Genomic DNA, 137067 nt, shown 5'->3' with positions numbered 1-137067 from the left:
GCTAGAGAAGGCTTCTTCTGTAGTCTTTTTTAAAAATCACGTTCTTTTGTTCTTGCATCTTTTGTGAGGGAGAACTTGTCTGTGTAGAGGCAGAGCCAAGCAGCATTAAGGCTTTAAAATGCTTGGTAAGGCACGTGGACTTTAGTTGGAGTGCCATGTTCCCATCTGTCTCTTACTGCTTGGTAACCAAGCCTCCTGGTTCTCAGGTTGCCCACTCTTAGGTCAGGTGACCCCAAGGTCTCTTCCAAAATTCACTTTTCTGACACAGGATTTATCTAAGAAGGTGATGGTGAACCAGTGAATCCCATGTTTGAGTCTTGGTTGGCTTTGCTGATGAAGCTGGTATCCGGGTGGTACTGCTTATAGAATTTCTTTATTGTTCGAACCATAAAATGAAATAATTTTTAAAAGCCCTGTATAGTTTAAAAAGCTACAAAGGAGAAAAAATGATGTATGCAACTCTTGCTTTCCTTCTTATTGTTCCGGTGTACTGTATCCTTCCAATATGCAGTGCTTGCTATAAGTGCTGGAACCTCTCTGATAGGTGCCTGCTTTCACTGTGGTCTGTGTGGGAAGGGTCAGTTCAGGACATGATGTCTGCAGGTACTCACTGTTCCGCACTGGATGGTCTACTGTGGCCCCTTGGATCGGGCCACTGAACAGAGGAGGGAGGAGGTTGGGATCTAATTCTGTCCAGGCTCAGTTCGGTTCCTGCCGGTGAGCTGAGATTTGCGTGTGTGATCACCCAGCTCTAACAGTGGCACCCTCTGTGTTGCAGGAATCCGCTGGCTCTGCCAGCTGGCTGCTGCGGGGGGGGGGCCGAGGGCCCCTGAGCTCTCTTTTGGCAGCCACGTGCCTCTGCCCCATTGTCGAGCCCGACGGTATCGGGCTGTTTGTCAAGGGCAAACAATGCCCTGTCTGTAGGGGATTGCCTTACCGTAAATAGCGTTAGAATAGCATGAAAAATCCCTTTCAGGTCGACTCCCCCACAAGCGTTCTGGCTGGGCTATTATCAGCTTCTCCCGCCCTCGCACACCCGGCTGAATGGGCAGTGTATTTGGCTGATTTGGGTAATGCTATTCAGTTTTGATGAAAGTGGATAGCAGAGCTTTTACTGTCCAGAGTGCTGTTCATGAGCTGCAAAGGGCAAAAATGGATCAAGCTGCATGAAGATTAGTTCTGGTGTCTACAAAGGCAGAGGAAAATAGTGCTCAAAATAATAGAGGCATCTGAGAGCTATGTTGTTCTGACTACTTTTGTGATGGAGAACCCGGTGTGCAAAATGTATGGTGTTGCACTGATAAGGCATCTTGGTTAATCATGACTGCTCCACTAAACGTGCCATGTGGTGGTCAAATCACAGGCTTTTACATTGTGTTGGCATGGTCAAACATACACAGTCCTCTGCTGCAGATAGGCCTGATCACTTGGGCCAGGCATCCCAGTGCCTTGCAGTGCCTGTGGCTTCTAGACAGGAGGGAGCTGGTGGCTTGTGGCAAGGGCAGGGCAGCACAGCTGCCTGTGCCTGACTGCACAGGTGTGCTCTCATCTGCTTGCCACTTGAAAACGGGTACAGCTCTGAGCTGCTGCACAGAGAACAGTGCTTCTCATTGGTTCTTGGACACTGACAACGTACGTAGGGGCAGCTACAACAAATCCCCTAACGGGCCATTGTGGGATGATCTGTATATAGAGGAAGCTTGTTCCTAAAGTCTTGCCTGCTATGGTTTATACCATAAAGTTTGAGAATTTATATACTTGATTGTTTTTCCTGCCTAATGCAGTTACTCTCATCCATGAGTAGATCCACACTTGTTTCAAATCCAGTGCTAGAGAGTTAATTGGGTGCTCTAATAAGAGTAAATAATGTTTCCTTAGAATAGTTCTGGGTACATAGCCCTTTTGCATGGCCTTTGTACAGGGACAAAGGCTGGAGTAAAGTAGAATATTTGACTTACCTTTTCCATGCCTCATATTATTTTGTGTACTTTGGTCTTATATACCTTTAAAATTATTCCCAAGCTTTTTCCTTTCTTCATCTCTAAAATTTTCAAAGACCCCTAATAACTTTGGTGTCCATGGTGTTTCAGACATACCTGTTAAAAATTAGCATCAAGGGAAGATGGGAAGCATTCCAGTGGAATACACACTGTTAATTTTCATGCAGTGCTGTAACACCTTCTGGTTTTTTCACCCCTTTCCTCGGTCAGAGTGTTTCAGCTGGATGGAACCTCTAATTGAGCACAATTATTCTCAAGTTTGCGTCATGAAATGTGTGTCCTTTATTTTTATACTCTTTGTTGAAGCATTTTTGTAGGTCTTCCACAGTTTTTGCCTATTCTTAGTAGTTTTATGGAGTTAGTGCAAAGCAATCATTATTCTGTCTGTGTAGTCTGAATTGTCCTCTGAAGTGGCCACTTTCATGGGTCTTGGCACCCAAACCTTGTGTAATTCAGGGCTACACTCATGATCCATTTCTAGAGGATAAGATGTACCCTTCTCAGTTTCATCTTCTGGGGAATGTGACTCCTTTATCCCATAAGCCTTCTCTCTATATCTGTTGCTATGAGAATTCATGAATTTTGCTTGCAAAATAAAGGCAATGAATGACAGTTTGGTTCAGCTATAGTTCTTACATGTACTCTGTATTTGGGATTCATAAGAGGAAGAGAAATTAATGTGGGTTTCAGTTTGGGATTTTTTTTTGATTCGTTGCTCAATTGCTTTTTGGTGGTGGTTTCTTTTTGGTGGTTTTTTTTTTTGGTTGGTTGGCGTTTTTTTGGATCTAAGAGCCAATAATTATTTTATAGTCACTCTGACTTTGTCAGCTCCTGGTGTGTGGATGAGGAGGGGAGGAATTGATATAGTCACAAAGAAGGAGGAAAACTGTTGAAAGGAGAAGGCAGCATATCCAAAGGGCAGGCTAGGATTACTCTTGCTGCACAGGCAGCATGAGCTCACAGCAGCAAAGTGCTGTTTCTTACCTTCATTCTCCCTCTTACAGATAACTGACTCGGCTGGGCACATCCTGTATGCCAAGGAGGATGCCACCAAGGGCAAGTTTGCCTTCACCACTGAAGACTATGATATGTTTGAGGCCTGCTTTGAGAGCAAGCTTCCTGTGGGTAAGTGAAATGAAAGATGTGCTGGCTGTTTCTAGCTTCTGATTAAGTTTGTTAAGTGGGTTAGGAAGACAAATAAAGTGATCCTGAGTGTGGTCCCCAGAACACATTTTGACTTTCAGAGCTGATCTTCCGGAGGTTGTGGCCAGTCCCACTGCAGAACGTCCACTCTATGTGTTGCATTTGAAGTAATCCTCTGTGGCTGTTGTGTAAAGCACTTGGGTTTCCTCTGAAAGGGGAATTGGGCATTTCTCCTGCAGAGGTCACCACAGTTGCAATGAGCGGCAGTACCAGTGAGCAAACCACATTTCTTCTGCCAGTTTCATACTTCTCCCCATCTTGCAGTTGAGCCAGGACAGAGCTGGGTGCCATCATCTCCAGGACCTCTCTTTCACCCCAGCAGGCCATTTTTTCCCCATTTGGTTGAATGTGATCTATGCACAAGGTATTCTTGGCCGCTATCCTGCGATAGGTTGACAGCTATTTAATGAGGTTGGATTGTGTGTGTATAGGGAATGTGTCCCTGATTTGCACCCACAACTGCTCTTTAAGTGGTCAATTTTTGGGAATTGACCCAAAGGAAGGGGAAATGAGCAGGATGTCAGCTTTGCATTTGTGCTACAAGGATGGTTGCCTAACGAATGCAGAGGCTTGTTTCCTGTGAGCGTGACGCATGTACTGCTTTGAATGCCCGTCTCAACTTCAGGACAAACATGCTGAAAGTGGCAACATGTGGGCTCTAGTCTCATCAGTGGTGGTGTGAGCGCATGCAAGTTTGTAGGTGCTAGATCTTTTTATGGTTACTGTCAGAGTTCTGCTCCTTGGGCCCAGTTTTTCTTAGGTCTTATCCTGAAAGACCCCAGAGTGTTTCACAGAGTATTCCTCGCAGCATTCCTGAAATCATTTGAAAGGCAGCTGCCGTTTTGCTGTTTTTGCTACATACATAAGATGCAAACAGTCTGCAGGTTGAATTTTACAGAAAGAGAAGGCTATATTGTTTGCTGGGATTGGGAGGTATCTGGCTTGTAACACCTCTTCTATGGTATTTTACAGATAAAATAGTGACCCCAAGTGCTCAGGATTATGTTTTTATTTTACTCCAAAGGTAGGACTTCCAAATGTCCCTTAACACATTGAGACACGCAGGCACTAGTGACTCATCTGGGAGTCACTCATGCTATTTACTTTCCAACACCTGGGTATTTGAGAAGTCTCCAGACAGTCCTGCAAATCTTTTCATAGCTTCCATGTGATCACACACTGAAGTGGGAAAGGTTTCTTTCTTTAGTTGTGTCTAGACTCTTGGTTCTGTGCTTTTGAGCAGAGGTTTCTTGCCTAGACTGAGCCCCTTACAACTGTTTTGACTGTAGCAAATGTTTGTTCCCTGCCTCCCTTGTTGCAAGTTTGTTTTAAAGCTTTCAATATGGTTGAGGATTAAGTATTTCTAAATGCATTTTCTGCCTTGATGACCTGTGGGGCACTGAGTTGCCAAAATCTAGAGCTCACCAACTGAGAACTGGAGCCTCTTTAGAGGGCTTTCTTTTTGGACCCAGGTGCCCCAAATTCCACCTAGAGTATCTTCAGACTTCCCATGTCTGTGCTGGAATTATTTAAGTAAGGGACGTGACACTCTGAGGCTTGATGATCTGCAGGACTTGGTTAAGATACTTGGAAAGAAGTAACCACGTCACAAGGAAGTACCTTGTTTCCTCTATAAGATCAGCATGGGAGTGGGGCAACTTACCAAATCTGTTTAATTCCCATGTTTCTCTTTAAAAGTTAGGGTCTTTTTCCTGGTCTTATGAAGTGAGTAATCAGGACTTCAGGCAGCAGCCGAGGTGGATGTTTGTGGAGTATTGAAATAGATGAACTGTTGGTAGAGGAAGCCTAGAGCTGTTGGATCTGAGGGGTTCAAGCAACTGGGATTTCTCAATCCCCAACCACAGAAATGAGGAAGAGGAAGTGAGAAGGAGATCTTATATTGAAGGTTCACCTTATTAGAGTGGAGAAGTTCTTAGGGTGCTTCTTGGAGCTGTATTTGCATAATGGGCTTTTTACCCTCTTCCAGGCAGAATGGTCTTGTCTTCCTGAGCACTGTTCTGCTCCCAGGCACATTTACTCTCATGGCCTCACTGCATTTTCCCTCTAGGGCTCTCCTGTGTGCTAATCTTAAACTGAAGGCTCCTTCTGTAATTCTTCTCTTCCCAAACTTTCTTAAGAGTGTTAGGACTCATTTTTTCTGGAATTCCTGTGGGAAAACTTTTTGATGTTCAATTCAACCATCCCACTTTTCCACTGACTTTGCAAATTAAGAGCTCCCCTAATTTCCAAGAAAACAGTTCAGATGAGATGATCTCTTGAAGACATGAGGAGTTTAGGTATCAGTTTAGTTCATGATCTTTGAATCTCGACTGTTTTTTTTCCTTTGCTGCTGATCCAGCCTGCTCAGGTGAGCCTTGGCTGAAGGAGAAGCAAGGGGTTTCTGAGGATCTGATGAATGTGAAGGGAACTGCCTTGGGCTTAGTAAATTACAGGAGAGCAGCTTGAGTTTTTCCCTGCCGGTTCCTGACAATGTTAACCTCTTGGAAAATGTCTGCTGTGCATACCTTTGCACCTGGCAGCTTTAAGATTTCTGGTTACTTACTGCCTCTTGGCAGCTCTCCCTTCCAGTTTAGCAAATTAATTCTTCTAGTTCTGTTCACTGGCCTTTTCATCTTTCTCATCTCTTCCTGCAAACTTGAGCTCTCAACTCAAGTTGCTATAATTTGAGCACCATTAAAAAAAACCTCTCACTGAACTGTGTGCTGTGAATTTTTTTTCTGCAACTACTGTTGTCTGTCCTACCTGTCTGTCTCCATGCATGCCAGTAATGTGTGTGGCATAAGCAGTCAAAACTTGTGGTTGGGGAAAGGAGCACTGGGGGTTGTATACAGCCTGTCTGTTAAAGAACAGTGCTGGGACTTCAAGGGTTTCTTACAGTAACTGGTCTTTCATAAGAAAACAATAAAATTCCTTCCTAGTCATAATTATCTGTTGGGGTCTTGTATAGTGCTTTCCCATAAGGAGACCCAAGAAGCTGTTTATAATTGATACGCACCATTTTATCAGTAGATTATTCATTGTCTTGCTAGCAGCAGAAGGTGATTCTACTCTGGTGTTGAACAGCTGTTCAGTGAGTGGGTAGAGAAAAAATTTGGGGATGTTGTATTGAAGATCTGGAATATTTTCCAACTGGGGTAATCCATTATAAACTGTACTTTGAATTTGTTTGTGGACTGAGGTAATGCCCACCTATCAGTCTTCTAAGACAAAATGTGAGTATTGGACATGTTCCTGGATAGACTCTGAAATTCATAGTTTAAGTAAATTCAGACCTTGTGTTTTGCTGGCAGCCAGTTGAGGACGGCTGTATGTCCCAACATGCTGGGATTTGGAAATGTGTTACATACAGACGTTTTCTTGGTGGGTGGTATAGTAGAGAATAATACTCAGGTAAGCGATGTGCAGCATTTTTGAGAGTATCTGATATGACCGTCTTAGACATTTTTTTTCCCTTTTATGAATGTTCTCAGATGTCACAGTTTGTAGTAGTTGAAAGAAGCTCTAAGCCACAAGTTTCCCTAGCCTGGGGGTTACAGCCTTGAAAGATACCCACTCTGCTGGTGACTGCAGCCTTGTGTGCTGTTTGTGCAGCTCCAGCTGGCAGCTTTCTGAGGCAGTGTTTTCCCAGCTTCAGAAGCCTCTTGCTCTCTTGGGGCTTGCATTAGCAGTGTGGTTTTTGGGTATCTGAGATGGTTGGTAAAGGAATTGTCTTGGCTTCTGCAGGCATTCCAGCATGTGAGGGTCAGTAGTCCATGCCATGTTCCTCAGCTGGAGCAGTTTATCATTCGCTCCTTTGAATGAATGTAAAGCCGTTTACAGCCCCAGTAACCTTGACAAATTGCTGGTTCACTTCCTGTGAACGTGGGCTTCCCAGTTGAATATTTGTCCCTCTGGTGACTTGTCTTTCACTAGGCTGTCTCATGGCAGCTGGTGTTCATGTTCTAGTCCTCTGCAGTTTTTACAGTGATTTGCATCCTGTAGACACTCAGTGAGTGCTTTTAGTTACAGCTTGTACTCATTATCTTTGGGAGGCTCTCCTTCAGCCAGGATTTATTGTGAAGTCTCTGTATTTTTAGGCTGGACTGTGCTGCCTCCGCAGTTAGCTGCAGACATGGAGGGAGCGGGGGGAGGGATTTGAGTTCTTCCTCACTGGTGGGAAGAGCTGGTGATTTCCTGGCAGGCTGAACGTTTCACACAAGGAATCCTTTCATTATGCTTCCAGGAACAGGGAGGATGCCGGACCAGCTCGTGACTCTGGATATGAAGCATGGCGTTGAAGCAAAGAACTACGAGGAGGTATGTTCCCTGGCTGCCTGCACTGCAGGCTCCCCATTCCCAGCACTCACGTGATGCCTTTTGTAGATCTGGGCTCGTGATGGGAAGCTCTTTTCCCAGTGGTGATGAAAGCCTATCTGCAAACTACAATTGCAGCAAAGCTTTGTTATGGTAGGGGAAAAAAAAAAATACAAACATCAACTAGAATTGATTCTGTGTTCTGGGAACTGGAGCCTAATGTGTGAATTTCTTTGCTAGGACAGCATGACCCAGCTTCATAGGCATTAAAGGCAACAAGACACTGAGAGGTGAAGTTTCCCCAGCCCCAGCAGCAGAGGTCATTTTAAGTTAATATCAGACCTTCTCTTAAAGGTCAAGTTTCAGTGTTCCTGATCTTACCTTCCTGCCTGTAAGATGTACTGGCTCAAATGCCTGAAATGGCACTTGTGTGTTTCTAAGAACTGGCAGTGTATCAATGTAAAGGTGTTTGGCAGAGTAGTAGCTGCTGTGGAATGGGTATTTCGTTTGAAGGTGTGACATTGGAAATAGTCATAAAAACCTAAACATTTCCATCTTAGGAGGACACAGCTTGCTTAGACCCAAGAGCCAGCTGTATAGAGTAGCAGTTACTTTGTCGCTGAGACAGTCCTGACTGGTTTGAATGCTGAATTTTTATGGCAGCTATCATGCTTTTGGCTCAATAGAATTTGGGATCAGTCATTCCCCAGTACAGAGCCTGTGCCTAAGAAAATGAGAATTATTGGTGAAGAAAGAGCCTCACAAATGATTGCTGTGTCCACTGTGCATAAGAGCATGGGATATGCCATAAAGAGGAGAGCAGGAAGCAGAGGAGGCTGTGCATGGTTCCAGATAGAAAATTAACAAATTTCTGAGATGGTTGTGCTGGTGTTCCTATATCCTTTCAAACTTTGGGCTGTCTGGTCTTATGTGATTTAAATTGGTTGGGAGCATTTCCTCTGTGGGCTGTAAGGAGGTGCTTGGGGTCAGGGAGGAGCAGAGGAATCATAGTTTAAGTCAGTCTGGAGCACATCCTACATGGAGAGTAAAATTGTGCCTGGGGTCAGGGAAGAGTGGAGCACTCATAGGGCCAGCTGTCTGTCAACCTGCTGCTGAGGGATTGCAAGATGTTGAGATTTTTTGGGGTGAATCTCTGACAGTGTAACTGAAAGGATTATATTTGCTAAATGTACAGAATCCCTTTAAATACCACCCCAGAGCATACTCCAGAATTACATTACTGTAGTGCTACCAAGAAGCACTGTAGCTGTGCAGAAAGGTTCTCTTATGCCTGTATATCTACATACTCACTGGTTGTACTGATAAAACTGTCTTGGAATAAATGCATCTCTCATGCTCATTGAGGGAAAAGATCCATGGACGAGTACAAGAGACGAAGAATTTAGACTTGCAGTACCACTTGGTACCAAATGCAGATCTTGGCAGCCCCAGCAAACATCCTTGACTTGTGAGGACCTCTCAGAGTGGTAGACTGTATTGAACCTTGTTGAGCAGCATGTCTGCAAAGGATTCAAACTGATTTATTGTTTGTACAGCTGCTATAGATGTTTAATGACACTGCTTTGCAGTGTGTTTTCTTTTTTTCATCATCTCTCTTCTCAGTTTGCTGTAGAAGTTGTGAGTTTTGACTTGGCAGGTTGCTGTAAGGCCTCAGAGGGCAGGAGTGTTGCTCAGGTTTCTCTCATGGAATTGCAGCTTTTCTGAGCCTTTTGCTTGTGATGTTCATCTGTTGTTGGCTACCAGTGACCTGTTGTACAGCTGTAGTTCTTGTTGAATTGCTGTGAGGAGACTTGATTCTGGGAGTTTAATGAGGGTCACTGATACTGTCTTAAGTCTGGCTTCATAAACTTTCATAGATCCAGGCATTCTTGGAGTAAAGCAGCTGGAATAGTTAAGCTGGATTAGAAGATCTAATTGCAATGTCATACCTTAGTTATCTGGATTTGGGAGGAATAACTTTATCCATTCAAGAAGTAGAAATGAAGATATAGAAAAGTGAAAAGATTTCTGATGGCACTAAGAATGCTTGATGATCTAGGTTTTTTTCCACATCAACTATTCTTTGTCAATTCTTGGCTATAGTGTATCTCTTTCTATGCTAGGAAGAGAGTTAGGCTTTGACAAATCTTTAAGTGATCTCTGAAAAGCTCACTGGAGTTGTTATCTTGGTGCTGGTGGTCCAGACGTTCTTTCTGGAATGATACGTTCCACCATCTCAGATGCTTGGTGGGCATTTTTTACAAAATCTCTTGGAGCAGCTGTGCATGTTGGGTTCATTAGGGGTAAAAGGTTCCAGGACTGCCCAGGTAGGTTGTGGTGTTTAAGCAAAGACTGGACATGGTACTTAGTGCTGTGGTCTGGTTGTCATGGTGGTATTAGGTCTTAGGTTGGACTCGATCTCAGAGGTGTTTTCCAGTCTAATTGATTCTGTGATTCAGGATACACATCTTGGAATACATGCAGGACTAAAAGTAGCTATTAGATGTTTGTATATGCATCTATTAAGAGCAGCTGCAGGGATGCAGATGGAGCAGATAAACCTTGTTTTTTCCCAGTGGAACCCTTGTAGCCTTCTGTGAATGAGGAAATGAGCCCTCAAGGAAGATAATGGAGCTGGTCAGCACAGGGCTAGCTTGTCAGTACAGCTGCTCAAGACCTTGTGTGTGTTACAGACCTGCTGCTCTAGCAGTGTCAGCACAGTCTGGGCTATAGGCATGCAGACACTGGTGCCAGTTTTTCAGCAAAGCTCTCTGCTGGCAGATATGTGGCCAGGCCACAGGATTTTGTCATTACAAAATGCTAGAAAGCAGGAGGGGGTTAACCTACTCCTTCCTACCCCTCCTCTCAAACACACTCCAAACTGACACTGCTGTGCTGGCAGAGCTCTAATATACAGCTTGCCTCAGCAGAAAAATCCTCAGATGATTGTTTGATGGCTTGCTGCTTGCCAGGATATGTGTGTCATGTGGAGACCCTTCAGTGGAATGGCTGATTAGCTAGCACTGATTTGGTCATGAGCATCTCTTCAGCCCTGCCTCTGTTGCCCAGGGAGCTGCCTCTGGAAGTGGCATTTTGGGGATTCTTTCATGCTGGGTACCCTGTTGCCTGCCTGTCAGCATGGATCACTGAGAGATGGGCATCATGCAGCTTATATCTGAATAATCCTGTGAGGCTGAGACTGGTGGTGAACTGCTGGTGCTTTGTGTGTTTGCTGTAACTCATCTTTCTTCTGCTGCATTACCTGAGGCACAACATCTGGCCTTCATGGCAGGGGCCTGTCACTTCTTGGTAATAGTGACAAATTCTCTGCAAGAATCGCAGTTACCCAAACCTCATGCTGCGGAAGTGTCAGGAATTGCAGTTAGCTTCCCTTGAGTGTCCTTGTGTCACAGGTTTTATGTAACGCGTGTGTCAGGCTGTAGCTACAACTGGGGCAGAGACACATGTCTACACATTCAACTCAAACAGCTGCTGTTGCGTGCTGTGCTTTCTAACCGAATTTTGCAGTGGGTTTTTGGTTTTGGATACCCAGCGCATGAGCCGTGGGGCTGGGCGTTGTGCCCAGCAGCGATGTTCCAGCGTTCCTGAAGGACGCCGGCTGTTCCCGACGGGAGCGGGCCCGGCAGCGGCCCCGCAGCGCCGCCCGCTGGCTGCGGGCTCCCTGCCGAGAGCCTGGGCTGCCCTGCGGCTTCCGTCTGAGCTCTGATAAAAAACCCGCGATCTTGTGGCATAATCAAGCCGCTGCTCCTGGGAACCGGGCTGCCTGGGCTTTCTGGAGCATTAGTGAAGGGAGTCTCGATGCTGATAGCCTGTGAGCCTGTGGGACTGTATCGTACAGATATGCAGGTTAGTCACCTGTATCTCAGTCTGTGACTTACGCTCACTGGAGGTTTAGTCATGTGGCAAGATCTTCTACCCACTCCTCAGAAGCCAACTGTGAAGAAGCTAACATTAAGCTGAATAAGGAAGAAGTGTGCTTGCATGCATGCTGTGCTCCTACATTGTGTAGGAGGAGTAGTAGGAAAGTGTGTTTCAGCAAACAGGTGGGAGAAGTGATAGTGTTTTGTGCAATGGTAGTTTCTGGCTTGTAGAGGTATTTCCCGAGGGGAAGGATGCCCCAGATCTGTAGCATGTGGGGAGGAGTGGTTCAAACCGGCAGTGAAAACCCATGTGGGAGTTTTTGGTTTTGGTTCAGTGATTTGACTCTCCTGTTTTCTAGATTGCTAAAGTGGAGAAGTTGAAACCCCTGGAAGTAGAATTGAGGCGCTTGGAAGATCTTTCAGAGTCCATCGTTAACGACTTTGCCTATATGAAGAAACGAGAAGAGGAGATGAGGGACACAAATGGTGAGAGTCTGTGTGCCCCTTCAGAGGGATGGAACTCTAAAACCCCTCATTTCTGCTAAATGTGTTATTAGGACAGCATTTGGAGATAAGGCAATTATAGTGGTCTCTGCCTGTTCTGTTCCTAGTAAGGGAAACCTGAAGCAGTCACTGCACTGAGTCTTGTTGTTCTGTCTCTAAAAATCATTTCTTTCTGTCTCAATTCCTAATGTGAATTACTCTGCTGCATTCAATGTTGCCCATTAACCACAGCTTCACCTTGTTCCCTCTTATTATCCTTCTTGTTGTTCCCTCTGCTTTTATTCTCAAGTGCTGCTGGTTATCAGGTGCCCTTGCCTTCATGTTACCTTGCTTTTGCATGGTGGAGGAGAAGAAATCCTGGGAACTTTGCCATCTTGGGGTGCATCCTGTAATGCCAGACTCAGGTGCAGTGGTTTGTTGTCTGTTTCAGAGTCGACAAACACCCGGGTTCTGTACTTCAGCATTTTCTCCATGTGCTGTCTCATCGGACTGGCCACCTGGCAGGTTTTCTACCTGCGTCGCTTCTTCAAGGCCAAGAAGCTGATTGAGTAAAGGAACAAATCTTCTTCCCCCTCCTCTCAGACCCAGCTGGACACCGCTGGACCTAGCCATGGCCTCCTGGAGCCATCTTACAGATGATACCCACTGACTGGAGCTTTTCTGGAGGAACTTGGACCCTAAAGGGGGAGGGGAGCCTGAACATCGGAGGCAATGGGGGACTTGTGAAATCCTGTTGGATGTTGAGGGTGGGGGAGGTCATGATGGGTTTGGGTATTCCTGGGGCAGCGATTAAATAAAAAAAGATGTTTCCATGACAGCTGCAGCAAGTTTTTTGCGCTGTCTATTCTCCTTTTATAATCATGGCTTGATGATGTCTCCCATCTGTCTGTGACTGCAGTGTTACTCAGAACCACCTGACCCTGCTGCGCTCTTTAGGTGGCATGCAGGTCACACCGGGGCAGAGCAGGGGGATTCCCTGTCCTCACCAGCTGGGATCTAAGCCTCGAGCAAATGGAGATGAGTGCAAAGCAATAGGATTCATCATTCCAGCAGGGCCTGAGAATAGAGGGTCTTCCAAGGTTTGGTCCCTGTTGTGGACCTCTGTGTTTCTCCCTGTGGGAGCTGGTGTCTTTGTGCTGACAGGTCAGAGCACTTGAGCATATGGTGATTCAGCCTGGAGGAAGGGGAGCCTTCTAAGGCAGGCTTGGAAGTGTGTTTGAGCTTGGAAAGAAGCCTGCTTTGCTCAAATAAGCTATCCAGCCTTGTCCCACCCTTCCCCCACATGTTTGTCTTGGATTTGCCTCTCTTGTTTTGAAATGGTGCAGCAGCTTTCCTGAAAACCTTGGTCAGGAACAGCCTTTTGTGCAGGAGGCCTTGGTCAGATACAGTCACAGAGCAGATGGGAGAAGGTCATGCTAGGAAACTTGGTCTTACATTGAGCAGGAGACTTCTCATCTATCCATGCAGCTGGCTGAATGTCATTTTATGAGACCTCAGAGCAAGGTGAGCTGATGCTCACATGAGGGCCTGAACCCTGCATTGAGGTCTGAGGGTACAAATAGTGCTGTGCAGGGTAGCAGAGGAGTTGGAAAAAATGTGGATGAAAAAAAAGGCAGTACAGGGTGGGAATAGGCTAACTCTACATATGAGGGGGCAGTCTGAACTGTGCCCTCAACAGAACTGTTATTTTCCTGTGCAGTACGAGATGGCAAGAGCCAGCAGCTTCTTGCCATTTCTCAGCTGTCCAGATGGCACTATGTTAAATAAAACAGGCAGGGAAAAGGCAGGTTAACTTCCTGGACTTGCTGCAGTTTTTAGGCAGTGATTACAATTCTGTCATTGTCTCTGCATTCCTTCAGAGCAAGTGGTTCAGCAGCACAACATTCTGGTGTGCTGTGTCCAGATACTTCTGGGTAGGGATGGGGTTGTCATGGTCCTGGGCCCAGCCTAGCATTTTCAAAAAAGCATAGTTTTATAATTTCTGACCCAAGTCTGATGTATTACTAGGAAGGAAACAGTTGTCCAGGGTGAGACAATGGAAAAGAGGATGTAAAGGTGATCTCCTGTCATCTAAATACATTAGTTCTTTGCCATTCCCAGGTTCCTGGAGTTGTTAGTTCCACTGCAAGTACTTTGATTGCTTTTAATTTGTTTGTTTTTTGATAAAGCCATATTAGGATCCTAAGTCCACTCCTCTGCCCTTGCATCCATTTTATCCTTGTGTGTTTTTGAAAGCTGTTACAGTGCACAAAAGCAGCAGTGCCACAGGACTGAATTACAGAAGTCATTTGAAGGTGGTTTTAGGTCCTACAGTTTGAAGCCTGTAGATCTGTTAAGGTTTTGCTTTTGTTTTTATATTACTTGAGAAGACAGTACAAGAAAGGGGCTTTTCCAGTCTTGTCTGTTTTGATATCCTCTCCCCATCCTTATCTGAGTACAAAGTTACCTTAAATATGATGGTGAGGCCTTAAGTTCCCCAGGTGACTGTTACACTGTCATCGTTCTGGTGTTACGTTTCAATCTTCACTGTACTGGTGTAGTTACTGGGGAGCAGGTGTGGGGCACTGGTGTGGATTTACCTGTAATGACTGGTTGGGGGACTTTTGTCAGCTTTCTCAAATAAAATTTTTTTGGGGAAAACAACCCACCTCACCTTGCTGCTGTGAGTCTTGTCCTCTTTGTGCATGTTCCTACAGTCTGCTGTTTCCTGAAAGTTGACCTATCACAGGAAGCAGCAAGTAAATCGACTCTTCACAAGCCTTAGGTTTCTCTAGTAACAATTTCTTCTACGCTTGGGAAGGGTGCACAAGCTTCCCTGCAAGCACAGCAAGTGAGGTGTCCTAATACAGGTTACCATTTTTGCCTTTCTCCCTCCCCCTATCCTAATTATGTGGGGGAATTTTGAGGCTGGTAATGAAACAAGGGCTGGTGCTCTGGGGTACCAGATCCAATTTTTCACCATCAGCTCTCATGTAAAATTTCGTTAAGACAAACAGAAGTACTTTCAGTTTTGTACTTTGGAGGAGATTGAAAACTGTTGCAGAGATGAGTTGGTAGCATGTGAGTGGCAGATACTGAAGATAGTGGTTAGGTATTACTGAAATGCTGTCAGATCTCTGCTGACCCTGCAAGCCTTTTGTTACACAGTAGCCAAGTGAGATATGCTGCGTAGCAAGACTGGGGACATACAAATCTTGGATAACTAGTTAGTACTATTAGGGAGAATTTCAGGAAGGGAAATCCCCAGATCTCTAGATAAGGATTAGCCTCTGCAAGTTCTTTCCCAGATGAATACTTTGGGTATGTGAAATCATAACAGCTGCTTGCATGCGGTAGGTTGGTAGCGGGTCTTGGTTGGTTTATGGCACTGGGGATGCAGGGCTGGTGTCTTCGTTCCATTTCACTTCTGGGAAATAGGCTGAAGTTGAGCTGTTGCAGATGCTTGGGTCTGAGCCCATCTTTGTGTGTGACAGATGCATCACTGGTAAATCTATGATTGCCTGTAGCAAACTGCATCAGATGTTTCCAGCCTCTTCCACCCACTTGTCAATGTGACTAACGATGTAATTATCACAGTACTTAACTCAGCACGTGAGCATTCCTAAGTAAAGTATATCTTCGTGTATTCCACCTCCTGCTCTGCCAGCGTGGGCTGCACCCTGTACAGGGTGCCCACTGCAGCTGCTGTTTACGTACATATGCAAAGGGGATGAACATTTTACATGCTTGCTCATTTTTTACAAGCTACTCAGGTATGTGAGAAGTAACCCAAGTGTACAACATCTGTGTTTTCTTCTAATTGGCAGATGAGAGACATTGACTCAAACTGGTTTAGCAACTGGCTGTCAAGATTATGAGGGGATTACCGCCCATACGTTTTGACGGGTCCTGAGGCAGAGGTTTGGGAAAGTAGCATGGCCAGTCTTTACCTCTGTCAGTTCATGTGGTATATTTCTGTCTCCCATATCTGTAATTGTGTCTCTCTGCTGTACTTGTCTTTCAGATGCCTAAGATGGCCATGATTTTAGTGAACAAAGTCTTTGGGAAATGAACTTATGTTGAAAGTGGCTTATTGGGAAAGAGAGACAACAAACCTGAAATGGGAAAATCTTTCAGAGAAGAAAAAAAAAGGTTGGGTCTGGTGAAGACTACAGGAGTTCAGTGTTGGCAGGTCTTTTCTGCTGCCCCTCATCCACCTGGAAAATTTGTCAGACTTGTGCTTGTTTCTTTCTTCCCCCAAATCACTGCATGTGGTGGTGTAGTAGCTGGGCAGACCAGAGTCAGGTAACCTTTCTCTCAGGAGACTGAAAAGAGCAGAGGGTTTAGAAAAACTGCCAGTTGGCTTTTCTTGGACCTTTTTGTTAACCTGAAGCAGGTGAGCCCAAGCCTTTGGTTCTGCACTAAAACATTTGTATTCGCTCAGTAGTGTTGTAGGAATCCTATTTTGCTTTGCAGCAGAAGGACCAGCAGGAGCTAGAAATTTCTCTGCTCAGCTGCAGCTGAAGTGACTTAAACTTTCTGCAAAATTCTAGTAACAGATTCCCATTTGCTCCTTCTATTGCCAGGGGTCCATGTGTTTCATCACCTCGAACTCAATGCACTAGCATCTACATTTCCAGCTCGCTGACACAGCCTGCCAGAGGACCTGTGATCTCTTTGTGTCCATCCCAGCGATCTTTGCTATGAGGATCATTGCTTTAGCTCATCTTTGGAGAAAGCTGCTGTGTCCTAAAGGACTAATTTGTCTTGTATTTTAGTTTCTGCAATAAAATGTCCATGCTGAATAACTTCCTTTGGGGGCACATAACCCCTAAAAAAGCAACGACAGGACCATGATCACATTGCTTTTCCTCACTTCTGTGGTTTCCTGACACTTAATTTCCTTTCACAGCTGGTATTCCTGAGGTAGCTTTCCCCTGAGCTTTCAAATCGATTGCATTATGTGATCTTTGCATAAACTGTACCGAGATGTTCTGTTGGAACTGTAACGGTAAGAACTTGTTTTTCCTTGGTTATTTGGTGGATGCTGTTCCTACACCTGCCAATAGACGAGGCGATCAGAGGAGATGAGGTGCTTGTGTTTTCCTGCTATGTTCCGTGGCAGCTCTGGTCTGACCTGCTGTAGAGTTTTACCCTCTAGCATTTTCTCACCCATACCAGCTGCTTGGACTTTTCTTCCCCCCAAGTGTACTTTGTTTGGACAATCTTCCCTCACACGTAAAGTATTTGCTATACATACGTAACAGGATTTACATGGTATTGTCTTCTTAATTATAATTAACCATATAGATGCCTTGTCACTTCTTTCTCAGTGTGGGTTGATCTTTCCTTGTAATATGTGGGCTGATATTTCCTTAGTAATATAACCAATGTACTGCCTTGACTCTGAAAACCATGAATGAGATCTTTGAAGTAAGGCAGATGCTTGCTAGGATTTGGTTTAAACAACAGTTTTCCTACCTTTATCCAAATTCATCCTTCAATACTCATTTTGCAAGAGGGAAAGTGACACATTGCCCCTTGATGGGGGCTTGAGGGTCTGATTTCTTTAAATGCTTGAGTAAAAAATACAATGTAAAGTCAGGTATGCATTCTTCAGTCATATTCCAATAAACCTGAGTGTGTAACTGCTACTTATCTTAGGGGCATCTTGCTGTGAGAACTACTGCCTGCTTCTTAAAGGGCAGTAAAGGCAATGCTGTGGGTTGGCTAAACCTGATCGTAACTTCTTGTGGAAGAATTTGTGAGATACTATAGATAATAATGGTCAAGATAGCTCTACTTTTCAAATAGGAAAAATGAAGATTGACTTTTTCAATTATTCTGAATTTCTACAACGGTTCCAAATTCCTTAATCCCATTTTCATGAGATTTTTGTCATGTAGATTTTTAAAAAATTATTAGTATTTGCCAGGTGACATTTTGCTAAGTACTCTCCTTCCAAGGGAGGGAGTAGATGATATTTAGCAAGACACATCTGAGTTTTTTCATCCATTATTCCAAACTTCTTTATCCTAAAACTGACATGCTGTCTTTGCTGCTCCAAAGGACATCAACTTTGTACGGAAATGGTTTCAGTGCACGACAAATAGATATTGATGTATAAGTTACAATAGGTGCATATAATGCTAAACACCTCCTTAACCTTCAGCACCTTGCAAGGAGCATTGTTCATTCTTTCAAGCATCTTCACAAGGTAGTAAAATAAGAGCTAACTGAGCTCCATTGCACTTGGGTTTAGGGCTTTGTGCTTTTAGCTCCTGAGGTCTCCTGCGAGCTTTGGATCACCTGTCTCGAAGTGAACGTTCTCAGTCACTCAACTCCACTTTCCCACCTGTAGCTGTGACCACAGAACTTTGAAAATAAAATGTTGAAACAATGATGTGCATAACTTGTGAAGAAAATGAATCACAAACCTAAGATTGGGCTTGCAAATATTTCATGACAGAGAAGTCATGGCAGCTTCAGCTCTAAAATTTATGAAGCTTTTAGTTTATTTCTTCGTCAGAGAGAAAATCAATGGACTGTGAGTGGCACAGAAAGGGAGATGGCTATGCTTTATTAGCAGTGTGAAATTTGTATCCACTGCATGTGCTCTCACTACTCCAGCAGATCTTTGTGCTTGGGGTGCACTCGTGGCCATTATCCATGTGTGTGTTCTCCCTTGTGTCAATTATTTTTCTATAATGCATATTATGTGTAGCATGGCGAAGCAAAAAGAAACATTAACATATGTAACAATAATAAGCAGTAATTACTTTTTTGATCTAATCAGTTACTTCAGACAGTTTTTATTCCTGAAAGCTTTCTAAGAAAATAACGTTGGACTCTTGTCTTCCTGGGAAGTGAATTCGCGCACAGCCGCGGCTCGGTGCATCCCGATCCCGATCCCGGCGGCGGGCGGGGCGGGGGCCGGGCCCGGCGGGGCGGGAGCGCGGAGGTCGCGGCGGCGGCAGCGGCGGGAAGCGGTTCCGGGTCGCCGTCGGGAGCCGACATGGAGCCCGCGGGGCCGCGCTGAGGGAGCGCCGGGCCGAGCGGGGCCGCCATCGCCATGTCGCTGGGCGAGTACGAGCGGCACTGCGACTCCATCAGCTCCGACTTCGGCAACGAGTCCTCGGGCAGGGGCGGCTCCCGCGGCGGCGGCGGCGTGCCCGGCGAGCAGGAGGAGCTGCACTACATCCCCATCCGCACCCTGGGCCGCGGCGCCTTCGGCGAGGCCACCCTGTACCGCCGCACCGAGGTAGGTAGGCGGCCCCGGCGGCGGGGGGGGGGCCCCGGTCCGCCGCCCCCGCCAAGGGGCCCCGGGGCCGCTCCGAGAGGGGCGGGGGCCGTGCTTGAGGGCGCCGGTGCCTGACGAGCCGCAGCAGGGCTCGGCCCCTGGGGTGACCGAGAGCCCCCGGGGTGACGCTGACAGCCCCCGGCACCGCTTTGGGAACAGCCCCGCTACCAAGTGACAGCTCCAGCCCTCAGTGTGCAGGGCGCGGGGTCTGGGTTTTGTAACATTTGGGCACTGCCGGTCTCTGGGTCCCCTGAGGTTTCGCAGGGAGATGTGGATATTCTTCTGACGCTAGTAGACTACTCATTTTTCTGTGTTTTGTTCCAGTCACAGAGGACATGGGGGCATCTCATACAGGTAAACTCTTTCACATGCTCAGCATTTCAGTGTAATGAGGGGAGGCTGGATGAAAAGCCAGTCCTCCCGTTGCTCCCAACTCGTTTAATACCATCCAGTTCAATTGTAGTTGTGGTTTTAGTGGCTGTCAAGGAAAAAATGTTTGATTTAGTTCTAAAGGTAAGTTCTTCAGTTTTTTTCTGGCTGCCTTGAGGTGTCATGGCTTGGGCAGGTGTAAGTGAACACTGTTCACTTGGTAGATCACTTACAGCATGGCTGACAACGTGCCTAACAAAGGCAAACTAAATCTAAATTCATTCTGGTTTCCTTATTGTTTTTTTTTTCTTTCTTTTTTTTTTTCTTTAGGCTTTCTCCTTTGAATATTTGTAACAGCTTATGGTCTTATACAATATCCTATGGTTACAGAATTTAAATTACGATGGTCTCCCTTTATTAAACAGGAGTATGTTTAGTTTTTGTTGAAATGAAACAAACCCTGTGTCTTTCCCTTGGTTTGGTGTTTTGGTTTTGGTATTTTTTCCCCCAGAGTGAGTGTTGGCCAGCTAGAAAGATGGCTTCAGGCCATCACTATTTCTGATGACAAACAACAAACCTCAAAACTTAAGTTGTGAAGAATATTTGTCTGAAATCTGTAAGAGACAGGAAAGTCTTTTACTTTTCCTGCTATTTTAATTTCCTGCTACAAAGCACATACTGTTCTCTTCATAACTGTGTGTTTTTAATTGAAAGATGTTTTTGTGTTTCAGGATGACTCACTTGTAGTGTGGAAAGAGGTGGACCTGACCCGGCTGTCAGAAAAGGAGCGTCGTGATGCTTTGAACGAAATCGTTATCCTGGCCCTGCTGCAGCATGAGAACATCATCGCGTACTACAATCACTTCATGGATAACACCACGCTCCTGATTGAGCTGGAGTACTGTAATGGTGAGATCCCTACTCCCATTTGTAAACAGGCAGCTGCCATATGTCTGGGACACCCTCCTGCAGAACCTGCAGCAAGTATTTCTGGGGTGTCATCTGGAGAGCAAAGGAGTGGAGGTGAATTCTGCTGCATAGCTCCTGAGGAAGAAACTGAGAACCCTTCTGATTTGTGTCTCAGGTGCTAAAAAAAGAAGCCCAGTAGTTAGTGGGCAATCTATGCAGTAGATGATTTCTTGAGTTTTCTGAATGGCTGGTGCACTGGGAGGATTGGGTTAATGGTGATAAACACTTACAGTGCACCTTGCTGTGTTCTTTTAGGAGGGCAGTGGGAAAAGACCATAAGACTATCTGGGCCTCTTCACCAGTAAAGAGTGGGGCTGTCTTTTCAGTACTGTCATTTACATAGGTTTATAATTTGTCAGTTAAAAATCAGAGCTTAAACATGTCATGATATACTACAGTCAGAACTTTTTCCTGCCTTCTGCTTTCAGATTTTACATTCACTATTAAAAAAAACCCAAATAACAAACCTGGTCCTTTTGGTGGTGGAGAAAATTTTAAAATTCCATCCAAGAGTAGCTCAGTTGGTGGTGTTTGGAGTTGGCAGGGGAAGCAGTCCTAGCTCAGAAGGATTTGCAATGAGGTTGTGACTAGCAGCTGCTCTTAGGTGGCAGGAAGAGGAGCTCATACACAGCTTACACTGCTGGAACAGGATACGTGCCTGGAACTGCAGTGTGGTTCTTGTTTGGGTGTGTGGAACAGCTCCCCAGGCCAAGTATCTGGTGTTTGTATAGGGCTTGTGTTAAGCCTTGGCTCATTGGTAGAAGCATTTTTTGCTAGAAAAGGCTATCATTGTGTTGCGATCACCTTGTACAACAGATTGCTTTCGCTGGAACAGGTTGGAGAACACAACAGAGTTGTACAAAGTCTTTTTGAAGGGTGTCAGACACCCTGATTGGCAGCTTGGTTTCTCTTCTCTGCTTTTTGTTCTTATGGAGGGTGGAGTCCAGTGCAAGCATAGAGGAATGTTAGCTCTTTGAGGCACCTTTTATTTTAGGGGTTCTCTCTGTGTGAATTACTTACTTACCTTGAAAAGACTGCATGCTTGGGGCTGCTATACATTTGTTGGAGGGCACAGAGAAAAGCTGCATAGTATTAATGTCTGTGCACATTTGTAAATGCCTCTGTTGGCTTTGGGATAATAACCAAGAGATGAGTGCATAGCTGGTGTTGCCTGAATGTGTCTGAATGGTAGAGAACAAGGGACATGAGAAAGAGGAAATCTTGTTTGGACTTCCATGTAGTGGTTTTGCCAGTGCATTAATAGATTCTTTGGCTTTTTTTTTTTTTTTTTGCAGTGTACAAGCCCAAGATAATTTGTAAGTAATTTTTAAAGTAGGGCTGGACTAGTCACTGTCAGACACTCCTCAGAATCCAAAGATTTTACTGTTTAATTGGCTTGTCTCTTCTGAAGATCTACAAAAGAATTTCAAATTTCAGTAAATGTTGCCCCTACTTTACAGAGGAGGAGGCCAAGTTATTGATTTATTTGCCTTTAGTTCCATGTGTATATCATGGTACTGTAAGACATGGATTTACCATGGGATAACATCAGTGAATACAAATGAAATATATTTGGGAAGAAATACCCTATAAAATACAGTAATTGAAAAGAGAATAACCTATGTTGGAAGGTTAGATGTGATTAGATGAAACAAATTCTGAATTAAAGTGGGTTTCATATGCATGGTATTGGATATATGAGTCAAGAGCTAACTTGTCTCCTTGTGTAGGATTTTGGCAGTGTAGTACGTATCATGCTGCTCTTTGGTTCAGAAAAGCTGCAAAAAAGATGGGGAAAAAAAGAGAGATGAAGAGCACAGTTGACTAAAAGCCTGTGAAGTCTGAATGGCTAGAAAAGACATTGATAAGAAGAGGCAGAACTAAATACTTTGGTTAAATTGTGAGTGGTTTGTAGCTAATTTGTAAATGTGAACATAAGGCAGAAAAAAGAAATGTTGAGAAGTTACAGCAAGGCTGAATGAGAAGAAATTAAGTGAAGGGAATATTAGTTAGAAAAACCTTCCTAACATGAAAATCTGAATTAAGTCCCTCAAGTAAACAAAGGAACCCTTGCAGCCTGTTTTGGACATTTACCACTTGGCAGGCCCATGGAAATCATGCAGCCAAAAGCTGTCTTGCACCATGGGAATGGTCCTGGTGATCCATTACAATTAGGACATACTATATGATAATTAGGAATTGGAATAGCAACAGGAGGTGATTAGAGTTTTGCAATCAGTGCTGATCTGTCAGGGAGTTTCTCTACCTGCAGCCCCCAGCATCATTTCTTTTAACTCTCCTTGATTTTCAGTCTGCTGTCTTGAAGTCATGGGGTGCACTGAAGATTTCTGCTGATTTCAGGCTTCTGTTAGTTCTGCTGTTGTCAGTGCTTTGTGAATTCTGCACCAATGTGTTTGGCAGGGGAGATAAAGGAGAGGCCAGTCAGAGCTGGGGAGTAGGTAGGAAAAGACAGTAAATTGTGCTTTCAGGGACTACTCTGACTTAAAGATTGTTTTCTTTCTCTTTTTTAATGTATTATTTGTATATATAATGCTGAACACGACAGTCTCACATGATTTGGTGTACAGCTAATACACGTTTACATACCCCAAGAAGCACTTACAAAAAATAAGTAAAAAAGTAGGGACTGCTGGCTGAGCTTACTGATTTGCTTTTCAGGGAGTATTAAAGGGTTAATCGTTAAAGAATTTAAGAGTTAAAGAATCTTCTCTGCTTAGGCTTAAATACACCACTGAAGTTCTTAGATGGAAGAAGAACTTAATTTTGTGAGTGCCTGACCAGTTTAAGTGAAGAATGTTGAGAGAGAGCTATAGTGATTGACCAGATCTCTTAGGGGTTTGAGTATTCCCAGCAGCACTTGAGCAGAGTAACTGCTGCCATTAACTAAGACGAACCTCTCTGTCTTTCTCACTCATTTATAATTACAGGAGGGAACCTCTATGATAAGATTCTGCGACAGAAAGACAAGTTATTTGAAGAAGAGGTAATTTGGAATGGTTTGAGGGGGCAGTGGGGCTGGCCTGATGTTCTGGGGATCTGTATGGCTATTTGAGTATTTCTTCAATTTTTTTTCATTGTGATGGTGGGGAAATTCTGTGTTTATCTGGGGATTGGCATCCTCCTGGTTCAATATTACAAGCATTTATGGACTATCTGAAACTTCTTATTTTCCTTTTTAACTGTCTACAAGCAGTATATAGTTCTAAGGGAGGAATAATGAAAGAGAGCTGGCTTTCTTCACCTTATCATCTTGGCAAACATTTAACTTTTAAACCTCTTTCTGTGTTTCTTCCTAGTGGGCTCTCTCTTTCTCTCCCTTCTTAATAATTTTGTAGGGGATTTTTTTTCAAGTAATTTCCTTGAATCTGTCTTACTCTTTTCTTTTTCTGTCTTTATTTTATTTAAACTTATTTTTTGCTGTCTGTTTTCACTGCGTGCTGAGCTGGTTAATGATTACCCTTACCTGTCTCATATAGTGACTTCTAAGGCTTTCTAGCTCATGGAGAGTATGCAATGGTCCCAATTCATATTTTGGAGAGCACAACTGTAGATGTTTCCCAAGTGGTCATTAGTTGTCATTCTTCAGTCTTTTCACTTACTGAATCTCTGATGCTTTTCAGGACAGACACTGTGAATGGAAGTAGAACAATCTACCTATTGAAATACGTTTTTTAGATATTTGCAAACCAGGAAATTCTAAAATTTTCATACTCCTGAAAGAGCATTTAAATGGTATGGCCAGGCCCTCTTGCTGTGGCTTGGTGTGATAAGGATGTGTAGGGTTTTGTGGGTTTTTAAAATTTTTTTCAAGCCTCACATTATGCTTATATTCCTACTTATGCAGATGGTGGTTTGGTATCTCTTTCAAATTGTGTCAGCAGTGAGCTGCATTCATCGAGCTGGAATTCTTCACAGGTAAGTGTGGCATGCAGAAAGCTGAGGTAACCAGTGCAGTTCATGGGAGTGAGTGAAGAATTTCTTTGCTTCTTTGTTTAAAGCAGGTACTGAGCTTCTCTCCAAAGTGTAATAGGATCTGCGAGATGTTAAGAATTCCTTTTTTATTGGGCTAGAAACCGTCGTGTGATAAATGTGCAGGAAATCTTGTATTTGAAAATGGAACTGCAGTTGTGTGAACAAAGAGTTTATCCACGTAGGAAGGAAGTAAATTTGCCCTTTATTGCGATAGCACATAAATGATATTTGTTAAAGTGGGTAGGAACAGCATTTACCACAGGCCAAAGGTACTTCTGACCTGTTCCACAATTAATAGCTGCAAGCCAATGTACATAATTCTGTAATTCCTGGAGGCTAATGGTAATGAAGACTTTGCATTTGTCCATTGCTCTAATACGACACATGTGAAGATTTGTCCTACATTTGTCTGAATCTTATTTCTTTGGCCTGTTATTTAAGGAGCTAGTTCAGTCTGTTAGCTTGTGGGGGTAATTTTGACAGTTATTCTGAGATTTTAATGTCTAGGTAATTACCTTTTTCTGTTGCCCTTTTCTGTTTGGGAGCAGTAAATTTCATGTCTTACATGTGTTTCAAGGCCATGATGTTCTGGGAAGTATTGCACATGTAGACAGCCACTTCCAGCACAGTTGGATCATGTGCTGGAACTTACGGGCATAGCTGTGTGAGGATGTTTTCTGTAGGATAGCATCCTGGCTCTGCCATTCTGAATCTTTAGTAATTGGTGAGCCTTGATAATGCGGGGTTGGTAGCCTACACTCAGCAAAGTAGTGCCTGAGTTTTTGGACAGATGTCGGGTTTGTCCTGCTTTGCAGTGATTTCCTGCTTACCATGAATATGTGTGGCCCCAAATCCTTCCATAATAAGAAATTGAACAATTATTTAAATGTTTGCAGTGATTTCCTTCTGCTGCAGACAGACATTGTCAGAGTGACCCAGGACTTTGCGATGCCCCAAGTGGAGGAATGCAAAGTGCTTCTTTACTTGATGTTTTCCTGATCTACACTGGGAAGTTGTTGATGGTACGTTAGGAAAAGAGGGTGTTATGAAGTGTTGGCCATGAAAAGCATATCATGCTGCAGGGGATTCCTCTCTATTTCCAGCCTCTTGTGCTGATCTGTGAAACTACACACGGATTACTCAGTCTGGGAGACAGTGCTTTCTGTCAGTTTTGAAGTTCAGCATTTTTGTGGCCGTCAGCCTTTCAATCTCTTGGGCATAGTACATCATAAAATCATGGTATCATTAAAGTTGAAAAAGACCTCCAAGATCTCAAGAGCCCAACTGAACACCACCATGTCAACTAAACCATAGCACTAAATGCCATGTCCAGTTGTTTCTTGAACACTTCCAGAGATGGTGGCTCTACCACTTCCCTGGACAGCCCATTCCAATGCTAAACAACCCTTTCAGTGAAGAAATTCTTCTGATATCCAACCTGAACCTCTCCTGGTGTATCCTGAGGCAATTTCCTCTTGTGACAACTGTCACCAGTTACTGTGGAAAAGAGACTGGCCCCCATCTTGCTGCAGCCTCCTTTCAGGCAGTGGTAGAGAGTGATAAAGTCTCACCTGGGCCTCCTTTTCTCCAGGCTAAACACCCCCAGCTCCCTCAGCTGCTCCTCATCAGACTTGTGCTCCAGGGCCTTCACCAGCTCTGTTGCTGTTCTCTGGACATGCTCCAGCGCCTCAATGTCCCTTCTTGCAGTGAGCAGTCCAGAACTGGACTCAAAGTGTGGCCTCGCCAGTGCTGAGTATAGGGGAACAATCCTTGCCCTGGTCCTGCTGGACATGCTTTTCCTGATACTCACCAGGATGCCACGGGCCTTCTTGGTCACCTCGGCACACACTGGCTCACGTTCAGCTGCTGTCAACCAGCACTCCCAGGTTCTTTTCTGCCAAGCAGCTTTCCAGCCATTCTGCCCCCAGCCTGTAGCACTGCCTGGGGTTGTTGTGGCCCAAGTGCAGGACCTGACATTTCACCTTACTGAACCTCTACAATTGGCCTCAGCCCATCAATCTAGCCTGTCTAGATCCACTGTAGAGCCTGTCCTACCGTCCAGCCCATCAGCACTCTTGCCCAGCTTGGTGTTGTTTCCAAACTGACTGAGGGTACACTCAATCCCCTTGTCCAAAACTGATAAAAGATATTAAACAGGACTGGCCCCAACACTGAGCACTGGGGTACCCCATTGGTTACTGACTGCCAACTGGATGTGACACCCATCACCACCTCACTCTGTGCCCAGCCACCCAGGCAGTTTTTAACCCAGAAAAGAGTGCATTTATACAAGCTATAGGCTGCCAGCTTCTTCAGCAGCTTGCTCCTGCATCTCTAAAATTTCCAGCTTCCTAGACCCTTTTGTTTTTAAGAGCATTTTCCCAAGGGTCTGTCTGGAACAATGTCCTGAAAGGACCAAAGTCTGACCTCCAGAACTCCAAGGTGTAGAGGTTTTGTTGACTCCCTTCCTTACTTCACTGAGAGTTGAAAACTGTCATTTTGTGGTTGCTAAGATGGCCTCAAACCACCGCATCTCCCACCAGCCCTTCTTTGTTCAGAAATAGCAGGCACTGCCCCTATAGGCTTTATAACTATCTGTGTCAGGAAGTTATCTTCCATACCCTCCAGGAACCTCCTAGACTGCCTCTTCTCTGCTGTGTCGTGTTTTCAGCAGACATCCAGCAGGTTAAAATCTCCCACAAAAACTGGTGATCATGAAATATGAGCCAGCTGCTTATGGAATCTAATCTGGCTCTTCATCCTGGTTGAGTGGTCCTCTCCCTGATTGTCACCCACAGGCACTGAGCCATATTGTCACTGACCCTGGGCTCTGTGCAGTTGAAACACTCCCTAAAGTACAAAGCCACCCCACTGCCTGTCCTTGCTCACCCATCCCTTATGAAGAGCTGCGCTGCAGCACTCCAGTGGTGCGATTTCCATGATTTCCTGCTGCACAGAGGCTTCCAGGTCCTCCTGTTTGTTACCGACACTGAGTGCATTGGTGCAGATGCACTTCAGCTGTGCTATCGATTTCACCCCCAACACTGGCACAAAGCCCACAGGCTCATGTCTAGCCAGCCTGGTCTTACCTCCTTCCCCTTTCAAACCTAGACTAAAGCCTTCTCAATCAGCCCAGCCAACTAATGGGCTAGAATCCTGTGTCATGTTATAAAGAGTTCTTCTTGAGGGATAAGGACATTATGCTTAAGTTCCAGAGTGGCATCTGTTTCACACCCTCCATGTGTGTGTTTATATTTGCATACATACATATTCATACTTACACTTATGTTTTTAGTGAGCTCAGCGTCTTCTGGCTTAGGTCTATTTATAAAACTAGCAAAAATAAGACCTGCTCAATGACCTTCATATGAGAAGAAAGTGAGAGGGGGAAAGAACTATCTTTGATCTGTGGCCTTTACATAGGTGTCTGAGCCTCAGCTTCTGAAACAGTGTTGTGTTTGTGTGGGGAATGTGATAAAACATGGATAACTGCAGTTACTGCCCTGATACTTGGGGCAAAATTGCTTTTGGAGAACTCCGTATGTGTGTGTGACAGAGTGCTGGCAGAGTAGCAAGTAAGTAATTTTGGGGGGAAAGTATAGTAATGTGTGGAAAACTGTGAAATCTGGAAGCATATTTGAGTGTTTGAATTTTTTTTTTCTTGTTTCAGAGACATAAAGACATTAAATATCTTTCTAACCAAGGCAAACCTGATTAAATTGGGAGACTATGGGCTGGCAAAGAAGCTGAACTCTGAGTATTCTATGGCTGAGACTGTGAGTATCTGCCATCCTTATGTGCAAATTGAGTTGTGTTTTTCTTCCATCTCTGCATGCCTTGCAGAAGACCAGGGACACTGTACATTCTTGCTGCTTATTTTCTGTTATTTTTCCTTCCCTCACCCCTCAGTTTTCCTCAATGTTATGGTATCGTAGAATTAAGGTTGGAAGAGATCTCTAAGGTCATTGAGTCCAACTGTTAACCGAGCACCACTGTGTGCACCACTAAACCATGTCCTCAGGTGCTGCATCCACAGATTTTTTTGAACACTTCCAGAGATGGTGGCTCAGCTACTTTTTTGGGCATCTTGTTCCAATTTCTTCCTTTCAGTGAAGAAATTTTTCCTCGTACTTTATGTAAACCTCCTCTGGTGCAGCTTTGGGCCATTCCTTCTTGTCCTGTCACTTACTACTTGGATATCAAACTTGCTACAACTTTACTTCCTAACTTTATCTATCTCACTAATTTTGGCATATATGCTGATGTGTTGCAGCCTGCAGATATCCTTGCTCCCAGGTTACCTTTTGGAGGTCTGTCTCTCTAGAAAGCAGCAGTAAACTAAAGATAGGTGCCAGTATGGGAATAGAATTGTACCAGAGCTAGCATAGCCATGCTAGAGAGCACTGCTCTTCTTTCCCCTAGGCATGGTAGTTCTAAAGGTGAATCTGTGTAACAGGAAGGCAGTGCTAGCTGAAGGACAGAGGCAGCACTATAGCCCCATCAGAACAACGCTCTCCCTCTGGGCTAGTTAAGGCCAGCTTAACAAATTACATTAATTTTGTCATTCTGCTGTGCTAACAGGTAATTTTTTCCTCAGATGGATCTGAGATAGCTTGGATGTGTGTGCCTGACATTGCACTGTGCCATAGGCATGTCTCAAATCTCTTTATTATTGAGGCTCTGAACCGAATTGTGAAGAAGCAAGCAAGGCACTTATGCTTCTTATGGTAACCAGATGTATGGTTTATTGGTAATGCTCCTGAAGGGGGACAAAGCTTTGTAGGAGAGATGAATTCTACCAGAAGGCTGTTGAGCTTGGCCTTGTTCCAGACCCTACCAGAAAGCATTTCTGCAGCCAGTTAGGACACAGGGTAAACTGTATTGCAGGCACCTAAAAGGTTCAGCTTGGATTTATCAGCTCCTTTAATTTGTGGTGAGTGTTAGGCTTGGAAAAGGAGACATTGTCTGAGGTTCCTATCTGCTAAAGGCCTTTATTATAGTTTGGGACACAAGCCAGCTCACACTTCCCCTTACCAGGCTGTATTATTCAGTTGAATGCCAGGTGTTGGTGTTCTGTTAGGATGTGTAGTTAAATACTTGTCAGTCCCCTTCCAGAACATGAGCACTACCGTGCAGTTCCACTGTAAGTGGGAGCTCAAGGCTACTGCATAAAGCCATCACTAGGCTGGGCTTCAGCTGAAACACTTCTGTTTTATCACACTTTTCATGGCCTTCTGCCTTTCAAAGGCAGTTTGGTCTGTGCTGTGAATTTCTAGGTTTGTTTTTGCCTGTGTTGTCTGTATTCATCTATACCTACTACGCCTGCAAGCATTGTTTTTTCCTTTTTCACATACGAAAAATTTTGAACTATACACTTTCAACAATATTTTGATTTTTATATGCTGGCTATGCTCTGGTGTAATTACTCAATTTGTGACCTAATGACCAGTGACAGACTGGAAGTAATTTTTTTGGGAAATGAGTGCAAAAGATGTTATTATCAGTATTTGTAATTGTAGCAGTCAAATTGTGATTTTGTAGAATGTTCACATCTTGCTTACTAAACACTGATTTCTTAATTTATCATGTTCTACCATTTACCAAAGAAGATACAGAAAATGTCTGTCTTACAGAAGGCTTACATTATCCTTTGCTTAAAAAAGATTTAGGTGCAGTGTCCTAGTCCTCTATGTGATACTCAAAATCTTAGGGATTCTCAACCTTCCCATGGCTGGGACTTGTGTAGCTCTGTAGTGGTCACGCTCTGTAACAGGAAATGGGAGGGAGATGGCAGATTCTGAATGTGCCCATTAGGTATCCAGTGTACTTGCAGAGTCTTATGAAGGGCAGGCTTTGTAGTTCTTGGAGCTTTGCTGAGAGAGTTGAAAAGAGGTCATCTATAAATATTTCTCCTTTTTCTAATTTCTGTCTTATTTTGTTTTGCTGTCTGTTTTCTTTCTAAGGAGTGAGCTCCATTCATCTGGAAGCTTCATTCTTATATCTTCTATCATGTTTGTTCTGTGTCTCCTTGTTGTGACTTTGAGCTAAGCCACTACTTCTGCAGTACCTGGGAGGCCTTTGTATTTATGTGCAGGGTTTTGGATTTTTTGTGTGGTGGGGGTGTTTGTTCTACACAAAACAATTGTTCAAGAAAATCCACTTCTGAAGTGAAAGCCTTTTGGGTGGGACTCAAGCCAACTTTCTACGTACTGACCCAAAAGGAACCCTTCTTTTCTTTTGAGACAGAGCAGCCTTTGTCCTGGTAGTATCTTGTGGTCAGAGTGGCTCCATAGCTAAGGTCTGGCATCTGTGTTTGGAAGCTTTGCTAGATCCTGTTTTCTTCAACCTCGTGTGATGGTTTCCATATGCCTGGTCAGTACGTAAGGCCCTGGTTACCTCTAAATTATGTATATTTAAGAGAGGGAAAAGTCCTTGCTGTGTTTTTGTGACTATTACTCTAGTGAGAAGTACGTACATGAGAAGAGAGGTATCTAGGATCTTTTAGGAAGCTCAGGGCCAGACAGGTCTGTGGATGACAGGGGAAAAAGTGTGCTTATTGTTCTTGTCCCTCCAGCACATTAGGGAGGTATATCACTTCAGTGCTGTATCAGATCAATGCCTCTGTCCTGTGTGAACATAATGGATACAGAGCTCTTGAATTGAAGGCTGCTGGATCATTTCTGATTTTTAAATGTTATTTTTCCTAGCTGGTGGGAACTCCATATTACATGTCCCCAGAACTCTGCCAGGGTGTGAAATACAACTTCAAATCAGATATTTGGGCTGTGGGCTGTGTCATCTTTGAGCTGCTTACTCTGAAGAGGACCTTTGATGCTACTGTAAGTCTTCAAACCAGTATGGACTGAATAACCTTATTTTTTATTGTCCTAAGATTCATACTTTGCTTTCTTCCATTGTTTTTCTTTAGCTGTTTTTTAAATCTGCTAATTAAAAAAAGAGTGGCCTGAGAGTGACAGCTATAGCCAGAGAAAATATCTACATGATTCCCCTTACCCTTTGTGCAGATTTCCCTTCTCCCTTCATGCAGCAGTCTGGCTTCTGCCAAACCCACCCTTTTCTGATTGTGTTTACTAGATGCATAATAATAACTGTGCTAATTTGTATCATGGTTGTGAATGAAGTATCCTTTCCACTACTAGGAGGAAGTTTGTGATTATGTACTCTTTTTGCTTTTTTAGCATTACTAGCTGTGAATCTTCTGTGTAGCATCTGTGGCAAATAGTTCTGGCCTTCAGATTTCACAGGATCTAATGCTGTTACTCTTTCTCAAAGCTTGGTGGCGAGAGAAGCCTGGTCGAGCTGGCATAGGGAGGGTGAAAGGAGCATTGCTGGCTGACATGTGATTTGCTACCTTGTGCCATGTGATGAGAAAAGCCGCTAGTTGTGGTAGATTTTGTAACCCTGAAACAGAAGGTGTGAAAATATCATCCTTTCCTGACTTTCTCCAGTGATGGCTCTGGAGTCCTCAGCAACTTTGTTGCTGCGCTGTGTTTAATGGCAATGTCCAGCAGAGGAGATTTCATGCAAAGAGAAGCCTGTTTGCCCTGCACTGTTAGAGAATTTGGTGAAAAGCTGGATGTTGCGACTAAGTCCTAGCTATCAGAGGTACCATTTCTGCAGGAATTGTTACTAGATTTCTGGAGAACCTGCTAGGCAGGGAAGAAGAGGGGTGTGTCCTGATCAGAGATGGAGGAAGAAAATAGTGGTGGCCTATAGCATCTCTCCCCATTGGACATGTTTTCCAGTTTGGTTCCATTAATGGCTGGTTTCTGGTTTCTGCCTAGAATCCCCTGAACCTTTGTGTGAAGATTGTACAGGGAAATCGTGCCATGGAGGTTGATTCCACTGTCTACTCCTGGGAGCTGATCCAGATGGTGAACTCCTGCCTTGATCAGGTTGGTGAAATACTTTAAAACTTTCAAATACCCATTCCCAGCTCTCTCAGCTGTGGAATTCAGAGGTGAAGGGGAATGACACGCCTATTTCAGTATATGAACTGTTAATGCAGGGTAATTTTTGTGAGGCCCGAGGCATCACTAAGGTTGGGCTTTCTCCAGTCCTCTGAAAGCTTTGTCTCTGTCCTGCAGGCTCTGGAGGTGTGCTGGGTTTACTCTGATCACAGGTATTTAATGGGCTGGTAGAAGCAATTATTTTTTAATGCAGTGCTTTGGAGGTAGGAGCATCATCTCAATAGTCTCTTAAGGCTCTGGCTTTCTGTAGGGAATTAATTTATTGAAAGCAAACATAGTATTAATACCTTTGGAGTATGCAAGTCCCTCCTGCACATCTGTGGTATTTATCTCTATTCACTCCAAATATTTGAAGGGAGTCAAGGAAGGAAGTCCCTGCAGGCTTGAATGAGGTCTTCTGGCTCCAGATTTTGTTGTAGATGATAAGTATTTCCCAGAGAATTACTTGTTACTTCCTTCTTTCAGGACCCAGAAAAGAGACCCACTGCAGATGAATTGCTTGAACATCCCCTTCTCAGCAAACGTAGGAGGTAATTGTATGGTCTTGCCTGAAACCTAGGTGGCTGACAGGGAAAACAGGAGGGTGTTTATGCTTTCATAGCATTGTCCTTAGGTGAATTTAGACTGATGTGAGGCAGATATTTAACTACTTCATTCTCTTTAGGGGAAAAGTGCATTTTTGCAGTCTTTTCTTCTGATCTGATGTTCTGTTGGTGCATGGGAAAGGTCTCTGCATCCCTAGAAGCTATTGTATTGAGAACCTTGAGGTATTTCATTCTGAGACTCTTTGAAGAATGCTTCTTTCTACTCTTCAAATTTTTGTGAATGACGAGTCACAGAGATCCTGTTGCAGTCATTGGAAAAAGCCATTTTGAATATATATATATATATATATATATATATATATATGTATGTATATATATATTCAAAATGAGTGGATCATTCAGTATAGAGACCCTCACTTTTTCCTTTTGTTGCCTCCCTCTTTGGGAGAGACTTGCATTGGAAGTAGCCCATTTTAGCTTAGTTTGACCATCAGCCTGCACACGCTATCTTGTCATGAAAGGTGGACAATAATTCTGGGCTGTTTCTATTCCACATTGGTTTATTTGAGAACAACAGACTTAGTCCTTTATACCAATACTGTTTTGCTTGGTGATCAGCAGAGTTTGAGTTTTGTCTTGCTGTATGCATTGCTAAAAGCCCAAATCCTGATAATATTTAGCCATTGAAAGTTATTCTTGTGCAATGTGGGTATTGGTTGGCGACATTTTCATACAGACAGAGTTTGTTGTCCTCAGCTCTTCTAGAAGTTTGTTAGCTGTGTGCTACATTACTTCTGCCCTACTTACTGTGTATTGCTGTGAGCTGGTAAACAGCTGCCATGTTTCCTCCAAGGGGCAGCAGCATTTTATTGGAAAGGAAAACAGTCTGAGTGTGCTGCTTGTCAGTAAATTGCATAGAGCAATGTTACTGTTTTCTAAAATCCTTTTTCTCCCTTGGCAGGGAGATGGAAGAGAAAGTCACACTGCTTAATGGGCCAAACAAGCGACCAAGGTAATTATTTAGACATGTGTTTGAAAGGAAGTGTGGAGAGAACAGCTCCCCAGAGAGGAACTGAGAGTGTTAGCCTGTGACAACTTTAATGGAATAGTGTAGTTTAGAAGATCCCTGAATGCTAGAAAGTTCACACAGCAGTTGCATGCTTATTGTCCTGTGTTTTACTCTGCCTTTTATACCCTTCTTATTTGTATAGCTGGAGCTGTACCTCAGCAGGTCCCATCCAGCTCTAATCTGTCCTACTGAGTATGTAATCTTTATAGCCTGCATATCTGAGTTGTAATGTAGATCTCTCCATTCACACAGACTCCCTTCAGCAGGAGGAATATAACTGTTTGAATGATGAATATTGCATTAATATAAATATCTTCTACAAAACCTGATATAGCAGAGGTTCAACACAGTTCCCAGCAAGCCTGTAAGCAGGGTTGTTCTGTGAAGCAACTGTGACATGTATAGCTTCTGTGACATGTGTAGCTGGTTGTCTGTTATTTATCAGATAGAATTTGACCATTTTTTCCTCATAAACTTGGAAGTACTAACACTATCTGAGCACCTCAGGTGAAGTTGTCCCTGTTCACGGGCTGTTCAGTTTGCTGGAAGAACAGTTTTTGAAAATAAAAACCATGAATGGTTTTGAAGAGGAAACTGCTAGACAACAGCAGGAAAATGGGTGATGACAGGGAATGCATACTCATTATTTAAAGCATGTGTGTTTTGTTGGGGGGTCTTGTGCAGGTCAACTACCATGAACGAAGCTCCCATTGCAGTGGTGACTTCACGCACAAGTGAGGTGTATGTTTGGGGCGGTGGTAAGTCCACTCCCCAGAAGCTGGATGCCATCAAAAGTGGCTGCAGTGCACGCCAGGTGTGTGCTGGTAACACTCACTTTGCTGTGGTGACAGTGGAGAAGGAGCTCTACACCTGGGTGGTAAGTGAGACAAACTGCAGGCAGTGGGTGAGAGTGGGAAAGGAGGGTTCACATCTACTGCTGATTGTTCATGGGCCTGTTTGAATCAGATGGGCAGGAAGCTTGGAAAGGGAGAAATCTGACTGCAGTGGACACTGAGGCCGTCTGATTTGGGGCTGACTCAGGTCTCTCAAAGGCTGTTTCTGGGAGACATTTTCGATTGCGACAGTAAGTGTCTTGGAGGCTTGCTGGGGACTTGAGGCTTGTAGATGGTGGTCTTATAGGCCCAAACACTGAGTCAAACATCTCTTCATTCCATTCCTGACTACTAGACGTGCAGTGGAGACTCAGTGATTCTCTGTTGGCTTTTGTATTTTCAAGATCAGAATGGGAGGGATGAGTGACCTTTCTGTAATACAGTTGTCATCTGCAGGGCAACTTGCATCTGAAAGCAGAGGGATCTCATGCTAAACAGCTCTGTGTTTTATGATGAGTGGAAATTCTGGAATAGTTTAAAGTGAATAAAAAAGGTCAGCATATAATGCATTTTAAGTAATCAAATTCAGTTTTCTCATGTTTAGATGGTCTGTGACATGGAGGTGTTCTCCATCTCCAGGCTTCCTTGGGTTTTTATATTGATTATACAGAATCTGTTAAAACAGATTGGAAGATAAATCAGTGAGAAAGGAAGTAAATCCAAATAGGAGGAGAATAACGTGGAGTAATTTGCTGGATGTTCCTGCAGGAACAACCACTGAAAACTTTCAGCTGACTCTTAATAGTTTTAGTTTCAACACTGCTTGTTTTGTTTATCCCGTATAATTTCTGCGTCAGGCCATTTCAATGACATTTGTTTCAGATTATGCATTTCTTTACAGCCATTAGGATTTAGAAAAGTAGTTCAAAAAGCTGAAGGATGAATTTCAGTCCTGCAGTAGGGAGCAGGTTCAGTAGCCTGGCAGATGAGAGGAGCAGGGATTCCTTACCAGCTGCTGACCTGAGACTGGATAACTCCTTCTTAGTGCATCACTGCCAGAAAGCCTGTGCTGCCATTGAGATTGCTGCCTGCTATATGCACAGAGATAGCAGTTCCTTCCTGAGAGCAGACAGAACATTTTCTCTTGCTTCCTTGCAGTCTTCTGTTGTTTGCTCGAGGTGCTGTTAACTATTGACACTATCTCTGGGATTGTAGAAATGTAACCTCACCAGGTGTTTCTGTCTTGCAGAATATGCAGGGGGGCACCAAGTTGCACGGGCAGCTGGGACATGGAGACAGAGCTTCCTACCGGCAGCCAAAGCATGTTGAGAAGCTTCAGGGAAAAGCCATTCGTCAGGTGTCCTGTGGAGATGATTTCACAGTGTGCATCACAGGTGAGAACGGGAAGTCCTTTGGCTCAGACTATTATGGATGTGTAGGCACACACAAGTCCCTTCAAGTTGCTGAGCTGTTGGAGGTGTTTACTTTCACCATCAGATTAGTACAGCTTTGTGCTGTACTAACATAGGAGAAAGCCCCATATGTTACTCCTCCCTCAGTTTTGAGGATAGTACCAACATTATTACATTTGGGATAGATTATATCTCAACATTTGAGATAGATAAACATTATTACACAGAGGAAGATAGTGACTCCCAAGAAGGATGGGATTTTACTAAGGATGTGCTCCTTATTGGTGATAAAGCTGGGTGTTGACCACAAATCCATGTGTCTGTGCAGTCTCTGCTTTTATCAGTGCATGTGTTGCCTCCATACATGCTTGTACTGAAACTTTGAAGCCTGAAGTTGAGAATATTCTAAACTTTCTTTGGACTGTGTGGGGAAATAATCACCCAGTGATGAAATAGAATGTGTATCTAGGATTTGCTGTTTAATTCAGAATGCTTGACATCTGGTAGCTGTCTCTGGTTCTAGCCCTGCTCATGCTTTAGAGGTGTTAGGTGTGGTGTTGTCTGTTACAGAAGAATCTGACTCTCTCTCGCTTTACCCATGCAAGTGATTCTCAAGAAGGTAGTTTCAAGCTTATTTTGCCAGTGCTGAAAAGGCAGGGATTTGACAGAAAACTCAGGTGGTCATTTTGAGGAAGGAGTGACTTAGGTAGCCACAGAATCAATTTGTGGGTTACTGTTAAAGAAATTGGCAGGTTCAACCAAAGATTTTTTGGCACTGAAGTAGCTGCAGGTTGTCATGTAAGATCCATCTTAACATGAACAAGAAAGGATTCCATAGTCTCCTGATGACATTCTGCTGCACTAAAGAGGATGATTTCAGAAAAGAAGTTGCTCTGACCATGTCCTAAGAGGTTAATATGCAGCCTAACATGAGTCCTGTGTGCTAACCAAGCTTCCCTTATGTCCTCAGATGAAGGCCAGGTGTATGCCTTTGGCTCAGACTATTATGGATGCATTGGCGTTGACAAGGCTTATGGCTCTGAGGTGCTTGAGCCCCTGCAGCTGGATTTCTTTCTTACCAATGCTGTGGAGCAGGTCTCATGTGGAGATAACCATGTGGCAGTGCTAACCAGGAACAGAGAAGTCTACACGTGGGGCTGTGGAGAGTACGGTGGGTAGAGTGTCCCTGAACCCTAAAGACACTGAGACATGCCTGCCAGAAAGTGGCTTGGTGCAGGCGTGTAACGCAGGGCCTGGGTAAGGGCTGCCTGGCACATACCCTGGGGGCAAAAAACATTGTTTCTTTGTGACTTTCCTTCGTTGTAAAAAAGGGGAACTGGAGATTGAAGCCTTAGGACTTTACTTTGGAAAGCTCTAGGGTGCCACTTGGATTCCCTGTGGGTAGGGCGATGGTTCTGTGAGTGGGATTGGATTCCCTTGAGGATTGGTGGGCAATGATGGATATAGGGGAGCAGGGAGGTTCTAGTTCTGTAGGGAGATTCTGTTGGGACTATGGAGAGACAATACCAGTTCATAGATATGGGCTCCTGGTGAGGCCATTTTTAACCGCAGGATTTTCATTGATGCAGGACGCTTGGGCTTGGATTCAGAAGAAGATCACTACACCCCTCAGAAGGTAGGGCTGTGACTACTTCTCAAGATCTGCAAGGGCATAAATCCAAATTGGCTGTTGTTTGGAAATGCTATCTCTCTGAGGCTCAGGTGTTTTTTCTGAGATATTATAGAGTTTGCAAGGGTTTTAACTTCCTCACTTCATCCTGCTTCGTTTCTCTCCTAGAGATCATGGCAGAGTCATACCACTTACAAACCAGACACCATTGTAGCTTAGAGCTTCATTGCTCTGATTTCCATGATGGAACTGGAAATGCCAGCCTAATGTTGTAGAAATCATAATGAGAAATACCAAATGGCTTACCTTGGGTCTGTAGAGGAAACTCACAGCAGTGCAACTACTGTGAGTCTTTGAATGTAATATAATGAGCTAAAGATTTGTTGAAAATAAAACCCTCTTGAAATACAGTACTGAGGTAACTGGAGTGTTCCAACTCACTGGGGGTTAGAAACAAGTAAGGATGTGTCTGGAAGCCAAAGATCTGTGATCACACAGTATCACACCCACACAACACAGACACAAATCCAGCCCCACCCACCTAACTGGGTTTGGTGTTTGCCAGATTGTCTGTGCATCATATTTCAGGTTCCTGTGCTGGTCACTGGTGTCTGCCTTGAATATTTGCCTTGTGACCAGAGTTTCCATATGCTACAGACTTTATGGTATTTTTACACCTTCATTCATAATATTCATAAATAATATTGACTATTGATAGTGTCCAGACTAGCTGTGCTACTTGCTCTACCCTCATATGTTTTCTGTGTGCCAGCTTCCATGTAATAGGTGTTGGGATTTTTATTTTCTTAGGATATATTTCTTCCACCTAGGTGGATGTTCCGAAGACTTTAAACATTGTGTCCGTTCACTGTGGCTGTGATGGAACTTTCCTGCTTACCCAGACAGGCAAAGTCTTGGCATGTGGACTCAACGAGTTCAACAAGCTGGGCCTGAATCAGTGCACATCAGGGATAATCAATCATGATGTAAGTGCATTTGCACCTCTGGCTCCAAATACCAGCAAGTAGTATATGGGGAAATTGAAGTCCTGTGTCAAACTGTTCATTAGCTTTGTGCCAATGCTTTAATTCCAGTCAAGACAATGGATGCTGAGATTGCGGGAAGAGGCAATTTGTTCCTCAGTGTTCTGTCTGCCCTGTAGGCTTATGTCAGATCTGAGGTAGTGAAACAGAGTGAGCTGCTCTGGTGACTTACCCAGTGGTATGGATTCTGGCAGTTTTTTATCATACTTGTTTTAGGACTGTCTTAGGTCTTAAAACTTAGACTTTTGGTCCATTAAACCTAAACTTTAGATTTAATATTGTTGTCAGACCTGAACGTGCTTGAGTAGGTCTTAGCTGATGAACGTGTGACTTTTTTCACTCTGTGCTTACCCATATCTTTTGTCAGACATACTGTGAGGTGCCATACGCCACTTCCCTTACTTTGGCCAAGCAGCTGTCCTTCTACAAGATCCGTACCATTTCTCCAGGGAAGACACACACAGCTTCTATTGATGGTGAGAGCCTTGTGTAGTAAGAATGCAGGTTGCTGAATTACATTACATCAACTTTGCCCTTTCAGCCTGGCCCTTGACACTGGGGGTTTTGCTCTCGGTAGCAAGGTTCATGCCTGCGCCAGGAACTCAGGATTCCTGTTTCTCAGCAGTCTTGTTTCCTGGCCAGCTGAAGCAGCTATGTCAGTCTTCCTGTTTTTTTAAAGGGGAAAAAAAAATGTTTTGGGAAGAATCATGCTCTGGGCTAGCAGAGCAATAATTTATGATCCACTTAGGCTTTGCCTAAGCGGTATCAGTCAGAGAGCTGTGAGTCCCAGGCCCCAGCATCAGAAAAGGGAAGCAGTGGGAGAAGGAACTGGAGAGGTGTTTCCAGACTAAAGCCATTCCTTTTGGCTGGTGCTGTCCCTTTCCAGCCTGGCTGTCTGCTCAGCAGAGCCATTCTTGTTCATGGGCTGTTGCTGCCTGTGCTCTGTATGCATGGCTGCTTGCAGAGATGGGCCCTTGCTGTGACTGTCTCCTCCTTCCTCCTCGCAGAGCGAGGCCGCCTGCTGACCTTCGGCTCCAACAAGTGCGGACAGCTTGGTGTTGGGGACTATAAGAAGCACCTGGGAATAAACCTGCTGGGAGGCCCCTTGGGGGGTAAGCAGGTGATCAGGGTTTCATGTGGAGATGAATTCACCATAGCTGCTACTGACGGTGAGTGGGTCTTTGCCAAGTTGTGGTGGGTTACTTTAAACTTCATCTGCAGAGTGGTTAACTGTCTCCCACTGATCATTTCTTTTACCAACCCCACAGCACAGTGCTAAAGAAATTCTCCTAGACGGGGGCCATCTTGTCCTGTTAATCGCCCCCGTGCAGCCCCAAGTATTTGCTGTCCCTGAGGCTGCAGAGTACTGACTTGGTGGCTGCCTGTTAGGTTTGTTATTGGTTTGTTCTCCCACTGTCAAAATGGAGCTGGTAGATTAGATACTTTGGGATAGTAGTTACAGCAGAAACACTGATTCTTACAGCAATTGCAGGCTGAGAGGGAGGGAGGGAACTGAACCCCTGAATTTCTCTCTCCTCAGACAACCATATCTTTGCCTGGGGTAATGGTGGGAACGGACGTCTGGCAATGACATCGACTGAGAGAGCTCATGGCTCAGATATTTGTACCTCGTGGCCTCGGCCAATATTTGGATCATTGCATCATGTTCCAGACCTGTCGTGCCGTGGCTGGCACACCATCATCATTGTTGGTAAGTGTAAATGTAGGATGTAGTTTTGGGATCTTGTTTATGATGATACATTCTTTTGCCAGGGAAGTGTAAATCTTGCCTGAGAACAGGCCAGATTTCTGGGGGAAATGTGGCGAGCTGCTCTGAGCCATAGGCCTGCAGCACTGGCTTTTTAGGAGTTATCCTGCTTTCTGTGTGGCACTCTAACTGAAAGCATGCTTCTCTCCTTGCAGAAAAGGTGTTGAACTCCAAAACAATACGATCCAACAGCAGTGGTCTGTCCATTGGTACCGGTAAGTAACCTGCCCTGGGGAGCTCTGGTTTAAGTCCATTCAGTGGTCAGTTTGAGTGGATGAAGTTTGGTCCTGCAGCACGATTTCTCTGTGTTTGAAAGGCCTCACAGGAGAGCTCAAAGGGAAGAAATCTAGTTGGTGCCATGGATGGGAAGGGTTGGCCCAAACCTGAGGAAGCAACAGCTGAAACAGAGGAGAAACAGCATGGGCACAGGGAGGCCTTTGTAGTTGAGGAACTTCAATTTGACAACGAAAAGCTGATAGGAATTCCCTGAAGGGTGCTGATATGGGAAGGGGCTCTATGGGGGCAGTTTCTGGAGAGATCAAATCCAGTTTCTTGGACCTCTGGGAGGCCTGGGGCCAAGAAACTGCAAAAGACTGCTGCAGACAAGCCCTTGTGGAGAGGCCTGCAGGGAGTGGTAGGAGCTAAACTGCTGAGGGAGATAATGCTAGCATGTGCTCTCACCATGATCATGCAGGACAAATTTATGCATCTTCTCTGCTCCATCTAGGGTTTGGCAACAGAAATAGTAGAGGTGGAGAAAAGTATACAGTTTTCTCTTTTCTTTGCTAGTGCCTCAGAGCTGCACAACTGGGGGAGGAGAAGAAGAGGATAATGAACAGGAAGCAGAAACCCCCAATCCCAGTGGAGGCTTTCGAGGAACCATGGAAGCAGATCGTGAGCTGGGGGGCTGGATCAGCACTACAGAAGCTAAGGGAGGCAACAGTGCTGACAGCAGCTCCTGCCCTGGCTGGCTACGGAAGGTAATGTGGTTTCTCAGAAGTGTCTTAAAATGGGGATCTAGGTTGGGAAAACTGGGTGGCCCCTTCCACCTTTGAGGGATACTCTGATAGGTTCTTTGAGCCATGTGTCACAGAGCTCTTATGGCCCCGCTGCCTGTTTTACCACAAGAGGGTGTTGGTGCATCGATTGAGAAGATGAAATGACCTGCAGGAAGTTGGCAGGCCTGACAGAGCTGCTTTTGTGTATCCAGGAGCTGGAGAATGCTGAATTCATCCCCATGCCTGACAGCCCCTTTCCTCTGAGCATGGCATCTTCGGAGCCTGAGAAGGAGACTCTTCCTTACCAGAAACTTCAAGGACTCAAAGTGGCCTCTGAGGAACCTGTTGGATTAAACAAGCCCAAAACAGAGCCCTGGGTAATGTTATATAAGTGAATGCTTGGCTAAAAGCTCTTGGGCACCATAAATGGCAATGTTTGAATTATGGGGAGAGCTGAGAAGAGACTGTTGGATTGGCTTAATTCATCTGGACAAGGAAAAGAGGGCTGGTGATAATCATAGATGATGCTGCAAAGAGAAAAATTGCCAAGGATCTAGAACACAAAGCTGATTCTTGGTCAGATTTAAAGTAATGAGATCAGTTCTGTGGGAAAATGTGTATTATGCAATTGGAAAATACAGAGAAGCCAAGGGCTCAGAAGCCTAGCACTAAACAGAAATTTAGAAAGCAGAATTTGTTGTGAGACAGGAAGTAGAATAGATACAGAAAATTAATGAGAAATTACAACCTGTGAGACTACCTAACTCTAGGAGTTTTCTGTCCCAAAAGGAGGCATGGATCCTATGCTTTGGGAAATGGGGGTAAACTGGATGGATTTTGGTGATAGGAAGACAGGAACAACCTTCCCAGGAAAAGGAGGAAGTTAGTGGCTTTGTACAGAAGACAGTAAGAGAAGTAACTTGTTGACCCTGCCTGCTAGAAGTTTGGCAACTCGGGGAATAAGCTGGGGTAACACTCTGGGCGTATTTTTTTCTTGTATATACAACTCCTGGCCTTGCACTCAAACCTGGCCTGACTTCCATGCCTCTGCAGCCTACTTGCCTGAGTCCAACCTTACCGTGTGGTGAAGGGAAGGATGCATCCCCTGGTGCAGGCTGTGTGTGCAGTGCTCTGCAAGTGGAGGTGACGCACCTCCGAGGCCTGGTTTTACAGTGTCTGGATGATCAGAAGAAGCTGCAGCAGGAAACCATTCGTCTGAGTGCCCAACTCCAGCGGTTCTGCAGGAGGGTGGAGGAAATGCAGCAGGTGAGAATCCGTCATCTGGGTGCACATCCATGCTCAGGGCTCACCATGCTCCTGCAGATTGTGGAGGCTGTGCACAAGGAAGCAGCTCTTAACAGCTATCTCTATCAGAGCAGAATTTGGTGGGACTAAGAAGGATGCCTGTTTCTTGTATAAGCTGCTGATGCAGGCTCTGACAGTAGCAAAACAGGAATGAAGCCAAGAAGTTTCCTCTGAGGACAGCCCACTCTTTGAGGGATGTGGGATTTACCTTTATTTCACCTGATGAGAAGGGATGGGGAGTCAGATGTTGTGAAGAGTCACAGATGGCTGTGGAGAATACAAACTGGGCCTTGTGCAGCTTCTAGCTTTTCTGGCACTGTTTGGGTAACTGCTGTATGTTTTTACAGGTGAAGGTTCATTCCAAAGGAACACAAACAACCAAAGAGGAGATGGAAGTGGATCCGAAACCTGATGTGGATTCAGATTCCTGGTGTCTCCTGGGAACGGACTCGTGCCGCTCCAACCTCTAGTCTCCTGAGCCCACTGGGATCCATCTAACTTCACAGCACACTAACCGAATGCAGAGAGCGGCTTTTCTGGCGTCAGGTCACTCGCAGACGAGGAGCGAGGCCGGAGGCTCCAGAGCAGCACCCATGTACGTTTGATATGAACTAGGAGTGAGTTTGAGAGGGGGAGGGCCCTTGAGCTCTAGGCCAGCTCAGTGATTGAAACAGCAGCAGCTCCTCTTTGTACCTTATCTGTCAATTCTGCACGTGAGGCAGAACGGCCCCATTATGGCGATGGCTCCAGCAGCAGCTTGTGGCCCTTTCATTGTTTCACTGTTTCCTGGGAGCTGCCTTTGGGACCCCAGTATTCATCACTGCATCTCTAGACGAGAGGAGGAAACATGTTTTGTACTGAAGCTGGCTGAACCCTAAGACTCGCCACCTTCACTTCAGAGGGGTGAAGGACCAGGATCCTCTCCTTACCACAGGGTAAGGCCCCGCTGGTGAGGCTGCTTCCCTCTGCTCAGGCACAGAGGGACCAGCGAATGTATCATTCTGGAGGCAGTGGAGATGTTCCCCTTAGGGAGATTATAGTAGATAGCGTGTCCCTGGCCTCGAGGCATAGCTTCTGGCCATATGGCTGTGTCCACTGGTCTGTATAGACAGAGTTTGAAGGCTTTATTCTGGGTGCCGAGGGCTTTCCAACTTCCAGGCAATGCACCGAGATGAGTAAAACAGGTGTTTCCTGTAGCAGTAGTGGGGACTGTCTGAGATTGGATCTGTAGTTCTTGATTTCAGAGCACCTGCCTCCCAACCAGATGCCCAGCATCTGGGCCTCAGATTAAGTTACCCATTTCTTGCTCCAGCTGTTCAACTTGGTTTGGGTGCCAGAGTTTCTGGTTTCTTGGCATAAGCCTGTAGCTGCTCCCTGCTTGGCTTCTGTTCTCCTCAGTCCCTGTGCCTACACTCTGTGTGGGTGTGGGAAAAATCCGTGTTTTTCCACTCAGTGTTCCAATGAAGCTGGAATGCCATTTCCTACCCAGAATAGGTCACTACTGCTGTGGTCACAGGATGTAGCCTTCCCCAAAGACCATGAATGATCAAATCTCAGTCCGGAATTCACCTTCTTTCAAGAAGTGAGAAGCTTTCCCAAGAAAATTGGAGATGGGAAGAGGCATGGTCTGATGCTCAAGATTTACTCATTTTCTGTTAGAGAATGAGGTTAATTTTATTCCCCTTAAATTTATTAGCAAACTGTCTTTGAAGAAAAGCTTATGGGATTGGTAGGATCCCTGGGAGCAGCTAGCCTCCCCTGCCTTACATGGCACCTCCAAGGAGTCCTAACTTCTCTCACCTTTGCTGTTAGAATGGGGTTGTGATTTCATGAGGCTTAAATGATCCCCGTCAATGGCATGTTACTAGAATTGCCTTAGGTCTACTGGAGGTGGATGTTGTATCACCTCTGACAGACTTCTTTTGAGAGACTGTTTGGGGAATCCAGCATTCCCCATTTGTCTCTAGAGGTGGATGCCAAACCATTTGCTCATAATGTAATGCTCCTTAAATACTTCTTTGGTGGCTATTGCTAGTATCTGGGAGCTGAATCAAGTGCTGTTTTCCCAATGCAGTGTCCAGGGCAAGGATCATTCCAGTGTGCCTGTCCACTACTACCAAAAGCAAGGCAGGAGGAGAGCCCTCCTGGCAGGTGGTGAGAATCAGGTGCCCTGGTGCAGCCAGGCTTGTTTGCCCTTGTGACTCTGCTCTCCTTTCCCCCACGTGCGTTGGAGCCAGTTCTCAGGTCGGGGTCCCAGCTTGAGGGTCGTTGGTTGCATGCAACAGTGCCTTTGAGGACTGAAAAGATGAGCCTGAGCCATGTCCAATAAGCAAGCACCAAGCTGATGAGAGTCGCTCTCCTGCAGTGCACTGCTATCCTCATTTCTCAATGCTCTGCAGTTGGGAAGCTAGGTGCACAGACTGGATTCCCCTTGGATCTAGTGGAGGATTAGGGCTCCTGACAGAGGATGCCCTGTGCTCCACAATCTCATATGTGCCTTAGAGGATTCACGCTATCCAGGTTGTGCCTGTTACAGACCACAGATTTCACACCAGCCAGCTATGCAACAAAAAAAAACAGTTTAAAGGTAGCACCTTTGTCTTGGGCTGAAAACAGAAAGGCAGACAGGCTGAAGTGCCTTTGAGCAGTTTCAAACCCTTTTTACTTCTCCCCTTCTCGCAGTGCTAGCTCCATATATGTTGGTCTCCTGCTAGTATTGCTACTGAGTTGTAGAGGAACACAACTTATGCCTGCTCTGACACTCTGGCTGAAAACTAGTTTGTCGTTGTCTTTCTTTGAAAGGTTAAAGGGTGGAGTGGTTTGGAATTTCTGTTTAAATAAATGTTTAAACTCATACTCCTGTGTTTGAACTCTTTTTCTTGTCTTTCCTTTCCAAGAGAGGAAAGGGAAATATGCATACAGTCATCTGGTTTTGTGGCATTCCTGTTTTTGATTATTTTGCTTATAGAAAGAGGGTGAAAGGCCTCTTAGGTTCTTTGCTCTGTTTAAAAAAAAAAGTCAGTTTCTGTGTCCCTTCATTAAAAGAAACCACCACCAACCAAACAAAAACCCCATTATTTTCTCATACTGCTACATCTCCTCCTAGTGACGTCAGGAGCTTTTGTGTGTGTGTGTGTGTGTTTATTTCCACAGTTTGAGTGCCAAGTGGGAAAATGAGTAACAGGAAGAGACGCTTAAAGGGAAGAAGTACCTGTTTCTCTCAGAAGATCTTCACTGATCATTAAGGCCTATAGAAGGGAGAACCTGCCTGACACCTGCTCAGCCAACTGTTCCTGCACACTGTACTTAAAAGCCTGTCACTTTTATCAGAAGTTTTATTAAATTGTGAAATATCTTGACAGGCAGAGCAGAGTTAAAGACTTAAAATTCACTAGAGATTTGGATGCTGAAAATGCAGCATGTCTTTGAGAGGGGGATTATGCTGCAGGAGCAAAAGAGGAAGCTGAGCTGGTATGAATAACACAGCTTGAGTAGTGTCAGGGTAACTAACCATGATAGCAAAGCACCACCTTAAATCTCTGTGCTGAGCCTTATACTTTGTCTAACATTACTTAATGTTAGTTAAAACTTACTAAGTTTTAAACCAGTTATCAGAGACTTTCTGGATACTGAAACAATAGCAAAGAGGGGTGAACTTCCCAGTTAGCTACAAAACAGGTAACAAATGAAGCCTGGTGATTTAATAACTTTTGTTTAATCTACAGTTTCAATCTTTTCAATCTCAGTGTTTGCCATTTGCCTGTCAGTTATGAGAAGTCCCCAATACACGGGTTTATTTTACAACATCGAATCCTTTTCTGTGTGTATCCACATGTCAGCATTTATACTGCTGACCTTTGGGGTCCACTAAATATTGTCAATAAAACATAGTGCAAGGGAAGCAGAGTTAATATAGAAGACAGGCAGTGGTGCTGAATTTTTAAACCAGTGTGTTCAAATCACTTACACCTTTCATGAATTCAAGGAGGCTGGCATAAAGGTTTCAGTTTACCCCTTTCCAGGAATTAGGTAATTCCTACCTTTTGACACCTCTTGCTATCCTCTTTTTCGAAACCCTGAAGTTAAAGCATTGGTCTTGCTTCTCCAATCAGTTTGGACACAGTAAACTATTTTCCCTTCTTTTGAGTCTGCTTTTTCTCTCGGGTTTGTACACATATCATTGGCTGGCACAGTGCAGCAGTGATCCTTTCTGGGACCTTCATGCTTTTCCAGGGTGTGCCAAGGAATTGAGATTTGTCATGCATCTATAGGACAGAAGCTCTCCAACCTCTTTCAGGAGTCAGCTTCACTCACTGAAGGCTGGAGTATTTCTTCATATTCAACTTCTGACTATTCCAGCTTAATCTAGTTGCTTTACATCTTTCCCTAGGTTCCCATGAGCCGCTGCTATTGCTACTGGAGAACTTGCAAAAGGAGCTGCTGGAGTTTTTTTATTCCTTGTTTGCTTGCAACTTTCTCATACAAAGTAGTCGTTCTTACTGTGAGAACACAGACCACTCTATGACCATTTAAAATAACTTTTACACAAGAGAACTAGTTTAATATATTTAATAATCAGAATCTAGAAAAATAACATCTCGAGAAGAAAAGAAGGGATATGTTTTTGTCATATCTCCCTACCACTGCAGTAACCAAAATGAATATAAGCAGATGACTTAAGGATGCTTGAGCTAGCTTTTTTTTTTTTTTAGAGGTTCCTAGCAACTTGGCCTACAGGAAAACCCCATTTTTTAAAATATCAAATCTGATTGTGATAGTTGTTCTGTTGCCTCAAGGGCCTGGGTGATTCAGAGTATCACTGTTCTATGCACATGAACTGACAGAAGGAGTCAGACAGTAAGTGCCTGCTATTGCTAGCTTTTCTAACCCCTGGAATTTCTGATCCTGAGCTTCTTGTGCTGAGGAAAAGTTCCAAGTCAAAGTATACAAGTTCTGTTATTCAGCTTATTCATCCTGAGCTGTTCACTTGCTGTGCATAGAAGCTTGCAGCCAGTGTTGAGATTGCCAAAACCACAAATGTCTATAGCTGTGAGTCTGGCAAAAAACAGGCAGGGGATCACAGCAACAGGTACAGCTGGGCACTGCCTTATCTTATAAGAGTACTGTGTCTCTTCTGTGGTGGAGGTGGGGGCCTATTCTTTATATTTTTGCATTTGGGAATATGTCTCTCAGCTACTCGGGGAGAAAACTTGCGTCCACAGTAGGTGCAGGCAACATAGTCTGGATTTTCAATGGGAGGCAATGGGGGCAGGTCAGACACCTTCCTCCCCTTAGTGAGGATTTGCTGCACCTGGCGGGCCTGTGACATGATGTGGATGAGAGCCTCGTGCTTCTGTTTCCAGTTGTTCTTTCTGGGTGGTGTTTTACTCTGTGGAAGGGAAAGGCAGTCAGGCCAACTGGGACCACCATCAGCCTCCATTCTTAAACTTACACTCAGAGCCCAACCCATGTCACCTGTCCCTGTGCATTCCCTGTTGATGTAAAACCCAGCCTGAGAAGCTGAGTCCCACAAAGGGAATCAGAAAGACCAGCACAAAGGAGGATGTAAAGGAAACGCTGTCGGAAACATCAGTGTTTAGAAAACAAAGAGCTTGAGGATAACCAGGAAAGCAAGCAGTAGGGCCAAGGAACCAGAGAGGGTTGCTACATCTGCTTTGCAGGAACAGAGCTGCATGTTTCCACTGCCTTCATTTTAACAGACTATTATTATCTGGATTTTTAGTCAGCTTCCTGCAGCCCCTGATGTCACAGAGCTTTACTGCAGCAGAACCAGTCTGCATCCTAGCTATAACAAGGAAGTGAGTTTTCTCTAGCAGTACACCCCTGACACATTATAAAGCCAAGTCAGGACTCCTGCCTCTATCTATGAGAATTTAAATGAATCTGTTTTATCCATTTGGTAAGAACCTTTCAGAAGCAATAGCTGTATTGTATCCCTTAGCCCCATGTACGTGGGAAGGTGCTTGCGTCTCAGTCAGATGTTGAAGTGGAAGGAATGTGAACAGTAGATGTGGATCCAGGGAGGTGAAGGGACTGCACATTACCTGAGGACTCCTTGAGCTCGTGCACTGCTGATACTGTTCCAGTTCTGTTCCCTTAGCTCTGGCCTTTCTGGAGTCAAACACTTTCCTCTTGGAGTCTTGGTTCTTGCCACAGACACTCATATGTTTCTCAAGCCTTGTGCAGAGAAACTTGCGTTTGCAGAAGCTGCACTGTCCAAACTCCTCCTGCTCCACAGCACTGGCAGCCTGCATGTATAGCATCTCTGCAGATGGGTGGTCATCAGAATCTTGGTCTGAGAAGGCAGAGAGAGAAAGGCTATGTTTTGGGGCCAGCTTTGAACAAGAAGCTGAATGCTCTGTGGGTTTGCTGTCTCGTATTTTGCTGTTGTTTGTTTTGTTGTATTTTGCGGCCACCACCCACTCCTCGAGTTTCCCCACAGCCAGCTCTTGGGGGTGGAGATTGGTGCCAGGCTTGGGGACAGTGAACTTTGCCCCACTGAAGATGTCAACATCTGGCCTCTCTGCAGCTCTGAAAGTTTTCTCTTCAGGGTGCCTTGTGGCCTTTTGCTCATTGGTCCTCTCCACTTCACTTTCTGTTCTCTCCTCTACCTTGATAAGCTCTTTCTCTCTTTGAACCCTCCTAAGCGTCTCCTCTGTCCTCTTTAGCTTCTCTCCAAGAAGGGCCTTTTTCTTTTGAATTGCCTTTTCTAGGTTCCTTCCATCTGCCTCCAGCTTTAGGATGTGGGCTGGCTCTCTCCTGTACAGATAGGGAGCGGATGGTTCAGGCTCCCCTGTCCAATGGCAGAGCACTGCAGCTAACTGAGACATCCTTGCTGGAACCATCCCTTTGCTTAATGAGCTTGATCTAGTATTTGGAGCTTCCTGCATGTTTGGGGAACTTCCAGTCTTGAGCAGTGGAGTTCTTGCCCTCTGGTGGTGAGAAATTGGTTGCAGGGGATATGCACGGTCCACTCCTTCTTTTTGTCTGCCTAATGATTTAGCTGACTGAGTACAGACCTGGCTGATGGGATACTTGCTCTCTAGTCCACCTGACCAGAAGCCTCCATGCTTGGGCCTGTCTTGAGTGCTTTCTGCAGACATAGAATGGGAGTATCTTTGGTTCTTTTGTGCATAGAGATCTTTTAAACTTTCCTTTTTGTCAAGTATGAATCCATGCTGAAAGCTGTTCTTCTGGTGTTTCAGCTGGGAATCAGGAGAAAACTTAGTAGCTGCTACCACAGGAGCCATCGGTGGAAAAAAAGCCATTCAGTGCCTGAGAAAGAGCCTGAGGTTAGAAGCAAAGCCATTACAGATAATTTTATCCAAAACTGGACAAATCTTCTCCTAACAGTTTATGCATGGAGGCTGTAGACAAAGGTTATAATAAGTATTAACTAACTTTCCTGCTTTCTATAAATCTTTACATTCCTTCCATCTAGGGAGCTCCCATGCTGCCTCTTCTAGTCACAACCGTTTATACAGCCAGAAATAAGACACACTTTTATTTCTCTTTCTGTATGAGCCTTGCCTTATCATGGTAGCAGCAGAAATATACTGCAATGACAGAGGAATTGTTATACTCCCCGGGCAGTTTCCCATAACGTGTCCCTTCAGTTCTGGCAATGAGATCCACCACTGTGTCACACAGATCTGACATGCAGGAGTCCGACCAAGCTCGGCACAATCTTCCTGTGGCTCGTTCCACCACATACCCCGGGGTGTGTCGGGTGTTCACGCCGCGGGGCGGGCGGGGTTACCTGCGGGGCTGCGCCCGGCGCTTCGCCGGCCTCCCTCCTCGGCAAGCTGCGTCGCCACACGCTGCGCTTATGGCCCGAGAGACCCGAGCCCTCCTGCCGCTGCCGCTGCCCGCGGCTGCCGGGGCCCCGGGCGGAGCTGTGCCCGTCCCGCGCGCTGCTGGCGGCTGTTGCCGGGAGACCCTGGATCGCTCCCGGCCGCGCGGCCGCTCCGCCACGGCACGAGCGCGGCACCCGTGGGCGGTCCTGATGCATTATTCGTGAGGCGGTCCAACATGCATTATTCATGTCGTTATCCGATGTGTATTATTCGTGAGGCGGTCCGACATGCATTATTCGTGAGGCGGCGAATGAGGGACCGGCCCGATCCCGCTACGTCTCTTCATTGGCCGCAGGAGGGAGACCACGCCCCCGGCGGCCACCACGCGGCGCAGGCGCAGCGGGGCGCGCGGCGGCTGTAACGGCAGGGGAAGCGGGAGGAGCTGGTGCTGCCGCCATGGCGGACGGCGAGGGCTTGGTGTCCGTGGACTACGAGGTGCACGGCAAGGTGCAGGGCGTCTTCTTCCGCAAGTACACCCAGGTGAGTGCTGCGGTCCCCGGGGGCGGGCTGCCCTGCCTGCCGGCGTGCGCCGCGCCTGCTGTCACCCCACTGCGGGCGCCTTGGAGGGCCCGAGCGGCGGGCGGGCAGGGTCGTGGCCGCGGCCAAGGGCTGAGCTCCGGCTGCTGCTGAAGGGGGCTGGCATCGCGGTGCTGCTGGCAGCCCAGCCGGGTTACGTAAGCATGACTGTTTCAGCCCCAGTTTTTCGTGTGAAAGAATATACTGAGTTGAGTGAATCTTCTGCTGCTTTCCTGCTGTCTGAGCCACAGGAACTTCCCTTGGAGGTCTGTGTCTTGCCAATAAAATTGGCTCCTGTATGCGAATGTTGTTCTAGTGCTCTATTACAGTTTGGATTAACCTCATTTTGCTCTGCATTGTCTTCTCAGGGGGAGGCTAAGAGACTGGGGCTTGTTGGCTGGGTCCAAAATACCAGCCACGGCACTGTTCAAGGGCAAATCCAGGGTCCGACTGCCAGGGTGCAGGAGCTGCAGGAATGGCTCAGGAAGATAGGAAGTCCCCAGTCCCGTATCAGCCGAGCGGAGTTCAGCAATGAGAAGAAGATCAAGGCTCTGGAGCACAAGGAATTCCAGATTTTGAAGTGACTTTGTCCAGGAAGAAGCAAAGTCTGGAGTGTGAGCTGCTCTCACGGATCATTTCCCCTCTTCCTCACTCATTCAGTCAGCCAATGTTCAGCTCTAGAGAATTTTATTTTATTAGATTTCTAATTTATTGTTTTGCTGCACTGTTACTTTGATGCTCAGATTTTCACAGAATTCCAGTGGGTAGAGGAAGAGCTCTGTTAAAGGGGTTGTTCAGGGCCAGAACTTCTGGTTCCAAGTGTGTATGGTTCGGGGAGTTGTACATAAGATAAATCTGAAATTTGTAGAGTGTGGTACTCAGGTGAAGGAAATCACAGGGTCAATGCCGACAGAAAACATCGCTAAAATCATTATTTCTGTACACTAAATTACTCAGAAACAATTTATTTTATTCCAGAACTGACTATTTTCTGTAGAATAAAATTGCTTGGTTTCCGCCTAGTGTGTGGAATGGATGTCGGATGGAGGGGCTGAGTGGATGACGGTCCTCAGAGCGGGATCTTGTTGCCAAAGCTGTCCCTCTCCCTCCCACCTCGGTGCCGCTGTGAGGAATCGCCGCGGGGAAAGCCGCAGCCGGGCCGAGCTCCCGGCCTCCTTGGACCTGGTCGGGCGGAAACTACAACTCCCGGCGTGCTCTTTATCCGTGCTCGCGGCTGCGCACGCGCCGTCGCTCCGCGCGGGGTGCCCGGCGGCCCGGCTCCGTTGGTCTCGCGCGGCGGCCGTTGCGGGGCCGCTCCGCTCCGGTGGGTGCTGAGGGGGCGAGGGTGGGGCGCGGGAGCGGGGCCCGGGTGCGGCCGGGAACAGGAAGCAGAGCGCGCTCCAGCTGTGAGGGGAGGGCACGGAACAGCTGAGTCGTGGGTCCGCCCTGTCCTCCCCAGCTCCGGGGCCAGAGAGCCTCCGGAGACCTTTCACAGCGGCGGCACCGGATCCCCAGGCACGACTAGCAGGCCTATTGAATGCCACTAGGAAACCAGTAGGAGCCAGGGACTTGAAAACAGTGGGTTCTTTTTCGCATAAACGTCTTGCTCGTTGCTTGACACCCATTGCCAAGCCTGCTTTACTCCTTTCCTGGATAAGGAGCAGCAGGCTGTTTGACCATCCTGAAGCACTGTGAATTTTTGTGAGGATGTAGAGATTAAAACAGGAGAAAAGCAGCTTTCTGCCCAGTTCTTGGTGATATTTACTCCACAATTCTGATGAAAATTGCAGTATAAACCTTTTTGTTTGCAGGTCCTTTGAGTTTTGCCTCATACAGTAGGAGTGAAATTAGGGTATACTAAGTTTGAGAACACAGCATGTAGTTAGTAAGGAGCTTAGAGGCTCCTGGCTATCTACCCTGAAGGCACTGTCAATGTGTAGTCAGAGCTTGAGCATGAAAGTAATCACAGAAAAAGCCGCTGAATGCCAAGAAAACTAAGTGTATTTATGAGGGTAAATTAAATAAATGAAAGTCTTCTCATGTCTTTAATTTGTATTTCTTTAACTTTTTTCTTTCTTTTCTCTCCATTTTTTAAGGAACATGGAGCAGTGAGCTCCCTGCAGTTTCTTGTGTTTCTCATCTATCAGATTTTGACATGATCAAACGCTTGGTGGAAGATGTGCGAGCCAGGCTGCGTTCTGGAGTCACTGTCAGCTCACTCGGACAGTGTGTTGAGGAGCTTGTCCTCAATAGCATCGATGCCAAAGCAACATGTGTAGCTATCAGGGTGGATTTGGAAGCTTTTAAGATCCAGGTGGTGGACAATGGCTGTGGGATAGGGAAAGAGGACTTAAAGGTTATTGGAAAGCGCTACTTCACCAGCAAGTGCAGTTCAGTGAGAGACTTGGAGAACCTGACTTTCTATGGCTTCAGAGGAGAGGCTTTGGCAAGCATAGCCAACATGGCCAGTGTAGTGGAAATCTCATCTAAGACCAGCAGGACAGCAAAAACATTTATGAAACTGTTTCACAATGGGCAAGCACTGGAAGTATATGAAACTGAATTGAACAGACCAAGTGGTGGAACTACAGTCACTGTGTGCAATCTGTTCCATCGGTTGCCGGTGAGGAGAAAATGTATGGATCCTGTGCTGGAAATTGAGAGAGTGAGACAGAAGGTAGAGGCTGTTTCGCTAATGCATCCTTCTGTTTCCCTTTCTTTAAGAAACGATGTTTCTTGTTCTATGGTGCTTCAGCTCCCTAAGACAAGAGACGTCTTCTCTCGGTTTTGTCAAATTTATGGACTGGGCAGATCCCAGAAGTTGCGAGAAGTAAATCACAAGTCTGGGGGATTTGAGATGAGTGGTTTTATCAGTACTGAGGGACATTACAATAAGAATATGCAATTCTTGTATGTGAATAGAAGACTTGTTTTAAAGACAAGACTACATAAACTAATTGATTTTTTATTAAGAAAAGAAAGTATAATTTGCAAGGCAAAAAGTGTCCCTGCAAGCCGTCAGGCTAATTCAAGCCCTGGTCACCATCGCTGTGGGCCAGAGTTGTATGGGATCTTTGTTCTCAATGTAACCTGTGCTTACAGTGACTATGATGTGTGCCTGGAGCCTGCAAAGACTCTGATTGAGTTCCAGAACTGGGATGTTCTTCTAACTTGCATAGAGGAAGGAGTGAAAACATTTTTGAAACGAGAGCATTTATTTATTGAACCATGTAGTGAGGACATCAGAGAATTTAATGAACATAATGACTTTCGTTTGCATAATGCTCCAGTTCTGAAGCCTTCAGTTCTTGATAAGAAGAGCATCCAAGAAAGTTTTAAGAAAGCATGTAATGAAATTGTGGATTCTTATGAAATGTGTACCTTGCAATCAAAAGATGTCAAGAGGAAATCCATTACTGGAAAAAAAAGTTCAAGTCTTATACAGTCAAGTAAAAATATACAGGAAGCTGAAAATGCCCCTGTTCAGAACACTGCTGAGTCATCTGATCCATGTAGAAACAGTAAAGCAGAGAGTCCATTGCCAAGCAAAGATGGCAGAGTTTATGAGTTCATTAAATCAAATACTTCAGAACAGGAGTCAAAATACACTAACAGTTCCCAGAAAGTATCTGATACTCGTCTGAAACCTTCAGAACATCTTCATTCCTCTTTTAGTGGAGGGGCCAGATCAGAAATAAGAGAAAGAGATGGTTGTGGTGACCTAGGGGATTGTGCAGAGAATAATATAAAAGATGTGGGCAGCCAGCAAGGTCAAGTAATACAGGAGAGCATTAAGGTCCGTGTCTTAAATAAGGATGTTATTCAGTCACTGCCTGGGAGAGAAGACCCTACTGAAACAGCAGTGGGACATGAAACTGTCTCTGGAAGTTCATTAATGAGACTTCGTAACACAAGAAGAAACAGGGAAACAACTGAAGTGAAAGACTATGCCAGAAGAGGGACATCAGCATTAAAGTTGTGCCTTAGAGACCTCATAAAAAGTGTTATGCAAAATGAGTCCCCACGTGACAGTGAACAATCAGAAACAAATCTTGCATTAAACACACAGTGTAGGCCTGGCCCTGTGAGTGCCAAGGATATTTTTGACGACAAAGTGAATGTTGTGATTCAGTCTTCAAACACTAAGGGTATTTCCAGTAATATTAATAAAGAATATACAGCTTATTTTACCAGAGAAGTATGCATGACTGATGGTAATGAGAACAAACCTTTGTCACATCGGGTGAGAGAGGAGATAGCTATGCCTACTGTTACCAATAAAAGACCTTATGAAACATCAAATAATATGGAATTGCCGCTGGCAACTTCTTCAGGTATTCCTCGCAAGAAAATCGTTATCAAAAACACTAGAAGACAGATAGCTGTGCCAAGACCTCAGCCCTCTAAGAAACTGAGCTTGTCCACACAGTTGGGTTCATTAGAAAAGTTCAGGAGGTATTATGGGAGAGTTAAGCCTACAGTACCAACACCCACGTCAAAGGGAAGTGAATGTGGTCTCCCAGTTCTTAATTCAGAAACTAACTGTGACTTTTCAAAGAATGGGAATGACAATCATGATAACTTAAACAGTTGTGAAACTCCACCTGCAGAAGATACAGATTCTAATAATATTAGCCAAGGTTTTGGTTCCTTTGAAAAGACTTTATTTTGCAGTGGAGAAGTGTCACAGGACAAACAAGCCCTTTGTCAGAGTCCTTTGACATTGTCTGATTACTCTCTGGTTAGTAACAAAAATACAAGTTGTAAAAGACCTCCTGGATCATTATCATCCAAACTGTCTAGAATGAAAACTGATCACAAAGAAGTCGAACAACTTGGTGAACAGTTCCAAACAGACTCAAACAGAAAAGATGACCATTCTTTTGATCTTGAATCCTCAAATAATGATAACTTTTATAATGTTTGTGAAACATACAAATCCTCAGTGGAAAAAGTGAGGGAGTGTAAGTCCAGCATTTCTAAGGAGGCTGCGTGCTCGCAACCAGATTATGTCATAGCAGAGTCTGTGAAGAGTCCTGTCAGCTCGTCACCACTTAGCAGTATAGAAGGAGATTACACAATCTCTTTAGGCAGTGTTTTATCATTACCTGCTAAAAATGATTGTAATAACATCATCTGTAAAGATAAAAGTACATTAGGTGAATCCTCAGAACAAAATATGAAAGATACTGAGGTTCCCCAAGTGACTTTACAAGGGAACTTGGAATTTTCTGCTGACCACACAAGCACAGACAATCCCAGGAATGATTTGTGTTCTGTCTGGCTGCAAGATTTTGATGCTTTATCGGGAAGGACAGTATACATCAATAAAGCAACTGGACTCAGCACCTATGGCACTCCTCCTAGTGAAGGATTTCAAACTGCCTGTATTCAAGATATAACAACAATGGCTGTGAATGTTGTTTCAGAGAATGGTAAGAGGGGTGGTGGTTGTAAAAATGGGATGAGGAAAACTGTTCTTCTAGGTGCATGAAATAATCTTTCTGGAAGCACCTGAGAGCTTTTGCTGAATTAGTCACTGCCTTATAGGTAATAGCTGCATGGAAAACCAGAAAGTGTTGGGAACTATGGAGACAGTAAAACATTAACAGTAAAGATATTAAAAGATAATTTTTAATGAAATGGTAAAAAGAAATGTCAACATCATGTCAGTTAACAGATAGTTGCCTTGTTTTCACTGTGCATCATGACATTCTCTGTGATAACAGTTATATATAATTGTTGTCACAGGTAAAATGAGAAACATATTTCAAAGTAAGTGTACCAGAAAAGTACCATGTTTTTTACCATTTTGTCCTAAACAGTTACGTTTCTAAAAATGTGTTGTTAAAGAGAGCCTTATATTAAAATGATCTTTTTGGAAACTGCATACAAAATTTAAAGTTACCCTTGAAAGATGAATAAAAAAATCTAACTTCATTGAGAATATGTAGTCTCCTCTGACTACAGATTTTAGAATCCTCTGACAGATTTTAGAAGGCAGGCTGTTCTTTCACTCTTTGTAGCAGGTGTTGTACAGCGTTGTTGCTGTTTTGATGGTAGACTTTTTCCATTAGTGAAAGAACCCTGCACTGTATTTATTTTTCAGGGGCACAGTGTTCATAAGTCTTCACTGATCTCTGTGTTGGGTTTTGACTTTCTGCATCTTCCTAATCTAGTTTGTCTGTCTAGTCCTGTCTTTGATAATTTTCCCTTTAAGGGAGAGGGAATATATTCAAGGGATATATCTGTGTTCTCAAGTTCTTCATTCTGTCTATAGGCAGATTTTATGAGTGAAGATGCAGCCATTCTTTGTGTAGACTTTATTTCCTACTGCGTAATTTGTTTTGAAAAAGTAGTTTGGACTTCTTTCTAGATAGTTATTATGTAAAAAAAATTGTCTAATCAATTGTCATGGCCTTTGGTTTCTTCTGTTTTTGATTGTCACCAGTCACAGAAACACTGGTGCAGTAGGTGTTTCAGTTGTTGAGTTATTCCCTTATATGTATAATAATTAATGCCAATAGTTTTTAATATTTATTGTGTTCCACTGAAGAAAATTTGATGCAAATTTTATTAAGCAAAACTACTTGCAAGTGCAAATATCCACTCCTTGACTAACATTTTAGTTTCTGTGATATACCAATTTTGTTGCCCGTGGTACTGTTTAGTAAGAAGTCAAAGCCCTGAGATGTAGTACTTGATCTTCTATCCAAAGTATTGGATAGTGGATTCATGTTCATAGAGATGATATCTCATGTACTTGTATGCTTTCAGATATTGTACAGTCTGTAGGCGGTATGAAGACATTTATTGTATTGCATCTTTTTACCTCCTATGGCACTGTTCTTAGCCTTAGTATTGGTGTTACTGTCCATTGTATCAGTGGTGCCAGTCTTTCTAAACTCCGTCAGCTCTTTGGGGAGATGTCTGATTTTATTCTTTTCTTAGGTTAAGAGTTGGACCTCTCAAACCTTCACAAGGTATTTGAGCTGTGGCTAGATCCTATAGGTCTTAGGTTTTCAGGGTTCAACAAACATGTTCATCCCTATGTTTTTGAAGCAATGGATGTTTGTTCCTTTCAGCCGTAGGAATAAACATAACTGTGTCCTAACACAGCATTCACATCTCTTAATGCTGAGTGCTGTTTTGGACTGCTGTTAAGACCCAGAGCAGAAGGATTTCTTCACTTTCTTATGCTTCCATTTTGCTTTTTAGGAGTAGTGTCAGTTACCCTGTGGTGTTGATTTAGAATTTCATAGCCCCTAAGAATAGCATCTCATACACAATCCTAGGGAAGTAGCACTGCTTAGCAATAGGTGGAAGCAGGTAAGAATAATCGACATCCTCTTTTTTCATGACAGCAGTGGCCGTCTGTCATCTCTTCCAGCTGCAAGCCATGTGCTCAACAGAGATATTAGATATTGTAGGCCAGACCCAGACATCTTCATACTGATTAAACTGATTGCTACAGAAAAATGTATCAAACTTTATTTCACCATTGGATACCTTTTTGAACAACACATTTGTAGTAGGAAACTATCCTAGCTCAACCTGGTCTTTGTTGTTATGCCAACTATATTTGCAATTTTTGTTCCTTACATTATGCTGTGTCATTACACTGGTATATCTTCATGATTTAACTGAGGCAAGTGAAAATCAGTGCTCAAATATGGTAATTGTATGGAGTTTGCCTGCACAAAATATATACATTATTACCCTCAGCACCTTTTCTGATGTTGTCAAAAGAATCGTATTATATCTCTGCCAAGTCTTAAGTCTCACCAGCCTTGGAGCAAGTAAATCCTAACTTTATGAACAATGTATATATTGAACAAGGATTTTCCCTTCAAGAAAAAGCAGGGACATGAATCTTTGTCTGTTAAATGTATAAAATATTGGACTTGTGTTGATACAGATGATAGATTCTTCTGTGAACTTGAAAGATACTGTCTTTTGAAAGATACTGTCTTTTCATGACAATAGCTATAAAAGTTCTGTCAGAGTCTGAATTAGGCAGCATTCTTCAATTTGCCATAGTTTACCAGGATCTACATCAGGCCATTTTGTCCTTTCTGGGTTTTGTGACAATGGGATGCTGAGTTACTCTCCAGTGCTGGGCTGCCAGTTTGGATTCTTGAAAGGATTCTCAGTCCCCGGGGTCACTCGTCCTCACTGGAACAGAGCCAATAGTCAGGAGTCTATGGACTGGCCTAAGATTTTATAGAACCTTTTCACACTGAGCTTATCAGCACACAGCTGGTTTTCTTTGGCTTTATCACTGTGCCTTTTTTCCTGAATGCACACCCTCAATTTCTTGGTAGAAAGGAACTTTATTAATTCATTATTATTTCACAAAGAATAAAAGACTGAATTGTACCAAAGGAAGGGTGAAATGTTTACCAATGTGCTGGAAATCTGAGCCACTTTTCTTAATACTCTTGATAACAATAGAAGTTTGTAATATTAAATAATTTCTGGGTGGGTGGGAACATATTGTTGGACTGACTCTTATCTCATGTGGGCTCACTGACTTGTGGTTTTCAGTTTTACAAATTGCTGATAACTGTATTAAGTATTGATAGGAATGGTGATAGACTGACAGTTTTGCTGCTCCTCAACAGAGGGAAGTCAACCGTGTTTTATTTCTCATAGACTACTATATGCATCCTTTTTCTTTGGAGAAAACACTTCTGATTGCACTAATTCTGGAAATAATTATTACAAGTTAAAAGCAGCAGCCAATTTTAAAATACAGTCCTGCAGAAACCATGGTAATATTTTTACATTTCCCAAGGCATGTATGTCTGATAATTCTCAGCTTTTTACATATGTGTTGTTATTTCTCAATGTTAGGTTGCACAATCTGTGGGATACTCAAAAATTTACAGGGCTAAGCACATGTTCCTTTATAAGAATATAATAATTGTATAGTTTTTAGTAATTTTTCATCCTGCTGATTCTGCAGCAGTAAATTTATTTTTTTGTTTAGGGTTTCAGTTCAGATGCCATCCCTTTAGAAGTGAGATTGTGCTTCCCTTCCTTCCTAGACCTCAAAAAGAGAAGACTCAGGCAAGCCAGAATCTGAGAGGTAGGGCCAGCTTTCCAGGACACAGAGTTCTGTGGTAAAAACTAATCAAAGAATTCTCCCAGATGTCCCAACAGGAACCCAGAATTACTCAAGGTCTGTTAACAATGGGACTGTGTGAGTCATCTCAGATCTAGAACTGGAAAAAAAAGATAATTCAGGTTGAAAGTAGGTTAGGGGATACTTATTTACAGGATGAAATACCCAGTTCTTTGTTGAATTATGTCATGAGTTTAAAGAAAAATTACCTACTCCCTTCTTTGTACTCATTCCAGCCTTGGAATGTGAAAAATAGCTTCAATCCTCACACTTTTTTTTTGCAGTGGAAAGGATGAAATAATCTTTCTGGTATGTAACTTTGTCCTGAGGGAGTGGGTAGCTAAACAGATCTTCTTTCCCTACTGTCCCTCCACCCCTGTTCCAGGCCTGTTGAATTGTCCTGCAGGATTTTTAGAAGTTAGAAAGATGCACATTGCCCTTCCTAGTTAAAACAGACAGTACAGAAGCCTAGTGCCATGTTCCATTATTTATTTGTATACTCTCCCCTTTTTATGAAGGAAAAAAATAATACTTGTTTGAGGTTGAGGTACCCAGTGAATATTCTGTTGACAGATGGTGGTATTCCTTATATTATCTATGTGTTTGTTCCTAGATGCTGAAGGGGAGTCTCTCCAGTCATTGCTTTTGGAATGGGATAATCCTGTTTTTGTTCCCTGCCCAGAGGTAAGCATTACCTTGCATCTCATGCTGAAATAAGAATAATTTTAAATTTTTTGTTATTTTTTGTTATTTTTCTGACATTGGGTCCAAAATTGCAAATATAATGATTGTTGCACATAAGTTATCCAGAGATATATTACAGTATGGACCTGGCAGTTTTGGCTTTTATAGACTGTTCAGATGCAAGTCATCATTGTGGATTTATTCAAAGAGAAGCAGGTATCAGGCTAATCTTTCATTTTACATAATTTCAGAACCAAAACATTGTAAGCTGTCTTTCCCTCTACAGAGATTGTCATCTCAAAATTAAAAGTTATCAAATGGCAAAATTGTAATATAGTGTCTGTTTGCTTTGTGGACAGAGATAAAATAAGCCAGGTTTGAACAGGTCTTAAAAGTGTATTTTACCATAGCTGTTTTTAAAGCTTGGCAGGATTACAGCATGTGGGAGGGAAACAATGTTGGAGCCTTTGGAAAAACTTCCTTTGCTGTCATGAGGTAGCATTATCTTTAATCCTCATGTTGTGTATGTGTGTAAACATATGTATGTAACCATTTCCACCTGCAAACAATAGACATGGAGTTGCAAACCACCTGCTGGTGAGTTTCTGGAAGGGAGCAGTTCTTGCGGTGACATGTGCTCTGACTCATTCTGGGGTAATACATCCTTTGTAATGCCGTCCCCTGAGAGCTCACGTAGGCTGATAATTAACTTCAGCTTTTGATAGGTACCTGGAATCAGCTGGACACATTGAAATCAGCAGGTAATAACCAGATGGGAAAGATACATGGGGATAGAAGCAGAGCAATTGCCAGATTATTTTTTTTAGTTGATGTTATTCTTGTGTAGAAAGCTTGGTTTGTGAAATGCGGGATTATTTCCAGTTTTTATTAAAGGTAGTTCATTTGGAGTGTTTGCTCTGTGTGTTTGGAGTTTTTTTGCCCTATTGTTGGGTCTTTCCTTAATGTGGAACCCTGTTTTTACAGATTGCAGTTGATGTGACCAGCGGTCAAGCCGACAGTCTGGCTGTGAAAATTCACAATATCTTGTATCCTTACCGTTTCACCAAAGACATGGTTCATTCAATGCAGGTACAATATAATCTATTACTAGCTTTCACCCCCATTCCCACTCAGCAGATGGGATTTGCTAATGTTTCTACCTGGTAGGAAAGAAGTACCCAGGAAAGAGTTCATATTCCTAATTTTCACAAGCACTAACAGAATTCTTGGTCATGTGGGATACCAGCAGACATGTGTGCCATGCCATATCTTAGTATCATCTCATAGTTAATCAGCTATCTTCAAGTCACTTTAAAACTACTTGACTAGTATGATTAAGTCAAAATCAAGAGATAGCCCTATTACTGCTGCTTAGAAATATTATTAACTAAATGATAGGTCAAAGTACAGATTTTGTATTTGTTGTAGTAATTTTCTTAGTTCATAGTTCTCTTAAATCTGTGTCCTGTATCTTCCTTTTTTATTTACCTTAGAAATTTAATTCCTTAGCAAGGTGATTTCAAAATCAAATCCAAGATTTAATGGAAAAACTTGAAATTTCACCCTAAGATTTATGTGTGCCCTTAAAAGTGGTTTCTAAAAGTGGCATAACAACATCAAGTTTTACTACTTTGGTGTTTTTTTAATGTAACATTTTGAGTGTTAGCTTAAAAGCTAAAGTAAATATATGTCTTCAACTTACATATTTGATGGTTTGCTTGGGTAGAAATGCCAAATTCTCTCCCTCTCTTGCATCCCAGTGATAGAAGGCTTACAGGTCCAGCTGGCACTACTCTTACACAGTCAGGTTGCTGACTTTGAGATTGCAGGTTCTTACTGTGTGAGGCATGGTAATGTTCATCTACAGGGTGGACAAGGATCCAAACGATTCCCTTACTTATGTTGTGAATGCATGATGAATAACAGGAGTAAATAAAGTTACTGTACTGAACAGGTTCTGTTTCACAAAGACAAGAGAGGAAAGATGGAGAATGGAAGGTAGCATTTGTCTGTTTTCTTATAATAAGAACAGTTCTTTAAAACTTACTGAATGTTTCTGTGATTACCTGTGTCATGTTTTCCTTTCTGTGTTTTTAAGAAGGCAAAACTAGAGGAAATTACAACTTCCTATCTCTGAAAAAACTAAATACTGCCTTCAGTGTCCTATAGCAATTTTGAGAGTCTCTCTACAGAAGATTTAAATCAGAAAATGTTGCATCCTGCAACAGGAAGAGAATAAACAAGAATCATTAATCTTGCATCCCTGCAAAGAAATAGTCATCTATTAATTTTTACCTACCAGGTGAACAATGCACATGTTGTGAAACAGAATTCAGGGTGAGCTATCTATGTGACATTGGGATAAACTCCTCCATAACACCATATCTATATATTTGAAATATAACACTATGATATTGAAAGCATTGTGCACATCATCTCAGTACTGCCTCTTGCTCTGGTTGATTTCTGAGGTTTGCGGGGAAAGTGGAATCAAGTCACAGAGGCAAAATCTACATCAAAAAATGAAGGGGAAAATTGCTTCCTTTTCTCTGCAGATGATTAGCAGGTTAAAAAAGGTTGTTTACATTCTCTTCTGGTGATATCAACAAATCAATTACTCAGGCTCACTTTGCACAGCTTTCATTCCCAACTCAAGGAGGTTTGTACATGACCATTTAATTCACCTTAGAACAGCTAGTGCTCATGCCCTTATTATTATCTTTGAAAAAGTTTATCCAGATTTGGTTTTTTTGGTGATATTTTGAAACTTTCTCTTAGATCCAGACTAAACTGTTTCATGACCATTTAATGGTCATTTGACCTTCTGCTAGTATTATCTTTTAGCTTAAATATTTTCTGCCTTTTCTATATTTAGTCCCCCACTGTATTTATAAAGAATAACTATATAGCTTCTCAGTCTGGTTTTGCTAGGTCTTTTGGGTTAGGAAAGATGTGGCTTCCAGTACTCTAATCATCTTACTAGCTATTTGTTGGTCTTCATCCATTTTGATTGTTGTTTCTTTTGTTTACCTTTATTTTAAAAATAATTTTACTGCTCTGTAATGAGTTTTATGAGTATCTTACAGGTTCTTCAGCAAGTGGACAATAAATTTATCGCTTGTTTAATTAACACTAGGAGTGGAATGGAAAAAAAGGCAGGTAAGACTGGTTAATAGGATGAAGTTGAGGTGGCTGTCAAGTGGACTGCAGAGGGAGCACTGTCCTATTTGTAATCTCTTCTTGCCTTGGGATGATATTGTTAGGAGAGGAAAATCTTAGCCTTTGCTTGAAATTTCTTGGATCTTCTTTATCTTTATTTTGGACATTGTTGAGTGTTCCTACCGCCTTCAGATTAATGTTATAAAAATAGATTGTATCAAATTGCTAATATCTTTCAGGCTCTGTTCACAGTGTCTGGAAGATACTCATTGTTGAAGCTCTCTGAAGCTGTACAAAAAAGGCATTCAAAATCAGTAGTTGTTGTAACATTTTAAAAGACTGTGTCAAACAGAACAGTTTATGGGTGACCTCAGCTCTCATTCTGAAGTTAGATGAAGATGTCAATAGACATGAGCTTTCTGACTCAATTTAATTACCTAATTTAACCACCATTTTGGACCACTGAATTTCTGTTCTCTAGTAACTTTATGTTCTGCCAACACAGCCTCCTCCTCACTTTGTTTCTGTGAAACAAGCTGATACTTATCTTCTAAATGTGGCCTCTGGGAAGTGGTTATTCTCCCTGACCCTTACAGTTGTCTGGTACAAAGTTGCCTATTTCCCATCTGTTGTGGTACATTTTTAGATGGAAACCTCTTGATTTTGGTGGACCAGCATGCAGCTCATGAACGGATCCGCTTGGAGCAGCTGATTGCAGGTGAGGTCTAAGAAACAAAGATAATCAGTGCACATAAAGGTACAAATGAGTTCTGTGGGATGTAGAGAACTGATAGGATATCTGTGTGTCATCTTCATCCTGATGCCCAGAAGAGTGCAGACATTCGGTATCTGTAGCAGTCATAATACTGGCAGCTGAAAATTCTTACAGCCTTTCCAAAAATAAAAGAGATATTCCCTACCCACAGAGCTATTGAACTAAAATAGTCCTGACATAATGAAAGAGCAGGAAGACTGATAGGAAAAACAATGAAGAGGAAATAGAACAACACCAATAAGTTTATGTGGTTATACTGTGAAGAACAAGACATGGGATGCTGAGTAAAGAGCCCAGTTCATTTGGTTCATTTGTTTTTTAGCTGAATACTGTGCTTAAAGCCTAAAATTTCCACAGTCTTACTGTTTGCAAAGGGATAATAGTCTTCTGTGTAAGCTCATTAGCCACTGGTTTCAGTGTTAAAAAGCACAATAGCCATCCATCAAGTACTGAAAAATCACTGACCTTCTCTTACATCAACAAACATTATGCAGTTCCTGCAGAGTGTTCCAGGAACTCTGGTCCTTTTGGTCAGGTACTGAAAAAAGGTAAAGACTGAAGGGAGAAATGCTTAATGAATAGTAACTTAACTCCATCTTAACTCCATCTGACTTTTCTGTGGAAAAATTGTTCTCTCTGAGTTGAACCAAATATATCAGTGGGTTTTTTTGCTATTTAGGGTGACTCTTTTTTGGAACTGGTGGGAAAAAACAAAGTGGCATTAACCAACCCTTCCCCAGAGACTGGATGTCTGGTTTGTGACATTCCCAGTCCTCCACAAGTTTCAAGACAAGGCATTCTGTGGTCACTTTTTAATCCAAGCAGGGGATTACATGCCAAACCAGAGGGTCATTAAGGGTAATGCCTCCGTAAATACTTTAAGAGGGATACTTCTAAATGTTTCATTCACAGATTCCTATGAGAAGGAAGCTGCAGCATGTGGCAAGAAGAAAATACTGTCGTCCTCCATCTCTCCCCCTTTAGAGATTGAAGTTACAGAAGAACAAAGAAGATTTCTACGGTTAGTAGTGACAAATAGCTCTCAGTTTTTGGGGATGGCTCTGTTGAACAGGAAGATCTTTAGATATTGCCAGGTTACCATGAAATCCAGGAGAAAAGTTGTTTATTCTTTCCTGAGCAGAGCCCAATTGGCTCTGTCTGTACTGAGGGAAATAGATATGCTTCTTAGGCACGTTGTTACAACATCTCAAGACAAAACCCTGGGGTGTGCCATTTCTGTGCCTTTGCAATGTGCTCTGATTTCCCTGGGAAAGTAAACCTTCATGTGTGGGCCAGGAGACTGCCAAAGGAGCTTCCAACAGTTTCTCCTGTCAGGGGCTCAGGACTTGGGAGTGCACAAAGGAGTGCAGTGCCCAGGGTGTCAACCTAGGCACTTTACAGGCACATTTTGAGAAGAGGAGGATGGGGTATGGAAAGTCTGTATTGTGAATCCTTCAAAAACACATTCCTTTTTCCTAGGTGACTGCCAAGAGTAACTAATGAACACTGTTTCCCAAATGTTTCAGAATGGTGACCTAGCTACAATTAGGATATTTAACTTTTGTACGTCAGGAATTTAGATACAAGTTTATTGTTAGACTATTGCAGACCTATTGGACGCTCATCAAACTTTCTTTCCCCCAAATCCCTGTCACCTGCCACATGCATTTGTGAGGTTTTTTCAGTGCATTGTTCTGAATTTTAAAATTAAGTTCTGTCAGTACTACCTCATTACTGTTTTTTTTTTATTATTATTGTGATTCCTGTGGCAAGCTCAACAGCTGCTGATCCAGTCCTGTTGTTGCCTATTACAGGGATACACTTGCTTAGTGTTGTTCGTAGTTCGGTAATATTTGGATGCCTTTGTATTTCCCACCTCTCTATGATGACTTTGCTAACGTCACAATATTTGTAATGCCTCTTGTTCAACTTTGATTTATTTTTGCACTCATCTGTGAATATCTTTCATTTCTAATAGATCTACTTTAGAGAATGGATGGCTAAAATTGAATACAATATACCAAGTGGGAGAACCCCATTGATTCATTCAGTAGCTTTGCAGCTGTGCCCATATTTTCTTTTTATTATATTCACACCTGATATTTTGTCTGCTTTTTTGGCTACCACTGCTTTGCAAGGGCTACTTTTCTGTGGATAGTCATGACAAAGAAACAGAGTAGTAGTGGGGGTTGTTTTTTGAATTTGTATTGTTTATATAGAAGCCAGCCAAAAGTAAGAATAGATTAAATCGCTTCGGATAATTTGTATTTTCTTGTCTTTAGGAGCAGTAAAGTCAATTCTTCTGCCCATTTTTCATTCATCCTACTGATTCCATTCTTCATTTTTCTACTTGTTTTAAATTCTGATTGAGTTCAACTTTGTCTCTAGTCTCAGCTGACCTAAATAATTTTGTGTTTTCTACAAATTTGCTTGCTTGACCATGCCTCTTCTTTTCCACATCATTAATAAACAATCATGAGGATACAGATCAGGACTCATGTTGAACACTGACCATCTGTTGCCAGCATACCTTGCTTCCATAGTCTCTAAATCATAGATGTTGCTTCTCTATCCATGACAACCTTTTGCATTTCCTTTTTTATCTACTTTTAAGTTGGTGGCATTAAAGGCTTTTTGAAAGAGCTAATAAATTCTGAGAGCTAGTTTGTTTTTCATCAGGTAAATCACAAACATTCTACAAAAACATGTTTTTCCTAAGGACACTGATTGAATATTCAGCACAAAGGGATGCCAGTTGTGATTTTCAGCAAGAAGCTTACTGGTGCTGGCTTATTAGTAGTTTTATTGTGTGACTTAATAATTTTTCAGTCTGTATTAGCAGTTCATCCCTTTGTAATTTTTGCAAATATTTTTCAGTATCATTGCAATTGCTTGGTGAGACTACAAATACAAAAAAGTTACGAATTAAAAGTATTATGTGAAAATCTAAATTCTGTTGCTGTTGGTACTGTTAGACTATGACTGTATTCTGTGGTAAAGTTCAGTGTAATAAAATAACTTGTCTAAAAGAACTTTCACTTCAGCTATGCTTGCAATTTAATCATTCAGCTGGACCTCTGGTTCACCTGCAGCTTTGGTTCGGTTATTTGTCTACTAAGCATTGTAGTAATGCATTGTTCTGTTGACTCTCTTGAACTTCCTTCTTTATTTTTTCTCTTAATAATACTAATAATAATAAAACCAAAAAAGCCCAATTGACTTCAATAGCTGCTTGGGTTTTGTCTTTTCATTCACAATGGGCTTTTTGTCTTTCTGTGTGCTTGCTGAAGGCTATGCATGCCTTCTTTTTTTGAGTAGAATTTCACAAGCTATGTTCATATGGAGGCTAGTAATTCTATTCTTATGATTAATTTACGTAAGTTTATATTGGCTTCTTTCTGTTTTTTGTCCAAAGAATTTCTTGTCTAAAACTAACCTTTACCACCTTTGTTTTCAGTGAATATTCCCTGAATTAATAAAGTATATATTGTTACAGTTGTTTTCATTTTGAAGATAAGCTCTCCTCTGTCTGTGAAGTCTCATTTTTGTGTGTATTTTTCCATCCTCAGGCTGTCATATGTCATAATTAACTAGAGGTTGTTCTTTCCTGTGTTCTCTTTGCTTAACAGGATATAAAGTTCATTAAACCATCATAAATTTCTTACAATATTTTTTCTATTTTAAGTATTTACTAATACATGTAAATTGAAATCACAGTTCTTTTAGATTAGACTTAAAGTAGTCTTAATGTTGTGTAATTTCAATATTTGGAATGTTTGTATGTTGAACCAGACATCTCATGCATCTTCAGAAAAGGCAGATTTATAGATTTAGAAATAAAGCCTCTCTTCACATAATACAGGAACTCTTAGATCTTGTAGCTGTGGAACATGAAAAATGCATGGTTGATTGGAGTGAAAAAACATGTCTGAATGTAAGCTGAAAGGGCAAAATTTCTTGGAATCTCATGATGCATGGATTTTGAGATGGGAAACTGTTACAGGAAATGATATAAGGAAACCATATATGTGGACTACAAAAATATTTATATGCTGTGGAGTCATAGATACAGTGATTCATGTCTTATTTCTGGTTTTTTTTTTCCCTCAGATGCTGCTACAAAAATTTGCAGGACTTGGGTCTTGAATTATCATTTCCTGAGACAAACAAATCCTTGATACTTGTGAGAAAAGTGCCAATGTGTTTTATAGAAAGAGAAGCCAATGAATTACGACGCAAAAGACAGCCTATCACTAAAAGTATTGTGGAGGTCAGCCATGGATATGGATGAAGTTATCATAGTAGGTCTTGTTCTGTGTTCATGGCCCAGGGTGTTACAGGGTATCTGTTATGAAGGAGACAATGAAGTCCCCGGGCAAATGTGAGTGCCATCCCTTTTAGCAGCTAAATAGTCCCAAAACTGAAATCACTGAACTAGAACTGAAATGATAGAAGACTGTTTCAGACTTCGACTAGTGGAGAAGCTAAGAGAAACTGTATATAGCAAAGATATTTCAACAGTTTACTGCACATGGATGCTTGAATGGACATTAAATGCTTGAAGGAACAGAAAAATTATTAAATGAAGGAACAGTAAAATGAATAAGTCCTAACAAAGAATATTTATGTATTAGAAATATTAAAGTTATTCCCATAAAATTTCTACATGGGCAGTGGGGCTTTCTAAAAAGCCCTGTTTCAAATTTCTGCAGTTTGAGGGAGAAATTCCTGAAGTGATTACTTGCAGTGGGAGGTCAGGACTTCCACCTAGATCTTTCACATGGTGGTCAGTGTACTACCAACAGCATCACTTCTGATTCTGGCAGTCACACATTAAATTATACACAGATGTGAGCAAAGTAGGGTAGATAGTAAAGTAGCAAAGTAGGGGGATAGAAGGGAAAAATAGCAACTGATGACATTACCTTTTTTCTTTCTAGGAGTTTATTCAAGAACAAGTTGAGGTGAGTGGCTGTCTACTTCTAGAGTTGACTCTAATAATTCAAAGCTTACTGTGTGAATCAAAGGGACCATATTGAGTTTCAGATGAGAGAGTGGACAAGATAATCCCCTAGCTTTTCCTTATTTTTAGTTTCCTTTGTGTTACAGTTCTTTTTTCTCATATTAAATGGAAAGTAACATGATGTTCCCTTACTGCTTTTAGCTAGTGCAGACCACAAGAGGAGGAGCACGAGGGACACTGCCTCTGACATTTCTGAAAGTGTTGGCTTCACAGGCCTGTCATGGTAGGGAAACTGTACTTTTCTTTCATTCTTTCTCTTTTTTTATTTTTTTTCAAACCTTTCTCTCTATACAACATCCTCTCTGGGGCAGTGTTTGGATTGTTTGCAGCTATTGCAGGGTTAAAGACTCTTTTTCTTAGGGATGAGGAGATAATGCTCATTGACAGCACTGAGGAATAAGCAGTATTCCCCCAATTTAATAATGTATGGGCCTAACATACTTCCCAATCTTCATGTGAAACATACAGCTTTGAGATGCATTCATCTGTGTGAGCTCTGAACCATTCAGATAACCGTTCTATGATGGGCCAAGGGGGAAGGTGCTGGAATCTGCTTGAAAGCATGCAGGAAAGAACACTTAGCTACTCTTTCCAAATTTTTAATTTCCTTTAAGTATCCCAGGTGTTTCAGTGTGCCTGCAACAGTTCAAGTACTTTTGGAAGGAGTGCAGTAAAAATTTACATCTTCTCAGGGAGCTGTTGCTTTCCAGGACCAGGCAAGGAGGTGGTCTTACTGGTGTAGACTGCAGTAGCTCCAGCCTCTTGTTGCAATTCCTGTGCTATATGCAGTATCAACAAGATCACACTGAAAGGGCACATGTGAACCAGAAGTATCTGTTTTCTCAACAGTGTCCCTATTTACAATTGGCAGTCATTATGTTTTGGGTTTTTGTGTCTAAAAAAGTCCCATGGCTGAAAGCATATTGTAGATAGTCTTGTGCATCTGTGAAGGCAGAAGTTTGCAAACACCTCTGAAATAACACCTTAATGTTATGTTTGAATTTCCTCTGGATGTCTTTAAGTGCTCACTTGTAAGAAAGGACTTAGTGGCTGGGCTAACTCTTGGTCTCAGAAGTGATACCTGTCCCTGGCAGCCACCGAGAACCACTAAGGCCTATGAAACTGTTACTGACTGTTGTCTTGGTTTAATACTTCTTGATTTGTGAACTGTTTCCAGCTTCAGCTCTAATACATACACACAAAAAAGCCCATTTGCCTCTTGCAACATTCCCTGAAATGCAAAAAGGTAATAATCTTACCTTCCATCAGACTTGGGCTACATAAAAGTTTAAGCCATGGAAAGCTGATCTCCTAATAGAGCAGACTCTTTAATTGAGCTAAGCTCCAAGTCTGCCACACTGCAGCCTTTGGGTTGCCTTTGCAGGCATTACCTCTCAGGTAACCTTTGGGAGATTCTTGTTTACACTGAAAACCACAGCTGTAGAAGGAAGTGGAGTCCTGTTTGGAAGCAAGGGTGAGAATGTGTCTCTCTTTTTCAGGAGCTATTAAGTTTAATGAGCATTTGACTTTGGAGGAGAGCTGCAGGCTTATTGAAGCTTTGTCATCTTGTAAGCTACCCTTCCAGTGTGCTCATGGAAGACCTTCAATGCTGCCTCTTGCAGACATAGACCATCTACAGCAGGAAAAACAGGTACTGTGTGGGACACACCTCTGGTAATCCATGTTCTGCATTATCAGAGGCACATCATGTATGTGTTAGAACTAGGATTGTCCAGTTTGAAACCATCACCACTGGCCTTATATTACTTGACCTTTTACATATTGTTATCAATAAAATGAGACTTTAGGACATAAGCCATCTGTCCTGTAAACACTATATATTACTATATATTATTTGAATAGTCACACTGCCTTGAATAGTGTCCTTACGGTTAAGCATACATTTAAAGTCTTTGCAGTTTTTAAGTGTAAAATTTGGAAAACATGGAAGTTCTGAAATTCTGCTAGTGGAAAAGATGCTAATTAAGCAAATGCTTACCTTCCCAAAGTTTAAGATGCTATCAAATGGGGATAAAGCATAGGAATAGCCACATTTATTATAAAATCATAGAATGGTTTGGGTTGGAAGGGACCTTAAAAGTCATCTAGCTGCCTTCCACTAGACAAAGTTACATTTAAATTATATTTAAATCAGGTTACGTTTACATTTAAAATCATTACTCCTCCCTTTTGCTAGTACTATGCTCTATTGTTATTATATTGGATTCTGTTGAAAGTCAGGTGGGACTTTAAATTAGATATTAACTTGGAAATGAATGTATTATGGCAAAGAGTATGGAAACACTGAAACTTTACTCAGTTATGACTTGTGCTTCTTAATTTTTCTCCCTCCAGCCTAAACCTAATTTGACTAGACTGAGGAAGATGGCACGAGCATGGCAGCTATTTGGAAAAAAAAAAGAACCTATTTAAAAAAAGTTCACATTGTTAACTGCAACCACTAGAAACACTGGTATGATCCATGAGTCCTGTTGTTAGACTACAATAGCCTGTATGGAGCCAAGTTCTGAGCCAGTGCAGTCACCAAAGCTCTCCTCCAACTACTGACCAAAGAGACTAGCCAGGAGAACATGGCAGGAGGAGCCCCACCCTTGGAGCCTGGAGAAGCATCTTCAACATAAAGGAATAGTGCTGTATGTCTGGGCCCTATGTCAGTGCTGGACTGTTGGGTACAAGGAGTTGCAGCCACTTGCAGTTACTAAGGCAAAGCACTTCTTTTCTGCAAGCATAGCATAATTCTGCATAATAGAGAGGGGAATTTTAATTAGTGTATTTTACCGTACTTTGAAAATTGGAAGGTATTTCTTAATAAAGTTCACACTAAACTCACTCCTTGGGCTCATAGCAATGTTTGGAATGAGGATCAACCAGCTTCATAGTATATATAGGCCAACTTAGGATCAAGAAACACTTGGCAATGAACGACACACCCAGCTGCTTTCTCCAGCTCCTTGCAGTTTGTGTGCATGAGTGAGAGATTTCTAAATCCCCACCTAGCCACACAGAGATAACTAAATAGTTAAATATCCATTTTGAAGACAACTTTTGATGGATACCTACTCCTGTCACATTCACATGTGAAAGCACACTGTGAGTGCAGGCAACTCACTACACTGGTAAAACTCCTGCTAAAGAAACCAAACAACTGTATATGGAAAATGTGCTTAACAGTGAGATCACTGTAAACAGCCTTTATTGCAGTGTACTTTGAAGTAACAGCTTAGCTGCCCCAGAGTTATACATGTACTTTGCTATTTCAAAATCAATGTGGGTTAGCAGCTCCACATGGTTTCTGACACAGCATGTGAGGAAAACCTGTACAAGAGCTCTGCCTTCTCTTGCTTTTGGGTAGGAAAGACACTGCTGAGCGAATTCCCCACTGGCTCCCCACAGCAACCTGTCTTTTCAACATACGCTTTAATTAGCTGTTGTATCTCTCCAAAGAGAAAGAGTCTGAATAGTGACGTGCTTCACAGTATTAGAGTTCATAGTCATCTGGATGGTAGAGCTCACTCATGAGGCGGTAGATGTAGGATGGTGCATTTCCCCCAATGTTAGAAATGAAGAGAGTAATGAGCTCCGGAGGGACGTAGTCAAACACTGGGCAGTGAACATTGATTTTTGCCAGGATCTCCCCTGTAAAGTGAATAGCAGCAATATCAGTCAAAGCATCTCAAAGTACATATAGTCTTCTGCACACCTTCTGGAGTCCCTGAACAATCTGGCTATGCACATGCCACCCTGAAGTCAGTACTTGAACATCCTGAATACTTTCCAACTTCTTCACTGATGTCACTGAATTACAGGTATACAGCAATCTTGAATGAATGGCAAAACTCTGTTTCTGAAAATTTTTGTTGTTAGAAACCCCAGATCCTTTCTGATGTAGACTAATTGCCAAAAAACCGTACCACTATGTAATACAAGAATCCTGATACTGCCAAAGTTATTATTTAAAGAAATTCTCAGAAGGCCAAAACTAAAATTTGGTGCCAAGCCTGCTGCTATCTCAATTTCAAAAGTCTTTGTCATATAGAAATGGGGCTTTGAAAGAGTTTTTGCTAACTGAAAATGGGCTTGGGCACTGATGCCTTTCTAAAGATGGTACTTGTGTGGGAAAAGCCCATGGCAGAGACACTGTTGTTTCAATGACTGTATCACATAACAAACTTTCAAGAAGTTACAGGAAAGAAGGGAAGCTGTCCTTGGTGTCCCACAGGAAACTGCTACCTACCTGGCATCATTATCACCATCCTATAATAAAACACTGTTTCAGAGCAGAAGCAAAACTGCAGAGACAGTGTTCAAGAGAAATCCTTTTTCTCCACTTTACATAATATACAGTTATAGAACTGGATGGTTCACAGCACTCTTTTCTGTCAAAGAGAGTAAAAAAGGATTTTCTGTCTTGGGTTATAAAATCGTCTGATGTTTACTTTTTTATGTGAGTTTCAGAACCAAAATTACAGTCTGAACTAGCTTGACCAGTATAAAGAATAACCAGTACCTTCTGTGAATGGCAGCACTTCCTGTGGTGACACAAACTTGTGGAATGAATCTTCTTCATTAGGGAACTAAATGAGAAAGAATACAGGAAGATCAGGAAAAGACCCTACCTGATTATCCTTGTGAAAACAGATCCTGGCACTGTTGGGAGGAACTAATGCAGAGGAAGATGACTTGCCAGTTAACTGGCATATTAACTCTGTTTACAATAATTACACAGTGCTTGTGTCTAGAACCTCTCTAACATTTACAGGTGAAAGGTTTTTCCTCAAAGTTTTTAGAGCCTTCTATGATGTGGCTCCCTTATCAAAGCGCAGTGAACTGGAGGAGTGACTTCCTCAGCCTGCAGCTTCACCTGACAATATTAAAAAAGTACTGAGTATAAGAAAGTTTTGAATGTCTCATTCTACATTCTCTGCCTTTCAACACTTATGGTATAAACTGTAATCTATCATGGCTGAGGAAAAATAAGTACGGCAATGCCAGTCTCATCAGTCTAGGCAGTGGTCTACATCCTTATACCCAATGTACTGCTTTACACATGTGGCAGAGGACAGTACTTCAAGAAGATCCTGAGATGTGCCAGATTTGGGTGAGGATCTCCTATCTGAAGTAACAGTGTTAGATGGGGGAGATGACTTATTTACTGACCTTGCCCTGGCAAAGATGGTGCTATCCACCCTAAGCTCCCACAAGTAAAAGCCCTGGCAGGTGCAGTCCTGAAGAGCTGCTGTACTTACCTGTGGTGAAAGCTTGAACATGGGGGCACACACGATGAGTGGAGTGGAGTGGTGCTTAGCTGCCAGTGCCAGAGTGTGAGTCCCACTCACAGCAATCAGGGCGCCATTGGCCAGGATTGTCTTTGTACCAATGATGACCTTAGAAGGGCAAATCAGAATTGGATAGCATGTTCCACAGCGGAATGGGGAAGGAACACTTCCTGGCTCAAACTCTGATAGATGAGCTGGAGGAGGACTGTGTCAGTACAGCCAGCAGCTGGAGTTATAGGGCAGCTGAATGTCTGATCTGTTTCATCTGGCACTGTCTCTGCACTGAGACGTTCCTCCCTAACAAGAGCATGACTCCAGCACAGAGAACTTCAGAAGACAAATGTATATTCTACTGCAGGGAACACCAAGCAGAAACTAGGCTGTGGTCCCTGTTGTTCTACAAACCTACAAAGTAAGCTTTGTACAAGTAACTTGACTACTCACTGCAAAAATTCCATTGCATTATGGTTCAGGGAATAACATTAAGCAGCTCAAAATATATAGATAAGAATTGATGTGGCTGGATTTTAGTATGTTACAAGTACTTTTTTTTTTTTCTCCCACTTTGGGATGCCAAGTTTTCATCTATAAAAGTACAGAACAGGTCTCTTTAACAAGACAAACCTTAATGATTCCCTTCATCAGTCATCTTCTGTTTCAGGCAAAGGGGTTTTTCTTCCCTTTGGAAATTCTGCTTTTTGTTCCATCTCCTTTGAAAACTGAGGTTAATCCTTTGAGGCTGTCTTGTAACTGTAGCCAGTAAGGCAGAAAAACCTATCACCATTCAGTCAGTCATCATACTGACTTGGAGTTCCACACTGAATCTCCACCCCAGCAGTGAACACATACTATTGCAATTTTGAGTCTTCAGTGAAGAAACACATCCAGCACTGCTGGGACTTGCAGCTGATTTGAGAGGCCTAAGCACCCAACCTGCCATGAACTCCCTCCTCCTGTGGAGCCCCCCCTTACCTTGTTGACTCGAGACATGACAGCAAAAATAGCTGCATCACTCATGACAGTAGTTTCAATATTCTCTTTAGACAGTCGGACAGCCATTTCATGACCCTGAAAAGAGGGAGAATCCAATTGGTTCCCTGTGACATAACTCCTGCAGTGCAATTATAGAGGTATCAGCACTCAGTTCTTGTCTGAACTGCAAAAACATCAAGTAATGAAACCTGAACACAGCCCTTCAACTCAAGGATGCTGGTGTAGGATAACGAGCTATCTCCAACTCTCAACTGCAGAGGAATTTCCATAATCCTGATTCCAGACACAAGATTTCAGTAAGAATGTGCAAGACAATAGAGTACAGGCAGCCTAGGCCTTACCTGGCAGAACGGTGCACACTCTGCCACGATGACCTGGAACTTGCGCTTGCGAGCAGCTTCCTTCAGGAAGGCCTCGACAGTGCGTGAGTAGCCAATAGTCATGATCACCTCGTTGGAGTGGATGTGTTCCAGTGCCTGCATAGCAATGTTATCAGTGGTGCCCTCTGTAACAGAAGGAAGATGTGGGTGTAAAAGCAGCCAGCAAAAACAACACTTGTGTTGCTAGGACTGTCCTCCAACAAGATCATTTTTCACTAAAGCAATGTTATTAGCACTGGTACAGCAGGAGAAGCTTTTCTCCTCATTTTTTTTGCCAGTGGAGTGGAATCCAGAAGCTGGCCCTTGAATGCCCCATGCTCCCTAGCTATACTCTCCCTATATATAAAAACAGCTGTACTGAAAACGCTGTTGTGAGGGGAGTGAATTGTGCCAGCACTACTCCAGATAGCCACCAGACCCACAAAACAGTTTTGTAGCTCAATAGCAGGGCAACTTGGGCCTCCGAAGGTGGGTCAGATGCCCGATTTGTCACAAGTATCGCAGAAAAAGAAAATTGTATCACAGTTCTTTGTGACAAGGGTCAGGTTATAAGTGGACAGGGATCACAGAGGACTTCCCAGAAGACCAAGGGTGCAGACCTACAGCCCCCCATATTGCTCCTTCCACAATCTACCCATCTCCCCATAAGCCAAAGAGGGCCTAAAACAAAGTCCTGGGAGCAGTAGGGCGTCAGTTCCTCGGTTCCTTCAGATTAAGCCTCTCAGATCCTTATTGTTTTATTTTCACCTAGAGAAGGGGGAAGCATCAGTCCCATCCCAAAAGAATCTTCACTCAGGAACAATTCAGACCCATCCGTACCTAGCTCAATTAGCATCTCATTAATAGCTTCAATAACATTAGCTCTGAGGGAGGGGTAAGGAGTTCTGAAATCTTCACTCAGTCCTCCAGAAGTCAGGAGTTTGTGCAGGGATTCTTGCTGGTCACTTTCCTCACTGCGCCCATGAAGCCTGTGGAGAGAAGTGGCCTCTTCAGCCTCAGGAAAGAGCACAGGGCCACAGCCAGGCTAAGCACTGTCTCCACAGTGTGGCACACCTGGATGTGAAGAGACAGGAAGGAAAGCCACCCACAGGAGACACACCACGCCATACCAGAGAGCTTCCATAGCTGTCTTGGCAGAAAAACACCCAAATCTCTGCCAGAAAGTGCCTTTTTAAGTCATGTGCAATCACTGCTGTCCACAGACAAGGAGCGGGCTTGAGGCTACTACAAGTGGGATGGACACCCCCGGGTACAGAGAACCCAAGGCCAGGGCACAGACTGTTCCCATGCACTCACAACACATACACCAAGTGGTTTCTAAAGAGGAAACGTCATCACCCACAGTGGAAACAACAGGGTGTCCTTTGGCATTAAACTCCCTGAATCCTTCTCTAGGAGAGTTGGGAAAAGAGGGTGATGGAAACTAAAGGAGTTTTACAGTAGCAACTTAAAAGGGCAGTTCTGGGCTTTCAGAGAGATACAGGGAGCAAGAGGGGCACTTTACCTGCCATATTCCTCACGAATGACCTTCAATACTCGTCGCACCATGTTGCCCACTGTCGTCTCCGATGGCTGGGCTGCCGTCATCCTCTGGCCCTCTGTCCGGATCAGATCCATGAGCTCCCCTGGAAGAGGGGAGGCCCTTGGTTATCGCTGCCCAGAGCAAGCCCATGTGAGTATCAAACCAGTGCTTGCCCCTCAACATCACAGAGCCAGCAGCTGCTCCAGCACGAGGGCCACGGCACCAAGAAAGAACAAGGGTGAGCAGAGAGCCTCTCACAAGGCAGCCAGTTCCACTGGTTGCAGTCAGAAACGCTCGGACACAACACAGACTTCGGGAAGACCATCAGCAGCGTATTTGGCCTTTCCTTTGAAAGAGGAAACCACGTGCTGCTGGAAAGGTCCGTGCTCGGACTGACGCCGCTGAGGGGAGAGCAAGGCTGAGCAGGGCAGCTCCTCAGGCAATGCCACCCGTGAGCACAGCAGGCTGGGAAGGGCTCCGCCGTGGTACGACAAGCACCGGGAATAATCCGCTGGCCGCTGCTAGTGAGGCCCAGTTCCCGCGAGCCTCAGCGCCAGCGGCGCCGCATCGGGCCTGACCCGGCTTTGCGGACCCTTCCGCACCCGACAGCGGCGACCGGAGTGCGACCGCCCCCCCGGGACTCGCCCCACAGCCGGGCCCCGCCGCCGCCCCGCTCCCGGCGCTCGGGCTGCCGCACCCGCCCGGGGAAAGCGCTGCGTCCGCCCGCCGCCGCCCGGCCCTCACCGGCCCGGTTCCATCGCCCGTGCCCGACGATCTTCCGCAGCAGCGACAGCGTCTGCCTTGCCGTGTCCTCGGAGCGCGGCCGCTCTCCGCCGCATCGCAGCCGCGCCGCGAAGGCCTCGATCTGCTCGGAGAGCTCCGAGCCGCGCTCGGCGGCGCCCGGCATGGCGGCGGGACTTCCGCTTCCGGCCCCCCGGCGTCCCATTGGCGGAGACTGCCGAGCTGTGCCCGCCCCCGGCGGCAGCTCAGCCAATGAGAGGCGCACCGGCGGTGGCGCTGCCGTTGGCCGGGAGACGGGCGGTGCCCGGAGCGCCGGGGGAGCGCGCAGGGCCGGGTTTACTTTGGAGCGGGCCGTGCGCTGCGACTGAAGAGCCAAATCAAACCGGTTGGGAAAGGCGCAGTTCCTGGCAGTGCAATTGTTCTTGTGGCAGAGCCAGAACGGGCCCTGGATAAGGCAGGAATGTAGCTCCTTTGTGTTTAGTTCCTGGAGCAATGTGTCCAGGGAACAGGCAGGAGCCATGGAATAGTTCTCATCGCGGTACTGCTTTACTCTAGCGCTCTGCTCTGTGTCCTGTTGTTTGAGATTAGGAAATAAAAGCAAAGAGGTTTATGCTGGAAGCTTTCCGTGATTGCTTCATGCCAAGGCCTGTAGGGCCTTGGATGTCCATAACATCTTTTTTGCATTCGTCTGGTTAGTTTAGGACTCGCCCTACAGCCAGCTCCTGTCAAGGGACTGTTTGGTCTCCAGCAAAATACCAACAGCTGGTGTGCTGGCTCTGAGGACTTAATGCAGGTGATTTGTCACCCAAAGCCTGCAGGGGACTGAGAGTCCTTCCGTACCTTTCTTTTCCTACTGCTTCCTCAAGTGCCCCTGTGTGCCTGGAAGCCAGAGAGCCCAGCAGCCTGGGGAAGGATGCTCACTGTATCCCTCCAATGCCTGGCAAAAGGCCACGTGTCTGGGTTTGGCTGGATGTGCTTGGGGGATGCTGCAGCCCTGGATGGAAGCCAGAGTTTCACTCCGTGATGAGCTTGTCCCATCCTTTGTCCCTGGAGAGAGTCAGTAGAGAGTGACACGGTTTGCCCAGCTATTGGCTCTACTGTGCTGGGCCCCACTGTGCCAACTGGGCACATCCTGGTTCCCCCCTGCCTTGTCTCCTCCTTCTCCCCAAATTTAGGTGTATGTTCTCTTCTACAGTGCATAAATTGAGGCTCCCTGAAGCAAGGTGTGCTCAGCTCTTCATCTGTGCAGGGAAACCCCATTCCCCCTTTTCCCCTCTGCACAGCCATTTACAGGCAGGGCTGGGGAGGCTGTCTGTGCCCATCAGCTGGCTGCCTGCTGCTGGTCCTGCAGTGCTGTGTGCCAGCTGCCTTGGTGTGCAGGAACAGCTCCCACACGTGCACCCAGGGACTGGGACCTGTGGATTGGCCAGAAAAATATAAATCACTGCGTTGGAGCTTTCCTTTGTTTGTTTACTTATCTTGCTAGTAAACAGAGCAGCTCTTGGAGATTAGGCAGGATGGAGAAGAGGAAGGGAAACTGGGCTCTGAGGTTATGACCTCCATGTGGATGCTGGGCTGTTTACATTCCCTGCTTTGGTCCCAGTAACTATTGCAGGACAGTTTTTTCCCAGTGCTTTGCCAGGCTGCAGAGCTTTTCCCATTTGTGCTGTTTGTGTTCTTTTCCCTGCAGCACTTTCTGGCGGGCACTGCTGCCACAGCTAGTTTGGGCGGCTGGCAGCCTGGTGTCCCTTGAGGGACAGAGTCCTGCTCTTGGTCTGCTGCCTTGTGTTTCATGAATGAAAGCCTCTGAATGGGGAATTCGGGAGCTGTTAGCTCTGCACAGCTGAGCTGAGCCAAAACCTGTGGCGCTCTGGAGAGCTGTGAGGCAAACCCCAGGCTGCTCAGGGGGACCATGGCTACAAGACATCTTACTGTCATCAGCCAGGCGCTGCTGTCAGGACCCCATGAGTTAGACAAGGACTGCCCAGCAGGACTGAAAAAGAGGGATTGAGGAGGAGGAGGAGGAGTGGCAGCAAAGACAGCACAGGGAGTGTAGGGCAAGTGGAGAAGGAAAGATGCATGTTGGTGCCCTGATGTACTCTGCTGAAATCCCACTGCCTTGCAGGCTGTGGCACTGTGGCAGAAGTGATGGGGGGTGGGGAGGTGCAGCCCTCTGCAGCTGGAAAGAATCTCACCTGGTGGTCCACAGCTGCTGGGTGTTCTGGAGCAGGATCCCCCTCCATTGCCACAGCCACAGGGAACTGTCTCCTGCACAGCCCACCCTCCATCCCCTCCTGGGTGTACCCTCGTGGCTACAGCTTCCCAGCTAGTGCACAAACAAGCAAGGAGGCTGACACTACTGCAGACAGTGCTGGTGATGTGGACAAAGAGCTGAGCAGAGAATGAGCTGGCCAGCCGAGCATGGCAGCAGGTTTTATGGCCCTGCAGAGGAGCTGAAAACTGTCTCACCTCCTTGGAGAGCTGCCAGGATGGCATCCTGCTCTGTACCATCAGGGCTGACTGCTGGAAACACTGCTTCCCTCTGCCCAGGAAATTCTGCATCCCTGGGGGCTGAATGTCAGCCCCCCAGTGCTCATGTGAGGGAGGACAAGGCAGGACAGGGCTGGATAGAGCCTGGGAGCACTGGAACATCGTGTGCTGGGAGGCTGTTTGGATTAGAAACTCTCAGCGGATAAGTGGGCTGGATAAAATGCCAGGGAGGGGAGGGAATCAGTTTGCTGAACTCTAGTAATTGGACTCATCTGCAAGAGTTGGGTAAGCAAAGTGAGCTGTTCACGCTCAGCACAGGCGAAGAAAAGGAGCCAGCAGAGGAGAGCCAGCTGAGCCATGGGCAGCAGGAGCAGCAGGGCAGGCTGTCAGCTCAGCAGGGACTCTGAAGGCTGGGTGGGTGATGTGGGAAGAAGCAGCATTACTGCTGGGTGCCTAAGCCACTTGCAGAGCACAAGTGACTGAGTTAAGGAGGTCACAGTGCTTGGGTGTGGGGAACACAAAGCACAGTTTAAGGGGAAGGATGCACTAAGGTATCTTTGGTGTGACATGATTGCTCTTTGGAAAACCCATGCTCAAAGACCTGAGACTAAAACTAGTCAAGACTAAAGCTCTTGCGGTCACAGATGTAGAGGCAGGAATCAATCTGCTGAAGGGAGCCCAAACCAGTGTTTTCTGTGTGCTACAGAGGAGAAAGTAGGTCACTTAGTAAATGAAGGGGATGGAAATGATGAGCTGAACTGAGTGTGGAATGCATGTTTAAAACTCAAGCTTCCAGGGAAAGAAGACAAAAAGCCCAAACAAACAGCTGCTGATCAAATGCAGGTACGTGAATAGCTGGAAAGCTGAGCTCTGTGGCTTTTCAGGAGCACGCACTCATTGTCTGAGTCATCGGCAGTTTTGGCATGCTTGAAATTCACATCTGACGCTGCAGGTACCAGAGCACGTGTTCTGCTGGTCTTCACTGATGACTCTGGTAACAACTACCTCCTAAACTGGTCATCCTCAGGAAAGCCTGGCTGCCATAACTGCCTGGGTGGCCAAGGGGAAACAGGCAGGGATTGCTAAGGGGAATAACAGGATGGATTCAGTACCTCAGGTTAGCAAAGGATTTGGTGAAGCTCCCGGCTTGGCCGCCTGCATGTACGTGCGCTTGTCTCTGCCTGGAAAATGGCTGCTGTCTCATCCTCACGTCAGCACAGCACACACAGGCAGGCCAAGCCCATAGCCAGACCCTTGTGGTACCAATGGAGTCCACAATCCCTATGGAAAATGAGTAGGCGGTTCTGAATCTGGCCCAAGGACCGTCTCTCCTGCCAGCAAGTTTGTAATTTGTGCCCCCCTCCTTTTAGGAGCCTTAAAAATAGAGACCAAGGCTGGGAAGCCTGAAGATTTTTCTAGGGCTTGTTGTGGAAGCAGCCCAGGCTGGGCTGCCTCTTGCTCTTCCCAGCCCCTGGGAGAGGCATGGGAAGCTGGCGTCTAAACGCCTGCCCTGGATGTGGAGCCTCACTCGTCGGCTCATTCATCTATGGCAGTAGCCCAGGTCTCCCCTCGTGATACAGGCAGCTGGAGGCAGCTGGTTCAAAGGGCAGGCTGGTCAGGAAGAGGTGAGGGAAGTGTGGGAAGTCACTGCATGTCATGTAGGAAAACAATCTCTAGCGAGGGATGAGGGAGCATGATACAGAGCTGGGTGGGAGCTGTTGTCCTCAGCATTGCTATTAGTGTCCTGGACCTTCATACCCTGAAAAGGCATTGGCTGTTCTCGCTGCCACCAAAGGCACAAGTGCTCAGAAAGCTCAGTGGGACCACGCAGCTGTTTGCTGTGGCCCTGCCACCACTTGGAGGGTGCATGGCAGGCTGGGCCACCGGGGAGGTGCTGCTGTGGGCTCATCCCTCCGTGGCTTCAGAGAAGCCCCGGAGCAAAGCTGGTGTGGCTGCAGGAAGCCAGGCCCTTGGAGTGAGACAAAGTGCGGCCCGGACGCTTTGTGGTCACCAAGGGGTCCGTGACACCAGCAGTCTGGGCTGCTTCCTGGTCACCAGCCAGCTCCCCGCAGTTCCTCTGCTCACGCACTCCCGGAGCTGCAGCTGGCCCGGGCTCGCTTTGCTCATTGTCTGCTGCGGGTGATGGCAGCTATTCAGCAGCTGCCAGGTTTCAGGGAAAGGGAGAGATGAGCCACTCCTCCACCCACATTCTAGGAAAGCCTCTGGGATGAAGTCCTGCCGATACACACGTTCACTCTCCTCAGCAGGGAGAGTGTGCTGTGGAGTTTACGTCCCCGTCCTCTGCCCGCATCCCACATCCCCCCCTTATCAGGAGGAGTGATGCTGAGGAGCAGGGCTTGGAAGCAGCCCTGGCTGCTGCCCTGTCCCACACAATAGCAGAGTCTGCTACTCCCCGTCTCCTTGCCTGTTTGTCTTCCAGAGCCAGGCAGAGACTCGCCATCACTATTATTTTGCTTTGTGTCAATATTATGACAACTAAAAGCGGGAGAACTGCATCCACATGATAAGAGTCCAGAAGCTCTGGGCTGGGTGTGGATCGGGTTCCAGTTTGGCAGGGGAGAAAAGTGCCTGGCAGCCCCTGCCCACTGCCTGGGCTGGGAATGCTGGAGACGAGGGGCAGCAGCAGCAGAGCAGCAGCTGGTTTGTGCCTGTGTGCCTCTCTCTTCTCCATTCAGTGCTCACTGCCCTTTCCCCAGGGTAGATGAAACATGATAAATGTGCAGAATATGCTTGCTTCTCCGGTGGAAAAGTAACCTCTGTCTCTTTCCAGAGGAGAGGGCTGCTCTGCTCCTGCTGGGAGAATCTCACCCCTCCCACAGTTGCCATACCCTGTGCCTCCAGCCTGTGGGCCCAGACTGTTCTGTCTCTGCCCGTGGCAGAAGGTCGTGCACACGGCTGCACCAGTCCATCCTGCCCTCAGCCTTGTTCTTCCCAAGCACAGCACTCTACAGCTGCTGGAGAGAAATTCCTGCAGGTTTTCTGGGACTTGAAGATGCAGCTCCCACCCAGGGCTTCAGGAGAGGAACTTGGACAGAGCAGGGTGAGCTGTGCTGTGGTTATTATGTCTCTGCTTCCTGCTCTGGTCTCTCGGCACTTGGTGTGCATGGGGCTGTTGTTTAGGCACGGTAACTGTGCTTGCCGTCAGGGCTGCTGACAGAACGCTTACCTGAGGGTGCCCACGTATACTTGGGACTGTGGTGTGGCTCTCCAGTGCCTCACCCTGCTCCAGGGCTGTGCTTTTCTGCAAACAGCCGTGGCCTGGCCAGTCCCTGCAGCGTGGGGCTGCCCAGCCGCTGGCCACTGAGTGCTCAGCTGAGTGGCACTAGGTGTGCCAGTGCTGATCTGTTCCTGGAGCACTGGCTGCATGAGGGCCGTGCCTTCCCAGGGCTTGGGGCTGGCAGTCCCTGCCCCCATCAGGGATTTGTGTCTGAAAGCAGTACCCAGGCTTGCCAAGGATTCCCCTTGCCTGGGTTCTCTGCCTGGAGCGCTCTCAGGCAATCCCAGTGCACATGCCATGCCCCCCCAAAACTCGTGTCTGACCTAGGCCAGCCTGCAGTGCCCGTGACCCATGGGGACCAGACCCTGATGTCCCCAGGCATGGAGCTGGATGTCAGGTGCCTGCAGATTTGGTTGTGGGTCCCCAGGGAGGCTGAGCTCCCCTCCCCAGGAACCAAAACAAACAGCAGAGTTCCTGCCACGTGCGGCCGGGGCTGACTAAGGCCGGACGCTTCCGCCTGCCGCGGGCAGCAGTGGCCGGGGCTGTGAGCCACCACCATTGGGGTGCACAGCCCGGCCCATTTCCCCCTATTGTCAGCCTCCCCCTCAGCAAACACATCCCGCTGCACACCTGGGCTGGGAGAGGCACTGACGCCACCTCAGCCAGCCGCCAGCGACAGGGGATGCCGAGGGCATCTCCAAGTTGGAGCTGCTGCAGCACATCTCTGAGGAGTCCTTCAGGACCCAGGTGCCCAGGCAGGTTGTTTGCAAGCTGTTTCCTTGAGGAGCAACACTGACTGTTCAGGGGTCACTGGTGCCGCTCTGTTTGCCTGTAAGGGCACTGGAGAGTCCTGCATTTCTCAGAAATCAGCAGCAGTCTCCTGAGACAGAGGCCTGGGTTCCCTCTGTGCCAAGAAGCTGGAGCTGGGGATGCCCCAGCCAGACCAATCCCATCCTCATTCTCACTGTGGGGACACAAACTGCAGGTGATTGACCTGGTTTGTCTCAGTGCTAGCTATGGACTGGCTCACTGATAGTGGAGCTTAGGAGACTTTCTAAGAAGAGATCACAGAACCAGAGAAAGCAATCGAATGAAACAGTGAGGGTGACACATGGGGGCTCTGGGATGACAGGAAGGTGTGAGGAGCCTGGTGCCCTACATCCTCATGCCGCTTTGGCCTCAGGAGACCAGTCACAGTGCAGGACAGGGAGCTGCTGGCAGGGTTCTTGCCTACTGGGGTATAACACTGGAGGGTGACTGTGCCAGGCACTGGATTGTGGATGGTTTGGCCTTCCTTTGGTAGAAGCCTATAGCTTTGATGGGGCTGAGTCCTGTGTCCTAAGTAGCAGCAGAACAAAAACAATGAGGTGCCCTGAAGATTTCAGAGGTGTTCTCTGAGGGCTTCAGGGGTGACACAGGAGGTCCTGGCTACAGTCAGCTTAAGAATGAGGCAGGGACATGTTTTTGTTGGGTTCTTTCCACATGAGATGCCAAAGGTGGGATTTTGCAGGGGATAAGATGCCCGTGAGAGAACTCTGATGCTGAAATGGGGCCGTGGGGTTTTGCAGGGAAGAGCAGCTGCTTGCTCTGGACTCCTCCAGTGCTCAGGGGCAGCCAGGGGCCCTGCTCTTGCCCCTCACTCTGCAGGTGTAGGAGGCACGGAGGCAACCCTGTTCCCTGGCAGGGCTGTGCTGTGGCATGCTTGCAGCTGGGTGCCAGGGCTGGCCTTCCCCACCTGACAGCCAGGGCTCACCCACAGCAAGGACACACCATCACCAGCTCTGCGAGCAGGGCAGGGAGGTGGCACAGGCAGACAGCGGCATATTCGAGGTGATACTCTCAGTCAGCAGCCACTGCATGGGAGGCATTTGCTCTTTAAAGAAATGTCTCTATTTGCCCTACATCCCTGTCTGGTTCCTTGAGCTTCCTCTGTCCCTTGTTCCCAAAGTGCGTAACTCTGCTCCCCAGAGCCGAGTGGGAGGCAACATGAGGGACATGCTAGTGCATTTATAGCATCGACCTCCAGCCCTATCCTGCAGCTGGGGAAGGGCAAATTTGGCCCCCTGGGGAGGAGAATGGCAGAGGGGAAAGCAAGCAACTGTGACCCCAGCCAGCCTGATGTTTCTCCCATATGCAGGAGGATGTTGCTGATCACAGGTTACCGGTGTCCAAATATTATTTCTCTTCTCCTGTCTCTGTTCCACACTGCCTAGAAAGTGGATGCTCATCCCAGGAATGTAAACTCTGCCCAAGGCCTCTGAGGAAATAGCTTCAGACCAGGAACAGGACTGCACTCAGCAATTAAGGGCTGATCTCCCCAGCCACACAGCTCCTGGGGGAGAGCCCTTTGCTCCAGCGCCAGAGGCTGGCCTTGTGTCTGAGGTGGCCCCAAGGGACCTTCCTGCAAGGACAGGCATGAGGCCCCGTGTGGTCACGGTCTTTGCAATAACAGGATTCTGTCTGTCCAGTGAGTTGGCAGCAGCTGCTGCTCAGGGCAGCCTCTGCTCTCGGGTGGGAGGAAATGCTCTCTTCACCCCATCTCACAACTATCCCTGGGGAAGTGGGGAGGGGGTCCCCTGTCCCAGGAGGGTCTGTAGGGTGGCAGAGGGAGAGCACAGGCATGCTCCAGTCATCACACTAAGGATGTTGCCTGCTCTTTGCCGCCCAGCCAGGACAGTGGAGTGTGTACAGGCACTGAATGCCGCCGCTGCAGCCCCCGGCAGCTGCGGAGTTGGTGCTGTGCCGCTGAGTGATGAACTGCAGCACACCCTCCCCGCGGTGGGGCTGGGATTTTTGTGTGCTTATCTCTGCAGCATCTCCATGCTAATTTGCCAGGCCTTGCTCCAGCAGCTTTGTCACACACTCAGCGGTACCAATGCCTAGAAGCTCCTGACTGAGCCCAGCTCCAGCTGGCGCCTGAGTCACTGCCACTTGCATGGCCCAGCGGGGCTCGGGACAGGCGGCTGGCATGTCCTGTATCCCCTGGGGACAGATCCTACAGGGCTGGGAGCGGATTGCTGCCATCCTCATGCTGCTGGGACAGACCTCACATAGTGTTGGGTAGGAAAGCCCTGAAGCAGCCTTCCCACTCTCCCAGGAGGACAGAAACGTGAATCCTGGCACGGACACAGAGCCCGTTATTTCCCTGGGACCTGCAGCCCACGGGGGATCGTGTTGCCTGTTGGCATCTCATCACACCTCCCATAGTTCCAGCTTCCCTGGCCTCTGGGGCTTAAAAATAGAACAGAAAAGGCCACAGAGCTCCTTTGGGTTGGCAGCAGGGTTTGACCCCAGACCTGCTGTGCACCCTTCCCTCCCGAGCTGTAGACCAGACGCGGGATGCTGTCCCTGAGGCTAGGCAGGGCTGGAAACCCTCTGACAGGGGTCCAAAGGCTGATGGAACGCGCACGGGGCAGCTTGAGGGGAAGGGGTGGATGGAAACGGGATGTCTGAGTGGGAGCAGGGCATCAGTAGAGGAATGAAGAGAATGGGTGTGAAAGGGCCAGTTGTATGGGAGCAGGGGAGCCAGGTGGGCACAGACTGAGTGGATGGGCAGGGAGCAGGGAAAACAGCAAGCCGAGAAGCCCGACACAACCCCGGTGGATCTCGCCGGCCGGGGATTCACCGGGCACGGGTCGGTGAATAGAAGCTCCGGGGCAGCCCGATGGAGTGATGGCCGGGGGCTGCGCGGGGCCGCTGGAGGAGGGGACTCCGCCGCGCCCGGGAGCACCGGCCGTCCCCGCGGCCGCCGGGGCCGGGCACCTGCTCCCGCCCCGCGGCGGGGCCGGGGCGGGGCAGCGGCGGGGCGGTGGCGGTGAAATACGGCGGCGGAGCGGGGCGCTCTCCCATGGCCCGGCGGCGGCGGAGGCGGCACGGCGGGGCCGGTGGCCCGGCGGGGGGGCGGCATGCCGGGGGCGGCAGGGCGGTAGTGGCGGAGCCGAGTCTGTACCGGGGCGGCGGGAGCGGCGATGCGGCTGCTCGGCGCCTTCCTGCGGTTGTTGGTGGCCGGGACGCTGGGGGCACCGCCCGCCCCGGTGAGAGCCGAGGGGTGGAGAGGGTCGGGGCAAGGGCAGCCTGGGCCCCCAGTGCCCTGCCCGGGGTGGCCGGGACAGCTCCTCCCGGTGCTGGGTGGGGGGCGGCGGCGGGTCGCCTCGTGCCGCCCCTCCAGAGCTCGCCTTTCCTTCCCCGCAGGCCCCGGAGGAACGGGGGACCGCCAGCACGGAGTCACACGGTGAGTTGGCAGTGGGAGCTCCGGTGCCCCGGCTCGGAGGGGGCAGCAACACAGGGAGGGCTTCGCACAAGGTCAGGGCGCGCTGGGTACCACCCGGGGCTGAGTTACCTCCTGAGTCCCGTGATGACAACCGGAGAGGCAGCGGGGACTCTTCCGAAACTCGGAGCAGCCTGATTCCCCCCGCCCGCCTCGGGCACCGGGCACCGCCGCGGGCCGGAGCGGAGCGCAGCCCAGTCCCGACTGCCGCCCCTCCGGTGCCGGCATGCGGGGTCCCGGGTGGGAGCGCTCCGCTTCAGCTCTCCCTGCTGGAAAGCCCCAGGGCACGGCTGTCCGGCCGAGCGAGGTGCGAGGAGCGGGGGAGCCCCTGCGCGGCGGAGGTGGGGGTGAGCTGAGTGCCTGGGCAGGAGACGGAGCTGGCGGATAGAGGGAGAAAGGGCCTGTCGGAGTGGCTGTGTAAGCCCCCGCACAGTGCGGGTGTACAGGACGGACTTACTGGGAGCACAAGGTGGTCCTTTGCTTCCCTGTGCTCCGTGATGGCTGCAGGACCCCCCCGCGGCTGCTGCACCTGCCCCGACAGCGGCCCGGCTGGGCTCTGCCTCTCTGGGCGCTTCCTTAGAGTCCCTGTCCCTTTCTCTTGCAGTCCTGACCTTTCGGGAGATCTGGAATCGTAGTTTCTGCCGGCCTCTGGAGCAGCTGGTGGACGTCATCACCGAATTCCCTAACGAGGTGGAGTACATTTTCCGACCCTCCTGCGTCTCCCTGCAGCGCTGTGGAGGCTGTTGTGGGGACGAGGGTCTCCGCTGCGTCCCCGTGGAGACAAGCACGGTCACCCTGCAGGTACGTGCTGCTGCTGCGGGGCCGGGGCTGTGCGGGAGAGCTGGAGGGCTGCTCACCAAGCGCCGGTGACCTTGCAGCTTTGCATCCTTTTTGTAGCAGTGTGGCTTGCAAGGAGAGGACTTAAAACTGCCCAAATGCATGCCGGGCCAGTAGGGTCCCTCTGCCTGCTCTTTGGGCTTGCCCCTGAGGTCAGGCGTCACTCCTGGTGGTACTGGCCTCACTCCCTCCTTCCCAGACTTCTCTCTGTGTGGTCTGTCTTGCTCGTTGCTGCCATTTTTCATGACCTTTCCAGTCCTGTGGTGGGGCTGGGGGGTGTTCCAGTTGCCCGTGACTGCCTGCAAAGTAGGTATTGCCCTTGAATCAAAGGGAGGAGTGAGGCTCTCCTGTATCAGGTGATGCTTGGGGTGGTGCTGACAGTGAATGCCCCCACAGTGGGGCATGGTGAGCATGAAGGGCTGAGCCAACTGTGTTTTCAGTCACCACTGTGTGAGCTGTGAGATGTGGGGTGGGAGATCCTGGGACGTTTGACTCTTCCCCATGTACCAGGAAGCTCTTGCACTGAGCTGCCAGAGACCAACCTGCTGATGCTGCAGGGACCAGGGAAAAGCTCTGCTTTGCCATGGATGATGGACTTGGGAATGCCTGCAATAAATCACCGGTGATTTTGGTCTCTCTGAGGATGAAAATGTGTCGGAAGGCAGGATGGCAGTTTCCAAAATCTCTTGGCTGAGGTGGATCAAAAGCCTGGTGTGAACAGGAGGCAGCTCCCCAATCACAGATCTCCCTCTATGGGAGGGATCCTGCTGCTGTGTACAGGGTGGAAATTCCAGACACTTCTGCAGGGGGTACTTTGGATCACATTGGATTACACTAATGATGAACATACTCTATGAGGCCCTTGGATGTCCAGCCTGAACTTCAGGCTGGGCTGTGACCTGTGACAGGGCAAATCCTGTACTCCTGGACTGAGGAGGCCCTGTGGTACTGATGCCAGTGAATTCCAACTCAGTGCTATAGGAAAGGGGTCCAGGAGGAGGCAGCAGTGATGGGATTGGTCTGAAAAATATGGCCATGGGGATATTTCTGTCAGAGAAGAGAGGTGTGCAAAGGGGTCAGATACGTGAAAGCTTTCCAGTAAGGCAGAGACTGAAAAAAAATTTTCAAAGGCTGGGAAATCCCAAGACCACGGGACTTAAATGAAAGCCCTGAAGACATGGGGCGGCACTAGCCGAGCCTCCCAAGCTGCTGGGGCAGCTGGGCCTGGCCAGTACTGCCTACGTGTGGAGGTGGAGTCTCTGTTGTTGGAGGTCCCGAGGAACAGGTTAGACATGCATCTTCCCAAGAGCCTGGGGTGGCAAGGCAGTGGTGCAGGAGCCCTTCCAGCCCCCTCCTGCCACTGCCTGAGAAGTAACCTTTGCTCTTCTTTCAGCTCCTGAAGATAAAGCCAAACGGGGAGGCACCCTATGTGGAGATGGCGTTCACCGAGCACAAGCAGTGCGAGTGCAGGTAGGGACTCCTGGGTGCAACCCTGCCAGCTCACTCTGTGTGTGGAACAGGGATGCCCTGTGGGAATCCTGGCTGTGCTGGGACCCCTTCTTGCTGTCTTTGCACTAGGGTTTGCTGGTGCTTGTGGCCCTTGTTCAGCTGCAGGCTGCACCACATCTCTGCACTGCTCCCTGCAGAGGAGGGGGCACATGCTGCTGTGAAGAAAGGTCAGGCACCATGCATCATCTGCAGGGCTGTGCTCCCCATCCCTGCAGCTGCCTTGGCATGCCTGGTATATGCTCCTTCAGCCAGAGGATCTGCCTGTGGGTAATGGAGCAAGGCTGGTGGCTCTGAGGCAGGTATTTGGTGTGTGACAGCACATCCAAGGTGGTGGCTCAGCAGGGAGCTTCATGGCTTGGCATGCCTGAGTGTGACCGTGGCTCAAAAAGAAAGCTCAACACCTGAGTCTTTGACCACCATTTAAGGGAGGCTCCCCCATACAGACCTAGGGGTACAGCAGAGGTTTACATCCAAGACAACAAATGCATGCTTAAAACGTGCAGTGCCAGCCTGGCACAGACCTGGATGTGCAGCACCAACCTGCCACAGACTCCTGGCACCTAGTCAACCCCATGGGGTGCTCACTGTGTCCCAAAAGTGGTGAAAACCTGGGCAGGATGGGGACTCTGCCTGAGGACTGCAGTGCTGTGGGAGCAGCTCTGATGCTGCCTGCAGCTGCTCATTGCCATAGAGACTCCAGCATTGCCTGCATGGGGGGTCCTGGTAATCAATCTTCATCATGATCCAGAGTGACTTAGTATTGCGAAAACTGGGGGATGAGTGTCCTGCTGGGCAGCCATTAGACATGATCCTTGCCTGGAAGAAGATCCTGAGGATTCCCAGATTGGTATTCCCCTGCAGTTTTATGAGCAGCTGTACTGGAGCAGACCCAGCTCCACAGAGTCTCTGTCTGGGATGTCTGTCAGTAGATGCAGAAGGGGGAGTGGGAAGAAGCAGATGTGTTCCTCGCCTCCTCTCCTTCCAGCTATTTCCCATGCAGGGAATTTCCTAAGCCTTTTGTGGTTTTCCTGCCTAGGGTAACTCCCAGGGGATCTCCTGTGAGCACTTGTGCAGGCTGCCTTCTGCAGCAGTTTTTGGCTTCTTCCTAATCCGCTTTCCACACCTGTACGTTGCTCCCTTTTGTAGTTAATGTAGGCGTGGCAGACGTCCTGGCTGTGACCCCTGTGGGGGGGGATGTCATGGCTGAGAACCCACCACTGAGACTTTGCAGCAAATCCCCCATGTTTGTTACTCAGGATGTTGCACCTTGTTTAACTATGAGATGTGAAAGCTGTCACTGAGAGCAGCTAGGACTGAACTTGCCCTCCCCAGCCTCACTGGCAAAATGTCACATCCCCAGGGTAGTCCCCCAAGCTGAGCAGCCCCTGAGCTGTCTCTGCCTTCTCTCTGCCTGCTGCAATCGACTCCTGACTGAGGAGCTGGTCCAGTCAAGAGAAGAGATATTGTGTTTGCTTTAAACATGAATGATAACAGGTAGATTGGGCTGTGCACTGGGGCATGTCAGTGGGCCAGCTCCTCCAGCTCAACACGCAGCACTGCCCAACAACCACTTCTCTCTGTCATTTTTCCCTCTCTGCAGGCCTCGGCAGGACCTGATGAGGTTGGGAAGGTAAGTGACATCAGGGGCATTGCTACTGGCTGGGATTGTGGGTCTCAGCTCCCACACATCAGCCTTTCTTCTGGTACTTTCCTTTTGAAGGAGGAGGTCCAAGGGCCGAGGTAAGAGAAGACAAGACAAGAAGGGACGGAAAGACTGTGAACTGTAAGTGAGCAGGGGCAGGTATGGGTGGTGTCTTCTTGGTTAATTTTCTTAGGATGAGTGTCTTCATGAAGCAGTTAGAGCTTTACTGACACTGAGCAGTGAAAGGTTTGTCCATAGATTTCCAGTTTCAGCCTCCTTTTGTCCTCCAGCTGTGTCCTTACTGCTGTCCTTGACTGATTGTTGTTTGGGTTACTCTACTCTTTCCGTCTTTTATGTCACTTTCTCAAACTCCTTGCTGTAACAGACTGGACTCATTGTGGGCACTTTTGAGGTATGACACCTGTGGCTAGCACTTTCCTCTAGCATTTCCCCCTTTTGTCTGAAGCCCGCTCTTGGGGGTCAAGCTAGCACCAGCCCCTTCGGCATCACTCCTCCCCATGAAGAGGCTGCCTGCAGTCCCTACCCCTGCAGCTCAGTGTCAGAGGGGCCAGGCACAAAGAAGGGGATGCAGAGCAGGTGAGCCTCCCATGCTGGCAGTGCTCACCCCATGCCACGCTGTCTTTGCAGGTGTGGCACACCACGCAGGTAGCCTCTGCCCTGCCCCCAGCCTCGCTCCTGCCACCTGGATTTGAGCCAGCTAACTTTGCCCCTGCGTGGGGGGCTTGTGGAGTCACGTCCCTCCAAGCTGCAGTGGGGAGCAGGACTCCAGCATGGAAGAGCTGACTGTACTCTTGCTTGGCCCTGGTGGGAACACAGCCTGGAACCAAGGACTCCCTTGCCCCATCTGCCCCATTGGCAGCAAGCAAAAAGGACTTGTGACCAAGCCTGGGGCTGAAGATGAGGAGCTCAAGCAGTGTGTTGGTGTTTGAGAACATTCTGGGGACAATGAGGAGCCGAGCTGGTGGATGTGCTGCTGGAACTGGCTGGGGAAGACAGCATGATGTGGGAGTGAGTGGAGATGGCTCACAGGGCTGCACCTGCAAAACTTCTCTGTCCTGCCAGTGCTCTGCAGCTGGGGAGGAAGGAAATCTGGGGCAGGCAAGGCGGTAGGGCTGCATCCGTCCCAGCTTTGGCATGGGGCAGCCCAGGCAGGTGCCAGGGAGCTTGCCTGGGAAGCTGTCCTGGTTGGGAACAGAAGGGAACTTGGACTCCTGTTGTATCACAGCTACATCCCAGCTTTGCCCTGCTGAATAAAAGCTGGTCAGACATGGGAGCTGGCAGCTCCTGTCTGCTTTCCAGCAAGGCAGGGAACTTCCCCATGGACACCCACTCAGGCTGGAGGAGGGCAGTGACCCAGGGTTTGTCCCCATCACTGATCCTGCAGCACCAAGGGGCTGCCCTTGGTGTGATGCTGGAGATGGGCAACCAGCAGGTTGCTCCCTGGGCTGGGGGCTATCCATGTGCTGGAGTTCAGTTGGGCACCCTTGGGCGAGCTGCCCTTCCCCTCCACACCACAGTGTGGGACTGGTACCTCTCCCTGTTCACCACACCCATCCTGTTCTCACCCCAGTCCAAATATCTGGCTCAGTGTCCTGTTCTCCCTGGCAGGGCTGATGCAAAGTTTAGGGCAGTGGAGGGCAGGCTGCCCACTCAGGAAATACCCCACCAAGGGTCATTTACCTGGCATGGGGACAGGCTGGCCTGGGGCCCCCTTTCCTTACTGGGAATACCCTCAGGCTATAAGGAGCTGGTAGCCCTCATCGAGGTGGCTGTTTGCTGCTTTCTCCACTCAGCTGGGTCTCTGTCCAGGTCTAAGGAGAAGCCACAGCTCCTGGTTTTCCATGCTTTAAACAGTTCTCCTGGGGCTCTTCCTGTCCCCATTTCCACCACTGCTGCAGGGGGTCTGGGGCTGTCTGCCAAATGCATCCCATGCTGATCTGTGCAAGCTGTATCCTGGAGCAGTGCAGGTAGCTGGAAACCCCAGGGCGAGTTGGCACCTGCATAGTTGTGGGGCACTCCTGGCACGGGGTTAAAACAAAATCAAGAGTCATTCTTGAAATCTTCAAATAGAAGACTGGAGGGCAAGATCTGCAAAGGCTTCAAGGTTACCCTTAAATGACGTGACCTGTGGTTTATTCTGCTCTGAGGAATAAGGGTGGAGCCTAATGCAGCAAGAATTGGGGTCCAAGGTAGCTTCCTCCCACATCTGCCAGGGCTGCCTGTAACAGGGTTTACGTTATGATTCTTTAAGCCATAATGCTGGTGTTGCCTGAGGCTGGCACAAGGACATGGGGACAGGGCAGATCCCTGTCAGGGGAAGCTGGAGGTGGGTGTTGAGGTGATGTGAACCTGCAGACTGCCACCATGTAGCAGGGAATGGACTGTGGGAGTTGTAACCGTGCAGCTGGGCACATCCTTCAGGAGCTTGCTGGATTCCCTTTTGGATCCCATTTCCAGGCCATTTCCAGTATCCTGGAGCACAGCCTACATGGGCTTTGCCTCAAAAACAGCCCATGAAGTTCCTCCTTCACTACCTCACAGATGAGGGGAACTCGCCTCTCCCCTTCCCATATCGCTCAAAGTCTGTGTGGACCATGTGGTGGCCTGGTATACACAGGCTTTCCCTATCACTGTGTGTCATTTCTGCCTGGCTGGTTTTGCTCTGAGGCCAAGGAGAACCATGTGCAGCACTTGAGGATGTATGTGATGGTTTCTGTATTGTTTTTAATATCCTGGTAGTATTAAATGTTTAAAAAAGGAAGTTACATAAATCAAAATATGTTAATTAATAAAAATAAGTTTATGAAGACTGATGATTAGGATTAAAACAAATTCAAGCACACTAACACACAGTGGCTTTTCCAAACAATTCCTGGTGTCACCTCTTTGGCTGCTGCCTGGCACTGAGATATTCCAGGCAGCTCTGCCCATCAGACATGGCAGGGCCAGGCACCTGCCTTGCACAGACTCCTGTGTTTCTTCTCTCCCTCCATCACCTGAGCTGCCTGGGTGCTGTGTGTGGCCTTGTCCCCTGCTCCTCCCATGGCACGGGGTGTTGGACAGCAAGAATGTGACTCCTGGGAGGGATGTGGCTGTCCCACTGCAGCTGTGATGAGCAGGGCATCATACAGCACTTACACAAGAGGTTTGGGAGCTGCATCTTCAGCTGTCAGGGCTCCCTCCAGCTCCATGGAGGTGACAGGAACCCAATGAACCCTAGCTCTGAAGTCCCTGTGACTGCTGCAGGCATCACACGCCCAGGGAAAGCTCCTTTTCCCATCCCTGCCAGAGGGGAGAGCCCTAAGACCCTCCTCATCCCAGGGTGGCAGTGACTCCCAGCAGGACACCACAGCCAATGGAGATATAAAGATCAGGATGGGGGACTGCTGCTCTGATGGGGAGAGAGGGCTTCCTGACTTCAGGGCTTGTGTTCAATGTTTCCCCTCAAGGGGACCAACCACTGTCTGCCTGTCCCTCCTCTGTGTGGTTCCAGTTGTAGCTTTTTTATACCACTCTACTCCTGGCAGCCCTCCTTGGCCACAGCAGACATGTGAGCACTCTGGGCAGCAACATCTACAGACCCCCATGTCCCCCAGGCACTGCAGTGCGGGGCTGCAGGGGGAGACTGGTGCCCTTGTAAAGGGACCCTGACATATCCCAGCCCCAAAGCCAGCAGCATCCACCATGGACAGGCAGAAAACATGTTCCAGCTGCAGTGCTCCCAAATCCCTCATCCTTTACCTGCCTGTGTACGTCTTGCAGAGAGGCAGCTGTCCCACAGAGCCCAGGAGCAGCACACCGCTGGGTTATCAGCGTCCCTGGGTTCCCTGCATCTTCCAGCCTCACAGGGCAAAGGTTTGTTTAATAAGGCTTTAGGAGCCAGAGCTGCAGTGAGATGGTTTAGGAGGATAGTTATAGGGAGACAAAATATAAAGTGGCCTTATGCACCAGGAACAAAATTTTACAATTTTTGGAAAGTAACTGTAAAGGTGATGTGGGGACTGGCCCAGAGATATAGCATCTTTGCTGTTAAAACTTCCCTGTTTACTTCTGGTCTCCCTGAGCAAATGATGCCATCAGAGCTCTGCCACCCAGCAGCATCTCCTGGCCATGCCTGTGCAGTTCTCCCACGTCTCCATGCAAATAAAGAATCACTGAGGTCCTAACTTCTTGACTGTGACTTGCAAGTCTTTTGCACCCTCACAAAGTTTGGCAAAATCCTGCCTGTTGAAGCCAGTGATATTTGCAATCTCAGCATATTTTAAGCTTTTGCCAGCTCTCATGTGTCAATTTCAGCCTGTGAGAAAAAAGGCAGCTCTCACTCCTCTCCCTGTTATTTGTCTGTGCTGGTTTTGCTTTGGCAGTTCCCACTTCCCAGCAAGGACCACAAGCTCTTTAACAGGTTAATCTAAAAGTAATCTCCCAAATTTAATGTACTCTGTCCAGCACTGACATGCAAACCTGGAAGCCCACAGGTAAAGGCAGTTGTGCCTCAGGGCTGGTACAAGTCTTCTTCCCTTGCAAGGCTTTTCCTCACAGGAACATCCCTGAGGCGCTTCCTGCTGATGCCTTCGGCTCTCTCTCTTCTGGCCACTTCAGAGGTATTTGATGAAGAACTTAACTGAGTTACCTGAGTACCTGAGTACCCTCCTGGCAACTCCTCACATCTCCCTCAATATCCCATCACCTCAATATCCAAACCACTCTATAGATACATTGTGCTGGATTTTGTGGTTTTCCTGTGCTCTGTCCTCTCCAGGTCCACACAGATCTGCTGAAGCCAGGCAGGTGAGTCGTGCCAGCAGCACCCCTGTTCTCATCCCTGGTTCTCCTTCAAGGAGGAGCCTCCAGTCTCTGGTGGGAAATAAAAGACCTCAGAGACTGTGAGATATAAATAGGTTAGGCAGAAAAAACTGGTCTCTGTTAGGCAGCGGTTGGAAAAGGAACCTGGAAGCATTTTGAGGAGAAACCAGAGAATCAAGCACACCGATCATGTTTGGGCATTGAGCTGTCTTACAAAGCAGATGGCTTTGCATCTGCCTAGGCCTGCCCTCTGAGGCACACTTAATACCTTCATACAGCCAAAGAGATGGTCTTTGTAAGAGAGGCAGTGTTTGGCTGCTGGATGCTGAGCTGAGCTGTGGGCACAGGCTCTGCTGTCCTGTTCTGTTGTTAACAGGCTGGGCTGTGCAAAAAAGCTACCATGGGGACCTGAGCCTGGGGAGATCCCCTCCAAGTGTGTGCAGGGTGTGAAGTAACCACAGGTCTGCCACAAACTGGTTCCCCCTCTGCCAGTCCCACAGCAAGTACCAGGCCCAGCAGGGGCTGAACAGTGTGACTGACCAGGCTGGTGTGGCTGTAATGGTACAGCACAGGGCAGCTCCTGACAAAAAGGAAACCCCCATCTTAGCATCATTTCCTATTGCAATGGGACACGTGCATAGGCTAGCAAGGGATGGGCAAAGATGCAGGAGCTTCCCTCTTCCAAACAATCTCAGCACAGTTTTTCTAAGGGTATTCCTTAGATTTCATTCCAGCCCTCCTCCCTTTGCAGGGGCCCTGCCATGCCTGTGGTAAGGCAGTTATTTAACCTGGGATCCCTCAGACACAGCAAACCAGTTGGCCAGCTGGTAGTAACCACTTGGGCACTCCTGGTTCAGCAAATCTCCTTTGCTAATAGCTGCAGTGATCTAGCAGACCCTGCAAGGCCTCCTGGCCTTCCAAGCAAAAGCCAGGCCAGGAGGGCAGGAATACATGTTTTTATGATAAAGCGAAGACTGGTATTTTCCACATACAAAGCATGTTAACCACCAGCTGGGATCTCGATTATGCTGTCACTTCGTTGCACCTTAATGCATTTGTGGTGATGCTCCCTGTGGTGCATATTCGGAATAAATTTGTAAAACCCAAGGAGTCTGTAAGAGCTGGTAGAAGGGCTAGCTGAGACCCCAGTGTCAGGGCCAACGGCACAAACTTGAAAGAGGAAATTGGGAAGAGCCAGGGGTACTCTGGGCTGGCCATGATGAAGTGACGAGGACACCCACCACCTTAACTGTGGCAGTGGGGAGCTGCTGGAATGGGTGCACCTGTCGGGCCAACGGCAGAGACAAAGGCTAACTAAAACACAGCTAATTACGCCTTATGGGAGGAGGGAAACGCGGCGGCAAAAGGCATCACTTAATGAACGGGAGCTTGGTTAATTAAGAGCAATTAGTGGTGAATAAGGATGACAATAAAGCAAGTGGAGCGACGGCGCTCAGCGCGCTTTAACGGAGAGGTGGAGCGCCTGCCTCGGGCGGGGGCGGGACCCCGGCGGGGGGACCCGGCACGGACCCCGCGGGGGGCGATGGTGATGATGATGATGATGATGATGATGATGATGATGATGATGATCTCATCCGCGGCCAATCAGCACAGCCCGCCCCCGCCGCGCCCCTGCCGCTCCGCCCGGCGGCGCCGGGGGATGCTGGCGGCCGCCCGTCCCAGGTGCGGCACCGCGGGGGCGGCGGGGCCGGGGGCCGTGCCGGGGGGGCCGTGCCGGTGAGCGAAGGGCCCGAGGCGTGCGTCGCTCCCCGGCGGAGCCCGCAGCCCCGCTGGCGGTGTCCCGGCGGCGCGGGGCCATGAGCCGGGCGGAGGCCGAGCCCTGCTCCCGGGCGCTGGCGCAGGCCCGAGTGTACCTGGGGCAGCTGCGGGGCCGCGTGGTGCCGGCCGGGCCCGAGGGCGGCGGGCGCCGCGATTACCTGGTGGAGGCGGCGCGGCAGCTGCGGCTGGCGCTGGAGCGGGACGTCAGCGAGGACTATGAGGAGGCCTTCAACCACTACCAGAACGGCGTGGACGTGCTGCTCCGCGGCGTGCAGGGTGTGTGTGCGGCCTCCCGGGGCATCCCCTCCGGGGACACCAGCCAGGGAACCAGGGCATTCTTATCGGGAGTCCCGTGAGGGGCCAAGGTATCCCTGCAGGGAGAATGACAAGGAGACGGGAAAATCCCTCTAGGGAGTGTGTTGCGGGCACGGAGGCAGGGAGTGCATCCCTACCGGGAGGAGGGTGGGAGGGCTGGGGCATCCCCCTGGGGACTGTGGCCAGTCCCCCTGGGCCGAGCCGGGCCCCTCACAGCCGCCCTTTGCACCCACCGCAGTTGACCCCAACAAGGAGCGCCGGGAGGCCGTGAAAAGGAAGATCACCCAGTACCTGCGGCGCGCCGAGGAAATCTTCAATTGCCACCTGCAGCGGGCGGCGGGGGGCGGCAGCAACACCGCCACGGTGAGGGGCTGGCCTGGGGCCGCGGGTCTGCGGCGCTGGGAAACGGGGTGGGGGCGCGGACACGCAGATAAAACAACCCCAGTGGTCCTCCTTGTCTGCCTCGGCCGGATGCCACACTAAGATGGTGTAGAGAAAAAGGCAGGCACACCACGCTGCCGAGTGTGCTGGCCTGCCAGTGGATAAAGGAGCCGAGGGGGCGCTTCCAGGACCCCACGCTCCAAAGCGTGTATGCTTAGCTTGCTGCCACCATAGTGGGTGTGGACATTTTTGTGGAGGCTGAAGCCACCGCAGGGAATCACCCTGTCAAATGTTAAAAATCTTCCTATCTCTCACCGTTTCCATCTGTATGGAAAGTAAAGGCAATGACTGCTTTCTGCATTGTGGGAAGGAGGTGGTTAAAGAAGGGAGCAGGGAGTGAGGCAGGGCAAGGTCAGAGCCTAGTGGGAAGAATGCAGGGAGAAAGACTACCATCCACACAGATCCCCTTAATGTTGAAACAGTCTAGGTCTAGCTTAAAATTTTGTGATTTTTACCTCTGCTGCAAGTGCAAGTTTTCCCAAAAAAGTTTAGAAATGCAGGGGTTGGCCAAGGAAATGGTCCAGCTGATACCACAAGTGAATCATGGCCTTTGGAGTGTTGTCTCTGCATGCTGACCAGCTGAGCAGTATTGCTGCCTCGTCTGGAAAATGCGGGGACTTTTTACACCCACTGTAATGGACAAGTGCATTTCTAGGTCCTACATCCTCTTCTCTTATCATCTTGCAGGGCTACAGCAGCCTACGCTTCCGGCCGATCAGGACACTGAGCTCAGCAGTGGAGAACCTGAGACGGTGTAAGGTTGTGGGAGTGATTGATAAGGTAATGACTACACCTGGAGACGGGGGCTGAGGCTGAGGCTGGGGCTGGATCAAAGGGAGCATAAGCTGGAGGGTCCTAGCAGCTGGAATGGGGGTGCCAGCCCTCAGCACATTCATCAAGCAACGTTGGGGTATCCATCTACACCATTCCCACCCAGAAATATTAATAGGAGAGGGCTCAAGACCCCTTAAGGAGTTAATTGGGAAATCTGTTAATGTCCCCATTACTTTTGCTTACCAGACCTCCCAAGACATTTACAGGGAGGTTTATGCATCTTGTCCTTTCCCACATATGCAACTGTGTTTGATGCCCAGGTGCCACAATGGTGGACTCCTGTGGATAATCTAGATTTCAGCAGAAGCTGAACTATCTGGATGAATAAGCTAATTAGAAATTCATTATCTTGGAGTGAAGATGCCAGGCTTACTGTATCCACACACACATGGTACATTTCTCTCTGCTGCTGTTCACACAACTCAGTTTGTCAGGACTGATGTGATCCTCCTGTCCTTCTGAGGCCTAGATTTGAGCCCAGAAAGAGCACTGTGAAACCCTTCAGTGTGAAGGAAGTAAAACAGGCATGGGAGCCACCTCTTGGTTTAATTAATTTCCTGCTTCTTGGCTGCATGGCTATCTCCTTGCCAATAACCTGTGCTTTGTCTTTCAGGAGTAGGGGTCTGAGCCTCACAAAACTCTTCCAATTGGGTGGGAGTTAGTTTCAGTTCCAGAGTTGAGTCCCTTGGGTCATTCCTGTAGGCTGTGTGTTGGGTCACCACTTCTGACCAGTACTGTGTATACTGTCCCAGGTGCAGATTGTCCAGGATCCAGCCACTGGTGAGACCTTTATACTCAAGGTGGGTGTTTTCAGTTTCATCTGCCTGCTTCTCCCTCTCAGGCTGGGGCCACCTTGTCCAAGCTGATGGCTGGGGCAGACGAGAGGATAAAAAATAGCAGCTCTCAGAGGCTGGACAAAGTTCATGGTTCAAAAATCTTCTGGCTGTCTCAGCTATCCTCTGTGATCAGAAGGGAAGTGGTTCTCCTTGGTCAGCTGTTTCTCTGACTTCTAACACTTCAAGCCTGTGTTAAACTGGGTCAGCCCCTGAAACGGGTTGTGAGGTGTGCTCAGTACAAGTCCTAGAGTATTTTTCAGTGCCTTTGGAACTAACAATGAAGTACTTCAATAACTGGATAAGGAGAATCTGGCATGAGAGGGAGAAGCATCATTTCCAGGGGAAGAGGAGAAAGGGCTGGGATGGCAGGTTCATCCCTGAAAGGGAGCAGGGTGGTTGCAGAGGAATCGCTGCTCTGGAGCAGCTGTGGCCTCTGGGTCCCACAGTGCAGATGGGGAGGGCCCTACCTTGGCAGAGCTTTGCAGAGTGCTGCCTTATCCCAGCTGGCTGCTGGGGACTGACAGATTCCATATGAGCCGCAAGTTTGTGCAGACTGGGGAGCTCCATCATGGGTGACGTGGCGGAAGGCACACTCCTGTCTGTCTGGCTCCAGCCCTGCCAGGTGCTAGGCTGCACAGAGTCCAAGTCCTACTGTGCTGTAGCACCCATCTACCTGTACCTCCTCAGAGCCTCCCCAAATCCCACGTTGAGACCCGTGAGCGACAGACCATCATCCCTCATGGGGTCCCCTTCATGGTCAAGCTGTTGTGCTACTATGTGAGTGAGGACTCCATCTTCCTCCACCTGGAGCACGTGCAGGGTGAGTGAGGACAGCCTTGCCTCCCATCTGTGAAGCATCCTGGTTCATCCCTAACTGTCCTGTCTTTAAAATCTGAAGTATGTTTCTCCTCTTGTTTTGGGACTGTTTTTTTATAGTGATAGCGTAAGCTGTCTTCTTCATAGAAGGCTGATGGGTACCAGGGCTTGAAGGCTTAGTGAACAGAGCTGCTCAGCTGTGAATTGCAGAGGTTTGATCAGAACTGGCAGGGGACGTAACCTAGAAATGGGCCTAAGGAGACCTACAAGGAAAAAGAGGTTGTGTGTGGGTGGGTGTGTTATGTGGAAACCAGCCTTAGACTTCAGAGAGATGAGCCACTGGGCCTCATGGGAGGGAGCAGTCATGCCTTTAGGTGATGAGGTTGATGTGATCCAGCGTCTTGAAAAGAAAAACTTCATTTTTCTGGCATTGTCTGACCATAACAAGAATGTGATGGAGAAGGAAAATTAAGAGATGTAGTTCACCTGAATGTTGTAGAACAAAACAATCTTTTGACAAGAACTTTATATTTGTTTTTTTTTTTTTGGTGTGTTACAAAAGGTCGCACCAGATTTTGGGATCATACCCAAGAGAGGAGGTGGAAAATTAGGGCATAAAGGGCAATGAGCATACTGGGGTTTGGGTATGTCAAGGAGTCATACTTGAGGTTGTCCCAGGTCCTGGTGAAGAAGTATGACAAGGTGGAGACTTGCCCCACAAAGCTTATTTACTCTCTGCTGGTTGAATGGATGTGTAGTGAGCAGCAGCTGGAGTCCAGTAATGACAAATGGAGGCTGAGGTGTGTTGGAGAGCAGGCTCAACTCCTTGTGCATTGCTATAGGATAAGTACACAGAAAGAAGCCAGCACTGAATGTAGTGAGGCTGGGAAGCCCTGGCAATATGCTGTGGGCTCCAGGGTTTGCTGCTCTGGCTCATTGCTGACCCATGGCCTCATGCCATGCTGTGGGAGCTCTCTGGAATTTCTGTCACACAGGAAGGAAAGGCTTTCAGGGGAAAGTGGGAATAGCAGTGGGATCAGGAGCATTTGTGAATATGTGGCTTGTCTGTGACATGGAAGTGGCAGAGGTGGGATCAAGGAGACTGTGCAGAATGGGGAGAGGGCTGCTAGGAGGAGGGAATGGGGCTTAGGTGTGCCAGGTCCTAGGGAAGTTGTGGCATTGGGCATGGTGTGCTTGTAGGGCCGGGGTGTATTCTGCATGGACTTGAGCTTTGCTGCTGGGGAGATGAGTGATGCTCAGTCACGATACCACTGTGTGAGCCTTGGCCTGGGCCTGAATGGGCCATGTCGACAGTGGGGGAATGAGGGATATAGAAGGGATACTTTCTGCCTCATCACTTGTTCTCCTTTCTGCTTTCCAGGGGAGACACTGTGGTCTCACCTCCGCTCCAAGTATTGTGTCCAGCAGGACTGTGCCAATTCAAACACCATTCAGGCCCTGAGGGACCATGGCACAGAGGATGGTGTGGGAAACTCCCAGGGTGGCAGCCAAGTATCCATCCTCCCTGTTTGGACAGGCAGTGGCCTCCTAGGTGCTGTGAACTACCGAGTATTGGGAAACACTGATGCCTCACTACCGCAGGAGCAGTCCCCTGGCCCCACAGACTCTGGCTCAGGAAACCACTGCCAGCTTCTCCTGGCTCCTGCTGGTGGCAGGGTGGCTGCACCTGGAGGACAGGATCTGAGTGTGACGCAGACTGTGTCTGGTGTTGTGGACCATTTTTCACCAGCCTCAGACAAATGCCCTGGCCACCTTGCCAGCCAGGGCCTGGTTGTCTACCCATGGAATGATCTAACCAGCAGCACAGGCTGCATCTCTGAGAGAACAGCCTCCCAACAAGGCCCTAGGCTTCCCCAGGGGTTTGTCCCTGTACCAAAGACTGTGAGAGGGGGCCAGCCAGGGGCAGGGGAACTGCCGACTCAGAAAGTGTCTGAGGCCTCCCAGGCTCAGCCCCTCCTGACCTTGGGTGAGAGGCAGCTTCCTGCAGGAGTTGCCCTGTCCAGCTCTGGCAAACCCAGTGTGCCTGACCCAGCCGTGTGGGAGCCCTCGTGGGGAGCAAGCCTGACCTCTGGCCGGCTCAGCAAACAGCCACCACCAGGACAATGCAGGGTTTTGGCTTCCCATGGGAACATCCGGAGAGCCTGGGCTGTAAAGGAAGAGCAGGTGCAGCTGTGGGCAGCAGAAATCCTCCTGGCCTTAGAGGGACTCCACCAACAGGGTGTATTGTGCTGTGACCTCAACCCCAGGAACCTGCTGCTTGATACAGCTGGTAGGTAATGCCCCATGCTGCTGCCCCAAGGAGGAGGAAATTGGTCTCCCATCTGGGAGACTTCTGCTTGCCCCATTTCCAGAAGATGTGGACTTTCTTGTGTTTGCTTTGGAGGAGGGTGGGAGTCTGGGAAGGTCTGTTTTTTCTGAAATTGTAAGTGTGATGATTCACTTAGGTTTTCCAAGTAATTATTACAAGAGATGGCTCTGCAGCAGGAGAGTCAAGGGCCATAGCCACAGAAATGCATTGCCCCTGCTCCCATGTGGGGGTTGGCTGCCTCAGAAATCCTGACCTCAGCTGAGACCAGGGGAGCTGTGCCTGAGGTTAGCAGGACTAGTGGGTTAGTTTTCCCCTGCTTATAGTAACTGCCTGCTGGGGATGTTCTGGAGCCATGCCATCCCTCTAAGACATGGGTATTGCTGTCAGTGCAAGTCCCTGCTCAGCTGGCAACATCTGGGACAAACTAGAGAGCTACAAATTGCTTAAGAAAAGAAAAATGCAGAGAGATTTGGAAGGAGAAAGCTAATCTTCCCCTTTAAAACCTACTGATTTCCTCAACACAGCCTGCACTGAGACCTGTGAGCTTGGTGCTCACCTAAGCAGTCTCACCTGCTGGGCACCTTGGGCAAGCACTGGGAGGTCAGCAGGGGAGAGGTGGGGGGTGTGGTGCCAGGGGATGCTCAGTGCCTCTGTGTGTTCAGGGCATGACAGGGACCCAGTGCACTGGTTCCCAGTGGCAGGGATATGGCTTCATGCCAAAGTCTTCTTGTCCTAACCTTCCTGCTTTTGACTCTGGTGCCGCTCTGCAGGTCATGTCCGTCTCACCTTCTTTGGCCAGTGGACAGAGGTGGAGCCCCAGTACTGCAGCCAGGCACGAGAAGAGCTGTACAGCGCTCCAGGTAATGGATGTGTCCCATGGCTTCTCCAGCTCTCTGCCCAGTGGCACCAACTGGAGAGAGGGGGCTTCTGCAGGCAGCGAGATGTGCCCAGCACTGTGGCCACTGGTGCTCCCTGCCTCCAGCTCTAACCCCTCTCTGTGTCTTTCTGCAGAAGTGGGGGGGATCACGGAGCCCACTGAAGCAGCTGACTGCTGGAGCTTTGGCTCTCTCTTGTATGAGTTGCTGACAGGAGTGGTAAGAGGCTGAGAAGCTATGCAAGGACAGGGGAGGAGAAGGCTCAATGGCTGCCTTCTGTATAGGGCTGGGAGGGTGCCTTGCCCTGCTGGCACCTCAGTTCTTGGCCAGGTTCCTTCAGATGTGATTCCCAGTGCCTGTGCCTGGTCTCTGGGTGTTAAGGGCCCTGGCTTTTAAATGCTGGTGTGTAGGCCTGGGGTTTATGTGGCAATGAAGACTCAACAGGGTGCTCCTCTCCTCCTGGATGCCTCTGTTTACCATCACCCTCTATCTCCTGCAGCCACTCTCACAAAACCATCCATCAGGGATTCAGCCTCACACCCAGCTGCATCTGCCAGAGGGCCTCAGCCTGGCTGCGACATCGCTGCTCACTGAGGTGAGTGGCTTGGGTGAATGGGAGGGAGAATGGGACTAGAGGTTGGGGAAAGGCAGGTTCCAGTCTGGGTACATTTTCCAGTGTCCCCCATTTCCCCATCTTCCTTTCCCACTGCTTTTCTCTGCAGCTCCTGCAGTACAATCCAAAACAGCGCTTGGGCTCTGGAGGAGGTGGCATAACAAAGCTGAAGTCTCACTCCTTCTTCAGCACAGTCCCATGGAACAAGCTGGTGGGCTAGGCAGGCTGTCCTTCCCCCAAGGAGCTGGGCCCTGAGCTGCTTCCCTGGCAGTTGTGACCCCAGGTGGCACAGGCAGCACTGCCTGCTGGGGAAGGCTTGCCTCAAAGGCGGCCCTGAGGTGGGGTACACATGAGGTTTTGCAGCCTTACATGTCCTTCTGTCTCTGCTTCTGTTTGTTGGCATCTCCAAAGAGGAGGCATCATGCTGGGCCAGGTTGTCTTCTCCAGGTCCTCTCTGGTGGGAAAAGGAACCTGGGTGCCCACCTCTGGGAAGTGGTGGTGTTCCCCTTCTTGGGGCATCCCTTCCTCAGTTCAGCACCTTGCCCTGGAACTCCCTGTGTTTTTTATCTCTGCTGCTACCACAGTGACTCCCCTGCTCTGTTACTTTTTGTGGCTTTCAAATGCAGCCCCTCTGGGCCCTGCTGGCTGGAGCCCAAGCCCGTGGTCTCTGCCCTTCCCTGAATGCATGTGTGTGTGGGTCATCCCTGCTGCAGGGGTGACACAAGGAGCCCTCTGCTCTTCTCCCCCTTGCCCTCTGAAAAAAATAAACTATTCAGTATCACTTAGAGAAGTGTCCTTTTGTTTCTGAGCTGCACCAGCCAGGTGTAGGCCAAGCCTGATAAGTGACAGAGAGCACCAAATCTGTTTGTGAAACCTGCCTCAGAGCTCTGGGTTGGTGTCACCCCCAGCCAGCAGCAGCCTGCAGCCAAACCCCAGAAGGTGGCACTGAATGCCTGGCCTTCTGCCCCGTGCTCCTGCCTGCCCCACAGCACCTCAGGTCTGCATGGCTGCTTCCAGCCTTTCGGCATTGTTGTATGTTGTGGCTCCAGCCTTCCTTTCCACTGGCAGGACAGCAGCCATGCTTTGAACATGGGCATCCTTGATAGGCAACACAGTGAGGATTTGAAGGGGTGAACACTGAGAGGCAGCACAGAGGGAAGAAGGCCAAGTGTACAAACTCTGGATTAAAGGAAAAGCAGCACAAACAGGTGTGTCTGCTGACAGCCTGAAGTGGAGGATGCTGTGCTCAGCTGTGCAAGTCAAAGCCACAGGCTGAAGGATGAGCTCACAATGGCAGTGGTGCAGTTCTGGCCCTCCTCTCCCAGCACCCCCTCACACTGCTCACTTCCCTCCCACAGTAAGGAATTACTGGTACCAGCAGCACGTCTCTGTGGCCAGCTGCTTCCAGCTCCTGCTTGCACTCAGCAGAAAAGACACCCTCCCAGGCAGCAGCAGGTGTGCTTGCCCACCAGAGGGAAGCAGAGCTCTAGAGAAACTCATCTCCTACAGCAGCAAAGGTATGGACACCTCAATTGCTGTGCAGAAACTGGAGGACTGAGCAAGGAGCTGACCACTACTGCCACAGAAGGCCAGAGAGCAGGAGCAGCTAAGCCTGGGGCTTTTCTTCACCATGGCAGTTCACACTGGCTGAACCCTCCAGCTGCAGCCTTGCACACCTGTGTACCAGCTCCCTAGTCCTGTGATTCAGAGGAGGTTCAGGAAGGACCCCGTGTCCAAAGCCACGGCATGGCATCTTGCAACTCAGTGCCATGGGTGTCACCCAAGAGTCAAAAAGAAGTTTCAAGCACTACCCTCTTACAGCATACCTTGACAGGGCAGATTAAATAAAGCAGTTTGCTAAACTGCATAATTTTAAGACCTTGATTGTATATTCCTTTCCCAGTTGGTGCAAAGGCCTCATTTATTGCAGCTCCAGACAGAATAAAGGCTTCCCCAGGCTTATATACAAAGTGAAGGTGGACCCTCTGTATCCTAAACCAGCAGAGAGGCTGAGTGCAAGCAGCAGTTTTTAATCAAAACCTTCTCTTCCACGCAACTTATTTGTGCAAGCATTAGACTCTCTACCCTTCCCAGAACAAGGAAGTTTTTTCTGCTTGCCCTAACCTACCTTAGCCAGGGCCAGAAAAAAAAGCTGACTCTGCACTCTGTTTTTGTCCTTAGCTGCCAGGAAAATGCAGGCACCACTACTAGGAACTGCTCTCCCTTTCATCCACATGGCAGCTGTGAGTCCAATCATTTTCTGTTAGAAGGGACTGCCCTCTTCACCTGTGGCTGGGAAGAGTGAACCATCTCTGAAGCTCATGTCAGAGCTGGGAAAACCCTGCCATGATCCAGGAAAGATTCTGTTTTGTCCCAACAAGGTCTGCTTCTTGGGGAAACACCCAGCATCACAGCCAGCTTCCACTGTTCCTTGTTCTTGTTTCCTTTCTCCCTCTTCAACAGTCTTTTCCACACCTGCATGAACTACAACTCTCCCCTGCTGCAGCAGTAAAAACTTCTGAAAAACTTTATGAGCCTGTCCCAAGTCTCCCTCTTGGCCATCATGCCCTTTAGCTAACACTGGGAATTCCTCACCATCTGTAACAGTTCTATTGCTAGAAAATGATGATTTCCAGCCCTAAAAACGTCTTTGCTGGGAAGAGCCAATTCTTTGGCAGAGAGTTTGAGGACAGCAGTGTTTCCAGGCAGAGAAGACTCAATTTCAGCTGCCATTGCCTCTTTTCTTTCACCACCAGATAATAGGACTCATGCACTAACACTCAGGATGCTGCTGATGCCAGTCCTCGCCCCCTCAAATACACCCCACCTTGCAGTTGTTGCACAGTTTTATTTCATTTAAAATCCGCTGTGTTAAATATTTTTGTTACAAGTTCTGTGTAGGGGGTAAGAGTAATAGACTCTGCAGGCACTAGCAACCCCCTCACCCCTCAATTCATGTGTGCGCTATCAGATTAAGAACTGCCCCCCTCCCCCCAAAACCAGCACCCGTGGGCTGGGATATACATTACAGTGAAGGGCCTGGCTCCCCCAGCTGTGTGTCCCCTGGGAGCAGGCCAAGCCCCTGCACGCAGGAAGCCAGCAGTCAGATCCACTGCCAGTGAGCTGTGAGTCAAGGAGGGTTGCTGGGGGCTGGTTCTCACCCCCATGTTGAGCATGTAATGGTGAAATGGTTGTCCACAGGAACAGTGCTACCTCCACAGAGGACACGGGCTCTGCCCACCCTGACAAAAACATTCATGCCACAGTGACTGGGCTGGTGAAAGACAATCTCCAAGGGAAAGTAAGGGAGCTGCCACCCCGTGTTATTGTCTGTGGAGGGAGTGTAACTAGGGCACTGACAGAAGCATGACACCTACCTCAAGCCCTGCTCTGACCAAAACGTTTCCTGCAAGTGTCCTTGGGGTCAGACTACCCTTGCAAGGCAGATGAGTGTGAAATATTTTCAAGCAAAATGTGGACAGGACAGTAGCCTTTCCTCTCCTCTCCCTCCCAGGAACCTTAGTGCTAGGCAATAAAGCTGAACCTGCCATGGAGGGGCAGGGAAGGGTACCCTAGCACAGCAGCAGCAAACAGTTTCCAGTGGTATAGGACAAGCTAGAGGTGAGAGTTTGGCGCTGTGAAGGAGAGGATGCCACACAGATGGCTCTGGAAAGGCAGTGCCATTAAGTGGTTGGCCCACTGCATGGCAGTTCTTGTGAGATACTAAACCTTCATTAAACAAAATAGGAAAGAGGTAGGAGCTATCCCGTAATTCCCTCTGGAACAGCTCCAATCACAGCAGAGGGAGAAAGACTGGAATGACCCCTGCCAGTTCCTGAATGCCCTGCATTGTCCCTGCTGGTGCTGCGGCCCTGTCCTGGGTGGGTTGTGTGGGGGTGTGGCTGCCCTACAGGTCGAGCAGCAGCACGCGGGGATCCTCCACCGCTGCCTTGATCTTGCGCAGGAAGGTCACGGCCTCTCTGCCGTCGATGAGCCGGTGATCGTAGGTCAGCGCCACGTACATCATAGGCCGCACCTCGATCTGAGGAGTGACACATGGGTTAGTGAGCTCAGCACTCCTGCCTGCATGGTCCCCTCCTGTGAATTCGGGGAAAACCTGGCTTTTTCCCACCCCAAATCTTGGGCTCAGGCCCTCCTGGATGTGTGCTGCCTGGCAAAATTACCTACCCACCCACCTAGGCTGGGTCCATGCCACATACAAGATAAGGTCCCTTCCTGGAACTGTTTCCTATCACAAAGGCTACAACCTCCTCCTTCCCACACCTAAGCAGATTATAACCAGTTTGCCCACTCACAGATAGGACAAAGTCCCCTGCACAGCTCAAGCAAGTACCAGGGCCAGCAAAGGTGCCCTATACCCATTAGTCTCTGCTCCTGCTTCACACTAAAGTGTTTCAGAAGTGACACCAATCCCTTAGAAAAAAGTCCTTAGTCTGCTGAGCCTTGTCCTTTGTTCACTAAAACCCCTGTGCAGGTCCACTTACCTTGCCTCCCACAGCCACAGGCCTGTCAAAGATGGCATGCATGCCTAAGATGGCAGACTGGGGTGGGTTAATGATAGGTGTTCCAAAGAGTGACCCAAAAACCCCACCATTGCTGATTGTGAAAGTGCCACCATCCATGTCTTCAATGGCCAGTTCATTCTTCCGTGCCTAGAAGTAAAATTAAGGTCTTAGAAAGCCACACAGATCACAGAGAACAAAGAACAAGAGTTTGGACATACACTCTCTCCAGGAATAAATACTTATTGCAAGAGCTTTGTTTATTGATTTGTTCAGCTGAAAACCAGCACAAATTGCTCGAAAATGCATCCTTATTTTTAGAGTGAACATCTAGCGGCTTTGGGGAAGTATTCTCTCGCCTTTGCTTCCAACTCCTGCTTTTGCAGGAGACAGACGCAGGGGCTTCTACCCCCGGGCAGTTCAGCCTTGGCCTCTAAAGACAAAGGTGAAGATACACTATGTCACTAATGCACAGACTGCAGTCTTCTGCAAGGGCAACAAGTAGAGCAGTCCTAGAAGGCAGAGGCACAGCCAGACATATAACTGGATCACTTCCCACAGCACAACTCAGTGTGTCAGAGGTCACAGATGATGACACAGAGGACCAAATCAATACATGCCAATCCAGCACTTCATTCCTTCCAACCCTCTTCAGAAAACTTTTCTTACCTTCTCCCCCAGCTCGTAGATAGCACGCTCTATGTCAGCAAAGTTCATGTTTTCTACATTCCTAACCACAGGGACCACCAGACCCTGGGGAGAAGCAAAGTCCATGAATAGTAAATTCAATGCAGTGACACACAGATAGCTGTCATGCCGCAGGAACCTGGACACACCCCTGGAGAGTTTCTGCCTCCCCCTCAGCCCACAGCAGCTGGTTGGCAGAGCTGCCTTGCATCCTGGCAGCCTGACAGGAAACCTGGCATGACACACATCAAGGGCTGACACCTTAAACTGAGCCATCATCTTTGCCTTTGTTAGCCTATCTCATAAAAACAGCCAGGTCTGTCTGGAGCCAGCTCCACAATGATAAAATTCCTAGGTGAGGCACTGGGAGATTTCAGCTGGCACCTCTTTCTCTCACCTCTTTATGCTGGGTCTCCCCTAGACTTTGGGAGAAGACAGTGACAGAACTTCAGTCCTCCTCAAACCTCTGCCTCATAGCAGAACCTTGTAATCAAGAGGGTAATTCACTAATTCAACATTTGTAACTCCATCCCATGATCTCCCTGGACAGAAACATGTCTGTGGAACAGCACAGCAAAGTTACCTAGATGACACGATGTTCAAAGCTTTTACTGCCTATGTCATGGATTCATGACAAGAAAGGATTTCCCTAACCTGGCCCTACTCCTCTCAACAACTGAGCTCTATACTGACCCTGTTACCAAATCTCTTATTAAGATGAATATAGAATATTCTTGGTCCTCCGTCTTCTCTCAAAACCTGTCTGAGCACTCCATAATGTATCAGGTGTCTCATTTATACAATCAGTCTTATCAGTTAATTTCTGCTGCAGCGGAGCACGAAGCTGAGCTGCCTCAAAGTATATGACCATCCCACACAAACGGCTGCAGGAAACATGGACAAAGCATCCAAGGTACCTACCCGGGGAGTTGCTACAGCGACACTGATGTCCACATAGTCCCTGTACACAATCTCTTTGGTCGTGTCATCGATCACTAGAAAGAGAAAAAGCTTGTGTTATATATGTAGAAGCTAAGATCAAGGGTTTGACAGGCTACAAAATCCTAACAACCTGCTCATGTCTAGCTTAAATGTAACTCCAGAGAAGAATGAGCCCTTGCTGTACCTGTGGGAGAGGCACCAGGATAGACAGAAAGAAAACAGTTCACACAGCTCAGTCCTCCTCAGTAATTCTCCCCTTGGTTATTCTGTTCTTCTGTGTTTCAGCAAGCACCTCTGACACCTGCAGCAGCCACCTGTACCACCTGTACACCAACCAGCAGGCCCTGCCCTCTGCAGGCTGCATATGAATGGCCCCAGGCCCTCTCTTGTCACCCCTTCCTAATCCAGTCCCTCTCAGCAAGTTGTCCTCTACCTATGTAAGTGGCTTTAGCAAAATCAGCTGCATCATGCAGGACTGTCCCTGTTTTTCCTGTGTATTTGACTTGCTTCTCCAAGCTACTACTCCTGCCATGGACTTGGCCATTTGCTTTTCCCCATTCTGCCATGTTCCCCAGACATGCAAGTCACCAGCAAGGGTTACCACTTACCTGCATTCACAACAGGCTGGTCCTGCAGAGCAAAGGCTGCAGCTTTCACAAAAGCTGACATGAATCCTAGCTTCAGGTTGTGCTTTTTCAGAAAGGTATCCTTGTGTACAGTTCTCATCTCCCGGATGTTGCTATGAAACACATGATAACACTGGTAAATGAGGAGTCTAAGAAAACACTGTTTCCTCACTCTGTAACACATTTCAGTGCCAGCCCCAAGGATGCAAAACTATACCACCAAGTGGAACACCGCTGCCCACCTCCAGTCTGCTGCAAAACCCTTCATGTATTATATCAACACGGCTCTAAGGTTCCTGCCAAAGGATCAAACAGAAACTGGTCCTGGACCACAAACTCCACAGCCAGGGTAAACCTGCAAGGCCCACACTGCCAGGCACAGAAGCAAGATGGGGCATGGTGTATTTCCTGATTAAACCTGATGTTGCCACCTATTCTCTGGAGACACCAGTGCTCATACCAGTGTGGCAACACAGACAGCAAATGCAGGTGTGGCTGGACTAACACAGAAGGGTGAAAAGCCAGAAAATGCCAAAAGCAGTAAACATGCAGGAAATGAAATCAAAGTGATCAAAGGAAAAGACCTCAATCACTCTGCAAATTCAGCACCAGACGGCACAACACCACCTTTGTACCCAACCCTTTGGCTTTGGGAGTTGAGTGAATATGAAAGGAATTTTCCCAGGTGCTATGGTAGTGGGTGGCAGTCTACCCACAGCTCTTGACCAGACAAATCACGTTTTCCCACTGTTTCTATTTATCAAAATTGAGGCCATTTACAAACATCAACCAGGCTGTGGCTACAAGCTCTGCCTGTTCCAGGCTAACACCAGATGCTGTGGAATTGGATGGCTCATCCCCTCCCCCTTCAGAGACCTTGAGTCTTTGAAGAGACAGCTTCACCAAGGAGCAGGATCTTCCATAGTTTAGGGTGTTTGTTTTTCTGCACCTAACCTCGTTTAGGGTTAGGATTACTGCCCAAAGACATTAGTGCCTCCCAAGACACAAGGACTGCAGCAATGAGGATGCAGCCTGCTATGGAACTGGCTCATTAAGGCCTCCTCCTTTCAGACACTGACCCCCGGGGGAAGCAGGAGGCCCCAGCATAGGTCTTCACGAATCAACTTCACCGTAATCAATCCAAACAACATTACTGGATGCAATGAGAGCCCCAGGCTGGCGTAAAGCGACACCTCAATGAGCCTCTGAGAGGAGATAAAGCAGCACTTCCTTCCAATCAAGACTATTTTGCCAGCCTTATTGTTCTGAGACCCAAATATTTACATGTTTTGTCTTAAGGAGTAGCATAGGATTTCACAAGGCAATTTGATTTGGGCACAATTTCCCCTTAATGCACTGTAACATAAGCTGTCCACCCTCCAAAGACATTAGTGTGCTCAGTCCACACAAGCACTTGAGTCAGGAGCCCCCCACCTGCTTGAGAGGATGGGGAAGGGAATGCTGGTCTGTCTCTGGAAAGCTGCACCATCTGACAGCAAAGGCCTTTGGCCTAAGCAATGCTCACCTGAAACGCTGATGAGCCCTGGAGAGCCAACTCACTGGAAGTTAAATACCTCCAAAAGCAGTAATCTGATGGAGTGGCAGAAAGCAGGTGCTACATCTTGCTGTCTTCCAACAGCTACTATATTCAAGTGATACTAGCCCCTTTTGGTCTTCTGCTCAACATTTACCAGTCTTCCACCAAAAAGCCCACAGAAGAGGAACCAGAGACTACTCCTATTACAAGTAGCAGATGATTCCCAAGGAACGACAGGCCATTAGGAAGCTATGTACCTCCTCATACCACAATACAAACATGGTCCTGAAGAACCCGCACAGATTGTTGTACACACCTAAGAAAGAGGTCCCAAAAATCAGGCTGCCAATCTCTCCCAAGAAAAACCTGCAAGGATTTGACTGCTGTTTAAAGATGACTGCCTTCATCTGGTTCTACTCATAAAGGGAAAAAGAGGTTTGCTCCTCACCTCATATCGATCTCATTGAAAGTGGTCAGCATGGCACAAGTATTCTGAGCCTCTTTCAGACGCTGAGCAATACGCTGACGCATCCTATTCATTTTCACCTGCAAATTAAAAAAGTATACGCAGAAGCTGCCTCAAGCTCATGCAAGGGCAAAATGCACAAGAAACCCAAAAGGCCCTTCTCTTGCCATCCGATTGACAAGATGCCTAGGGCCAAGGTTTTCACTCTAGGTCAGGAGCACAATGGGCTGAGTTTATTTCATTGCTCAGCTCAACACACAGTTCACTTGAAAAGCAGTGCTGAAGTGCATCACAGTATAGCTACTTCTCATCTCTGCATTCCTCAAGACCTCCAAGCATGCATAGCTTTCCATGTATCCAATGTGAGAAGAGCTAAGACTGCTAAGAAAGCAGGTTGCTCTACCACACTCTCTTAAGAATGCATAAGGCAGTTTCAGCAGCCTCAACCCTTTGCTGAGGGCTTGTGGACAAACCAAGCAGATCACACTGAATCCTTCTGTCCAGAGTCAGCAAAGCTCAGGACAAGACTTTTGCCTAGAAAAGACCCATGCCAGATTGGTCCAGGCTCTTCCTCCACACCACTCATAAGTGGTTCCCTCATGTAGACAATTTTCCCACCTGTCACAGCTCTACTGAACTGGGTGTGTACAGGTGGATATGGACACATCCAGAAAGCTCAAGGCTTATGCCAGAGATTATCACCTAGCAACAGAAGTGCTGGCAAGGCTCCTGTTCCCACAGCTTACCCTATGCTCTGATCTGGCACCTTTGGTGGGCACTGCCTCCCCAGGGGGGGCTGCTGCTGGGGCTGCAGCCGGCTTCACAGCAGACACTGAGGATAAAAAACATATCAGTCAAAAAAGCACATTTGTAGAAAACACATTTGTGCTTAAGCAACAAACAATGGAAACAGCCCTGAATTAGGCTGGGAAGGTTCCAGACATAGCTGAGCAATCCAGTCTGCGGGGTAATACTGCGGAAGGCCTTCACCATAAATGCCTCTTTTTGCTGTCTTTAACCTTCCACACTCTTCCCCCAAAGAACAGAGACTCGAGAACATGAACAAATGGCTGTTGCCTCACCTGGTTTGCTGTCGATGGGCTGAGTTGACACAGGTGGCACTGGTGGCATTGTAGTGGGAATTGGTGCTGCAGCAGGGGGAGGAGCAGGCGCAGCTACAGGTTCAGGGGCTGCAGGAGGAGGAGGGGCTGCTGCTGGTTTAGCCTTGGCAGGTGCAGCTGAAAGACAAGGAAGAACCATGGTAAAGGCACCAGCTTCCACTGGCAGAGATCTGTGAGTCCAACCAACCTAACAAAAGCAAACCCTCAGGCAGAGTGCCTTTATGTTCTCAGCACTACTCAGTTGACAGAAGTCACCACAAGAGAAAGCCATTGTGAAGGTGTTTTACTCATCAACACCCTTGACTTCCTCACTGGGAGGCTGGATGCTACAAAGAAGGCACAGAAGGGAGTTAGGGGAATTCTCAACTAGTTACAGCTAAGAGCTCAGTCTCCTCCAGAGGGAATAAAAGAGAAGACCTCCTTCAGAAGGACTAAAATTATACTTTTCTAATGGACCACAGAATAGGAGTATTCTCTTCCAGTTACAGAGGTAGATGGAGATATTATTTAACCGCTCTCAGGATCCCTCTAAATGCCTTGCTTTCATCTTCAGAAAAAAACTGGTGGATACACAAACGCCTGTGCAAGTTAGACATGCTTGACCTACCTCCAGTTTTCCTGAGTTTGAATAGAGGTGTCCCCCCTTCCACTTTGCCACCATCGGGTACCAGAAGGGCTTCGATCACACCAGCTGCTGGGGCTGGAACTTGCACTGATGTCTGGGGAAAAAAAAAAAAAAATCAGTGAAATTCTCCCAAACACTGGTTGGAGAACAAGTGCCCAATATAAGATGCCAATATGTGCAGATACACATTGTAATTTGTCAGAGACAGCAGCTATGTCTCACACTATTTGCACAAGTTTTTCACACCCTCCACTGGGATTTTGTGCCAATAGTTAGAAGCTTTAGGAGATGCTGGCAGTGTAATGTATAGCCTGATCTCCAGGGTATAGTCAAGAACTGACCTACTGCCAGCATCTTCCTGACAGCAAAGCTGAAAACAGAACTTGGCAGAGAATTCAGCAAGAACTTCAAGGCTTAACAGTCCTTTCAGGGGTGGATAAACTTAAAGCCTAAATTTAAAACAATCTGAAGACAACCTACAGCTTACAGATTTCTCCTTTTGTTTAAACACAAACAGGTTTCAAAACTCAAAGCACTCAAATTGGAAGGAGGAGTAGAATTACAGCTCCAACAAACATCAACACCAGTGATGATTAATCAAATGGATGAGTAAGAGTTATCAAGAATTCTAACTTAAGGCACAGCAAGTCTTCATACTAGATGAGAAAAACTTTTCTCCATGAAGAGAACAGGAGACACAGTCAAGGCCCTGCAGGCTCTAGGAGCTCTGAGCAGGAGAGAAGCCATACAAGGTACCTGCTACAGAACTAGAAGAAGTTTTGGTCCAGAAACTCCTACCTTGTCTGTTTCAATCTCACACACCACTTCATCTTCCGCCACTGTGTCTCCAACAGCTGAATGACAGATATGAAGACCACTGTGAGGAGGGAGGTGTGCTCCGGCCTCCCCTCTTTACCCACAGCAGTTTCCCACACTAACCCATAACTTTTTCACCCCAGTTCTCCACAAGTTCTCCTTTCTAAAGAAAAGACTAGCTCAAGCAATCTACTGCACAGTTAAGAGTCTGATTCCAGCTTAGACATCTCCCTTCATCCAAGACTACCCCTGACATAGAGGTGATGAGGCAGTTAACTGCAATCCTTTCCCCTCAGGAGAGCTGCAATTAAATACCTCATTTGTCACAGACTGAAAGGCACAGAGCAGGATGTCAGCCAGTGAACTGTAATGCATCCCCAAGGTGTTCAACACAGCAGTAAGAGCAATCAGAATTTCAGGGAAGAGGCAGTTGCTTACCTTTCTCCCACCTGACATCTCCTTCTGTGACTGACTCTGCAAAGGCTGGTGTGTTCACAGTAACCACGTCATCCCCTGTTACAGAGACAAACAGACTTGACTGCATTCAGAGCTAAAAAATTATGGCATTGCTTCATTCTTGTCACCACAACTCTGGTAAAGGGGGTAGGCCATCAGACATCAATTGCTGCCCATCTCTTTGCTTCAACACTGATCAACATTTAAACACCAGAGAAACTCACAATTGACTGAAAGCCACATTGTGACAGGAATGCCAGACAAAATCTTTAAGGCCCTGGGGATATAAACCCTGAGTCATCCATGCAAGAAGGACAGCAGTGAGCCTTGACTAAGGATGGAAGGTAGCTGCTGGCAGGACAGCAAAAGGTAGCAAAAGAAGCATCACATCCTGACTTTACTTACTATGTACTGCAGTGGTTCTGAAGTAGCGGACAGTGAAGACACTGGAGCTATTTACTCTGAAGAAAGAGAGACAAGTATGAACACAGAACATTCCTCTGCAGGCTGTCCGCACCAAGCTCAAATATAGAATTTACATTTGCCTAACTGATATGAAATGCTGCTCGGCTGTTCTGATGTATTTGTTCCAAAGGACCCCTACTTACTGTTCAAGCTGCAACAATCCAGTAAGAAAGGAAACATTACATCCTACCATCATTAGTGCTCCCAGAAACTGAGTGAGAACTGACATGTATGGAATTTTAATTTAGACGGACAACCCAACAGAACCCTTGTGGTTTGAATACTGATTAAAGGGTGACCTGGCCAGCCCACACAATGCCCAAGACTAGTGCAGCAACAATTTTTTTACCTCTAGATTAGGACTGTCATCTCTACAGAAGTTGTTAGATTGCTCCAAAAAAAAGAGAAAAGCACCATAAATTGCCTATGGCAACACATTCAGAAAACAGCTATTTCCCTCCACCACATTTCTTCACAGGGAGCTGGCAACCCCAAGCATTCCAAATAATGATTTTTATACCTACTGACATCACATTTGGAAAACTGAAACAAACGTGCTTTAGCATTTCCTCTAGCACAGGCTACTCTGTACAAACAGACCAGTATTTGGGCTTTAATGCATGTACTCTTATGGTTATTTCTCCAAATACATTTTCATAAGACCACCTCAGTAATGCAAAACCTGACATGAAAAACAGCTCTGTGAATGACCCCACTTCTCCTGACAGAAAATCTACCAGGAGACCTCACAGAACAAACAATACCTCTAGTCAGATAAACAATAGAAATCCATTTATTTCTGGTTTCTTCATTCCAGTCCCTTCCCTGTCCCAGTATCTGGCTGCAGACAAAGCCTGCTTTCAGTTCCCAACCTGGAAAAACTAGATTTTGTTAAGACTAGCTCCATGGTCTTATGATGGACACAAGGATTTCATGACAGCCAAACACATTCTGTTTCTCAGACCTCAAATCTTATCATGGCTAGAGCAGCCCCAGTCTCCCCACATGACAGTTTTCCTGTGGATACTTACACAAGCTTCCTGCTGTTTGTGTAAGCCAGTCCTTGGCTCCCAGACACACCTGTGAATGAGAAAGGAGTTACCCACAGCAATATTATCTAGCTGTCCAGCCCTCAAGTGTCCCCGTCAGATAAAAGGAGGCAGAGAACACCGCTGCCCACCCTGAAAGAAGTTTGAGACCAAATGGAGAATATATCCATGCAGAGACACCTCAGTGCCATCAAACCTGCCAAAAACTTGCCAAGAACAGTGGTCTTGTCTTCATCTAGATTTATAGGGATGGGAAAAACAGATATAGCTTGACAACAAAGCTAATAAGGATAACCTTGAAAAGGGCAAAAAAAAGCAGGAGCTACCCCGCTCAGAGCAAAATCAGGAAACAGCTATGAGGAACCACCTCCAAGACTGCTGAGTTATCCACACCCATATGAAGGGTAGGAGCAAGGTATCAGCCCTGTAAGAGGCACCCCCAAGAAGCCTCACAGTCACAGAGACAGCTAAGGAGGAAAAAAAGGACTGAAAAGAGAGTGTAGGACAGTCTAATGAGCCACCATCATTCCTCTTCTCTGCCCACAGAAATTATTTTCCAAAACTCACAACAGGGAAATACTTGCACGGCCTCCCAGTTTCACATAACCCACCGTTCCCTTCCCACACTGCCCATATGCCCTGACACTGCAATTTTTACTATGAACTGAACTCCTGTCCTTTGTCTCTTATAGGGCACTGGGCAGTTTTCCAGACTGATCTTAAAGAGAGTCAGCGTAGTAACTGGAGAATATAATTATCTCAATTACACAATGCCAGAGGGAAGAACCATTTCCCCACTTGATTCTTCAAAAAAGCAGCACAATTTCTACACCATCTCCTACTAAAGAGTTGATATTGGAGACCAAAAAAGATAAGCAGATTTAACTGGTTTTTCAAAGTGGAATCAGAAGTGAGTGAAGTAATGCTATATAAACACAGTACAGTTAGAAAAAACAGAGCTCTAAGGAAAAACAGTTTAAGCACTGAAGCGGAGTTCACAGGCACACAAGATTTGACACGTCACTTAATATTTACCCATCATTTTCAAAGGACTTTATCAGAGAGCTAAGGCTCTGCAACAGCATGTGCTTCAAGCACTGCAGTGCTTGAAATACACTGTGCTGCTGCTGTGAAATCTTCACCAGAGCAAAATGGATCAGGCTGCATGTACCTCAGGCAAAGGAGGCACTCGCATGGAAACTTAGTTCATTCCACTGCTTCTTCGCTACATGACTGATAGGAATAAACCCCAATCAGACCTATTACCAACCTCCATCATCAGCTCTGTTCTTTTCTAGGTAGTCTGAAATGAAATAAAAGTGTAAGACTCACCAGACAGAGGGCATCTTGCCAGAGTACAGTTCCCCTGTCAGAGAGAAGAGGATGTATCAGTACTGCAAGAAGACAAACCCATCCTAGAAGGACTTTGGTTTTTCCCTGAGATCTGAATCAGACACAGAACCCACCATTCTCATACTCCAGTGTGCAGGCATGCCACTTTCCCAGTGTGCTAGAACAGGAGAGCACCTATGCCCTTCTCTAGCCTTTGTTTCCTCCCAGGGTGCTTTATGATGCAGTGATGCTAAATTTGGTGCTTTCCTTTTCCAGTTCTGGATTCAGAAGTTTTGACCTTCTCATGCACACTTTCCTCTTTAAGAAGGAACAGATTTCCAAAAAAATTTGCTATGAATAAGAAGGTAAAGGGTAGCTACTGGATATGATGAAAAACATCCCATGATGTTTACTCCTACAGTCATGAATGCAGCATCTAGTTTTTTTTTAATTTTTTTCTAAAACTGTGGAGCCTTTGAACTCCAGAAGGCCAGAATCCCTCTCAATGGCAAAATTTCTACTGCTGTCAGTTAGCCAGGAATTCCGCATTCTTTGATGTTTCACTTCATACCTGTGTAATCATTGACTGCACTCCTAGCTCAGTAAAACAGTGCTCAAAAAGCCAGAAGACATTTCAAAATATTCCAGTTACTTCCCCTACTGTTATTGCATATTTCTCTCGCATCAAACCTGCAGGATTGGAGAAGCTAAGAGCAGTAAGTGCAATAGCACTGTCACCATGACTGAAATCCACTTGACTGGCTTAGAACAACAGCAACTCAAGAGCTCAAACCAACCTTATCCAGCAGCTAAGGTAAAAGTTAGATTTCCTTCACACCTTCAGCATCTGAAGTTTGCATACAAGCCCTGATTTCAGCTTTAGCAAAGCAAACCGGATGGGATATAACTGAACCTTAAATATCAAAATAATTTGAGGAGCTGTGTGGCAAGACAACAGAGACAAAGGACCAACAATATACCTAAGTTTGGCACACCATCTGCAGGACTAAGTGCTGCAGCGTAGGAGAACATATTCCATTAACACTTAGTATCAAAACTAGTAACAGGCCTGGAATCAAGCCCTTGGTGGTTTAATTATCCAAGCTTACAAACAGATTTGACTTGCTGGATATTAACACAGAGTCAACTCAATGATCAATAGGCAATTCAACAGGGTTATGATTAGCTGTGCCAAGGATGCAGGCAGCCAGTCTGACTTACTGCTAAGCTCCAGTACAACACCATGCAGCTACCCTGCCTGCCAGTTCACTGCAGGGATCAATGATCCTGAACCAACAGCCCTGCAAAACTGGCTTCCGGCAGCACCTGCTGGAGCCCCTGCCCTACGTCTGGCTGGGTAAGGGGAAGCAGGAAGCACTGTGCAGATTTTGTAGAGTCATCTCAAATGCTACAATGCCTGATTTTGGTGCAGCACTGGCCCCTGCTAATTTAGATCTGGTTTTTGTAGAGCCAGCTCTAAGCCAGGATCAGCAAGATAAACTCCAACTTAACTCTACTGGGTCAGCTGTCTAGAGCACCACAATCCTCAGCACTCTGTATCAATCATATTTTTCCCACTTTCTGTAGTGTCCCGGATAGCATGGAGTCAATGACAAAATGAGTATCAAGCGACCTGAATATCCCTGTATCCATTAATGCTTCCCTGGGCACTTTATTAAAAAAAAAGTGGTTAAAGGCATTCCTAGCATTCCAGACAATAAATTGTTAAGAAAGGAACAGCCTCAGACTGAAGCAAAACCAGGCAATTTTAATTGCTCAGGACCAGTTTACTGTGGAGTTAAAACAAAAAAGAAAGTTTAGAAGGCCTGTCCTAAAATAAGTCGCTGTGAGAAAACACATCTACAGCTCCCTTCCATCAGTGGTGTCAAGTCTGTGTTCTACAACTGCAGCAAAACTAAGGAAAAAATTGGTATCACTCTACCTTTTGTCTTTTAGGTTAAGAAATTAGGGAAAGAGCTTAATGTGAAGAGGAAGCCACTACTAAAAGATACTGTGATTTCTCTGACTTACATTCTGCAGAACTGATGCATGTCTATCTCTTAACTACAGTACCTCAGAGATGAATATTCAGCTTTAGGAGACTCTGGACAGGGCTGCTTCCTGTTCTCTTTTTTCACTGAAGGAATCATTCTGATTGCATCTGTTCTTGGATCACTTGGCTAAATCTGCCCTCTGCCTTCTATTGGAGTTCATTTAGTGAGAATGGAAATATTTCAGTTTTGCTAACTGGCATTAGCACTTAGAGACACTTTTAAAAGACAGCCTTGAGTTGGGGAAAGAAGTCTTGTTCCAATTAGCCAGTGACTCATGTACCAAGTGATTAATATTTCCCTCTCGCTTCACATGACTTCTCAGAATTGCTTTTATAACTGTTATTACGTTGAAGTGACCCTGGCATGCACTGTCCCAGGCCACACCTTTCAAGGAGCCACCACCTTCCAGTAAGTCTCTACACACTGAAATAAAGGATGGAATACATCCTTTATTTACATATAATACATAAAGCAGCAGCCTGTATACCAACAGTGAGGGACCAGCTCAGGTAAGGATTCTGGTGAAATTGACAGTGCAGCTCATTTCAACGGTGGCAAACCAGAAGGCCAGTGCTGTGCAGCTCCAACAACAGGCAAAGCACCAATTGGTTCTCCAGCCACGGCTTCTTGAGAGCAAAGCAGCTGCTGCTTCGACAAGGATGAGCACAAACCACTGCTACCTGCAAAAACCCCACAGTGCGGTTTTCACAGGTACCAAACAATTATACGTAGCATGGGAGGGCAGATGCCAAGAGGGGACGGAGGTAACAATGCTGAGTGGTGAAGGATACTAAGACAACAGGCTCAGAACTCCTCCAGCATGAGGGAAGATCAACCAGGGAAGAAAAAGTTCTTCATGAACTCCTGCCCAGGTAAACAGCAGGATTTGATTCTCAAAGCATTTTACACAGCTCCTGATCAAACGGATCTTTTCTAGGCTAGCTCTTCTCTGGACTTTTTCACGTATCCTTCGATGTCTGCCTGCCCCTGCCCCGACTCTTACATGCTACACGCTATTGATGTACAGTCATGGTTTCTACTTGATATGAGTTCAGGATCTTTTCTTCTTTTACAGTCAAAACCCACTCAACTCTTCTTCACCCTCACTGACTCCACTCTTCTCCCATTCAATCCCCCACTCCTGAATTTTGTATGCGTCTACTATTCTCACTTCTGCCATTAGAGGTCTGCAAAGTTCTAGAATGTCTATCTCTCCAAAAAGCCTGTATCACATCACAATCAAAAATTTACTTCCTATATTGCTGCTGAAATGCAAATCAAACCACTACTACAACTTTACCAGTACATCTAACAGGTTAACTACCATTCAGCCTAAAACCTCCTGATTTTCACACTAGTTTTGTAAAAGGTTTAAATATTCCATCTCACTTCTCCCTGTTCTTTAGAATTACACAGCAGCACTGAGAGCTGACAAAGTGTAAAAATTGCTAAAACGCCACTTTAATAAGCTTGCTTAAACTGCATTATAATAAATTTGTCTCTACATATGTGTATAACAAACTGTAACCATACAGTCACTTGTAAGTTGTTCAAAGTTTTACATGGATACACACGCATTTATAAACACAAACGTGTCGTTACATTACAATCGGCTGTCAACATTTGGTCGCCTGCATTTACAGGATGTCTAAAATCAAGTCTCATGCTCTAAGACTGCAGCTGGTCACTGGAAGAGAAGTGACCTTTCTTATCCTGTCGGTACGCACGTGTATGTGTGTGCTCATGAAGCTGTGCATGTTCGCTATTTAAATGGAAGATGTGTGCAGCAGTCACTGAACGACAGGACCCAGCTGGCCAAGGGCAGCCCCAGGGTTAAGTAGCTATTGAGCTCTGTCAGCCCACGCTGCAGCCAGCAGAGGTTTCCACCCTTTGCAGCGGTTCACTGACTGCCCTGAAAGCCGAGCACAGAATTTAAACAACAATCCGCATACCGGTTTGTTTCCGTTCCTGCACCGGGCGCACCCGCTCGGGAGGGGGGGTCTCTGCCAGCGCAGACCGGTGGCTGCCAGCAGCGAGGGCCCCAAATGCTACAGCCCCTGACAGGCGGGGACGGTGGAGCCCGAGAGCGGCGGCGTTCGGAAGCCCTTCCCGCCGGTCGGCTCTGCCCGGTGCCGCTGCGCCGCCGCCGCCCTTCCCGCCGGGCCGGGCCGGGCCGTGAGGCAGCGGCAGCCGCTGGGAAGGGGCAGCGCCGCGCTCACCGCGGCCCCTGATGGGGGCGGCCTCGCCGTCCCCTCCTGTGTCCGGCCCCGCCGTGTCACCGGGGCGGCGGCGCCGAGCGTCAGGCAGTAGGGGACGCGTCCCGGTGCCCTTGGCGCCGCCGACCTCGCCCGCCCGGCCGCCGCCCTCCCTCGCTGCCCCGCTCCCCGCGGCCGGTGCCCGCGGGCCGTACCTGTCGGAGGGCGCGCAGCGAGCGGCCCAGCGCGCGGCCGAGGCAGCGGGACCGCCACAGCGGCACCATCGCGGCAGCGGCGGCGGCGGCGGGAGGGGCCGCAGGGCGGACACCGGAACCAGGCCCGGCGTGAGGCGGAAGCGCGCGGGGCCGGACCAAGCTCCCCAGAAGGGGGGGGGGCGGGGGGGAGCAGCGGGGGCGGGACCATCGCGGGCAGGGGGCGGGCTGTGGGGCAGGGCCGGGCCGGGACCGAGGGTCTGCTCGTAATGTTCCTACGTAATATTCCTCGCCATGTAGGTAATAATACGTGTATTGATGCATTCCATATAATATATGTTATATTAAATAGTATTATATATAGATCACATTCACATAAAATACCTATGTATTACATATGTTTATATAAACACACGCGTATGTATATATAGATGTTATAATATGTAACAGTGTATGTACATGTGTAATAAATAGCTCTATGCATTACGAAGAGTGCCGTTCCACAACGCTCTTTGAAGCAACTCTGGGTTGCTGCAGGGCAGCTGTAGCCGTGGTTTTCCTGCTCACCTTGGCAAACCATGGGGCTGAGCTCCTGTGGGATTATATTGCTGCAAGCACCACCCCGTGGGATGCTGCGTGGTTAGAAATGGGCAATGAGGTCATCTCACCGTGGCAAACAGGAAAATGGGTCCATAAGTAAGCCCTGTTCTTCAGGTGTGCTCTGTATGTTGTAAACATTTCGGAATTCCCCAGCCAGCTTCTGTTTTCTGCCTGCTTCCAGGCAGGGAACCACAGGTGGAAGAAAACCCAAGGAACCTATTTACAGATTCTGAGAATCAGCCTGGGATAGTTATAAAAGGCTGTCTGGCAGCCAGTCATCTCTCAAGGAGCCAAGTTTGGGTTATGCACATGTGCTTAATTTAGCCACTGCTTAATAATATATGAACAGTAAACTGCAAGCCTCAAAATATGAGATCGTTTTCAAAGGAAAGAGGTTGAATAAAAATCAACAGGGGATAGTCTCTGAGGCTTTGAGGATGAGCTGACTGGTCTAATAGAAGGTAAGCAAGCCAGAAAGGCTCTCTGCCAGGAATTTCTCTGTGATCTTTCAGAGGCTAATATGCTTGAAGAACATTGACCACCTGATGTCAACTGCTTTTAACCACAGCCTCCTGCCTACCCAATGAATACACTAGGCATTGCCATGCTCAGTAAACATGTGGAAGCAAAGCAGATGAAGCCCCAAGAGTGGCATGCACGGCTGGACTTTGCCCACCCATCCACAGCTCCTGCATGAGAAGTGTCTGACAAGCACATGTGCTGCTGGGGCAGGTAGATTTGTCCTGGGGCTGGGGTCAGGATGTGCTCAGCTGGCAGTGATGTGAGCTCTGCTGGTGCTGTCTCTAAAGCACCCTGCAACCAGCAAGGGACTCTGTGTTGCTGCATGTCCCATTTCTTAGCCATGTCCTATGCTGCAGACCTCCAGGACAGCCAAAATGCCTCTGTGTCCCCACCGTGTCCCACGGTGTGGGACATCAGAAACACCTGGCCACTTTCCGTGGAAGATGGCTAGCTGGTAGGATCTGGGCCAGCTCCTTCCTTGCCTGTGGCACCGCTTGTCAGCCTGGTGTATTTGCATTGTCTTACCAACAGTTCACCATCCTGGGTCCTGAATGGAGTTTCCGGCCAAATTCCGGGGAAAAATTGCTCTTGCGGGCCTCTTCCCACCTGGGCAGCCGGCAACTCGGCACCTGATAGCCCTTGCTTGTCTGGCTCCAGGGGCTGTGAGTGTGGGAGACAGCAGGGAAGGTGGATGGATGCTGGTGTTGGACCTGACCTCCTGGATGTCCATCTGCATATTCAGGAGTCGTTCCCAGCTGGTTGGCTGCCTCCGGCCTCCCCACTCCCTCTTTAAAGGCTCTGGGCGCAGCGGGAGGACGCGCAGCGCTGCCTCTGCGGCATCCCGCGTTCCCGGGGCCCGCCCGCCGGTACCCCGCGCCCCGGGGGCTGCCCGCAGCCGCAACACAGAGGGATGTGGCGGCTGGGGAAGGCTGTGGGGGAAATTGCCGTCTGGAGGGATGGCATGCTGCTCCGTGCACGGCTGTCCCACCGAGGAGCACGCAGGTAGCCCATGTGGGGTGGCTTCAGTTTTGAAGAATGCACGCTGACCTCCTCTTCTGAGCATCTTCGTTTCGTTCCTGTCTTTTTCTTGAGGTAAGAGGAGTCTCGGCTGCTTTTCAGTGTTCTGGAGGGTGGCACTAGTGAAAGCTGCCAGTAAGAGCAGGAACCAGAGCGTGCACCTGTTAACTTTGTGGGGAAAGAGCTGCATCAGCAGGAGGAGTTTGCTTAGGGCAGCACCTTCTGGTCCTGCGGTGCCGGGGATGCTGTAGTGAGGAGTCAAAGCCACCCAGAGCGAACTGCCATGGCCTGGGACAGGAGGGTCTGCTCCCTCCCTCCAAAGCTCCAGAAGAAAGATAGTGGTGCTGGAAACCTTAAGTAAGTGGAGGTCACCTTGCCAGCTCAGGGTTGATCTCCCTAAAGGAGGTGTATCACCCAGGTTCCAGGGGGCTGGGAAAGCCTCAGCACAGGGGACAGGTAAGCTCCTGACCTTGCTGTTGAGCACAGCAGATAAAACAAGTGAGGTTGCAGGACCACACCACTGAGGAAAGGATTAAGGGTGGATGGAATCCATGACTGCAGTGTGTTTGCTGTGTGACTTTGTTGGGTGCAGATGGCAGGCTGAGAGGCAGCTGCAGGCAATGGTGAAGCTTGTAACACAAGGGCAAGGCATGATGTGGAGACCTGCTGGCACCCTGGCCTTGTGCTGGCTGTGGATAAATGGAGCAGTTTGAAAGACCCCTACAGCAAACTCTTGGGAAAATGAAACCCTTATGGTCAGGACAGGTGGGGAGACAACACAGATCAACATGTGGTGTCAGATAATCCAGAAAATACGTGGTTTGTCAAGACTATGGCTCTGCAAAAGGTAAAGCTCTCACAGACACCTGCCTGGAATTCAAGGGTGTTTGAAGAAAGGCAACCTTCTAAAAACCACTGAGAAGAAACCCATTTTCTACACTGCCTGGAAGACTTGGCATGGTACAGTAACAGGGACAGGAGACTGATGGTGTTAAAAACACTCAGGCATTTCTGGGAATAGCAAAAGAATCTCAGACTTTAAACGTGCCCAGAAAAGACAAGAGCTGTCCTAATTTAGTAGTGCAAAGCCACTGCTAATTATTGTGGATAAGGAAGAAACATCCCACAGGGACGATTACTGTGTAATTACCCAGGATACAATGTTTTACACCTTCTTTTGCAAAGCTGTGTAACCGGGGAATGAGTGGAGGGGGTGGATCCCTGCTTGGAGCCAGCATGACAGTTTTAAGCCTAGGGCTGCTGGCTCGGTATTTTTTCTCTCCCCTGATAATCCCCATCCTCATTTCTTTTATTCAGTGTTTTGCCAAGCACTTAGGAACCCCATGTCGTGTTAGCCTGAACATCTCGGTGTATCCTGCCTACAGCAGGTCTCATTGCACTTTTCCCCTCTCCGTGCCCTCCTCCACCAGCCTGTTTGTGCAGGTGCAGCCCCCAGGTGCTGCCACCCATCCCCATGCTCTGCTGGCAGGAGCTGGGGCCAGCAGAAGTGGCAGTGCCCATGGCCTAGCTGCCTGTGTGCCGTGAATACCTTCACCAGGGATGCAGATGCTCTCCTGTGCTCTGCCAACACCCAGGAGCACCCAAGCCCACCTCTTTGCCCAGGTGAGTGTGGCAGAGGGCTCTGCCTGGTGCTCCCTGACCTCATACCTGAGTCCACGAGCCCTGAGGGCAGTTTCCCCAAATGCCTCTGGTGTAGGTGTAGCTGGTGTTGTGGGAAGTCTGTGCTGCCAGGCACTGCCCGAAAACAGGTGAAATTACTCTGGGCACGATGAATACCTGGCTGGTAGGTGGGAGGTGTGGTGGTGCCCTGGGCTTTGCTGCTGTCCTGTGACATCTGACAGTCTGCTCACAGGTTTTGCAGTGCCTGGAGGTTTATGCCTGGGTCATTCCCTGGTGAAATAATTTTTGCAGGGGAGCAGGGATGCCATGGAAATCTGGGAGAAAAAAAATCTCTGTCCCTGTGCTTGAAAAACTGCTGTATGAGGTCCTGTTTCTTGCTCTTTCTCCAGTTCCACACCAATAACAGGCTGAAACATCAAACATCTGGGAAGCCTGCCAGTCTGTCCAGGCAGGAAGAAGATACAATGGACAGCAGGACTGGCTTTGAGCAGGACAGAGACTGTGTCACTTCAGGGCATGGCCAGGGGCTGAAATTGGAACCCTGTTTCCAGACTGACTCTCTTTTGCCTTCCCCCAATGCATCTCTGATGCCACAGTTCCTCAGCCACACAATGGCTGGCAAGAACCTGGATCCCACCATCCTTTTCCCTTCTTCTCAGGCAGTGGCCCTGCCTCATGAGTACAAATGTGGTACATGTCCTGGAGAAGAAGCACAAGCCCTGGCTTTCCCCAGGACCCGTGCCCTGGCTCCTGTGCCCTGTGCTGGTGACCAGCTCTCCAACCAGCAGCCACGGGACCAGCTCTGCGACCAGCACTTACGAGCCAAACGGGCCAGGGTGGAGAGCATCATCCAGGGCATGAACCTCCCACCAACCCCTCAGGCATTTGACACGAGCCCAGAAGCAGCTTTCAGGCATGAGAGGGAAAGGGGTGGTGAGATGCCCCAGGAGAGCAAGAGAAAGCCAAGGGTGCCCCAGCAGGGCGAGGGGGCAGCTGGACGAGTGGCTCCCACAGGGGAAACTTCCCATGCCAAGGGCTGTCGGCAGCTGAAGGAGCAGCTCTGCTTTTTAGAGCAGCAGTTGAGGTGGCTTCAGGAGAAGTTCTACCAAGTCTGTGACTCTGAGGATGCTCCCCAAATCCAGGAAGAGTCTGAGAAAGTACAGCCACTGCCTGGAAAGGCAGAAGACAGACTGAACAAGGACAGTGCTACTGCCACCAGCAACCCACACAAAGTGCCTCTCAGGAGGCGTGTCCTGAGTGGGCTGGAGGAGGCTGAGGACAGAGGTGACACAGGTGGCCTGCCCTCGGTGGTGAGGGTACTCTCACAGTCACTGAAGCACGAGCTTGCTGTGGTGACATCCCAGGTAGTGGACTCCGTCCTGAAGGCTGTCTGGCCGAAGGCAGACAGACACATCCAGAAGCAGCACCACAGCCTTCCGATGCTGGGGCCAGGTGCCAGGAGAGAGTATTCTGCTGGCTGGAAATGCAGAAAGCCACTTGCTAAGCCATCTCCCATGAGTGCACCAGGCTCCCTGGGCTCACTTCAAGCTGAGGTCCTGCCAGGAGCTTTGGGGAAGAGCCCAGGCTCTTATACTAGCTCCTTCAGTTCAAAGGGGGTCAAAAAATCCTCTCAGGTACCCAGCATGGGTTATTCACTGGGCTTGGCCACCCCTGCCCAGCACAGCCAGCTGCTGAGCCAGCTGTTGGGCTACAGCCAGCACAACCCCTGGGGCAGCGACCCCCATGAGAGCCCATCTGCTCTGGAGAGGGATTGTCCAGAGCCCCTCAACTTGCACTGGGGAACCATTAAACTGAGGTCATCAACTGTGAGACAGCAGCAGCACCATCCCCTGCCCCTGAGCCCTGCCAACATGGAGAGCCTGGCACTACTCCCGGCTGGCAGGGATGGCCACAGTGAGCTTCCAGCTGCAAATGACAGAGTGCCCTTTGCCTCGACCCATATATCCTTTGGGGGCAGCTACAGGTCCCTGGGGAACGTGCTCCCCTTGTCCTCTGGAGCCACAGCTTGGCACTGTCCCTACCAGTCTCTGCAAGGCCAAGGTCCCTGCTTCTCCATAGGGGGATAGAAAGGTGTGGGCAGGAAAGGAGTCCTAAGCTACAGCAGGGCACTGCCACTCCTCAGGATTGGTCAGATGCTGTAGCATAGCTGTGTGTATAAGCCAGGAGCTACCAAGCCTGCTCTTGGGCCACACTGGGGGTCCTGTTATCCTAAACTAATCAACAGGTGTCTCATGGAAATCCTGGTTCTCACAAGACTGGGAAGTGCTTTGGGGAGCATTAGCTTCCTCAGGGATTCTCAAGGGAAAAACCAGTGGCAGCCAAGGATGAACCCCCTCTGTCCCACTGACAGGCCATGAGGGGCTATTGTGGGCACTGGGCGTGTATGTGTCCGGGGTGGTGCTCAGGAACATGCCGAGCTCGGGGTTTGCTACGCGTAGGCTTTCCTTGACCCCAAGGCAGATGCAGGAGGCGCTGACCCCCGGGCACCTGAAGAAAGCCAAGCTGATGTTTTTCTTCACCCGCTACCCCAGCTCCACTCTGCTGAAGACCTACTTCCTTGATGTGCAGGTAAAAGAGCAGCTAGAGCTGGTGCTGGGCAGGGCTCCCATGTGGTGTGGTACCTAGCCTGCCTCCCTGGGGAACCACGAGGAAAAGGCTGCTCTTGTGTTCCTGTCTCTTGCTGGCAGGAGATGGGGGATAGCACCTATTTCAGCATGGGCTGCCCAGGAGCAGGTGCACAGGGCTGTGGCAGAGCTGGGCTGTCAGCTCTTCACTCTGTGCAATCGAGGTATTCAGATTAAAGCACACCATAAGTGTGCCTTCTCACTGCAGGGCAGCTGGGATCCAAATCTCGGTGTGGAGAACACCTCAGACACCCTGATGTCATTGCCCCAGCTGGTGCTTTTGCAGCCTTGGGGCAGGGCTGGTTTTGGGCCCGTCCAGCAGTGCTTGGCTGGGTTTGCAGGGGCTCATGGGTAGGGAGGATCCAAGCTGGCATAACACCATCCTCTGGCTCTCCCCCCACCAGTTCAGCCGCTGCATCACCTCCCAGCTCATCAAGTGGTTCAGCAACTTCCGTGAGTTTTACTACATCCAGGTGGAGAAGTTTGCCCGGCAGGCCCTGCTGGAGGGTGTTGTGGACGCTTGCACTCTCCAGGTCTCCCGGGACTCAGAGCTCTTCCGTGCCCTCAACATGCACTATAACAAGGGGAATGACTTCGAGGTGAGCAGGGGGATGTGGGGGAAGGGGGGGGTGGTGTTTGCAGGGGTAAGGAGGAACCATGCCCTGGTGGTGTCACTGGCTGATGCCTGTCTCGCTGCAGGTGCCAGGGCGGTTCCTGGAGGTGGCCAGCCTGACACTGCAGGAGTTCTTCAGTGCCGTCAGGGCAGGCAAGGATGCCGACCCCTCCTGGAAGAAACCCATTTACAAAATAATTTCCAAACTGGACAGTGATATCCCAGAAGGGTTCAAAGCTGCTGGCTGCTCCCAGGAACTGCTCCACAGCTGAGCCTTTGTGAAAGCAGCCCTGGGTTGTATGTGCAGCCACCATGTGCTAAGCACCTCATGGGCACGCTGTACAGTACCTGTTGTTTGGGGTATTCTCTCTGAGGGCCAAGCCTCTCTGTAAGACAGCTCCTTAGGTAAGGCCTATCACTTGCCTCGTGCTGGAGTTTTATGCTGTGTGTTTTATTTGCTGCTCAGAACTGGTGGGGACCGCCAGAAGGGAGGGATAGAGACAAAGCCATCAGGCTGGAGCCTGAGAAGTTGCCCTGGCCCAGCTCTCCCCACGACCCTGGCTGAGCTGCCTTCATTCTCTCTTCCAGAGGGTCATAAACCAGGGCAAACAGCCTTGCTGTTTATAAAACAGGAAGAGGTCCTAGTAGTGGGCAAAGTTTCCTTGGCACAGCAGACTAGCGGATGTGCTGAGTCCAAAAGCATGACTCAGTTTCTGTCCAGATACAACACACCAGTGTCCAAAGAAAACAGCTGGTGAATTCCAGCATTTCAAGCACTCCATGGGGATAGTTGTTCCTGTCTGGGATATGTAAAAATGATGTTTGTTGTAGCCAGCAAGAACAATACTCTCCTCCACCTCCCCAGTGCTGTTAGACAAGACCCTCCCCATGCAGCTGTGTGCTGTAGCCAAGTGTGTGCTCCCCAGCAGTGTTCTCTGGGATGCTGGAGGAGAGCAGGGTGCACAGCCAGCACTGCTTGGCACTCCAAAGAGCTTCCATCAGCCCATCACCTGGGAGGATAACTCCATGTTAAACACCCACACATTTTTCCTTTCACCCTGTTCCTGCTGGCAAAACTGCCCCACGCATCTCTGTTCTGCACCCTGCCCTTGATGAGAGAGAACGTTATTTGGGATCCATCAGTCCCTGTGGGTTTAACACAAGCTGGGGAAGAGCTGGGCCTTGACATCTACAACTCCATTACTGTAAGGGTTGTAGAGGAGGTTTCTTTATCCTGTGGCCAAGGCTTAATGACTGCTTTTCTCCCTGATGGAACATGGAGCTTTGTGTTAAGGGCTCTCTAATCCTGACAGAGGTGGCAATGGAAAGGAAAAGGAAGAGGAGGGAGTCCTGACAGAGGCATGGCACGAGGGCACTGGGAGGACAATGATGAGCAACAACATACCCATGCAAAACCCTCAGGGAGAAGACTGGGAAAAGGCCAAAATAATTTTGGGAGTGCTGTAAGGTGTCAGCTGGTATTAGAGTGCAGCAAGTGACTCTTGAGAGGAGAATCGCAGCTCCAGCATCAGATGAGCACATGGGGTGATCCACAGGCACTGCATCTACAGGAGTAAAGAAGTGGTAACATCAGGACACAATGGAAAGCTCTGAAATAGGGGCAGTGGTTCCCCCCATCATGAGTGTGGCCATACAGATTTCCTGCTACTTTTTGTATTTTTATTTCTCCAATTTTGTGTATTTTACAACCCCAACACCAAATTTATTTGATTCCTTTTTAAATAAACACATTATTTAAGTCATCCCTTAAGACCCCTTAAGGTCTCTATAGACCTATTTGATAATGTCTGCTCTAAAGAGTTATCCTAAGAATTTCTTGCTATTTGTTGGGAAAAAATAACACTCCAGCAAAAGGGCAGTCCTCCTGCCAGCATCTCTGTGGGGTCAAGCAGGACACACTAACCAACACCAGCTCCTTTAAACATGCCCCTCACCCCTATGCCTCATGGTTAGTCTGCTCTGAAGTGCAGCTTGTGAGGATCAGGAAGGGGGGGAGCTGGGGGCAGACAGAGACATATCCCAAAGCTTATGGGTGCTGGACTCACATGTACAAACATTGGATAAATGCTGCTGCTGGTACCATGAATGTGCCATTCCTGCAGGCAATAATGGCCTCAGACCTTAAGTAATGCTTTGGATAGGCAAAACCAAAACTGCTGGAAAGTGAAACGATGGCCTGGCTCAGGGAAGGGTCAGCAAATTCATCTGTCCGTAGCTGAATAATCAGAGAACATAAGGGACAGGTTTACTGGAGACATCCTGCTGAAACAAAGCCTTTTTACACAGCGCTCCTGGTGGGGGTAGCAGTTTCTTGCTTCCTGTGGTAACATGCAAGCCTGTGAGTGTCAGTAAAACAGCAGGTGGGGGACAGAGGACAAGACAGTGCCCCAGATCAGAGTCATGCAATGGCTGAGGTTGTAGGAGACGTCTGGAGGTCATCTTGTCAAACCCCCTGCTCTAGCATGGCCATTGAGAGATGGTTGCCCAGGAGTGCCAGAGGGGTTTTAGGTATATCCAAGTAAAGAGGGACTCTACAACCTGATCATTAATGAAGACATTTAACAGGACTAGACTATTTGCAGCAGTATATGTTGCTCCAATGCTTAACATATAATTACAAGTAGGAACTAGAGAGCTGTGTATTACACTGGTTTTTGTGAAATGTGGGCCAGTATGACCATGACAAACAGCATCTGGCATCAGCTATCCTTTGCTTGTGATGAGGTCTCACTACTTGTATCCATGGGTTCAATTCTGCCCATGTAGATTTTCAATATGACAAAGAAGACATAGAGAAACAAATCCAAGAAACCCCAAAACAGACAAAAAAACATCCGAACCCTCCCCCCAACCTCCCCCACACCAAACAACAACAAAACAACCAAAAAGCCCCCCAGCATGGCCAGAGAGACTCTGCAAAGGACTCAAGATCACAGAGAACTTGTATTGGCTGGCATCTTCTTTGGCAGCTTTTTAACCCATTTACCTTCAGCCAAGTGTGACAGAGACCACAGAAGTGTCAGAGATGGAGAGGTGGCATCTACCCACCTTTTTGTCACCCTATGCTTCTCCTGTAATCAGAGATCCTGTCTGGGGAGCCTGGGGTGCAGCTGCCACCTCCAGGGCCACTTGTCTGTTTGGAAGCAGGGGGGTTGCACTCAGTGAGGCACAACTCTGCTGCTGAAGTCAAGTGAGCTGAATCAAAACACCTTTGCTCCTGTGAAAGGCTTGGAAAGCAGCAGCCAGCTGGGTAAGAAGGAGATCACACTGCCTTCCCTCCTATCTAGGTCACAGAAGTACTGATATGGAGAAGGCAGTACATCTGCTGGGAGATGGGGAAAGCTGGAGTTACTCTAGGGGCAATGGAGTCTGAAGCATGAGAGAGATAGGGTGTGAATTCCACACTGTCCAATCACTAGTGTGGCTCTGCAGGGCTCCAGTTCTCTTCAACATCCTCATTAATGACTTATGACTCAACAGAATACTAAGAATACTAAGTTTACCAATGTCAACTCCCTCGAAGGCAGAGAGGTCCTACAGAGAGACCTCAACAAATCAGACAGATGGGCAATCACAAATTGTATGAAGCTAAACAAGGGCAAGTGCCAGACTGTACGTGGGATGGGGCAACCCTGCCCTGGTTGTGTGTCTCCAACATCCTCAGAAGGTGAAATGGAGGGGCAGGCACTGATTTCTTCTCTCTGGTGACCAGTGACAGGACTTGAGAAAATGGCATGAATCTGAATCAGGAGAGGTTTAGTTTAGAAGGTTCAGGAAAAGGTGTTTCACCCAGAGGGTGGTTGGGCACTGACACAGGCTCTCCAGGGAAGCAGTCACATCCCCAAGCTTGACAGAGTTCAAGAATTATTTGAACAATTCTCTCATACACGTGGTATAACTCTTGGGGTGTCCTGTGCAGAGAGGGGAGCTCAATGTTGATGATCCTGGTGAGTCCTTTCCAACTCAGCATATTCTGTGCTTCTATGAAATTAAGGTTTCAATGCTTGTGCTGTGCAGGGTATGGTGTGTAATGTCATTTACGTTCTAGTCGTACCCA

General features: G+C 47.4%; 10 protein-coding genes across 16 annotated transcripts in view; 7 read left to right on the top strand and 3 right to left on the bottom strand.

Moving 5' to 3' along the window:
- TMED10 (transmembrane p24 trafficking protein 10) overlaps positions 1 to 14559 on the top strand; it is a 15820-nt gene extending 1261 nt beyond the window's left edge. The window contains exons 2-5 of the mRNA XM_005520255.3: positions 3005 to 3125; positions 7447 to 7520; positions 11758 to 11884; positions 12333 to 14559. Coding sequence (XP_005520312.1) covers positions 3005 to 3125; positions 7447 to 7520; positions 11758 to 11884; positions 12333 to 12454 — 444 coding nt within the window. The 3' untranslated portion in view covers positions 12455 to 14559. The remainder of the gene's footprint in view (positions 1 to 3004; positions 3126 to 7446; positions 7521 to 11757; positions 11885 to 12332) is intronic.
- A 4318-nt stretch (positions 14560 to 18877) lies between these two features.
- NEK9 (NIMA related kinase 9) lies at positions 18878 to 45962 on the top strand. Of its 2 annotated transcripts, XM_014249968.2 has the most exons (23): positions 18878 to 19142; positions 19506 to 19535; positions 20282 to 20459; positions 23468 to 23523; positions 24385 to 24455; positions 28183 to 28288; positions 31220 to 31351; positions 32318 to 32428; positions 32969 to 33033; positions 34010 to 34060; positions 34802 to 34994; positions 36200 to 36344; positions 37333 to 37533; positions 37952 to 37998; positions 38823 to 38978; positions 39403 to 39511; positions 40043 to 40204; positions 40576 to 40746; positions 40959 to 41018; positions 41593 to 41783; positions 42014 to 42178; positions 42855 to 43067; positions 43454 to 45962. In XM_014249968.2, exons 1-23 carry the CDS (start codon positions 18954 to 18956, stop codon positions 43574 to 43576), a joined length of 2925 nt encoding a protein of 974 aa, XP_014105443.1. In that variant the 5' UTR covers positions 18878 to 18953; the 3' UTR covers positions 43577 to 45962. The 2 variants fall into 2 exon arrangements, with proteins under 2 accessions (XP_014105443.1, XP_005520313.1); XM_005520256.3 differs by lacking the exon at positions 19506 to 19535.
- Positions 45963 to 47711: 1749 nt separating this feature from the next.
- ZC2HC1C (zinc finger C2HC-type containing 1C) lies at positions 47712 to 50914 on the bottom strand. The gene is made up of 3 exons (XM_088057944.1): positions 50887 to 50914; positions 49172 to 50402; positions 47712 to 48495 (listed from the first exon to the last, which is right to left on the bottom strand). The coding sequence occupies exons 2-3, from the start codon at positions 50393 to 50395 to the stop codon at positions 48214 to 48216; spliced, it is 1506 nt and encodes a 501-aa protein (XP_087914070.1). The 5' UTR covers positions 50396 to 50402; positions 50887 to 50914; the 3' UTR covers positions 47712 to 48213.
- Positions 50915 to 51311: 397 nt separating this feature from the next.
- On the top strand, positions 51312 to 52521 carry ACYP1 (acylphosphatase 1). Its single transcript, XM_005520258.2, has 2 exons — positions 51312 to 51463; positions 51868 to 52521. The coding sequence occupies exons 1-2, from the start codon at positions 51380 to 51382 to the stop codon at positions 52081 to 52083; spliced, it is 300 nt and encodes a 99-aa protein (XP_005520315.1). The 5' UTR covers positions 51312 to 51379; the 3' UTR covers positions 52084 to 52521.
- On the top strand, positions 52521 to 73117 carry MLH3 (mutL homolog 3). 5 transcript variants are annotated; one of them, XM_014250009.2, is made up of 13 exons: positions 52521 to 52823; positions 53596 to 56934; positions 60492 to 60590; positions 61240 to 61310; positions 62295 to 62399; positions 64397 to 64469; positions 65116 to 65187; positions 66157 to 66265; positions 69355 to 69514; positions 70185 to 70208; positions 70409 to 70490; positions 71767 to 71918; positions 72623 to 73117. In XM_014250009.2, the coding sequence occupies exons 1-13, from the start codon at positions 52535 to 52537 to the stop codon at positions 72698 to 72700; spliced, it is 4653 nt and encodes a 1550-aa protein (XP_014105484.2). In that variant the 5' UTR covers positions 52521 to 52534; the 3' UTR covers positions 72701 to 73117. The 5 variants fall into 5 exon arrangements, 4 of the variants coding, with proteins under 4 accessions (XP_014105484.2, XP_005520314.3, XP_014105487.2 ...); XR_015772871.1 differs by lacking the exon at positions 72623 to 73117 and having other exon boundaries at positions 69355 to 69545; positions 71767 to 71785; XM_005520257.3 differs by lacking the exon at positions 60492 to 60590.
- A 321-nt stretch (positions 73118 to 73438) lies between these two features.
- EIF2B2 (eukaryotic translation initiation factor 2B subunit beta) lies at positions 73439 to 79377 on the bottom strand. The gene is made up of 8 exons (XM_005520259.2): positions 79204 to 79377; positions 78442 to 78562; positions 77757 to 77905; positions 76899 to 77062; positions 76537 to 76632; positions 75535 to 75672; positions 74796 to 74862; positions 73439 to 73924 (listed from the first exon to the last, which is right to left on the bottom strand). Exons 1-8 carry the CDS (start codon positions 79364 to 79366, stop codon positions 73767 to 73769), a joined length of 1056 nt encoding a protein of 351 aa, XP_005520316.1. The 5' UTR covers positions 79367 to 79377; the 3' UTR covers positions 73439 to 73766.
- Positions 79378 to 88831: 9454 nt separating this feature from the next.
- Positions 88832 to 96044, top strand: PGF (placental growth factor). 2 transcript variants are annotated; one of them, XM_014249722.2, is made up of 7 exons: positions 88832 to 88962; positions 89120 to 89159; positions 89800 to 89996; positions 91426 to 91502; positions 93142 to 93171; positions 93262 to 93281; positions 93832 to 96044. In XM_014249722.2, the coding sequence occupies exons 1-7, from the start codon at positions 88897 to 88899 to the stop codon at positions 93894 to 93896; spliced, it is 495 nt and encodes a 164-aa protein (XP_014105197.2). In that variant the 5' UTR covers positions 88832 to 88896; the 3' UTR covers positions 93897 to 96044. The 2 variants fall into 2 exon arrangements, with proteins under 2 accessions (XP_014105197.2, XP_005520461.1); XM_005520404.3 differs by having other exon boundaries at positions 93262 to 93324.
- A 3764-nt stretch (positions 96045 to 99808) lies between these two features.
- RPS6KL1 (ribosomal protein S6 kinase like 1) lies at positions 99809 to 107635 on the top strand. Its single transcript, XM_005520405.3, has 10 exons — positions 99809 to 100062; positions 100340 to 100464; positions 101230 to 101322; positions 102129 to 102176; positions 102900 to 103032; positions 104410 to 105318; positions 106128 to 106217; positions 106369 to 106451; positions 106732 to 106827; positions 106955 to 107635. Exons 1-10 carry the CDS (start codon positions 99825 to 99827, stop codon positions 107063 to 107065), a joined length of 1926 nt encoding a protein of 641 aa, XP_005520462.2. The 5' UTR covers positions 99809 to 99824; the 3' UTR covers positions 107066 to 107635.
- A 2038-nt stretch (positions 107636 to 109673) lies between these two features.
- Positions 109674 to 126083, bottom strand: DLST (dihydrolipoamide S-succinyltransferase). The gene is made up of 15 exons (XM_005520260.2): positions 125955 to 126083; positions 121491 to 121524; positions 120141 to 120189; positions 119050 to 119105; positions 118627 to 118701; positions 118171 to 118226; positions 117355 to 117466; positions 116709 to 116864; positions 116373 to 116458; positions 115609 to 115706; positions 113606 to 113736; positions 112977 to 113050; positions 112038 to 112121; positions 111351 to 111518; positions 109674 to 110887 (listed from the first exon to the last, which is right to left on the bottom strand). The coding sequence occupies exons 1-15, from the start codon at positions 126021 to 126023 to the stop codon at positions 110753 to 110755; spliced, it is 1383 nt and encodes a 460-aa protein (XP_005520317.1). The 5' UTR covers positions 126024 to 126083; the 3' UTR covers positions 109674 to 110752.
- Positions 126084 to 127306: 1223 nt separating this feature from the next.
- On the top strand, positions 127307 to 135021 carry PROX2 (prospero homeobox 2). Its single transcript, XM_088057891.1, has 6 exons — positions 127307 to 128165; positions 129521 to 129713; positions 130121 to 131715; positions 132209 to 132320; positions 132781 to 132975; positions 133076 to 135021. The coding sequence occupies exons 2-6, from the start codon at positions 129651 to 129653 to the stop codon at positions 133259 to 133261; spliced, it is 2151 nt and encodes a 716-aa protein (XP_087914017.1). The 5' UTR covers positions 127307 to 128165; positions 129521 to 129650; the 3' UTR covers positions 133262 to 135021.
- Positions 135022 to 137067: the final 2046 nt, after the last annotated feature.

This window comes from Pseudopodoces humilis, chromosome 7, assembly GCF_049639895.1.
Source record: "Pseudopodoces humilis isolate 2021_Gansu_Grassland_sample_001 chromosome 7, ASM4963989v1, whole genome shotgun sequence".
Lineage (NCBI taxonomy): Eukaryota > Metazoa > Chordata > Aves > Passeriformes > Paridae > Pseudopodoces > Pseudopodoces humilis.
The sequence above is the reverse complement of the archived record's forward strand: the minus strand, read 5'-3'. Positions and strand labels throughout refer to the sequence as shown.

Excerpts from the sequence above, each read along its gene's own strand:
- MLH3 (XM_014250009.2), top strand. The coding sequence starts at position 52,535 with ATGTCGGATGGAGGGGCTGAGTGGATGACGGTCCTCAGAGCGGGATCT. Across the intron at positions 61,311-62,294 it reads TTTTTGTTCCCTGCCCAGAG|ATTGCAGTTGATGTGACCAG; the intron begins GTAAGCATTACC and ends CTGTTTTTACAG. Across the intron at positions 64,470-65,115 it reads TGGAATGGAAAAAAAGGCAG|ATGGAAACCTCTTGATTTTG; the intron begins GTAAGACTGGTT and ends GTACATTTTTAG.
- DLST (XM_005520260.2), bottom strand. The coding sequence starts at position 126,023 with ATGGTGCCGCTGTGGCGGTCCCGCTGCCTCGGCCGCGCGCTGGGCCGC. Across the intron at positions 118,702-119,049 it reads CAGAACCACTGCAGTACATA|GGGATGACGTGGTTACTGTG; the intron begins GTAAGTAAAGTC and ends TCTCTGTAACAG. Across the intron at positions 110,888-111,350 it reads CTGTGGCTGTGGGAGGCAAG|ATCGAGGTGCGGCCTATGAT; the intron begins GTAAGTGGACCT and ends GTCACTCCTCAG.
- PGF (XM_014249722.2), top strand. The coding sequence starts at position 88,897 with ATGCGGCTGCTCGGCGCCTTCCTGCGGTTGTTGGTGGCCGGGACGCTG. Across the intron at positions 91,503-93,141 it reads CACAAGCAGTGCGAGTGCAG|GCCTCGGCAGGACCTGATGA; the intron begins GTAGGGACTCCT and ends CCCTCTCTGCAG. Across the intron at positions 93,172-93,261 it reads GACCTGATGAGGTTGGGAAG|GAGGAGGTCCAAGGGCCGAG; the intron begins GTAAGTGACATC and ends TTCCTTTTGAAG.
- ZC2HC1C (XM_088057944.1), bottom strand. The coding sequence starts at position 50,395 with ATGGCTTTTTTTCCACCGATGGCTCCTGTGGTAGCAGCTACTAAGTTT. Across the intron at positions 48,496-49,171 it reads CGAGCTCAAGGAGTCCTCAG|AGTAAAACACCACCCAGAAA; the intron begins GTAATGTGCAGT and ends TCCCTTCCACAG.
- RPS6KL1 (XM_005520405.3), top strand. The coding sequence starts at position 99,825 with ATGAGCCGGGCGGAGGCCGAGCCCTGCTCCCGGGCGCTGGCGCAGGCC. Across the intron at positions 102,177-102,899 it reads GTGAGACCTTTATACTCAAG|AGCCTCCCCAAATCCCACGT; the intron begins GTGGGTGTTTTC and ends GTACCTCCTCAG. Across the intron at positions 103,033-104,409 it reads CCACCTGGAGCACGTGCAGG|GGGAGACACTGTGGTCTCAC; the intron begins GTGAGTGAGGAC and ends TCTGCTTTCCAG.
- PROX2 (XM_088057891.1), top strand. The coding sequence starts at position 129,651 with ATGCAGATGCTCTCCTGTGCTCTGCCAACACCCAGGAGCACCCAAGCC. Across the intron at positions 131,716-132,208 it reads TCCTTTGGGGGCAGCTACAG|GCAGATGCAGGAGGCGCTGA; the intron begins GTCCCTGGGGAA and ends CTTGACCCCAAG. Across the intron at positions 132,976-133,075 it reads ACAAGGGGAATGACTTCGAG|GTGCCAGGGCGGTTCCTGGA; the intron begins GTGAGCAGGGGG and ends GTCTCGCTGCAG.
- EIF2B2 (XM_005520259.2), bottom strand. The coding sequence starts at position 79,366 with ATGCCGGGCGCCGCCGAGCGCGGCTCGGAGCTCTCCGAGCAGATCGAG. Across the intron at positions 75,673-76,536 it reads TCATGTCTCGAGTCAACAAG|GTCATCATTGGTACAAAGAC; the intron begins GTAAGGGGGGGC and ends TGCCCTTCTAAG. Across the intron at positions 73,925-74,795 it reads AGTGCTGCCATTCACAGAAG|GGGAGATCCTGGCAAAAATC; the intron begins GTACTGGTTATT and ends TTCACTTTACAG.
- ACYP1 (XM_005520258.2), top strand. The coding sequence starts at position 51,380 with ATGGCGGACGGCGAGGGCTTGGTGTCCGTGGACTACGAGGTGCACGGC. Across the intron at positions 51,464-51,867 it reads TCTTCCGCAAGTACACCCAG|GGGGAGGCTAAGAGACTGGG; the intron begins GTGAGTGCTGCG and ends TTGTCTTCTCAG.
- NEK9 (XM_014249968.2), top strand. The coding sequence starts at position 18,954 with ATGTCGCTGGGCGAGTACGAGCGGCACTGCGACTCCATCAGCTCCGAC. Across the intron at positions 19,143-19,505 it reads CCCTGTACCGCCGCACCGAG|TCACAGAGGACATGGGGGCA; the intron begins GTAGGTAGGCGG and ends GTTTTGTTCCAG. Across the intron at positions 34,995-36,199 it reads AGGAGCTCTACACCTGGGTG|AATATGCAGGGGGGCACCAA; the intron begins GTAAGTGAGACA and ends TCTGTCTTGCAG.